The sequence below is a fragment of the Carcharhinus amblyrhynchos genome, unplaced genomic scaffold (assembly GCF_965287045.1).
Source record: "Carcharhinus amblyrhynchos unplaced genomic scaffold, sCarAmb.v2.hapA scaffold_378, whole genome shotgun sequence".
In the NCBI taxonomy this organism is placed as follows: domain Eukaryota; kingdom Metazoa; phylum Chordata; class Chondrichthyes; order Carcharhiniformes; family Carcharhinidae; genus Carcharhinus; species Carcharhinus amblyrhynchos.
The window spans coordinates 31,858-167,569 of NW_027650118.1; the positions used below are offsets into that span (position 1 = coordinate 31,858).

The 135,712-nt window shown below is 43.6% G+C and overlaps 1 protein-coding gene across 1 annotated transcript; it reads right to left on the reverse strand.

Moving 5' to 3' along the window:
- Window positions 1-38,204: 38,204 nt before the first annotated feature.
- Window positions 38,205-119,910, reverse strand: dcaf1 (ddb1 and cul4 associated factor 1). Its single transcript, XM_080183690.1, has 24 exons — window positions 119,751-119,910; window positions 117,753-117,870; window positions 115,040-115,116; window positions 108,247-108,320; window positions 104,513-104,626; window positions 102,971-103,108; window positions 95,248-95,748; window positions 91,798-91,899; window positions 85,624-85,782; window positions 84,719-84,898; window positions 83,733-83,942; window positions 81,646-81,815; window positions 76,385-76,509; window positions 74,444-75,713; window positions 69,749-69,947; window positions 67,934-68,016; window positions 66,799-66,883; window positions 65,333-65,566; window positions 60,660-60,753; window positions 54,436-54,540; window positions 52,200-52,273; window positions 50,722-50,826; window positions 48,986-49,259; window positions 38,205-41,472 (listed from the first exon to the last, which is right to left on the reverse strand). The coding sequence occupies exons 2-24, from the start codon at window positions 117,860-117,862 to the stop codon at window positions 41,414-41,416; spliced, it is 4,542 nt and encodes a 1,513-aa protein (XP_080039816.1). The 5' UTR covers window positions 117,863-117,870; window positions 119,751-119,910; the 3' UTR covers window positions 38,205-41,413.
- Window positions 119,911-135,712: the final 15,802 nt, after the last annotated feature.

A 135,712-nucleotide genomic window follows, 5' to 3' on the forward strand; every position in this document is an offset into this window, starting at 1 on the left:
CAGCACTGATCCCTGCGGCACTCCACTAGTCACCAACCGCCAATCAGAATAGCACCCATTGATACCAATGCTCTGCCTCCTATTAGACAGCCAATCCTCTATCCACGCTAACACCTTACCCCCAACTCCATGCCCCCTAACCTTCTGTAGCAACCTTTTGTGCGGCACCTTATCAAACGCCTTTTGAAAATCTAAAAACACCACATCTACCGGTTCCCCTCTGTCTACCACACTAGTCACATCCTCATAGAAATCCAATAAATTCATCAAACACAACTTCCCCTTAACGAATCCGTGCTGCATCTGCTCGATCAAACCATTCTTTTCTAGGAGCCTCGCTATTTCTTCTTTGATGACGGATTCTAGCATTTTTCCAACTACAGACGTTAAACTAACCGGCCGATAATTCTCTGAATGGCTGAATGGTTTCAATGGCTGAAGGTACATGGATCAGCCCACGTTTACACAATGTCTGTAAGGGAATAAAACTACTTCAGTGGGTGAAAGTATCAGCAATTGGGAAACAGAAGGAAGATTCCAGATAATAACTGAAAATCAGGATGAAGGGTCAATTGAAGGCGAGAGGGCGAAGTATCTTTAAAAAGGGGGATGTTGTAATATATATTTAAAGGATAAGCAGCATGACATCACTAGAAGAGAAGTGTGTCATGTGATCCAGCCTGAGTTCCATGGAGAACATAGCATACAAAACTCTGCCGCTGAGATCTTTAACTTTCTGTCCATGTGTCTATGTTCACATGTACCTCGTTTAAATAAATGAACCCACAACATCTTTTATAGAAACAGAACCAAGAAGCAGGAGTAGACCATTCAATCCTTTAAGCCTGCTCCGTCATTCATTTTGATCATGGCTGATCATTGAATTCAATGTCCTGGTCCCCTCCTTTCTCCCATATTCTTGATCCCTTTCGCTCCAAAAGAGCAATATCTAATTTCTTCTTGAAATCAGGCAATGTTTTGGCCTCAACTACATTCAGTGGTAGCGAATTCCACACATTCACCACCCTCTGAGTGCAAACTTTCTCCTCCCCTCAGTTCTAAAATGTTTACTCCTTATCCTCAATCTATGACCCCTAGTTCTGGACTCCCCCACCATTCTTTTTGAATCTACCCTCTCAGAATTTAATAAGATCCCCTCTCACCTTTCTGAACTCCAGTGAACATAATCCTAACCAACTTAGTCTCTCCTCATGTGACATCCCAGGCCTTCGCTGTACCCTCTCTTTAGCAAGGACATCATTGCTGCCTTTATATCATCACAAAAACATGACAAACATTGCACCATTCCAAGGAGGTGATGCTCTTGATTTTTTGAATCAGGGAGTGCTTTCACACACGTAGGCCAGGCCAGCCCATCCACCCCACCCCACCCCACCTCCGAAATCTAGACAGTGAACATGGCACAGGGCAAATGGCACCATGCCAGCTGCTGGCTCTATCCCATCCTCCAATGGAATCCTCTTAATGTTTGAAAGGCAAAAGAGTAGTGAAAAACTCGATTTTTTTTAGCTATAATTACCCATATTTATTAAATGGTAAATAAGCACGCAAATAATAAAAAAAAATTTATTCAGAGTAAGTTACTAAACTCAGCTAGCTCCTTGTTGCTGTTGAATTTTATAATGATTTCCATCTTCTGCATAGTTTTTCCTCTGACATTTTTCCCAGCTCCTGAAGTAACTGGTTAACCCTCCTCAGAATTTTCCATCCATTCACTGAAGATTATTTTATTCTTTCACAGGCTGTGGGTGTTGCTGGCCAGACCAGGCCAGCATGTGCTACCCACCCCTAATTGCCCCGGAGAAGGTGGTGGTGAGCATTCATCTCAAAATGCTGCAGTCCGTTTGGTGTCGATACACCTATAGTGCTGTTAGGGAGGGAGTTCCAGGATTTTGACCCAGTGACAGGGAAGGAATGGTGATAATATTTCCAAAATCAAGGTAGTGAGAGGCTCAGAGGGGAACTTGCAGGTGGTGTTCCATGTGCTTGCTGCCGCTTAGAGAAAGTCTCAAAACCACAGCTGGATTCAAAGGTTTGAGAAGACAACCCTTCGGATGCAAGTACTAGAGCTCCACCCCAATTACATAGTTTCGACAAAAACAACCATCCAGTCACTGATTTTTACATACATACACCAGGTTTGGATTGGAATGGAATGATCTGGATCTTTCCTGAAGCAAGCTGCCTGTGTCCAACATCTGCAAACACAATTAATCAGTCACCCTCCCCTCAGCTCATTACACACTCTTCCCCATTATCCTTATGTATAATTCCACCATTGGCTCTGGGTTGACCTATGACCTTTCACCCTTAACACAACATTTCACTCTGTTGGAATGTGTTTATTGCTTTCACTGACTATCTTCAGGCTATTTTGCTCTTTTCAAAGACAATCTTACACTTGGTGAACAATCACCTATAATAAATACAACTCCACACTGATCTTTGACAGTATAACAGGACTAGATAAGTTGACAGCAAGCTGCATCTGAAAGGATTGCAGGAATGAGGGGTAAAGCCATTCAGCCCCTCAAGCTTTTACCATTATTCAATTAGATCCTGGCCAATCAGTAGCTCAACTTCATTACTCGCTTCATTCATTATCCATGGATATCCTTGCTGAACAAAGTGCTGGTGACCCCAGTTGTAAAAGTTCTAACTGTTCCCAAGAAATCACTGTCTTTCAGGGGCGGAGTTGCAAATTTCCAGTAGTCTGCGAGAAGAATGTGCTTGCCAATATTGCTTCTGAATAGCCTAGTTCTGATTTTAAGACTACATTTCCCCCTTTCTGCATTCCCCCATGAAAGGAACTAATTTCTATCAATTTGAGCATTTTAAACACCTTGATTGGATCATGCATAAATCTACTAAACGCTAAAAAACGTAAGCCTTGTTTACGTAACCTACCTTCTCAATTTAACCCCTTTGCCTCTGACATCATTCTGTATCTACTTCAACCCCTGAGCTAGTGCCCAGAACTGAATACAGTAATTGTCCCTGTACTGTGTGAAGCATCATTTCCTGTCCTTTCTTATGTAGCCCCCTGAGGTAAAGACCAACATTCAACTGAGCAATGTCTGGAAGGCAAGGTCTAGTGTTGGTGTTAATATTGCTGCCTTTGACAAGTGAAGGAAGATCCAATGAAGGATAGAACCAGTAGCTCAGTGAGACTAAATTAATAAAGATTCCTTCAGTCTATTAGACTGAGGCACACACGGTATAATATGGCTTTGGGATGTGAGGTTTGAAACTCAACTCTGCACTAACTGGATTACAGATATAATGCCACATTGAGATTAGTCCAACTGAGTTGCTGGGGGAAGATGGAAGAATAACATGAGTAAAGTGACTGCTTCTGACAATTCCTGAGCATCAGAGATTGGCTGTCTCCAACCCTCACTCAAGAATGCCATTCTAAAGGAATGAAGCCTCCTGAATTTTTTTGTATATTTATCTATTTGCTCACAGGATATGGGCATTGCTGGCTGGGCCAGCATTTGTTACCTATTTCTTAATTGCCCTTGAGAAAGTGGTGATGAGCTGCCTTCTTGAATCGCCGCTGTCCTCTGGTGTAGGTACATCCACAGTGATGTCAGAGTAGGAATTCCAGGATTTTAACTCAGCAACAGAGAATGAACAGCATTATATTTCAAAGTCAGGATAGAGAGCAGCTTGGAGGGAAACTTCCCACATATCTTGTCCTTCTAGGGGTAGAAGGTGAGTTGCTGCAGTGCATTTTGTAGATAGTGTATATCTGCAGTGTGGGTGAAAGCAGCCAATGACTCTTGATTTCTGTCCATGAGTGAAACCCCACACAGGCAGAGAGGGTGAAAAGCAGCCCTACTTCCCCAGCCCCATCTAGCCAACTGTTCTGCTCAAATAAAGGGCCTGTGCACTTGCTCAAAGAAAATCCCTTCACCCCCGAACTGCCTGTACTCTAACTCACATCACATTCTACTCACCCATCCTCCTTGTGCTTGCTGACATCAGTACTCCTCACATTTAAGATCCTCATCCTTGTTTTCAAACCCAGCATGGCCTTGCTGCTCCCTGAGTCTAACCTCCTTCAGTTGGTCTGTGTTCCTTAATTCTGGCCTCTTGTGTATCACTGCCTTCAATCACTTCACCAGCTACCTCAGCGCTAAGCTCAGAAACTCCCTTCCTAAATCATTGCACCTCCTTCTCTCTCTCTTTCGCCTTCAAATCCACCTTTATTTGAGCTTTTTGCTGCCTGTCTAATATCTTCTAAGGCTCTGCGTCAAACTTGTGATTGATAACACTCCTGTGAAGCACCTTGGGACATTTTACTATGCCAAAGAAGCTACATAAATGCAAGGTGTCATTGTTGTTGTTATTGAGAGCAATAAAGGCAGCAGGACAGCATCCAACTTGAGCAAGGCTTGGCAGACCATAAGGGAAAGAGCAGAGGAACGTAGGGCCTTGGGGGGGGCTGGAATCTGAGACCACCCAGAATGGATCAACATTCCTAAAAGTAACCGAGATAGTGATGACTCAGTTAGCAGCAATTGTGTCCAAATCAAAAGGTTGTGTGTGTAGATTGACACAGAGCGCTAAGGTCGTGCGGCACCACCAGCAGTGTGGCCTTTTGGAAGCACCAATCCATTGCCCCCTCAGGTGGATGTAACATCCCATGGTGCTGTTTGAAGAACAGAGTTCTCCTCAGAATCCTGGCCAACAATTATCCCTGAGCATCATTAAAACAGACCATCTAGATGTCATCCCATTGTGGGGGTCTTGCTGTGCACAAATTGGCCGCCAAATTTCCTATATTCCAACAGCACTTCAAGAAGTATTTAACTGATTGAGCCAGTTTCGGGAGCCATCCTGAGATTGTGAAGGGCATTATACAATTGGAAGTTGTTCCTTCTGTTTTAAGGCCAGACTGAGAACACAACAACACAAGCTAGAGTCTAGTACTGTCAAGGATGCTGTATTTATTGTAGGAAATTGCTCTGAAGTTCCTGAACTCCAGGAACATTTGCAGAGACCTAAATATCCTGAAGGTAGTCGGTGAAAATTTGAAACACATTCCGAGAGAGTAAAAATGCAACAATAACCTCTACACAGGAATCAAAAGCCATAGGTCAAACTTCACCCAATGGGCACATCTTTCAAACAGGTACTCTGATGGGGACCTGGATCAAAAATGACGACATTGAGGAGAGACGATTTGAGAGTCGAATAACTGTGTTTGTAAATCCAGGGAGTGTATTCCTTGCATTTTTAGGGACAGCGTTTAGCTTTCTCCCTTTTTATTGTAAATGCACATTACCCTATCTGTCTGGTGCTTCAATCCCAAAGTTCCATCCTACCCAGTCCGCTAGGACAACAAGCTATTCCATCATACAAGGATCAAAGCCCCTCACTGGACAGACCAGCAGAGTCACTGCTCAATGATAAGGGAGAGTCTCAATGTGATTTTGCCTCCCTCACTCTCCCAGACAGACTGAAGCTTATTCTATGGCCTTGAGCAAGTAAGAATCAAGCTATCACCAAGAATGGAATTCAAAGCAGATCAACAGGGACAAAGGGGATGAATGTTAAAAGCTACAAGCCCATACCAAGCTCGCAGAGAACTAGTCCCCCATAACACCATCGCTCTTCCAACTCCACACACTCCCTCACTGCTCACCAAGCAAACTCAACTTCCAACCCCAACACTTTCCACAGCATGCCCCTCTTCCCTCCCCGCTGTACAACATCCTGCCCCCTCACCAAGCCACCCTTCCCCTAACATCTGCCCAATCTCCTCACCCTCTCCACATCACAATTTACCCCCTCTCCTCATCACAAACGCCCCTCCCCCCCGAGTCACTATCCCCCATCCTCTACCCCTCAACACCCTCCCTCTTCCCACCTCCTCTCCACAATCTCCTCACCTCTTTACACCTACTGCCCCTCGACCCCACTCATCCCTCCTTACCATGCACCCTTCCTACCCTCTTTACACCTCGCCCCTGCACACCCACCTCTACCCCCTCTCCACTCCATACCCTCCACACCCCCTCATCTCCTACCCCCACCTCTGTCCCTCCTCCACCTCTCCCCTACCCCCTCTAACCCTCACTTTCCTACTCCTCTACCTCCCTCCTCCACGTCTCCCTCCACCTCTCCCCCACCCCCTGAACAGCCTACATGCACTGAAATAGAAAACTTATTTCTGACTCAGTCTCTCCCCTACGACCCAACAATCACCATCACAATAACATAGGCAAAGAGAAGGTGAAGAGGAACGTAGTAGTGATTGGGGATAGTGGGGTTAAGGGTATTGACACTGTCCTTTGTCACACTGACAAAGTGCACAGAAGGGTGTGTTGTCTGCCTGGTGCTCGGGTCCGGGATGTCGCAGCTGGGCTGCAGAGGAACCTGGAGTGGGAGGGTGAGAATCCGGTCGTTGTGGTACATGTGGGTACCAACGACGTAGGCAAAATGCGAAGTGAGGATCTGGGGAGGGAGTATGAGAAGCTGGGAATGGAATTAAAAAGTAGAACCAACAAGGTGGTTATCTCTGGGCTACTGCCTGAACCGAGTGCAGACGGGTGTAAGGTTGATAAGATTAAGGAAGTGAATGGGTGGCTCAGGGATTGGTGTGGGAGGAATGGGTTTGAATTTATGGGGCATTGGCATCAGTATTGGGATAGGTGGGACCTGTTCAGGTGGGATGGGGTTGGTCTGAACCGTGCTGGGACCAGAGTCCTGGCAAATCCTGTAGATAGGACTGTAGATAGGGCTTTAAACTAATTGGGGGGGGGGCGGTGCGAGGGTAGGTGACATTACGGGGTCTAAAGGAGAGGGTACAGGTAAGGGAAGAGGCCGAGGATGTCCCAATAATAAAGGGAGTAGGGGGCGTGAGTATGGTTGGTGGCGTTCTGGCAAATAGGGTCCAGGTGAAGGCTGGGATGAAGGCACTTTATCTGAATGCACGAAGCATTCGGAATAAAGTGGATGAGCTGGTGGTGCAGATCAGCACAAATGGATATGATCTGGTGGCCATTACGGAGACGTGGCTGCAAGGTGACAGGGACTGGGAGCTGAATGTACAGGGCTATCAAGTGTTTAGGAAGGATAGGCGGGAGGAAAAAGGGGGGTGCGTAGCTCTGCTGATTAAGGATAGCATCAGGGTGGTAGCAAGGGATGATATAGGAGCCAAAGAGCAGAAAGTGGAATTGTTGTGGTAGAGATTAGGAACAGCAAAGGGAGGAAGACGCTGGTGGGTGTCGTTTATAGGCCCCCAAATAATGATCTGGAGGTGGGGCGGGCTATAAACACACAAATAAATGCGGCGTGCAGGAATGGAACGGTGATAATTATGGGGGATTTCAATCTACATATTGATTGGTCGATCCATGTTGGATGCGGTGGGCTTGAGTAAGAGTTCTTGGAATGCTGCCGGGATAGTTTCCTTGAACAGTGTGTGTTGGAGCCGACGAGGGAGCGAGCTATCTTGGATCTGGTGTTATGTAATGAGGCGGGTAGAATTAGGGACCTTGTGGTGAAGGATCCTCTTGGCAAGAGTGATCATTGTATGGTGGAGTTTCTGATACAGATGGAGGAGGAGAAAGTGGGTTCCCGGACACGTGTCCTTTGTTTGAACAGAGGGGAGTACGGTAGGATGAGAGAAGAATTGGCAAATGTGGACTGGGGGAGCGTGTTGGAAGGTAGGTCTGCTGAGGAGCAGTGGAGGATCTTTAAGGAGATCTTTCTTGGTGCTCAGCAGAAATTTATTCCGATGGTTAAAAAGGATCGTAGGAGGAGAGGTAATAAGCCGTGGATAACGAAGGAGGTGAAGGAAAGTGTTAAATTAAAAGCGGATGCGTTTAGAGTAGCTAAGAATAGTGGGCGAGAAGAGGATTGGGAGAGGTTTAAATGTCAACAAAGATTGACAAAGAAGTTGATAAAGAAGGGTAGGAGAAACTATGAAGCTGGGCTAGCGCTTAATATAAAAAAGGATAGCAAGAGTTTTTATAAATATATAAAAAGGAACAGGCTGGCTAGGGTGAATGTTGGACCCTTAGAGGATGAGAGGGGGGACTTAGTGGTAGGGGATGGGGAAATGGCGGAGGCCTTGAATAACTTTTTTGTTTCGGTCTTCACGGAGGAGGACGTGAATTATTTGCCAGGTGTTAGCGATGGAAAGATAGTAGGAGTGGAGGGCCTGAATGACATTATTGTTACTAGAGAGGCGGTGCTCGACAGACTGGAGGGACTGATTGTGGACAAGTCCCCAGGACCGGATGGAATGCATCCGAGGGTTCTGAAAGAAATGGCGGAGGTGATAGCGGATGCCTTGGTGATTATTTTCCAAACGTCGCTGGATTCCGGGGAAGTGCCGGAAGATTGGAAAACGGCTAATGTTAGGCCGTTGTTTAAGAAGGGTGGCAGGCAAAAGGCAGGGAATTATAGGCCGGTTAGTTTAACGTCTGTTGTAGGTAAAATGTTAGAATCCGTCATCAAGGAGAAAATAGTGAGGCATCTTGAGGAGAATTGTTTGATAGAGCAGACGCAGCACGGTTTCGTTAAGGGGAAGTCGTGTCTGACGAATTTATTGGAGTTCTATGAGGATGTGTCGAGGGCGGTGGATAGAGGAGAGCTGGTGGATGTGGTGTTTCTTGATTTTCAGAAGGCGTTTGATAAGGTGCCTCACAAGAGGTTATTATAGAAGGTCAGGGGGCATGGAGTTGGGGGTAGGGTGTTAGCGTGGACAGAGGATTGGCTGTCAAATAGGAGGCAGAGAGTGGGGGTCAATGGGTGCTATTCGGATTGGCGGCTGGTGACTAGTGGAGTGCCTCAGGGGTCGGTGCTGGGGCCTCAGCTTTTTACCATTTATATAGATGATCTGGAGGAGGGAACCGAGCGTATGGTGTCGAAATTTGCTGATGACACCAAGATTGGTGGAACGGCAAATTGTGTGGAGGGTGTGGAGAGTCTGCAGAAGGATCTAGATAGGCTGGGCGAATGGGCCAGGAAATGGCAAATGGAATTTAATGTTGGCAAATGTGAGGTTGTCCACTTTGGTAGGAATAATGGTAGGAAGGATTATTACTTACGTGGCGAAAAACTGCAGCAGGCGACGGTGCAGAGGGACCTCAGGGTCCTTGTGCATGAGTCGCAAAAACCCAGCCTGCAGGTGCAGCAGGTGGTCAGGAAGGCGAATGGGATGCTGGCCTTCATAGCGAGGGGGATTGAATATAAAAGTAGGGAGGTCTTGCTGCGGCTGTATAGGGCATTGGTGAGGCCGCAGCTGGAGTACTGTGTGCAGTTTTGGTCGCCGCACTTACGCAAGGATATTTTGGCCTTGGAGGGAGTGCAGAGGAGGTTTACTAGGCTGATACTGGAGTTGAGGGGGTTGAGCTATGAGGAGAGGCTGAATAAACTAGGCTTGTACTCATTAGAGTTTAGAAGAATGAGGGGAGATCTCATTGAGACGTATAAGATGATGAATGGGGTGGATAGGATAGAGGTGGAGAGACTCTTCCTGCTCAGAAAGGACAGTAGGACTAGAGGGCACAGCCTCAAGATAAAGTGGGGGCGGTTTAGAACGGAGTTGAGGAGGAACTTCTTCACTAAAAGGGTGGTGAATCTCTGGAATTCTCTGCCTGTTGAAGTGGTGGAGGCTGCCTCACTAAATATTTTTAAGACGCGGGTTGATGGGTTTTTGATAGGCAAGGGGATTAAGGGTTATGGGGAGAGGGCGGGAATGTGGAACTGAGACACGACAGATCAGCCATGATCTTATTGAATGGCGGGGCAGGCTCGAGGGGCTAGATGGCCTACTCCTGCTCCTATTTCTTATGTTCTTATGTTCAAAACATAAGCTTGACCACCTAACCAGTATTTAACTGAACTCCCATTTCTCTGCTATCTGAACTTGGTAGGGTCATGCTCTCTGGACTGAGGCACAGCACGATGCTTCTGACCTCAGCAAGACCTGATGGAGCTGCTCCACAGGGCGCCATGGAAACCAGGCCTCAGTCAACCTACTACCTGGTGCAGCTACCTGCTGCCTGGGCCCTGCCGTAGTGTTCATTGAATGTCCATCCACACACAATCCCAGGTCTGCTCTGTGCTCCCAAAGCAGGGTGGGCTGATCAGATCTCCGATTCAGTAATATCACCAGTATGGAGCTTGAGTCTGAAGGCTGGCAGCCTCATGACCTGCAAACAGCCTGATTCCGGAAGCAGCCATGCTTCACAGTGGCCTATTGAGCATTAATGTGTCGCTGGTTTTCATAAACAACTTGTTCACATTCTTCAATCCCACACATTTCCCTCTTAAAGTGCTGACCTTCAGTAATTGGCATCCCCCACTCCCACCCCCACCACCATCCCCCCAAGGCTCCCAGCAGCTGGGTACTTCTGGCTAAGGGAATTCTTGCCGGGAGCTTTGATTACAGTTGCCCTCACAAAGGCTTCAACAATCAAATGTCAAGCATCATGTCTGGCTGCAGCTATTTCTTGACAAATGCTGCTTTGTATCAGAGACTCCTTCTCTATTGTGAAACTATCCAGTTGAGGAAGACGGCACTGACCGACGGCTACTTAACTACTTCAGCAGGGGCGCAGTGTCGAATACACCAACCTCAGATTGTGGGTTCAAGTCTCACTCAAGAGACTGGAACACGAAATGCAGACTGAGCAGTACTCAACCTGTTATACGATCTCACGAGAGATCTGGAATTTTTCTTCCTCAAAAATGAAACCTGAAAACACTAAAAAGAACGAAGCCACAAGATTCCGTAGTTTAAAACAGAAGACTTTTGATAATTCAATAGTCAAACAAAGTAAACACCAAACACTATCTTAACTAGCCACCTATATTCTTAACACCCAGAATCAATATTAGTTAAACATGAATTAACGGGCAAATTGTGGTCAATGATAAAGTATAATTTACACATCAACTGGCAGATACAACTGATCTTATCAATTGGCTTGACAATCCATTCAACACATGGGTCATCAATTTCTATCACAAAGGTCCTTCAAAGCTCTGTCTTCTTCAAGAAGGGTTTCAGCTCTTCCTTTGAGGAGTTAGTCTGATCCCACAGCAGCGCACAACCAACACGAGTTCCACAGGTACTGTCTTCACAATTGACACACATCTACAGAACCTCAACATGGTGAGGGGAAGGGGTAGAGCTAGTTATCTTCAAGTAACAGAAACGATGACAACAACTGTGTATTTGTTTATTTTGGAACTAGCCTTTGTCTTCTTCAGCCTGCCTATACTGCACCAGTAGATTCATCAACATCTGCTGAGCTAAGATTGTACTCTGAAATTTTATACTTTTGAATAAGTTTTAGTCTAGAAGTTTAACTTTAATTTAGTCAGGAGCTCTTGATTCCAAACTTAGTTTCGGTTTTCACCTCCTTCAAAACTGGAAGTTTCCCTTTTTAGTACAAAAAATACAAGCTTCAAAACTGAAACAACTATATGATGATATCAACAAATTCCACCCCACCATCAGACTCACCATGGACTATTCCCCAGAATCAGTTGCATTCTTGGACACACGCATCTCCATTAAGGACGGTCACCTCAGCACCTCACTGTACCGCAAGCCCACAGACAATCTCACAATGCTCCACTTCTCCAGTTTCCACCCTAAACATGTTAAAGAAGCCATTCCCTATGGACAAGCCCTCCGTATACACAGGATTTGCTCAGATGAGGAGGATCGTGACAGACACCTCCAGACCCTGAAAGATGCCCTCGTAAGAACAGGATACGGTGCTCGACTCATAGATCGGCAGTTTCGATGCGCCACAGCGAAAAACCGCACCGATCTCCTCAGAAGACAAACATGGGACACAGTGGACAGAGTTCCCTTCGTCGTCCAGTACTTCCCCGGAGCGGAGAAGCTACGACATCTTCTCCGGAGTCTTCAACATATCATCGATGAAGACGAACATCTCGCCAGGGCCATCCCCACACCCCCACTTCTTGCTTTCAGACAACCACACAACCTCAAACAGACCATTGTTCGCAGCAAACTACCCAGCCTTCAGGAGAACAGTGACCACAACACCACACAACCCTGTCACAGCAACCTCTGCAAGACATGCCGGATCATCGACATGGATACCATCATCACACGTGAGAATACCATCCACCAGGTACATGGTAAATACTCTTGCAACTCGGCCAACATTGTCTACCTGATACGTTGCAAGAAAGGATGTCCCGAAGCATGGTACATTGGGGAGACCATGCAGACGCTACGACAACGGATGAATGAACATCGCTCGACAGTCACCAGGCAAGACTGTTCCCTTCCTGTTGGCGAACACTTCAGTGGTCACGGGCATTCAGCCTCTGACCTTCGGGTAAGCATTCTCCAAGGCGGCCTTCACAACACACGACAGCGCAGAGTCGCTGAGCAGAGACTGATAGCCAAGTTCCGCACACATGAGGACGGTCTCAACAGGGATCTTGGGTTCATGTCGCACTATCTGTAACCCCCGTGACTTGCCTGGGTTTGCAAAACCTCACTTACTGTACTGTCTGGAGACAATACACATCTCTTTAAACTGTGATCAGTGCTCCTACCACTCACATTGTCAGCCACCTCAGGTCTTGAACAGCAGGTTAGGTGTAAGGATTCGCATTTTAATCAGTAATCTCTAAACTGTCTGTGCTTTATATGCTCTGTCTGAGGCCAGAACTCTCCATTCACCTGACGAAGAGGGTAACCCCTCGAAAGCTTGTGAGAATATTATCAAATAAATAGGTTGGACTAAAACCTGGTGTTGTCAGACTTTTTACTGTGTTCCTTCACAACACCAGGCTAAAGTCCAACAGGTTTATTTGTAGCAAACGCCACTTGCTTTTGGAAGGTTTGCTACAAATAAACCTGTTGGATTTTAACCTGGTGTTGTGAGACTTCTTACTGTGTTTACCCCAGTCCAGTGCCGGCATCTCCACATCGCATCTGACAGTTGTGAAGGAATGATATTAAAGTGGATGTCAGGTGAATGCCAAAGACCAGATGGTGCTATTTGGATGAAGAGTAGGAAAGTCAGTCCCATTTTCCTGGTCAATACTTATCCCTCTAATCAACATCACTGGAAAGAGATGATCTGGTCATTGCATGTGAGACTTGGCTGTGCACAAATTGACTGCCACTATCCCTAAATTAGAACAATGGCTTCATTTCAAAACTCTCCACATTGCAATTCATTTGCTGAGTTCCGTAGCTCTGCTTGCAATTAATCTGTAATCTGGAGCACGATAATGGTTGGCCGTTAACCTGGCCTGTCTCTTTAAGTAGTAACAAGTCTCACAACACCAGGTTAAAGCCCAACCAGTTTATTTGATAGTAATCCCACAAGCTTTCAGAAATGGCGTTCCTTCATCAGGTGAGTGGAAGGTTCTGATCAGAGAAGGGCATATAAAGTCACACACAGTTTAAAGAATACTGATTAGAATGCAAGTCTTTACATCTAACCTGCTATTCAAGTCTTAAAGATGCAGACAATGTGAGTGGAGATAGCATTAGCATAGGTTAAAGAGATGTGTATTGTCTCCAGACAGGGCAGTAAGTGAGATTTTACAAGCCCAGACAAGTCATGGGGGTTACAGATAGTGCAACATGAACCCAAGATCCTGGCTGAGGCTGTCCTCATGTGCGGAACTTGGCCATCAGCCTCTGTTCAGCGACTCTGCGCTGTCATGTGTCATGAAGGAACAGCATTTCCGAAAGCTTGTGGGATTACTATCAAATAAACTGGTTGGACTCTAACCTGGTGTTGTGAGACTTCTTACTGTGTTTACCCCAGTACAACACCGGCATCTCTACATCATGACTGTCTCTTTAAGGCCACTGTTTGGATACTATCTGTGAAAACCATTTCAACTAATAACAGAGTTTAGTCACTGCTTAATAAGGAATATTTGTAGGCTGGAGTACGCTTGCAAATGTCCAGCTTCAGCTTTGATGAGAAACTGAAAAATTGACTTTGTTCCCTGCATCACTTCATATCTTTGGACATTTTGGATGCAATACTGAATCTGATGGACACTTAGAACATTTACATAGATCTCTTCTGGCATTGTTCTTAGCAAAACAAAATAACTTGCTTGTTCAGCACCCCATCCAAAATTCACTCCCTCCACCATTGATTCACAATAGCAGCAGTATGTACCATCTACAAGATGCACTGCAATAACTCACCAAGGCTCCTTCAACAGTACCTTCCAAACCCACAACCTCTACCATCTAGAATTACAGGGGCAAAAGATGCATTGGGAACAGCATCACCTACAAGTTCCCCTCCAAGCCACACACCACCTGACTTGGAAATACATCGCTATTCCTTCAATGTCACTGGGTTAAAATCCTGGAATTCCCTTCCAACAGTGGTCTGTGTACCTACAACACAGGTACTACAACCTTTCAAGAAGACAGCTTACCACCACCTTCTCAAGGGGCAATTGGGGATGGGCAATAAATGCTGGCCTAGCCAGTGTTACCCACATCCTTGAACAAATTAATTTTCAAAAGTTAGGTAATATATTATACTTTATAGGAACCAAGCACTGCACGACGCACAGTGCATTATTCTGCTACTGAGGCAAGTCTGAAATAAAGAAAAGGAAACAAAATGCAACTGTTGTTCGGTAAACACCGGTTGTGGTCAAAGATGATCTTCAGCCTGAGGATCAGAATCCTGGCCTGTTATTTATTTTCCTCGAGAAAGCAAAAGTGAAGTCAGTGACGAGTCATGGATATTCCAGCCCCCACATCTGTTCAAATATTTTCAATTGCTCCTTCATTTTATACATTAAAAGTTGCTTTTTTTTTTGCAGAATGTGACATGAGAATGAGCAGTGAAGCATGATGAACAGGAAATGTGCTAGACATACAGTTTCTAACCTCATAGCTGATGTCCCATCACATTATTCAATGAGATGGACATTTCATAACAACAGCGCATTGTGCCAAGTAATTATCAAGGGCACTTATCAGTACTACAGCTGTACTTGGGATCTGCAAGCACTGAAATGTCACATGAGCAGTACTGTGAGGTGGCAATTCAGTCTTGGCACTATCAAGAAGGGTGCTTTTGGTTTAGGAGATCACAAAGTCCCCAATGTGCATCCCCCACACCACAGAGGCCTCTGGAATCATTGGGATAGGACAATCACAGATTCTGGCAGCACTGGGAATCAACCCTGGATTTGACAGCATAAAGGGAATCCAAGCTTCCAGTAGCTCTGGAATTTGATGGTTTAGGAACATTGGGTGGAGTCAATTGTGGTAACAAAAACAATTCATGCAAGAAACAAATAGTGTCCAACGGGACCAGGCAAGACGATCCAGGAGTATTGGGGGCTGTGTCCGGGAGCCTCGAGTGGCCAGGAAAATGGGGTCCAAACCACACAATGAGGTAGAAAATATTAACCCAATAAAATTCAATGGAAATGTAGGCCCCTCCCATCCTAACCATGGTCAGTTTATCCTCCAAATACTGTCCTCAATTCAGATTGGGTTGTTTTTCTGGGGGTGGAGGTGGGATGATCAGGGTTAGATAAGAATATGACGTGAAAGACCAAGCTGATTAAACTGGAGATTACTGGGGAAGAAGGGTTATCTTGGACTGCTCCTTAGCAATGAAATCATTCCCTCCTTTAGTCAACAGCTCATTAACCAGAGCATATGATCAAGGAACACAGGTTAGCAAGTCATTTAAGTTTTTTTATTAATGTCACATGTAGACTCACATTAACACTGCAATGAATTTACTGTGAAAATCCTCTAGTCATGACACTTTGACACCTGTTCGGATACACCGTGGGAGAATTTAGCACGGCCATTGCACTTAACCATGGGAGGAAACTGGAGCACCCGGAGGAAACCCACACAGACACAGGGAGAATGTGCAGTCTCTGTACAGAGTGACCCAAGAGGGGAATCAAACCTGGGACCTTGACGCTGTGAGGCAGCAGTGTTAACCACTGTGCCACCATCCCATTCCAAATGGATGCCTCTCTCCCTGCTGCCTGTGACAGTGATGGTCTGGACCCACTGATTTGGCACCTCCTTGAATCTTAACCAGCTCAGCACTGTCTGTAACCTGGTTGTACACCAAATTTTCTCTCTCATGTCAAGCTGTCAAGACGATGTCCAGCCTGGCATTCAAATCCTTCCATAACCTCTGAGGTACCTACACTTCTGCCTTCTTGTCCATTGCTAATTGTAATCGCTCCACCACTGACGGCCATCTTTTCAGCAGCTCTGTGATGCCCCAGTCTAAAGCTCACCTTCTCTCTCCTTCAAATCCTCCTTAGCCAAGTTGCCGTTCTCTTTATCTCATATAGTCACTCTGTCACATTTTGTTTCAGAAACACCCCTGTGGAGTTGGGAATTTTAGGAAAGTGCAAGCTGTGTCTCCATTTCTAGAGTCGGTTTTTCCCCTTGACAAGGCTGGCTATTTTATCAGGTGGAGAAAGGGGGTGGCAGCTCCCTAACTCTGTCCCGGGGTGGGGGAGGAATTCGGGGTCTGCTGTGTGAGGAGTGTTTTACTGAGAGATTGAATGGGACTCAGACAGAGCTCGCAGCCTTTTGTTTAATCAGGTCTCTGATGGGAGCCTGCCGATGATGTCACCGCAGTCTGCCTAATACTGAGCTCATTACCATTTCAATCCAATTTAAAGCTGGATCAATCTCGGTTAGCTCCGATTTGAGAAATGACACAGCAGGGAGGCAATCCTGCTCTCTCTCTCTCTCTCTTTAAAGTGCGCACTTGGAATGAGAATGCGTCATTCGTCTCCTTGAACTCATTCCTGAGGGAAACTGCCCTCTCAAATTAGGGTAACACCTATCCAATTCCTTGTCACCACTTCCTATAGGAAAACTGGGAATGGGGAATAAATGTCAGATTGACAAGCGACAGACAGGCTGAAAACAGATGGAAAAGTAGGGATATCCAACAAATTAAAAGGTTGTCCGTGGCAGAGGGCAAGTTTGGGGTCCTACAGTCAGAATTACTCCCAGTGCCAGATGCAAACCCTTGAGCCTGTTCCTTCATTCATTTTGATCATGGCTTACCATTAAATTCAATATCCAAATCTCACCTTCCTCCCATATTCCATGATCCTTTTAGCCCCACGAGCAATATCTAATTCCTTTTTGAAATCACACAATGTTTTGGCCTCAATACTTTCTGGTAGTGAATTCCACAGATTCATCACTCCATGAGTGAAGAAATTTCTCCTCACCTCAACATTAAAAGGTTTACTCCTTATCTTCAAACTATGACCCTTAGTACTGGACTCCCCCAGAAGTCCCATTACGAATATTCTTTCCGAATCTACCTTGTCTATTTTTGTTAGAATTTTATGTTCCTATGAGATGCCCTCTCACTCTTCTAAACTCCATATGAAGATAATCCTAGTCTCTCCTCATATGAGAGTCTGGCTATCGCAGGAAACAGCCTGGTGAACTTTTGCTGCACTCCCACTATGGCAAGGACATCCTTCCTCAGATAATGACACCAAAACAGTACACAGTACTCCAGGTGTGGCCTCACCAACACCCTATACAATTGCAGTAAAACATCCCTGTACCTTTACTCAAATCCTTTATGAAGACCAACATGTTATTTGCCTTCTTTGTTGCCTGTTGTATCTGCGCACTTACTTACAGCGACTGATGCACTAGGACACCAAGGTCTTGCAGAGTATCATAGAATCCCTACATGCAGAAGGCTGCCAGTTTGCCAACAGGCCTGCACTGACTAGTGGGGTGCCCTTGGTGACTAGTGGGGTGCCCCAGGGGTCGGTGCTGGGGCCTCAGCTATTTACCATTTATATAGATGATCTGGAGGAGGGAACCGAGTGCAGGGTGTCGAAATTTGCTGATGACACCAAGATTGGGGGAAAGGCAAATTGTGCGGAGGGTGTGGAGAGTCTGCAGAAGGATCTAGATAGGCTGGGCGAATGGGCCAGGAAACGGCAAATGGAATTTAATGTTGGCAAGTGTGAGGTGGTCCACTTTGGTAGGAAGAATGGTAGGAAGGACTATTACTTACGTGGCGAAAAACTGCAGCAGGCGACGGTGCAGAGGGACCTCGGGGTCCTTGTGCATGAGTCGCAAAAACCCAGCTTGCAGGTGCAGCAGGTGGTCAGGAAGGCGAATGGGATGCTGGCCTTCATAGCGAGGGGGATTGAATATAAAAGTAGGGAGGTCTTGCTGCAGCTGTATAGGGCATTGGTGAGGCCGCAGCTGGAGTACTGTGTGCAGTTTTGGGCGCCGCACCTGCGCAAGGATATTTTGGCCCTGGAGGGAGTGCAGAGGAGGTTTACTAGGCTGATACCGGAGTTGAGGGGATTGAGCTATGAGGAGAGGCTGAATAAACTAGGCTTGTACTCGTTAGAGTTTAGAAGAATGAGGGGAGATCTCATTGAGACGTATAAGATGATGAATGGGATGGATAGGATAGAGGTGGAGAGACTCTTCCCGCTCAAAAAAGACAGTAGGACGAGGGGGCACAGCCTCAAGATAAAGGGGAGGCGGTTTAGAACGGAGTTGAGGAGGAACTTCTTCACTCAAAGGGTGGTGAATCTCTGGAATTCTCTGCCCGTTGAAGTGGTGGAGGCTGCCTCGCTAAATATTTTTAAGAAGTGGGTTGATGGGTTCTTGATAAGAGAGGGGATTAAGGGTTATGGGGAGAGGGCGGGAAAGTGGAACTGAGCCACGACAGATCAGCCATGATCTTATTGAATGGCGGGGCAGGCTCGAAGGGCTAGATGGCCTACTCCTGCTCCTATTTCTTATGTTCTTATGTTCTTATTTAGGCCTGGGCATCTTATCTAGAATCGAACCTGGGTCCCTGGTGCTCTCTCAATTTACACCCATTCAAGTATTAACCTGCCTTCCTATTTTTTTGCTACTGAAGGGGATAACCTCGCATTTATCCACATTATACTGGATGCCCATTCGCTCAGCCTGTCTAAATCATGGTGAAGCATCCTCCTCACAGCTCACTCTTCCACTCAACTTTGTATCATTTTCAGATTGGAGATAATAGATTCAGTTCCCTCATCCAAATCATTAATATATAATGTGAACAGTTGGAGTCCTAGCACAGATCCCTGTGGTACTCCATTAATCACTGCCTACCAATTGGAAAAAGATCAATTTATTCCAACTTTTTGCTTTCTATTTGCTAACCAGCTTTCTATCCATCTCAAAACACTACCCACAATCCCAGCTAGTTTGGGGACAGGAGGAAACTGTTCAAACAGGACAAGTTGACCCCAGATCTGTTGAGATCCTCCTGGCAGGGAGGTTCAGATTATGGAGGGTTTAAACTAAATTGGTACAGATATGGACACCAGCAAGTGAGAACAGGAAAGGGTATACAAAAGAGAAAGAATGTTGCATGGCACTAGATGCAGACAATGAAGAATACAAAGACAGCTTTAGAATGCATATTTGCAAACATAAAACTGTGGCCAATATGGCTTGTGAGCTACCAACAAAAATATCCACAAGGGAATATGGTGTTGTGGCAAAACACAAACTTGGCATAAAAATCATGAAGGCTGGGCATTATATAAAGATATAAAGTTTCAGAAAAAAGATGGGTACAAAAAGGGAGGTGGGGTGACAGTACTGATTAGCAAAGACATTGGTGTTAGAAAGAGGGAGGCAAGAACAGAACTAGTTAGAGTTCAAAAGCAAGAAAGGTAAGATATTGCTGCAGGAATTATTGGATACACATCCAAATGGGGGATGGGGGGACAGTGCGAGAGAAAGAGGGAGGAGGAGAGAACCGGGTGGTGGGCGGGGAGAAGAGAGAGAAAAACGGGGGGGGGGGGGGAGAGAAGAGGGAGAGAAAAAAACGGGGGGAGAGAAGAGAAAAACGGGGGGAGAGAAGAGAAAAACGGGGGGGAGAAAAGAGAAATGTAGGAATAAGTCTGCAAAGAAATTACACAGACGTGCAACGTTAGAGAATGTCCGCAGTGCCCACTCCAAACTCTCTTTCCGAGCTACCAACTCCATCATCACAACACCAGTCTGCGATTAAACCAGTCAGTTTACATTTGACTCCGAGATGAGCTTCCGACCTCATGTTCACAACATCACCGAGACCCCTTATTTCCATGGCAGGAATAATGTCGGGGTTAGTCCTCTCGCTGCTCATACTTTCATTACTGCTCGATTAGACAGAAATCAATAGATTTCTGGATACTAACGACAGCAAGGGATATGGAGATAGTGCGGGAAATTGCTGCTGAGGTAGATGATCAGCTATAATCTAACTGAGTGGTGGAGCAGTCTTGATGGGCCGAAGTGCCTAGGTATGTTCCTATAAGGTTTAGGTTAATAATGGAAAAGGATGGGGAACAATCTAAAACAGCATTTCAGCGCTGTGAGGGGAATCCACTCAGGTAAAATGGATCCAAACACTGACAGGAAAAACTATAACAAAAATAATGGCTGATCTTCAAGGAGAAATTTCAGGACAGGCTCGGAATGTTCCAACAATGATGAAGGATGGGGGGACAAAATTGGCACTTGTGGAATAGGAGGGCCAGCGCCAGCTTGAATACAAACATTGGCTTTAGGACAGAACACAATGATTGTTCAAACTGGAGGATAGTCGATGGTGTTCCCCAAGGGTCAGTCAGTGATAACACCACGAATTTTTAAAATTGCAATACAATAAGCTAAGGAGGGAAATGAAGTGAAAGAGTAAAAATAAGATTGGCAACGAGAGAATGAGAATAGAATGGCTAACCATTTATAAAGTCTTGTGAGTAGTAAACGGGTAGCAAGAGGTGAACTGGGTCCTTAAAAGCAAAAGGGTGATAAATGCTTAGATGTGCAGATGCCTGCGTTGGACTGGGGTGGGCACTATAAGAAATCTCATAATACCAGGTTAACATCCATAGGTTTATTTGGTATCAAGAGGTTTATTTGGTACAAAGAGAACCAGCACCAATTTGTAAAAGACAGTTCACTCTTGACTAATCAAATTGATTTTTTTAATGAAGTAATGGAGAAGGTTGATCAAGGGAGTGAAGTGGATGTTGTACATATGAATTTTTAGACAGCGTTTGACGAAATACCAGATTTGGATGCAATTGTAACTCATAGAATAGGCAGGTCAGAGTCAATTGGATTGAAAATTGGTTTGAAGACAGAAAACAAGGAAGTGACAGTAGAGGAATATTTTGCAGTCTGGAGAGTGAAAGGCAGTGGTGTTTCTTCAAGGACAGTGCTAGAATCACATTTCTTGATATATATGATCTTGGAATAGAGTAACATTTCAAAATTTGCCAATGATACCAAACCTGAAGGTGCGGCAAACAACGAGAATGATACCAACCAACTATAACAGGACAAAGACAGACTGGCTGAGTGGGCAGATAAGTGTCAGGTGGAATTACATAAGGAGAAATCTGAGGTGATGCATTTTAACAGAAGGGAGAGGAAGAGGCAATGTAGACTTAATGGCCCAATTCTAAAAAGTGTGCAGGGACAGAGAGAGCTGAGGGTGCATGTGCCTCAATCTTTGAAGATGGCAGGACACATTGAGAGAATAATTAGAAAGCATATGGGATCTAGAGCTTCATGATTAGAGGCATTGAGTACAAAATCAGGCAAGTAACACTGAACTTTTATAAAGTTCAGTACCAGGGTTGGGTACCAGGTAGGGTTTTACATCCAGATCTGGGCACCACACTTTAGGAAGAATATAAAGATCCTTGAGAAAGTGCAGAGGGAGATTTACTGGATTGGTTCCAGGGAAGATGAGATTTTAACTACAAGGTCAGTTTGGAGAAGCTGGGATTGTTCTCCATGGAGCAAAAGAGATTGAGGGAGAAATTTCACAAAAGTGTACAAGGTGATGACAGGTTTAGATGAAGTAGATAAAGAAAATATATTCTCATTAGCTAATGATACAAGGACTAAGGGACACAGGTTAAAGATTTTGACCCAGAAATGCAGCTGGAACGTGAGAAATCTTTCTTTTTATACAGCATGAGATAATGACCTAGAACCTAGTGCTTACAAGGATGGTGGAAGCAGGAGGCAATCAATTTGAAAAGGAAATTGGATGGACACTTGAAAGAAATAAACCTGCAGGGCCACGAGGATAGAGTGCGAGAAATGGCACTGACTGGATTGTTCTCGAGAGCTGAAACGGTCTTGATGGATTGAATGACCTCTGATAGTACTGTAATGATTGTGACTATTAATAGAATCTATTAGCTTGTGGAAAATGCCTGGCATCTGCCTCCCGTATTGTGTTGGGAGTCACAAGCTCACACTGCATTGGGCTTATTGCTGGGCCTGGCTCAGACCCACAAATCCACCAGTGCCAGGTGCAGCATTCTCAACAGTGGCCCTTCAACAAGACCTTAGTCGGGCAGTGCAGCTGCCTCCGCCCCCACTCGGCAACTCCCTTTATTTATCCCTGCTCTGGATTCAATCCTCCACTAGCTTTTCTTTTGAAAAACCTGGCAAAATGCCTGCGTTTTTTTTTACATTAAGAGTGGCTAAAAGAAAAAGCAAATTGTTGTTGATTGATTTGTGGAGGGCCACATTCGTAAGTAAAAAGGACTGGTATACATAATGCATCTCATCACATGTAGACAACAGTAATTTATGGGGTCTGAAACACTTTGATATGGACAAATTCACAACAAAAATTTTCACACAACATTTGGATGAATTCTTCTGTTCCTCATTGCTCTCTCTCAACAGTTTCCAAAAGAAATTTAAACCTGCACAACAGACTCACAAGCTCCAGTTCAATGTCTCATTCAGGAGCAGCACTCCTGACAATGCAGCACTCCCTCAGTACTAACATGTTAATCCAGGTTGTGGACCCAATCCTACAGCAGTCCCTGAAGCCACAGCATTTTTGTTCAAGAGGCATGGACTGATTATTCATTTACATCATAATCTTTAAAATTTTGATTTGAATTATTATTGTCACATGTATTAACATAGTGAAAAGTATTGTTTCTTGCATACTATACAGACAAAACATACTGTTCATAGAAAACAAAACAACAGAGTGCAGAATGTAGTGTTACAGTCATAGCTAGGGTGCAGAGAAAGATCAATTTAATGCAAGGCAAGTCCATTCAAAAGTCTGACAGCGGCAGGGAAGAAGCTATTCTTGAGTCGGTTGGTACGTGACTTCAGACTTTGTATCTTTTTCCCAAAGGAAGAAAGTGGAAGAGACAATGTCCAGGGTGTGTGGGGTCCTTAATTATGCTGGCTGCTTTGTTGAGGCAGTGGGAAGTGTGGACAGAGTCAATGGATGGGAGGCTATTGTGTGATGGATTGGGCTACATTCATGACCTTTTGTAGTTCCTTGCGGTCTTGGGCAGGGCAGGAGCCATATCAAGATATGATACAACCATACTTTATATGGTGCATCTGTAAAAGTTGGTGACATGCCAAATTTCCTTAGTCTTCTAAGAAAGTAGACGTGTTGGTGGGCTTTCTTAACTATAGTGTCAGCATGGCGGGGTCTGGACAGATGGTTGGTGATCTGGATACTTAAAACCTTGAAGCTCTCGATCCTTTCTTGTGTGTTGAACTTTAACAAATGTCTTCTGATAATCCAACTAAATTATATCCACTGATAAATTATCAGTATGACTGTAACATGTAAGATTAATGTCGTTTGCTTTTTATAGTGTCCAACTTTGAATTATGAACACTGAATTCTCACGTTATCCTCCAACACAAATACAATGTGCAAACTGCTCTACAATGCCTTGGCTTGTGCCTCACACTTTCCACGGAATAGGTGTCAGGGCTGTGGGAAACCCAAGTGTGATCCTCAGACATGGTGGGAGCAGTCCATAGATTTGTTCTCACTAGAAGTTCTCAATGAACCAACTAAATTGGTTCATCAAGAACCTCTATTGAACAACAGGAATGAACCAACACAAAACTCTCCAAATTACTGATCCAGGGATTAACAGCACTTTCCAGGGAAACATTGGTCAGTCAATCACAGAGCGCAGGAAGGTGCCACTCAGTCCAGTGTGCCTGTGCACAGTGACAAGGAAGGCTTGGTAGCCCATAACCTCCAACATGAACTGGTCCTAGACAGCCCAGCGTCAGAACCCAACAGATTAAAATCCCTAATCCCAACAGTTTTTAACCACATGATATGATGATTCACCCGAATATGATCCAGTACATAAGAACATAAGCAATAGGAGCAGGAGTAGGCCATCTAGCCCTTCGAGCCTGCCCCACCATTCAATATCAAGGCTGATCTGAAGTGGATCAGTTCCACTTTCCCGCTTTCTCCCCATAACCCTTAATTCCCCTGTCTATCAGAAATCTATCTATCCGTGACTTAAATATATTCAGCGAGGTAGCCTCCACCACTTCAACGGGCAGAGAATTCCAGAGATTCACCACCCTTTGAGTGATGAAGTTCTTCCTCAACTCTGATCTAAACTACTCCCCCCCCACCTTATTTTGAGACTGTGCCCTCTAGTTCTGTTTTCCTTTCGAAGCAGAAAGAATCTCTCTACCTCTACCCTATCTAGCCCATTTGATAAGAGAGGGGATTAAGGGTTATGGGGAGAGGGCGGGAAAGTGGAACTGAGCCACGACAGATCAGCCATGATCTTATTGAATGGCGGGGCAGGCTCGAAGGGCCAGATGGCCTACTCCTGCTCCTATTTCTTATGTTCTTATGTTCTTATTATCTTATATGTCTCTATGAGATCCCCCCTCAGCCTTCTAAACTCCAACGAGTACATACCCAGTCTATTCAATCTCTCCTCATAGGCTAACCCCCTCATCTCTGGTATCAGCCTGGTGAATCTTCTCTGTACTCCCTCCAAGGCCAATATATCCTTATGCAAATAAGGGGACCAAAACTGCACACAGTACTCCAGCTGCAGCCTCACCAGTGCCCTGTACAGTTGCAGCAAGACCTCCCTGCTTTTCTATCCCCCTCACTATAAAGGCCAACATTCCATTCACCTTCTTGATCACCTGCTACTCCTGCAGACTGGGTTTTTGCGATTTGTGCACAAGGACCCCCAGGTCCCTCTGCACCGTAGCATGCTGCAGCTTTTCACCCTTCAAATAATATTCCCTCCTACTATTATTTCTACCAAAGTAGTGATGGAGTAATACAAAACTTTTTGTTAAGTGCTTTTAAACATTGAAATATATCCTAGTGTTCTGCATAAGCACTAACACTCTCACCAATGTTAAACTAACACATTCTACATTATAGTTTTATACACATACTGCAAAAAACTCCTTAGAAACTTTCATGCTTGTTATGCTTCACACAAGCACGCTTCTAAAAGGAGCAGTGTTCACACTACCTCCCTCCTGACTGGAACTGCTTTGTGAGCACTAGCTGATCTCCAAGTGGCAGTTTAACAACGAGAGGACCACAGTCCAAGCCTAACCCTGTCCTCACACCGCCGTCCCCGTCCTCCCCACCAATCCCCAGACACTGGATATTGGCCAAGAGTCAAAACTGGGGCCAGATTTGCTCGATCTTTACCAACAGCCACTGAGGCTAATTTTACCCCCCGAAGTACTGCTCCACAGTGATATCCCCGCAAGTGTGATTGATCACCCACAAACTCACCCGGGCACCTAGAATCTCACCCAGGCACTCACTCACTCACTCACTCAACCAGCCACCTGGGCATCCAGGCACCTACTCCCCACCCAGCCACCCACAACCAGCCGGCGCTCTGTGCCGCGGGGACTCCGCGTCCAGGCTGTCAGACCCGGGACAAGGGGCGGGAAGAGGAGCAAGACTCACCACAGCCGCAGGACCGGATTCAGCGCCGGGAGTTGGGCACAGGAAGATCCCAAAAAACGAGCGGAATCTCTGCAATTCAGCGGCAGTTGGCGGCGCTCAGCCAATCGGCAAGCGACTGTCTGCTGCATCAGGGAGGCTCCGGCTTAAAGGGACCGCATCCCCTCAGCAAACCCATCACTGCTTAAAGGGACCGCATCCCCTCAGCAAACCCATCACTGCTTAAAGGGTCCGTGTCCCCTCAGCAGACCCATCACTGCTTAAAGGGTCCGTGTCCCCTCAGCAAACCCATCACTGCTTAAAGGGACCGCATCCCCTCAGCAAACCCATCACTGCTTAAAGGGACCGCATCCCCTCAGCAAACCCATCACTGCTTAAAGGGACCGCATCCCCTCAGCAAACCCATCACTGCTTAAAGGGTCCGTGTCCCCTCAGCAGACCCATCATTGCTTAAAGGGACCGTGTCCCCTCAGCAGACCCATCACTGCTTAAAGGGACTGTGTCCCCTCAACAGACCCATCACTGCTTAAAGGGACCGTGTCCCCTCAGCAAACCCATCACTGCTTAAAGGGTCCATGTCCCCTCAGCAAACCCATCACTGCTTAAAGGGTCCATGTCCCCTCAACAGACCCATCACTGCTTAAAGGGACCATGTCCCCTCAGCAAACCCATCACTGCTTAAAGGGTCCATGTCCCCTCAGCAAACCCATCACTGCTTAAAGGGTCCATGTCCCCTCAGCAAACCCATCACTGCTTAAAGGGACCAAGTCCCTTTCAGCAAACCCATCACTGTTTAAAGGGACTGCGTCCCTCAGCAAATCCATTACAGCTTAAAGGGACTGTGAGCTCTCAGCAAGTCCTCCACTGCTTAATGGGGCCACACTTCCTACAAAAGAACCCTCAGCTTAAAGGGGTAATGCTCCCATCAGCAAATGCACTCCACTTAAAAAGGTCACACTTATCTCAAAAGTCCATTTGCTTAAGGTCACCACAAACGCCTTTAGCAAATTCTCTTTGCTTGAAGAGAACACGTGCCTTTAGCAAGCACCATCAGTAAATCTCTTCTGGCCTCACTCTATTGTAGTATCTTCTACTCTTTCAGAGGTCATACCCAACCTCAATAAATCACTTTGCTTACAAAGACATCACTCCCTCGACAAATCCATTCTGCAAAACAAAACCTTGCTCCTCTCTGCTTAGCAAAACCCCCTCTTCTTAAAGGAGCCTCATCTGCCCACAGCAAACTCCATATTCTTAAAGGGGTCATGTACAACTTCAGCAAACCCCTTCAGTTTAAATGGAGCAAGCCCGTCCCAGTAAACGAGCCCTGGCGCCCCTGCTTAAGGAGGCAATGCTCACTCACCGAAAATATGTGCCACACTGTTGAAAAGGGTCTGCATGCACCTCCAACAAACACTCCTTTGTTTAAAGAGGCTGTGCCCATTCTCAGTAACCTCCCTCCGGGTTTAAAGGGGCTGAGCCCTCCCTCAGCAAACTCCTTGCTACTTAAGGGGGTCACACCCAATCACAACAAACACTGTGCTGCTTAAAGCAACCATGATATTGTGGAAGACAGTTCCAAAGTTCTCTAATTTTCATTTCTGAACTTTTCAAAAAGATTAATCTCTGCCCTCTAATCCTAGTCACCCTAACCAGCAGAAATAGTTTCTCACTATATGGTCACCTTAATATCAAGTCAATCCTTAACCTTCAAAATTCCTGGGAGTATAATCCTCGATTATTTAATATCTTCTCATATTGTTCTGGTAAATCAGTGCTGCACTCTCTCCAAAGTCAATATATGTTCATAAGGTACAGTTCCCAGAACTACCTCCAAGTATAGTTTAACCAGTGCTTTGTGTGTATGGGATTACTTGTACCCTTGTGTATTATAATTCCTAGATACAAAGGCCAAAATTCAATTAACTGTTTTGATTATTTTCCTTGACAAGTTCTTGACATTTTAATGATCTGTCTACCTGGAATCTAAAAGTTTCTTCTAGGTCTTGAATGTTTCTAACTTTTTGCTATTTAGAAAGCACTCTTGTTTGGTCATTTTTAGGTTCAAAGTGGATGACCTCACACTTGCCTACATTGAAATCTATTTGATATAGTTTTGCTAATTCAATTTGTCTATTGTTACAGACAATGATGAGAAAGAACTGAAATCCCCTGTTCCCTTCCCTTACTGTCCAGAATTGGTGTGTTTTCTAGAATGGAAAAGGTGTGTGGTTCTTAACCCTCAACGCTTGGACAATTTGAATAACCAGCAGTAAGCTTATTGTGAGTTTACATATAGAGGATTACTTATTCACTCATCCACACCAAAATCTAATGCTACATCACTCACTCACTACACACAGACTTGCAGAAAATACAGTTAAAGAGAATAATGCACTTTATGCTTGTAAACAGAATAATTCACAATTCACGTGATTGGCTCACCTTGGAGAACACATGGTGCAGACCCAATAAAGTGGTTTTTCAACATGAAGTGCAGTTAGGTGAAATCAATAACCAAGTTCAAATATCAGAGATGTTGCAGAATTCCCTCAAAGAGATGGACTTTCTGCTGATTACAAAGTTAAGTTTCTTGTACATTACCAGGAGGTTGGTTTGTTGTATTGGTGGATCTGTAAAAGAGAAGGCTTGGAGACCTTACAATGGTACTGTCTCCAGGTCTTAAGGCATTGATGTTACTGCCCTCTCTCCTGCTGCTGCGCTTGCAATTGTTGCCTTGCTGTTTAGTCAACACAGCACAACGGGTACAGTGGTTAGTAATGCTGTCTCACAGCCCTAGGGATCTGGGTTCAATTCCCAGCTTGGGTCACTGTCTGTGTGGAGTCTGCACATTCTCTTAGTATCTGCATGGGTTTCCTCCGGATACTCCAGTTTCCTCCCATAGTCCAAAAGTTTTGCTGGTTAGGTCATTGACCCGAACAGGTGCCAGAGTGTGGCGACTAGGGGAATTTCACAGTAACTTCATTGCAATGTTAATGTAAGCCTTACTTGTGACACTAATAAATAAACTTAAAACTTAGTCCGCACTTAAAGAATAAATAAGGAGGCCAACATTGCTTCCTGACCATGTGGTTTCTCACAGTTCTCTTCCAAATAAGAAATGGATATTGATACTGGAATGTGTCCTTTTGGGTCAATATGGCAACTTTACAATTTGTAGTCATGATGTGGAGATGCTGATGTTGGACTGGGATAAGCACAGTAATAAGTCTCACAACACCAGGTTAAAGTCCAACAGGTTTATTTGGTAGCAAAAGCCACTAGCTTTCAGAGTGCTGCCCCTTTGTCAGGTGAGTGGGAGTTCTGTTCACAAACAGGGCATATAAAGAGACAAACTCAATTTACAAAATAATGATTGGAATGCAAATCTTTACAGGTAATCAAGTCTCAAAGGTACAGACAATGTGAGTGGAGAGATCATTAAGCACAGGTTAAAGAAATGTGTATTGTCTCCAGACAGGACAGTTAGTGAGATTTTGCAAGTCCAGGTAAGTCGTGGGGGTTACAGATAGAGTGACATGAGCCCAATATCCCAGTTGAGGAACTTGGCTATCAGCAAGCAGAGACTGATAGCCAAGTTCCGCACACATGAGGACAACCTCAACCTGTTAGACTTGAACCTGGTGTTGTGAGACTTCTTACTGAACTTTTCAATCCACAGACCAAGAGTCAGGTGACCCTAGATTGTCATCTTGTGCAGCCCAGCAGTGTCTAATCTAAGAACAGTTTGTCCCAGGAGATTGAACACAAGGTTCAGTTTATGTTTTAAAATTATGTAATGACATTGCTTGCACTGGTCACAAAGCTATCAGTATCTCTTTATAATTGTAAGTTTCTATCTGCACTGCTTACAATGTCACTTAGCTTTACGATAATCGCAAATTTCGATATGTAACCTTCTATCTCATCATCTAAGTTGCTAATAAAATTGATGAATTACTGAGGATCCAATGCAGATTCTCACGGGACATCATGAGTAATCTCTTACCAGTTCAAGTTCCTACCAATTATCCCTACTGCCTGCAACTCAGTCAGTCTCCTCACCGGATCACTCATTTCCCTTCAATTTCATGAACTTTAGCTTTAGTTAACAGTCTCTTAAATGGGACTTCATCAAATGCCTTTGGAATTCCATATAATAAACATCCATAGACATTCCGCTGTCCACTGCTTGACAGAGTCTTAGAGTCAAAACCATAAAGCACAGGAAAGGCCCTTTGACTCATCACGCCAGCACCAACAATAACCACTAAAGCTGTGCTAATCCCATTTTCCTGCATTTGCCCCATAGCCTTAAATGTTATGATATTTCAAGTGCTCATCCAAATATTTTTTAAAGGGTGTAATGTTACCATCTCTGCTACCTTCCCAGGCAGTACATTCCAGATTCTCACAGAGTGAAATTTTATTTTCTCAAATCCCTCTGAATTTCCTGCTCCTCATTCTAAAACCATGTACCCTCTCAGTTGATCCCTGAATCAAGGGGAACAGGTGTTCCCTATTCACCCTGTCCATACCCCTCAATCTTATACACCTCGATCTTGTCCCCATGCTCTAAAGAAAACAATAATCTTCAGTCAAAACATTGACCCAGATTTGACCTGTGCCCTCCAAATGGACAAAAGCAGAATACAACAAAAGCAGGAAACATGAGAAAAGAACATGACTCAGCAGGCAAGGCAGCATCTATGAAGAAAGAAACTGAATTAAACATTTCAGTTCTGTAATCCACCTCAGAATTATCAATGAAAATAAGGTCATGGCGGAATTAAATCATTACAAATTTACAAATCTTTGCTGGCTCTCTCTGATCAGCTGAAAATTTTTAACGTGTTTTGTCATTTTATCCTTATGGACTCCACTAATTCTCCAGAACAGAGGCTAAACTAACTGGACTATAATTCCCTCTCTCATCTTTCTTAAACACTGGAGTGACATGCACAATTTCACAAACTAAAGCAATGGTTCATACTTTGGGAGATTATACTCATGAGATTGGCAATATTCTCACCCACTTTCTTTAAACCCTTCAGTATGGAAGCCAGTTTTTGATGGCATTATTTTACTCATTACTGTTATCTTGTTTTGATCAATCCATTGCTAGTTCAACATTAGTTTCCTTGGGATGTCCAGCACGCTGAACCCTCTTCCTCTACTGTAAGTACTGACACTAAGCGATTATTCAGCACCTTCACTGTTTCCTTATTTGCATTGGCAATATCACAGTTCAGTTTTCAAAGAACCCTCATTGTTCCTAACCAACCTCTATTGCTTAATATAGCTGTAAAACTATTTTGTGTTGGTTTTGACTTCCCTTACCAGTTTTGTCTCATGTTCCCATTTTGTAACTCTTAACATTTATTTTTCTTTATCATTTTCCCATTTATCCAACTCTGTGATTTTAGTTTTGTATTTTTTGTCTACTTTTTCATTTCATCTTAAGGGACGGAATTTAACAGGGTTACTGGGAACAGGAGCTGTGGTGTACAGAGTGACTTAAACAGGCCGGAACCAAAATCTCTGCTCCCCAATGGTGGCTTGAGTTTAAGAAGGGAAGTCAGTGGTGTGTTTCGGGAATCATCAAATCTGGTGGTGGGAACCTTTCTCCTCTACATTTGCAAATTACAACTTCTTCAAATTAATTCAGGCTCTCAGGATTAAAGTTAGCCATGAATGGGAAACTGGAGTCACCTGGTTTATAAGTATTTAAAGGTGGCATGTGTGCAACAGGTGAGGTGATCTATCTGGATCAGTTACTTGTCTTTACTGAACACCAAGGAAAAGGGGGAGTAAGGGAATGTTCCTGGATCTGGAGGTTGGTAGTGGCGAGGGCGAATCTGCAATGGATATGCTAGTGATTGTCTCTTTCAGAGACACACAGCAGAGTATGAGTCACCTGGCTTTGATGACCAATCAGGATTCAGAGTGGAGAATTACCCCAGGGGGAGAAGTTCTTCCAAGCAGAGGTATTTTAGAGCTAGCTGCACATTTGCTGCTGTTGGAGATCACTAAATAAATCTTTTTATTCACTAAAGTTCTGAAAGTACACCTTTTCAATGGGCAAAGTGATGGGGGAGGGTGTCCAGGAAATGAATGGACTGCAAGAGGGGGATAGGGGATATTCCCAGAAGGTGACTGGAGTACAAGGAGAGGGGGTAGTGGGAGTGATGGGAGCAGTGGGATTCCAGGAGGTGTAGAACATTAAGGGTGAGGTGTGAAAGATGGGAGTGGGAGATTTCAAGCTGCAAAGATTCGACTTTGGGACCATATTCTCCCATATCTGCAAATCCTGTTTTCCAGCTGCCTCACATAGGCCTGATTCTAATTCTGTAAATCAATGGGTGTTCACATTCGGCTCAGTATTGAGTGTTTACAGCAGCTTGATTCCCTGCAGCATTCACAATACGGGGGGTGGGGGGTAACAGCTGTAGTGGAAGGGGGTGGTGGTGGGGTGGCTCAAGGCCTGATCCTCCAGCTCTATTGTAAGAAAGCTCAGCCAGGGCTGCTGTTGGCAGCCTTTGTGTCAAGAACAATCTGGGTCATCTGTCTCTCAAACAGACGGCCACTGGGACTGCAGCCACTGAGGCTGCTCATGTTTCTCTCTAAATATGGTTGACCACAGTTCTCCCCACCCCCCTCCCGCCCCTCCCCCTTCACAAACACACACACACACACACACACACAGAGATTGCAGGAAAGGACACAGACAACGTGCCACACACTGCCCTGCAGTGTACTCCTCCCCTTTCAATAATACTCCATTCTACTTCAATGAATAACCCATTCAACCTCCAACAATCTCATTCTGTTTTCAGGAAACACACAGCAAAAAGCCGCAGCGAAGATGAGAGCTCGCTTCAGAAGATTCACCCCACAAACAAGGCGCTTTTGAATCGGGCTTGTAGCTGTTTCAATGTCCTTGATTTAGCTGCAAGAATTTAAAATACAAGTTTCTCAGCAGCAGCAACTGGCATGGGGGATTACAATGCAATGGAATTGGGGGTTGTGCGTGTCAGACAGGGTGTGTCTGTCTTATATAAGGAAACCCTCACCTCCCCTCCCCCCCCACACACACACTCACATTGACTTCATTATTTTTCACATTTCAGCAGTTTATGCTTCAAGCAATGACCTGCCCTCCAGCATGACAGATCCAGAAAGAACCTGACAAGATCCGAGTAGATATGTTCGCTCCCTATCGGCAAAATAGCTGGTTAGAAATACGTCAGCCTTCCCAGGTGCGTTGCTTTAAGGAGAAGCAAAACAAAATAACAGCTCCCCACATGGAAGAGAATCAGTTCAGGGTAACCCACGGCAAGGACTCAAAGAGAAGGACAGCCACCCTTATCATTGTACACCAGAAAAATAAACAGCATTGGCCCTCGAGAGTCTTTGTCCAGTCCCATGACATTGTTTATTTAATCTTTAGTAAGTCTGACAACACCAGGTTTATCATATTCAATCTTCAAGCAGCCACTTGGCAACCATTTTGTACAGGAATCAGACAAATGATTAAAGTGTAAACCGCGGCTAATGTTGCTGTGGATTCAAGTCCGCCAGCCTAAAGGTTCATTTATTCTACAAATGTGGTTCTGTCAGTTCTTGAATAGGGAAGGAATAAGTTAAGATTTTGTTGGCAGACTCACAGTTTATGAAGTACAGCAGAAGAGTTATAATTTCTAAATCCTTGGTATACATAACCTTTTCTGAGGAAAAGCTCGAACAACTGATCTTTAATGATAGAGAACTTATGTTTATAAAGCACCTTATTGCATCTGCAGGGCTTCCAAAAGTGCTTTCAGCCAATTAATTATTTCCGAATGTAGTCATTATTATCTGTAAAAAAAATGTTGCATATTTTAGCACAAGAATACACAAAACCACAAATGCATGAATTAATCAGTTTTAGGAGCTGGTGGCTGAGATTGAAATCTTAGCCCAGATCCTAATCTTTCATTTTTGCCTAAATGGGTAACTAGAACCAAAGTCTAATGCTGGCACCTCTGACACTGCAGCACTCCTTCAGTGTCTTACTGAGATGTCAGTCCAGACAATATCTTACTGAGATGTCTGTACTGAGGCTTTATCAAGGAGAGGCTGACTCCCTTGGAAAATATTCCCATGGGAAATAGGAGGCAGTTGTCACCAATACTGGAAGCAGACTGGTCGGGGTGAGGAGAGGACAATTTCCAAAGAAATCTCAGCACTGAAATACGTCGTTCAGCCCATCTAGTCTACCTAACCCATACAACTCTCAGTCCTTTGTTTTCAACTTACTTTCATTTTCATATGCAATATATATATATGTAAAGTGCTCTTAGAAAGGAAATGCACAGACTCAAGAAGACCAGTCAATCCTTTGAATCTGTTCTAGAATTCAATTCAATCATGACTGATCTGTATCTTAACTCAGTTTATCTGCCCTTGCTCCATTGATTACTGAATCAAAATCTGTGGATCTCAGTTTTGGATTATTTCAATTGACTCAACCTTTTGAAGGGGAGAGTTTGTGTTCTGGGCTGGATTTTCCAGAAACATGGAGACTCTGGGGATCTTTAAGAATGGTGGGTGGAGCCACAATCCAGAAATCCTACCACCATTTCCGACAGATCCTGTATTGCCGGATGGGAGAAGCAGGGATGGGGGAGAAACTGCTGCATGTGAGAAACTCAGCAGGACCATTTTTACTAGAGCCAGTTCCGTATCCTGCAGTGTGTGAAAGAACAATTTTTAGAGTAGATGTAAATGTTCTTGAAGAGTAGATAAGGACTGGAGATCTATCATGCTAGTTAAATAGCCAGCGCTTTAAAGAAATCTGTCTACCTGTGTCTGTGAAAGTTGAAAAAAAAACTGTTGCAGCAGTTTGTTGAAATAACTCCAAGTGCTGTCATTATTTATACTTGGCAGCTTTCCACAACCAATCACTATCACTGTGGGAGGGTGGAGTTGTAAGTTCACAGTTTGAAAGTTTTATTAAAAGATTACTAGTCTTTGATGCAGGGTATGAACACAATTTTTTTTAGGGATTAAGTACCTGGAAAGATTTAAGTGTAACTCAATGGGCTTTCATGAATAATAGCGTTTGTTTGTTGTAGTGAAAGCTGTAATAGATACTGAGAACTTTATTTTATCGCAACATGGCTCCTTAGGTCTGCCCATGTGGTGGTGGTGGTGGTGGTGGGGGGGGGGCGATGAGAGATACAGAATGAGTTGATATGGAGGGGATAAAAGCAAAGGCTGTCACATGGGAGTATGAGTCAGCTTTTTGCATTAGTGGCTCCAAGGAATCATGGGGCAGAGTGAGGGGAGGGGGGTGGTGGTTCATGGATTGTCACTAAATTAGGGCAATAAAGGCTATGGAGATGAAAGAGGTCATGAGGTAGCATAGGGGCTACAGTGGGCCACTGGAGATAGGTGTGGGACAGGATTGGAATAGGGAGGACGGGTAACGGTGTAATGTTTAAGAAAACAACTGGGGGAAAATGCCAGAGACTGAGGTGAGCTTTTTAGACCACCTCTGATCTGCATTCAGGGGCGGTGGACCTGACTCCGCCCTACACCTTCTCCCCACCCCAGAGCGAAAATCATGCCATTCAGGTGCGCCTTTACCTGAGGCAAGTTTGCCAAGCCAGGAAATTTCTCGACTCGATATACCCAGCTTGGGGTAAATAACTGGTCATATGTGTTTCATGAAGGGTTTCCTGATTTCAGTCCCAAAATGCCCAGCTCATATATTAAAGCTGTGGCTCCTTACTCTGGACTCTCTCCACAAATGATTCACCGTATCCAACAACCAAACCTTTTTATTATTTTAAACACCTCAATTAGATTACCACTCAACCTTGCGAATGCAAGGGAATTCAAACTAAATTCATACATTGTTCCAATCCCCACGGGGAGCCACAAAGCAAATTAATCATTTACTGAATGACCCCCCAAATGAAGAAATCACCAACAAGATTCCATTTTTCTTAGAACCAAAGCAAATTAAACATGAATGAACAGGCTAATAATTCTCAAATAAAAAGGGAAATTTCACTTTAAATAATCAAAATATAAAAAAGATATATTTTACAGAACCACAAGCATTCACCTCACTACATCTTGTTCACTACTGCCTTTTATGGAATATCTAACATTATGTGACTGGACCCATAGCAATGTGCATAACTCTTAACTGTCCTCTGAAATGGTTTAGCAAACCACTAAATTCAAGGGCAATTAGGGAGGGGCAACAAATGCTGACCTCAACAGTAACACCCGTATCTCATGAAAGAATAATAAATGTGGCACCACGAAGCTAGCGTTCTATGATTTATTGATCTTTATTCACATAGGATGTGTCAGGAGTTTGAACCGACAACAGCTTTCACCTTTGAATTTCAGATACGATTATCATCAGGAAGACACACTTCTATGAACCCTGTCTTAGGTCATTACAATCTGATAGTTTTACAGAGCTTCTTCCCAGCTCACCAATAACATTCCAGTTCACAGTTCAGCTGCTGCTGGAAGCAACACCAAACTCTTCAGCATCTGATTTCTTCACACACCTTTCAAGGTTTTAGACCATTTTAGCCAGCTCGCATAGTATTTCCAAAAACTCCTATCTCCCTTTTTTGCCCAAACTAAAATACTGACCTCTTTCTGTGATTTGCTTCTTCTCCTCAGAATTCTGAGTTCCTCTTTCTGCTTCCTTTCTGTGTCTACATCTGTGCACTGATTATCTTCATCCTCCAGTTCCTTTGCAGATCTCCTGCCAGGTGCACTGTTTCTGGCTCCAACTTGCTTCTTGTTTCTACTGTTTCCAGGTCAAGGGTCTTCAGGTCACAAGACCAGTATTTTTCACCATCCAAGTGCCTGTGAAATGGGTGTCAACTAATTTCTAAACCCTGACTTTTCTACACACCTGCATTCTCCCTTTGAACCTGATCATTGCAATTCAGTTTTCTGTATAAATCTTCATTGAATTTGCACTGTTTCCCAAGTCATGCTATTCTCACATGGGTTTTAAAACCCCATCCAACTGCCTGTGCATCTTCCTTTTGATTGCCTCCCTCAATTTACAACTCAAAGAGAAGGCCTACACAGAAGCATTTAGGATCAGATTCCAACACAAGGCAAGGAAAGTTTAGCTATGCAAAAACTCAGTTAATGTTGTGACTACCTTTAACCCAGAGGCAGTAAAGAAAATGTGTAATTTCTATAAGATGTCTGTAGAATCTGCAATTATTTTTAAGAGTATTTGAAAAGGACTTGTAAGAGTTTGCCATCAATTGTAAAGGAATCAATTGCAATTTTCTTGGATAAGAAATGCTGGTGTGTGATCTGATGATCCTTGACCTGGAAACATCACAAACAAGGAGGAAGTTAGGACTATCAGCGCACCTGACAGGACGGCTGCAGACACAAAGGAGGGCTATAAGCAAAGCAACAGCAAAAACTTCAATTAACCTAATATAGACTGTGATGTTAACAATGTGCAAGGCAGAGAGGAGAAATAGTGTATTCCAGATAATTTTCTTGATTGCTATGCCTGCATTCATCGTAGGGGGCATTATTGAATTCTGGTGAATGAAGTGGGTCAAGAGGATGAAGTACCAGTAGGAGAACCTTTAGGGAATGGTGATTATTGCATCACATTGTTTAGGTTAGATATGGAAATGGACAAGGAGCAATTCAGAATAAAAATAATTAACTGGAGGACAGCCAGTTTCAATGGGGTGAAAATAAATCTGGCCCCAGTAAACTGAAATCAAAGATTGGCAGACCAAACTATTATTCAACTTTAGGAAGTGCAAGCTTTAGAGAATGTGTAGAAAATGCTTTAGAATGGTTCTGGTGAAGGACTTCAGTTATGTGCATTGAAGTTGAAGGTTTTCTCTTCAGAGAAGATTTTCAAAATAGCAAGGGATCTAAACAATGGTGGAGAGAGAAAATTTGTTTCCATTAGCAGAAGCATTGAGGACCAGAGGATACAGATTCAAGGCAATTGGTATAAGAGCTATGGCAACACGAGGAAAGGCTATTCTTACATAGAAAGTGGTTAGGATCTGAAATACACTGCTTGAATGGGGTGCAGGCAAATTCAATTATGGTTTTCAAAAGGGAATTGGATAGGCATCTGAAGAGAAATCATGGAGAAATGGGACTAGTGAATTGTTCTTGCAGAGGGATGACATAGAACAACAAGCCAAAGTGTCAAATCTTGTGCTATACCCAGTATAGGATTCAAATAAGCTGCCAATTTTCCTTCATTACAACAGGCATAAAAAAAATTGAAATGGCTGTAAAATGGGGTATCCTGCGATTGAGGGAGTTAATACACAAGGATGAAAATCAATGTCACAAACACGTGGATGGAGTGATTGAGTAATTTTTATTCGTTTGATTTCCAGTAATAAAAATATTTCAGCTAAATTCTGTACAAGGCCTAATATTGTTTTTACAAGTTTTTTTTGTGCTTCATATCACAGGCTCGTAAATTACAAGATGCACAAAAAAAAGAGACACCTCTGGCAAAGTAAACGCAGTCCCTGCTTGTCTTTTTTTCACTCATTGACAAGCTATCCATTTTTTTTTTGTATATAAAAAAGGACCTTCAAAATCCACTGGTCGAGGTGTGCTGCCACCAACATTCCCCCTAACGGCTGGGCAGTTGCTCTATACCTCTCGACTGGATCCAGCAAGAACAAATGGAAAAATAACAAAACTGTTTCTTTAAAAAAAAGCACCATTCTTGACATCATGTGCCTTGGTATCAGTCCATGCAACCAGCATTTCCTAGATTCTAGCACCACTTAGTGGCAAATACTTGTATTAGGACCATTTGGCTCAAATCGTCAGCAGCGACTCTTGGGAACTAAAGAATTGACCTCTTGTTATTAACAGGGTTTCTTGTGCCACTGAAGAGTTGATTTAGTGGCACTGCAATCCTCACCCTCACAACTCACAAACAATATTGGTACATCAAGATTTAATAAATTGCTTTGAATCTGTTGCACTACTACTGTAGTCCACATAATGGGCTCAAAAAAAGTAATTTATCTGAGGCAAGATTGGTTAGTGCCATGCTCATCACACTCAGGGTAAGAGTTCTCAAAGCACTGATGATTGCAAACACATTCATTATGATGTTATGATCTACTGGGGCTACTGTTTTCCTTGGGCAGATTTAAGCTCATGAGACAGCACTGGGGACATGGAACATATTCCACTTCAGAAACTGAGTTGTATTACACCATGGATTAGAAACAGACTAAAGCTCCCTATACACTGTCCAGTCACCCAGTCCTGGGGCAGCTCTGGCATCATTTACATAAAGAGAAAGGGTCCCTGTAAACTGTCTCAAAGTGCATCAGCCCCAACCCAAACTAGGTCTTACAACTAGATGTTCAACACTCTGCAATCTGGTTACTGATGTCCAGCTATCTCTGGGTCAATAGCCCTCAGTCTCATAGTCATTGGTTTGTCCTGTTTGAATTCCAAACCTGGAGGGTTGGACAGAGATGTTTTAAGCACAATGGATAGTTCCTAAATCAGAACATCTAAATTTTGTGAAATACGGTTACCTATCCTACTGCAGTCTGGCAATATCCGCATGAGTCACTTAAGCAACATTCATCTGTTCGTGGCCACAATAGAAAATTGGAGACTTCCCAAAGTATTCCACTTTATATAGGATCCTGACAGTCAGACAACAGTGGCTTTAAACACTGTGACCTAAATGATGAGAATTCAAAGCTCGGATGAAGGGTCAATTTTTTGTTCCCCACCTTCTCACACACCTCAATCCCCAAGTTACATGATTATTTAAATGTACAGAAGTGATGGATGCCAGGCAGTACGTTCAGGTCTCATTCTGTTTGCGCACAATACTCGATCACTAGTCCAGAGTTCAGTAGATCATAACCACTCTGCTTAGATTAGATCCAGACTTCAAGTCAACTCTACTGTCAGATGGTGGGGATGAGGATGGGGACTCCTCTTAAATAGGCAAAGAGGTAAACCTAAAAACTATGCTCATATGTCAAGATTTCAGAAACTTGGATGTAATGTTGGCTGTTGTAAATTTCAGCTAAAATCTTTAGCTAGAAATGTAAAAGAGAATGAAATGTGCTTAAAAGAACACCCAAGGACAACAGCAAGGAACTGTTGAATCAGAAAATAAGAGGTACCACTTAAATCCAGTTTCTTGAGAAGACCACCAGCTCATATCAGCGTGTTCAATTTTAATTTTGTTGGAAATCTGTTACTTTCTCCTGATTTACTACACTGAGAATCAATTTATAATTGTCATCAGAAAACTAACAACCACATTCACTTCAATTGAAATAAGGGGAGGCAGTCATGTGTCATACAAGATGGTGCATTACAATTCCTTGAGCACACTCCTCTATAGCACTGGCTGCCTGTTGCAAAGTTGGGTGGGAAATGAAACCAGGAACGGGTTATAGTAGACTCTTAATATTTTGGGACAAGTCATCTCACACAGATGGAATGAAAGTCTGTACCCTTCGCATGAATTCAGCTACGTTTAAATTCTGCAAAAAGGACCATTAGCCAGCACTGTCATTTAGAGGGAGAAAGGTGACCAAGATAACAGCAACCTCTACTACACCAGAGTGCCTCTCCTAATGCTGAGGTGATGAGAATGATGCTGTATATTGCAGTCACATTTAAAGTATGTTCTACATGACTTGCAATGTTCCTGCAAACAATAGAAAAGGGAACAAAGTCTAGCATCCCTCTCCTTTTTCAGCAGGTTGAATCCAGGTGACGATGTGCCAGATCTTGAGCCATGGGAAATGCTGGGGCATATTTGCTTTCTGTAATAATCACGTGGAAGTTTGATTAAAGGCAATCATTTATTGGCACATCCGCTGCCTCTCAGGATCCTGATTAATTTATCAACACTTATTATACCCAAGAGGCCACAGCAACTAAAGCACAATCCAGATTCTGCAACACCAATCGAGAGGCTCTCTAATGTTAAAATACGAGCAGTAACGAGATGCATTGAGCAGGGCACTGAGCTCGATCCAGAAACTTTACCCGTTACATGAAAGCTGGAAAATTATGGCCCATCTCTTCATTACGACCACTCTCTATATATGGTTCTCTTTATAAACCTTCCACTTTTTATATATATATATGTACACTCACACACATATAAACAAATGTCTTTTAGAAAATCCATTAAAAACAAACTCTTCTCCATTTCTGAAAAGCACTGAGTCTCTACCCTGTGAAGCTGTTAAGGATTGAACGGCAGATCTTACACAAACTCGTTGCTCTGAACCACTGGGGCAAGATTATCCCACAGCTCCACAGCCTGCGTGAGCTGGCCAGTCTTTGTAACTGCACACAACTTGATGGGAAAGTTACGAGTGGATTGATAATTTTTTTTGCTGCTTCTTTCTCTCCGTGTGCGCATGTCAGGCTGAACTCACGCCCCTGAAGTAAAACATTAATTACTCTTGCTATCCTCTGCTGCCCCCACTGAGGGAGGGGCACATTTCATGCCTGGACCTTGATTCTTGCCAGGTCTAAAGATCCAGCTGGTGGCATCATTCATTCAGGGACAGAATGATATCATCTTCCAGGTCAGAGTTATCCGTGGTATCCGCTGGATAAAGAAAACACAACCATTAATCACCATTACAACTGGACCGTTTACAGCAAAGGATTCAAAGTAAAATGGATATTTAGTTATATGTGGAGTTTCACCAGATCAGAAGTTAGCTGACTGTTTGTACTGGGACATTTGTTATTGCCAAACTTTCTGCCTTTCTTTCCTCAAATCTCATGAAGCCACCGATCTGTAGGGAGTAGCGTCCATACGTGCAAGGCTGTAGTTGACTATCCACAGATTGGACAACTCCAAAACCCTCTCCTGTTCAGCCCCCCATGTTCCACCCTTCATAAACTTTAATTCATTTAAAATTCTGCTGGCCCCTAATTTGCATCAACTCCCGTTCACCTATCACCTCTGTGCTTACAGACCCCGAGATCTGCAAACAGCAGAAATTCAAAGTTTTAGGTTCTTTTATTTAAATGACTCCATGCCTTCAGCCCTCCTCATCCCAACTTCTTAACTGAGTACCATGCAGAAGTGTCAGCCCAGATTAGATGGTTAAGTCTTTGAAATGGGGACTTCTGACTCAGAAATGAGTGTGCACCACTGAGCAAAGGCTGACATCAATTACTAATAACAGTTCTCAAAGGAAAAAGCATTTATATTAAGATGAAGATGATGAGCATTTTAATGTGGCATTTATTCACACCCCTACCTATAGACAGTGCAATATTTATTTCAAAATCAGTGATTCATTTTAATAAACTAGCTGATCTGTCAGAATCCAATTAGGTTGACCGAGGATGAATAGTTCCCCTCAGACTGAACATGTTTGCTTTCAGTAACACAGAGATTTTCAAACAACAGAACTTGCCCTTTCTTTAACTCAGTGAAATATTCCCGAGGAAGTTAGGGGGATTGGATATTGAGCAGGAGCTGCAGGCATTGGGGTGGTATCTGGAGACATGGTCAAGTAGTTGGCTTAAAGGCTACTTTAGAAAGTGGGGAGCAGTGTAGAATATGGGGGAGTTGAGGAGAATGCCAGAACACAGTATGATGAAACTGAAGAACTGGGTAAAAGAGAATGCAGAAGATGGAGTTATGTTTAAAATCATCACTGAGATAAGTTGGGATGAAGGGGAAGGCGGCCCTCACGTGGGAACAGAGTTTGGGTCTTGCTATAATTTAGTTGGGAGGAAATTTTTTCCCCCTGTAATACTGGATTACTTGGGAGTACTTGGAAGTGAATGATAAAATAGGACTGAATCAGTACGGTTTCGTCAAGGGGAGGGCACATCTGACAAATGTGTTAGAGTTCTTTGAGGAGGGAACAAGGAAGTTAGGTAAAGGAGAACCAGTGGACGTGATTTATTTAGATTTGAAAGGTGCCTCATAGAAGACTGTTAAATATGTTAAGAGTCTATGGTGTTAAGAATAAGATCCTGGCATGGATAGAGGATCGGCAGAGTGGAGATAAAGGGGTTTTTTTCAAATCGGCAACTAGTAACCAGTGATGTGCCTCAGGGTTCAGTGTTGAGGAAGCCGGTGGGGTGGGGTGGGGTGCTGCATAAGGATTTGGACAGATTAATAGAGTGGGCAAAGTGGCAGATGGAATACAATGTGGTAAAGCGTGAGGTTATGCACTTTGGAAGTAGGAATGGATAAGGTTAACATTTATGTGTGCACGTGTGTGTGCGCGCACCCAGGCGTGTGCTCACCTCCGTGCATGTGTGTGTGTCTTTGTGTGCGCATGTATATATACGTGCATGTATAAGGAAAGCTGGAAGTGAGGTAGAACTGTGATTCCTAACTAAACACATGGAAAACAATGTTTTTGGATGATGTCACAGCACGTAGATGAGAAACAGGAAGCTGCCAAGAAAAGCCAGGTAAGGCCAGATAAACAGCCAGATGACAGTGGAGAGTTGCTGGGATCAAATTAAATGAAATGTTAAAGACCAGCACCAGAATTCTCCCATCCCGCTCGCCACTGCAATTCTAGCTGGTGGGGGGCTGATCACGTAAAGGTCCATTGAAGTCAGGCGCAAATCTCCTATTTCCAGGCAAGCACAGCTGGAGAATCCTGTCATTGGCAGCTGGAAATTTGAAAGTCCTGTGGTAAATGACTTGAGGAAGAGTATTTCTAGGGCTGTACACAGAAAGATGTGAGCTTCGGAAAGTGAAGGGGAATGTGTGGACAACATTAAAGGCACTGACTGGATTGCCTTATTAGTGACAGTTACGACGTGAATGGAGGCGCTAAGAGAACTCAGATTAATGGGTGGCATGTCTGAGAGTTTATATGGAAGGAGAGATTTAGGAAATAAAGCAGACATTTAGGGAATAAAGTAGGCAGTGAAATTCGATTCGAGTTTGCTGACGACACCACCTTTGTGGGTTGAATCTCAAACAATGATGAGACAGAGAATAGGAATAAGATAGAGAATCTCATGAACTGGTGCGGCAACAATAATCTCTCCCCCAATGTCAACAAAACAAAGGAGATTGTCATTGACTTCAGGAAGCATAAGGAGAACATGCCCCTCGACATCAACGGGGATGAAGTAGAAAGGGTCGAGAGCTTCCAAGTTTTTAGGAGCCCGGATCAGCAACAATCTATGCTGACATTATAGTTAAGAAAGCCAACCAACGCCTCTACTTTCTCAGAAGATTAAGGAAATTTGGCACGTCAGCTACGACTCTCACCAATTTTTACAGATGCACCATTGAAAGCATTCTTTCTGGTTGTATCACAGCTTGGTATGACTCCTGCTCTGCCCAAGACCCCAAAGAACTACAAAAGGTCATGAATGTAGTCCAATCCATCACGCAAACCAGCCTCCCACCCATTGGCTCTGTCTACATTTCCCACTGTCTTGGCTAAACAGCCAGCATAATTAAGGACCCCACACACACCTGACATTCTCTCTTCCACCTTCTTCCGTCTGGAAAAAGATACAAAAGTCTGAGGTCATGTACCAACCGACTCAAGAACAACTTCTTCCCTGCTATCATCAGGCTTTTGAATAGATTTAACTTGCATCAAGTTGATCTTTCTCTACACCCTAGCTATGACTATAACACTATATTCTGCACTATATTCTGTTTCCTTCTCTATGAACGTTGTGCTTTGTCTGTACAGCGCACAAGAAACAATACTTTTCACTATATCTTAATACATGTGACAATAATAAATCAAATCAAATCAGTGAATTAAACAAGAGCTGAGACGGAGGACTAAATTACTCTGGATGAAGAGTTATAATGCAGGGGTCAAGGCAGGAAGTGAAAGAAGCTCACAATGAAAAATCTGGAGTGGTATTTGGGTGGGCAATACAGAACAAGGATTTTAAATGATGGATGGAACAAGGCAAGGTGCTCATAGGCAGAGAATTGGCAGAAGAGTAGGAGAATAAACCAAGGATGGATTAGAAATAAGAGCCACACTACTGCCATGATAGTTTGATCAGAGCAAAAGGTGGAAAATATAGGTGAGGAAGGTGTCATCAGCCCTCAGACACTGTTAAAGCTATATTGATGGAAAATTTCCTACAAGATATTAGTAAATCAGATGGGTCCTTACAATTGACAATTTAATTTTCTTCCTGATTTTTTTCCTTACTGAATTCAAATTTCACCACCTGCCTTGCTGGGATTCTAATCCTGGTCTCCTAATCATTACCTTGGATTACTAGTCATAGAACCCATACAGGAGGTGGCTATTCGGCCCATCGAGTCTGCACAGACAGCAATCCCACCCAGGCCCTATCCCCGTAATGCCACACATTTAGCCTGTAAATCTCCCTGTCACTAAGGGGCCAATCCACCTAACCTGCATATCTTTGGATTGTGGGAGGAAACCGGAGCACCCATATGAAACCCATGCAGACAGGGGGAGAATGTGCAAACACTGCACAGACAGTGACCTGAGGCCGGAATTGAACCACAGTCCCTGGAGCTGTGAGGCAGCAATGCTAACTACTGTGTCACTCTTAGTAGTAAACTCATGGATGTCAAAGACTTTATTCACAAGTTGATGCACATTCTGGAAGGAGATGGTCATGGCTGAGTCCAAGGGGTCAGAGCTGGGAGCTGAGGGGAACAGCAAGAAGGTTGGGAGGTTGTGCAGATTGGGAGGAGTAGGCAGGGAATAGGCTGGAACATTTGGAGTTGCTGCTCATTAAGACTTAGCAATGAGTATCTCATGGACCTTCTAAAAGGTGCCAACAGGGGAAAGTTGTAGGATTATTTGATAGGGGGTCAAACTTGGAAGAGAGGCATAAGAGTAGGAAAGACGTTGCATAATCAAGAATTCAGGTTTGTGGGGTAGATCACCTGAAGACAGACCCTGTTTCAATAGTCAAGATGGCCATTTTGGGAAGCTGTTTTGATCTGGAGCACACTCAGCACAAACTACATGTTCTGCAACTTTTTTGGAGTTCAGGGAGCAGGGAAAACCAGATCTGGGGTGCAGGATGGACACAGATGCAACATTGCACTAAATGAGTTGGATATAAAGAATAGCAACACAACTGCCATGAGGCCAATGTTGGAACCAGCTTTACAAAACCAAGATGACACCAATGAAATGCAACCATACCAGGGGAGATAGTGGCACAGTGGTATTGTTGCAGACTAGTAATCCAGAGACCCAGGATAATGATTAGGAGACCGGGATTAGGATCCCAGCAAGGCAGATGGTGAAATTTGAATTCAAAAAGGAAAAAAATCTGGAATGAAATTAAATCATTGTCAACTCTAAGAACCCATTTTGTTTACTAATATCTTTTAGGAAATCTGCTATCCTTACCTGGTCTGGACTGCATGTGACTCCATACCCACACTCTTAAGTGCCCTCTGAAATGGGGTAGCAAGCCATTATTTCAAGAGCAGAAATGGGCAATAAATGCTAGCCTCGTCACTCTCCTTTAAAACAGGGAAGGCAAATAAAGAAAATGCCAACTCTACAGCTGCTGATGGAAAAAACACTGAACCTCTTCTCTCATTTAGGATTTGGCAATTAAAAAAAATTCATTCATTTACTCCCCATCCTCAATTGCCCTTAGCTGTACAAGGGACTTACATGGAAGATGCTTGTAAGCAAGAATAACTCACCCCTCCCTTATCCTTTCCCCATAATCGTGGCAATTATTTCTCTTCAGATGCTTATTCAATTCCCTTTTGAAAACCATGATTGAATCTGCCTCCATCGCACCTGCAGGCAGTATATTCCAGATTCTAACCACTAGCTGAGTAAAGGAGGCTTTACTAATCATCTTAAATCCCTGTCCTCTGGTTCTCAACCCTTCTGCCAGTGAAAACAGCTTCTCTCCAACTACACTGTTTATTTTCTCATGAGTGTGTACGTCTTGATCAAATCTCCTCTTATTCTTCTCAAAGGAAAACAGGGTTCTCCAGTGTAACCACTGACGCCCCCATCCCTGAAACCATTTTATGAATTTTTTCTGCATTCTCTTTGAAGCCTTCGCATCTTCCCTAAATTGGGCACAAACTCCAGTTAAGGCCAAACCAGTGTTTTATAAAAGTTCAGCACAACTTCCTTGCTTTTGTACTCTGTGCCTATTATTTACAAAGCCTATTCCTTTTTAAATCACTCTCTGAACCTGCCTGTAACCTCAGTTTGCACGCATTTACCCCCAAATCTCTGTTCCTGCACCCATTTTAAAATTTTACCTTTTACTTTATTGTCTCTCCTGGCTCGTTCTATCAAAATGAATCACTTTGCATTTGATTCAATCTGCCTGTGTCTGCCTATTTCACTAGGCTATCTATATGCTCTTAAAGTTGATCACTATTTTCCTCACAATTCACTATGCCTTCTGGATTTGTCTTCTGCAAATTTTGAAACTCTGCTCTGCACACAAGTCTTAGCCATCAATAAAGATCAAGAAAAGCAGTGGTCCCCAATGTACAGCTTCCTTCAGTCCAAAAATAACTGTTCACCACTGCTCCTTGCTTTCTATCACTCAGCCATCTTTGTAGCCTTACTGCTACTGTCTTTTCTTACTCCATAGGCTTCAATTTTGCTGGCAAGTCTCTTATATGGTACTTTAACAAACATCCATTGTAAGTCCATATAAACCCATTCAACATTACCCTCATCAACTTTAATCATGCTAGTTAAACACAATTTACCATCATCAAATTTGTTCTGACTTTCCATAATTAATTTATACTTGTCCAGGTTAATTCTATCCTGGACTATGGTTTTTAAAAAGCTTTCCCACCAAACAGGCAAAACTTACTGGCTTGTAGTTGCTGGGCTTAATCTTACAGCCTTTTTCAACAAGCATGTAACATTTTTAATACAGTACCACCCTTTTATCCAAGGAGGATTGGAAGATTATGGCCAGGACCTCAGCAATTACCAATTGCTTCCCTGAGTATCCTCAGATACCTAACATGTTCCACTTGTTTAAGTAGAGCCAGCATTTATATTCCTTCCTCTATCAATTTGTACCTATCCAGTATCTTAACTGCCTCCTCTTTCATGATGATCTTGGTATCATCTTCTTGCTTTGAAAAAAAAGCAAAGTATTCACTTGGTACCTCAGTGATGCCCTCCGCCTTTGTGCATGGTTTCCCTTTTAGATCCCTAATTGAGCGGTCTTCTTGCTACCTCTTCATAATTTATATGCCCAAAGACAACTTTTGGATTTCCTTTTCTTAGCTGCCAGTCTCTCTTCATACTCCCTATTTTCATTTACCCTCTGAAATTTCTACATTTAGACTTGTTTGCTCTTGGTATTATAATTCTGGTATCTGTCATACACACCCCCTTTCTTTTTCATTTTACTTTCTCTTTTGTCACCTAGGGAAATTTGGCTTTTGTTGCCCTGTTAACCCTGATAGGAAGGTACACTGACTGTACACAAATCATCCCTTCTTTAAAAACAACTATTGTTCTGTTACATTTGTGCCAGCCAATCATTCATTCAAATTTACCTGGGACTGGTTCTTTTCCAACCCACTGAATTTGGCCATCCTCCAATTAAACATTTTTATTCCAGATTGCTCCTTGTCCTTTTCCATAGCTGATCTAAATATTTTGGCTGTATGATCACTGTTTCCTAAATGTTACCCTACCAACACCTGATCCATCTCATTCTCCAGAAACAGATCCCAGCAATGTCCCCTTTACCCAGCGGTATACAGGATGAGAAAATTCATCTGAACACTCTTCAGAAATCATTCTTCCTCTCTTTCACTTATAAGCGAAATTGAAATAATAGCATAATAATTGCAGTGCCCCATTATCATAATTCCATGGTTCTTACACCTTTCTTTAATTTCCCTGCAGATTTGTTCGTCTATATCTTTCCCAATAGTTGCCGGTAGCGTAATAGTATTTAGCTCTAACCAGACAGATTCTGTCCTTGACTCCGGCAGACATTATCTCACTCCAACATTAAACTCCCTTTAATCAATGCTCTCACTCCTCTCCTTTTTCCCCCCCTTTCCTCTTTTCTGAAGAGCATATATTCGGGAATGTTCAGTTCCATCTTTTATAAGACTACTGCATGTATACATGGGATTAACTTACAATCTCCAAGAATGTCTGTATCTTCATCCTCCCAGTCATCATCCTCCTCCTCCTCTTCCTCGTCAGCTTCCTCTTCACCATTACCCAGTAGAGCTTCCAACTCCTCCTCATCAGAAGGTGTGAAGTCGCGCTCTCCATCCTGGGCTGCATTGGCTTCACTCCCATTATTTTCATCCTCTCCATCCAGCAGTGGGTCAGTATCCAAATCATCCAGATCATCTTCAGAATCGTCGTCATCATCGTCGTCGTCATCGTCATCCTCCTCCTCTTCCTCCTGTGACAGTAGCAACATCACTAATTCTGTACAATATCCAGTCAGCTTTCTTCAATCAAATTATGCAAAACACAAAATATCAGGAACAATATTGTGCCACCCAGCTCTCATTTGAACCTATTTCACAATTCAATTGGATCATGGCCGGGCATAGTGGTAAGCCCTGCTCTGTTTCAGTGCCAGGGAACTGGGTTTGATTCCAGCCTCAGGTAACTGTCTGTGAGAAGTCTGCACTTTCTTCCTGTGTCTGCATGTGTTTCCTCCCACAGTCCAAAGATATGTGCAGGCATGTTGGACTGATCATGCTAAATTGCTCTGTAGCGTCCCGACATGTGTAGTCTAGAGGGAAGAGTGAGGTAAATGCTTGGGGCGATGGGGACAGGGCAGTGGGGTGTGGTTGGGCAAGATACTCTGTCAGAGAGTTGGCGTTGACTCAATGGGCAGAATGATCTCCTTCTGCATTGTAGGAATTCTGTGATTCAATGGCTGATCTGTATCTCAACACTGGCTAACCAGTATGGTTGTGTAACCTTTAGTAAAAACAATCTCAGTTTGAAAGCTTCAATTCACCCCTCCAAATCTTGACAGTTTTCCCAAGGGAAAGAATTCCATTTTCCACTATCCCTAGTGTGAAGGTGAATCACCTATCAATAACCTAGATTTTATTTCAAGGTTTTGTCCACTTGCTCTTAGAATTACTACATTGGTTTGTCATGCCCATCTCCAACAGAAGTACCAATTTCAGTTGGTTGCCCAGGTGCCAGTGGCTCCCTTGCCACCCCTGCCAACTGATCTTAGAGAGTGTGTTCCCAGGTTTGATTGTAGTGACATCATAGCAGAGCCAATCCTCTATTTAGCTTTTGCAGCAGAGGACAGTGATATTGATCAGGAACACCTTCCTTGCCTAAAGGCTGAAAAGGCTAGCTATACTGTCATTGCTAGGGTCCAGGTTGTGATCACGTATAACATAGACCAAACCTGGGGCCAGTCTGTACAACTCATTAAGATGCCCAAAATAGCAGGTTGCAAAAGACATTACCGGCAATTAAACTCTTGACCACGTGCAGCTCCAGGGAATTCTCTGCATCCTGGACTGGCCATTTTTAGATTTCAGCTCACAGCCTGGCACCAAACAAACCTTAACATTGTGAACTGTAATTCACAGGTCCTTATGTCATCCCCGCTGATGAAAAAACATTTAATCTCTTCTCCACTGGACCCAGTCACTTTACTATAGCATTCAGATAGATTTCAAACATGAAAATCTTGACTGCTGTTTGCCCACAGGCAGCTCACATGCCTGACAAGATGACTTAATGTTGTCATCTTATCATGATTAAAGGTCACAATGAGGGTATTTTCGGCAGCTCACTCTTAACCACAATCTTCAACAAACCGGGTAACATTGGCTGACAATCTCACTGTAATTCAACATCTGAGAATCAGTTAATGAAGTCCAGACCTGATCCTCCTCTTCATCCTCTTCCTCAGCAAGTCGCTGACGTCCCACTTCATACAGTCTGCAGACTGTGTCCATGGATAGGGCATCCATGCTGCTACCTTGATTCTGCAACACATTTGGGGATCATTAATACACTAAACAGAATCACACCAAACAACACTTATGCACAGGTGTACAGCACGCTTTTAAATAAAATTCAACAGACACTTTTAACTAAAAAGTAAGTTAATACAGTACTTTTTACTGTGAAAAAACAGCCAAAGCACTTTATAGGAGTGTTGCCAGACAAAAAACTGACACCAAGCCTAGGCCTACAACCAAAAGCTTGGACAACGATGGAGATTTTAACGAGTATGCTAAAGGAGGAAAAGGAAGTAGAAGAGAGGGGCTTAGGGAGAGAAGTTAGGGTTTGGAAAGCTCAGGCATGGTCACCAATGGCGGGCAAACAGAAATAATAACGTGCTGAGGTCAAGCTGGAAGTCACACAGATATGGATGGGTGAGAACATGAAGGCATTAGAAAAGGATGAGAACTGCTTTTGCTTTGATGCTGTTCTCTTGAACCTGCACGAGGTTCAACTCTATATGCTCACTACAGCTTGCCCCATAGCCAATCTGATGGTGGCTATTTTCAATATGCAAAGCAGTTGTCTGACTGTCTAGCTGACATGGTCAATTCCATCATGGGCCTTTCATTTTCAAAACCTGGATCTGAATTCAGCCCATGCTGATCCAGTCAAAGCCCTTTCAAAGCTTGGAAGTTTGCAGGTGGTATGTGCTTGGACACTAACCTAATTTCTTATGAAATGAGTATCTAGCTCCCAGTTTCATTCAGTTTGGAGATGTGATCAGAAGACTATCAATACCACACTTATGAAGGTGGGATTATTCTCAACAGGTGGGGTAACAACAAATTGCCGTGAAGAGAGTTTTGTTTTGCCATTAATCTGTTATAATTCTTGCCTGGCAGAGTCCATAACATTGCAAATTAAAGGTGTGAAACGAGAACATTTTCATCCAGCAGAGAAGCTCCTCACCTCAATGTGTAAAAGCAAGAAAATAAGCAGATGTCAGTTAAATCTGGTTAGTTAACAAGTTAGTGTTTACAGACAGATAACATACAAAAGAAATTCTGACATTTTAAATACCCCTGAAAAGACAAGGTCACCGATGAGTTCCCAGGTGATTTAATGTAATATTAAGGTCCCATGTTTGATCCTCAGTTTGAGATAAACTTGGGGCATTGTAATTCCTGAGCCAGGATAAAGGAGTTGGGAGAATTAGCCTGGGAACTTGCTCCTGAAATACTTGGCTGCATTGTCATCCACAAACTGTCACACCATCACGTGCATCTTTGGTGAAATACTGGGGGACTATAGTGTTCTTCCTTCAGGAGGGAAAATACATTAAGATAATGCTTTTCCTCCCCACTGAAAAGACAACAGCTTCTTCCCACTGTAAGCCAGAGCCTGGGCTTACCTCAATCACAGCCAGGTAGCAGTCTTTCGTATCTGTACAAAGGTCAAAAATGTTCCTCTTCACATCAAGGGTTGCTTTAAAAATAAGGTTAAAAAAAATTTAAATACTTTCGCTGGAATTTTTCACAAGAGCACATTTCCACATCATTCAATATAGAAAGTTAAAATGAGTCAGCAAGCTTTATCTTAAATAGGTTGCCTGCAATGTGTTTGCCTCCCATCACCCAGGACTTATTCAGTGTGAAAACTCTTGGTTAAATATTGGCTTTAAAGACAGGCAGTCACAAATTTGGGAGGAGCAACTAATTTGTTCAACAATTTGCTGGAAGAGCCTGGAACCATCTGCTCGTTCTTTAGGACATAAATACATCAAGTGTTCACACAAAAGGAAAATACATGCTCAGCCACACTTTGTGAAGATTTGACAAAAGCTCAGAATGGAAGAGGATGGGGAAAGTCATATGATGGGGAAGGAAAATAGCGAGTGCTTCACTTCTGGGATGGGTTTCAATCCAGCAAAGACTGATGTTGATCTGAGTGGAATTTCATGCTAAGGTCCTATATCGAGTAAATTCAACTCATATTCCTAGTGAACAAAAGTACATAACAAAGCTGCCAACACTAGGTTGATAACCTCAAAAAAGACAGCTGCTGGTGTGGAAACATCAATGCTGCAAGTCAGGACTATTCTTCTGGAGGCTGGGACATCAGAGTAGAGCCAAGCATGCTAAGTTTTATTCTGTGACTAACCATACCAAACCTGATCAGGACATTTGTTGCCAACACTGGGTGCCTGAAAAAGGAAAGTGTTCCATTTCTCAACCCAAGGGATATAAAACACAGTGATTACCCTTGAACCAATATAACAAAATCAATTAGTAGTACCAAAACAAATGGAGTGTTATTTAACAACATGCAATAAAAGTCTGTGGCCACTCAGGAAAGCAGAGTGCATTCTGCACTAGAAAACCAACAACAGTTAGCTGGTAGAATAGCAATCATATATTGTTACTTCTATGGAGTCACCAAGTGTTTGGTACTCCAATACAAATAGCTCCACAACATTGAACAATCTCTCTGTCTACACCTCCAATTCCCACCAAGATGGTGCAAGACCCCTCTGTTTCTTCCTTGAACAGACACTCAACCAGTCACCATCCACCACCACCCTCCTCGCCTGGCTAATTGAATAAATTCTACCATATTCATCCACCGCCATCATTTCCTTGGTGCTGAATGTCCTGCATTATTACACTGGTGTGTGCCTCCAGAGACACCACTGTAATACCAGTGAGGTAGGGCTGTAATATGAGTTGTTCATGTTTCCAGGGGCCAGCATGAAATGGCTCACCACAGTCACTTACCCCAAATAAAAGTCACTACTTTGAGACATGTATGAGACCTCACTGTTCAGCCTTTATTTGGGATACAGAAATATTCTTTGTTTCAGTCCGACTCGGATCCTCCTAATCAAGCCTTTCTCTGGTACACTACAGACAGACTGCCTTGGCAATACTTGCTGCTCTTTGCCCTGAACTGGAAAGTGTCAACTTTGCTTCAGATTTCTAGCCTTCCTCACAATCAACATGGTTCATCTTGGATTCTTCTCTTCCTTGATTTCTCTATATGTAAGGTATGGTTGTTAATCAGTATCTATCTACTATAGCCCTACTGACGTCCATAATTGTTTACACTCTTCCTGGATGGCCTACCTACCATTTTCCTCCGTTTTCCTGTCTTCACTGCATCTGCTCTGACACTGCCAAATTCTGTATAAGTACTCTTTTATTCTTCTCAACCAAAGAATTCCCTCTTCTATGCTGACAGGGCCCTCAACAGGATCTGATTCATCTCCCACGCTTCTAGCCTCACTCCTTTGCCTCATCTGTCCCAGTCAGCCAACAGTCACTGCTCTGCCATTTGGAGGGTTTGGCACTGGAGCCAGAAGATGTTGCCACACTGGTATATTAATTTGACCCCTAAAAACACACAGATCTCATAGTACAGTCCTACCTCACTTGTATTACAATAACGTCTATGGAGGCACACACTAGTGTAGCAATGTAGGACATTCAGCACAAAGGAAATGATAGCAGTGGATGGGTTGATGCACCAAGCAGGCTGGCAGCATCAAACGATCCTAGAATAATCATCCACATTAGTAATCCAGGAGGTAACCAGTAACAAGTAAAACATGTCTCAACAGGAGGCAATTCAAGTTGCTGCTCAGCTCTCACCTATTGGTTTGTAATCAGTAGCATCAAAAGTCCTGAAAGAGGATCCAAAGGGACTTTTCATCCGCACTTCTATCAAATCATCTTCATCATCTGCCTGCAGCATAGCTAGAAGATAAAAATAGGATCAGATAAAGGACCTGCATTCATGTAGCTTCATACCACATTTCAAGAGCATTTCACACACCATTTACAATACAATGATTGTTATGGAAGTGGATCATAGCAGCCAGTTTATGCACAAGATCTCCAAACTGTACAGGGAAGTTACAACACATAAACAGGCCATTTACTCCATGTTTATTCTCTTATTGAAATACTGCAGAGTGATGAGATTTTTTGAAGAGTCTCATTGATGAGCTGGCTGCAAACATCAGAAATCCCAGAGAAGCATATACCTGGTACAACACAATCCAGAAGCCAGAAACAAGAAATACACTCTTCAAATACTTTAATGGGATCTTTCTTGGGGATGAAGTAGGAATGGTCTACAGCTTCAAGTTTCCAGGTGTCCAGATCTCCAATAACCTGTGCTGGTCCCCCCATGCCGACTTTGTAGTTAAGAAAGCCACCAACGCCTCTATTTTCTCAGGATGCTTAGGAAATTCGGCATGTTCACTACAATTCTCACCAACATTTACAGATAGACTTTAGAAAGCATCCTTTCTGGTTGTATCACAACTTGGTGTGGTGCCTGCTCTGTCCAGGACTGCAAGAAACTACAACGGGTCATGAACAAAGCCCAGTCCATCAAGCAAACCTGCCCCCATCCATTGACTCCTAATGCCTCAGAAAAGCAGCCAGCATTATTAAAGCCCTACACACCCCAGACATACTCTCTTCCACCTTCTTCTGTCAGGAAAAAGATACAAAAGTCTGAGGTCACGTACCAAACGATTCAAGAACAGCTTTTTTCCTGCTGCTGTTAGACTTTTGAATGGACCCAACTCACTTAAGTTGATCTTTCTCTACACCCTAGCTCAAGAGCATTTTGCACTTTCTCCTTTCCTTCTCTATGAACAGTATCCTTTGTCTGTGTAACACGCAAGAAACAACACTTTCATTGTATACTAATATGCAACAATAAATCAAAATACATAAACTGCAGAGATACAAGGTCTACAGAACGCAACCCTTGCAAATAAATCCAGATACAGAATCACTTGAAAGGCAAAGAGGAAATCTGAGGCCAATTCCAATTCAGGACAAGCACTAGGAAATCTTTCTCTGATTTCTCAATGTAAAACACAGTTCCAGAGAACTAGTAAAGCCCATTACTGATTATTCGGTAATTAATAACACTCTCTCTGTAACTGGGAACACCCTCTTCAGTTTATGGACTACAATGGCTTCAGACTCAGCAGTCACCTGTTTCAGAGGGTGATGGTTCTTTGCAGAAAGAAATGCTTCATGATGTCTAATCTAACTAACTCCAAAGCATTTTTGTATGTGTGTCGCTTAGACTCCTACCGGCCCTCAGCATCTTAAACAACTTTTGGACTCAACCTAATTCCATCATTTTTAAAAAAACGTTTTTTCAAAGTCCTTGGGTGCCAATCCTGGTGATAGAATCTCACAGCACAGGGGGCATTCATCCCATGTTGCCTGTGCTACCTTTTCAAAAGAGTTACCTTCTTGGACCACAGAACCATAGAAAATTACAGCTCAGAAACAGGCCTTTTGGCCCTTCTTGTCTGTGCCGAACCATTTTTTGCCTAGTCTCACTAACCTGCACTTGAACCATATCCCTCCACACCCCTCTCATCCATGAGCCCAAGTTTTTCTTAAATGTTAAATTTACCACTTTAGCCGGCAGCTCATTCCACACTCCCATCACTCTCTGCGTGAAGAAGCCCCCTCTAATATTCCCTTTAGCTTTTTTCTCCCCTAGCCTCAGTGGAAAAAGCCTGCTTGCATTCACTCTTTCTATACCCATCAAAATCTTATACACCTCTATTGAATTTCCCCTCATTCTTCTATGCTCCAGGGAATAAAGTCCTAACCTATTCAATCTCTCTCTGTAACTCAGCTTCTCAAGTCCTGGCAACATCCTTGTGAACCTTCTCTGCACTCTTTCAACCTTATTTACATCCTTCCTGTAACTAGGTGACCAAAACTGTACACAATACTCTAAATTCGGCCTCACCAATGCCTTATACAACCTTACCTTAACACTTCAACTTTTATACTCGATACTCCGATTTATAAAGGCCAATGTACCAAAAGCACTCTTTATGACCCTATCTACCTGTGACGTCACTTTTAGGGAATTCTGTACCTGTATTCCCAGATCCCTCTGTTCAACTGCACTCTTCAGAGTACTACCATTTACCCTGTATGTTCTACTTTGGTTTTTCCTTCCAAAGTGCAATACCTCACACCTGTCTGCATTAAATTCCATTTGCCATTTTTCAGCCTATTTTTCTAGTTGGTCCAAATCCCTCTGCAAGCTTTGAAAGCCTTCCTCACTGTCCACTACACCTCCAATCTTTGTATCATCAGCAAATTTGCTGATCCAATTTACCACATTATCATCCAGATCATTGATATAGATGACAAACAACAATGGACCCAACACTGACCCCTGCGGCACACCACTAGTCACAGGCCTCCACTCAGAGAAGCAATCCTCCACAACCACTCTCTGGCTTCTTCCATTCAGCCAGTGTCTAATCTAATTTACTACCTCCCCATGTATACCTAGCGACTGAACCTTTCTAACTAACCTCCCATGAGGGACCTTGTCGAAGGCCTTGTTGAAATCCAGGTAGACAACATCCACTGCCTTCCCTTCATCCACTTTCCTGGTAACCTCCTCGAAAAACTCTAATAGATTGGTCAAACATGACCTACCACACACAAAGCCATGTTGACTCTCCCTAATAAGTCCCTGTCTATCCAAATATTTGTAGATCCTGTCCCTTATCACACCTTCCAATAACTTGCCCACCACCAACTTCAAACTTACTGGCCTGTAATTTCCCAGATTTCTTTTGGAACCTTTTTTAAACAACGGAACAACATGAGCCACCCTCCAATAATCCGGCATTTCCCCCGTGAATACTGACATTTTAAATATGTCTGCTAGGGCCCCTGCAAGTTCACTACTAGCCTCCCTCAAGGTCCGTGGGAATACCCTGTCCGGTCCTGGGAATTTATCCACTCTGATCTGCCTCAAGACAGCCTGCACCTCCTCCTTTAATCTGTAAAGGTCCCATGACCTCCCTATCTGTTTGCCCTATTTCCGTAGACTCCATGCCCGTTTTACCCCCGCTCCATTATCTGCTCTGGCACTCTGGTTCCCACCCCCCTGCAAATCTAGTTTAAACGCTCCCCAATAACACTAGCAAACCTCCCTGCAAGTATATTGGTCTCCTTGTAGTTTAGGTGTAACTCGTCTCTTTTGTACAGATCCCACCTGCCCCAGAAGAGGCCCTAATTATTTTCCCAATAATTCTTAGAGCCAATTATTTACTATTTTTCCTTAGCTCCATATTTATTGTTTTCTATACATTTATGCAATTTTCTCATGAAAGCCAATACTGAACGTGCTTCCACCATCTGTTTAGATGGTGCATTCCATAAGGAATGACAGGATTAGGCCATTTGGTACATTAAGCTTGCTTAATTAAGATCATGGTTGACCATAATTCATAGCCTCAACTCCACAGGCAGGATTTTAAGGCCTCGCTCATCCCGAAACCATAAAATCCCATCCAAGTTTAACGGACCCTTCCATTTAAACTATATCCCCAAGTTTTAGTTTCTCCCAGAAGAAACATCCTTTCAGCATCCACTCTGTCAAGTATCCTCAATAGATTCATAGAATAATACAGTGCAGAAAAAGCCTCAGGCTTATTGAATCTACACCAACAATAACTAACACTAAAGGCACTCTCATCCATTTTCTTGCACTTGTCCCAAATCCTTAAATGTTATGATATTTCAAGTGCACGTCTAATTTTTTTTTTAAGAGGCTGTAAGGTTTCTGGCCTCTACCACCTTCCCAGGCAATGCAGTCCAAATTCCCACCATCCTCTGAATAAAAAGGTTTTTTCTCAAATCCCCTCTGAATCTTCTGCCTCCTACCCTAAAACTATGCCCCTTTGTGTCTCTTCCCTCAGCCAAGGGAACCAGCTGTTTCCTACTCAGCCTGTCCCTTTACACACTTTAATCATGCCCCACCCCCCATTAGCCTTTTCTGCTCTAAAGAGCCTATCTAGTTTTTCCTTATAGCTCAAATGCTCCACCACAGACAACATCCTGGTGAACCTCCTCTGCACCCCATCTAGTGCAATCACATCCTTCCTATAGTGAGGTGGCCAGAACTGCAAACAATACTCCAGCTGTGGCTTAACCAACACTCTATACAACGCCAACATTTCCTCCTTGCTCTTATACTCTATACCATAACTGATGAAAGCAAGCGTCCCATATGCCTTAATTATCTAGTTCATGTGCTCTGCCAACTTAAGGGGATCTGTGAATAAGTACCCCAAGATCCGTCTGTTCCTCTGAGCTACCCAGTGTCCTGCCATTCGTTAAATACTCCCTGATTTTGTTTTTTCTTCCAAAATGCATCACCTCACACTTGTTAGGGTTAAATACCATGTCACTGCTTTGCCCATCTGACTAACCCATCTATATCTTCCTGTAGCCTACAACTATCCTCTTCACTATTAACTACCCTACCAATCTTGCTTAACATTCCTCCACATTTTCATCTTTATCATTTATAAGATAGAGATGAACATTTTTATCTATATTATTTATAACAAACAATAAGGGTCCCAATACTAATCCTAGCGTTATACTGCTGGATACCATTCTCCAGTCACTCAAACAGCCTTCCGCTACCATCCTTTGTGTCCCATTACTAAGCCAGTTTCGGATGCATCACACCAAGTTACCCTGAATTCTATTTTCATTTAACCTTTCATCAGTCTCCCATGCGGGACCTTGTCAAAAGCTTTGCAAAAATCCATATAAACTACATCAACTGAACTTCCCTCATCCACACACTTGAATCACATTTTTGAAAAATTCTAATAAATTTGTTAGGCATGTCCTCCCTCTTACAAAGCCATGCTGATTATGCCTAATTAACTATGCCTTTCCAAGTAAATATTAATTCTCTCATTCAGAACTTTATTCAATAGTTTCCCTACCATTGACGTGAGACCTACCAGTCTGTAATTTCCTGGTTTATCTCTACTAGCCTTTTTTTTGAAAAGTGGAACCACATTAGTGGAACCCACCTCCAGTTGCCTGGCATTTTCCCTGTGATGTGGAGATGTTGGCGTTGGACTAGGGTAAGCACAGTAAGAAGTCTCACAACACCAGGTTAAAGTCCAACAGGTTTATTTGGTAGCAAACGCCACTAGCTTTCAGAGTGCCGCCTGACGAAGGAGCAGTGCTCTGAAAGCTAGTGGTATTTGCTACCGAATAAACCTGTTGAACTTTACCTTGGTGTTGTGAGACTTCTTACTGTATTTTCCCTGTGACCAGAGGATGCAATTCATCCGGGCCAGGAGAGTTGTCTGTTTTTAAGCCCATCAGGGCCTCCAATGCCTCCACATTTCAAACTATGCAAGTTCCTCACAGTCCCTTTCCCAGAGTGAAGAATCAAGATCTTACGTTTTAATAGGATTCTCTCATTTTTCTAAAATGGATACAGGTCCAGCCCCTCCTCATAAAGCAACTATCCCAACCTCAGGTATCAGTCAAGTGAAACTTTCTCTGAACTGCTTCTAAGCATTTTGTGTCTTTTCTTGAGTAAGGAGACCAAAACTGTACAGAGTACTCCAGATGTGGTCTCATGAAGTCTCTTATATTCCATTCTTCTTGCATTCGATTTGTCTTCCTAATTACTTGCACCTGCTTACTAACCTTTTGTGATTCATGTATCAGAACACCAACAAGTGTGTATAAATTTAGCAGATGGAGTATATTGTGGGAAACGTGAACTTGCCCACTTTGGCAGGAAGAATAGAAAAACAGAAAATCACAAATAGAAGGAAATCCCTCTCTACCTCAGAGTTCTATGACACGTAACTCCGAGGAACTTGGGAATGAAATATTGCAGTAACAAGTAGTTCATGAAGGTTCTGGGTGTGGTTTCAACTTCATAAAGGTTCAATTCCTTTCTTTCTCTAAAACAGAACTGATAGGTTTTATAAATGATCTCCACCAATTTACCTTCTCCCCCACACTTCTAAGGCTCTTACCTCCATAGATAACTGTGCCTGTGTTATTGAAGACAATGCGACACTGGTCTAACGCTGGAACTGTGTGTAGGAGATGGAATGTCCGTAGATCCCACTGGAAGTCAGCTTTCGTTAAGAACCCACAATGACATCGATGGATCATGAACACAACATTTAAAAATGTCAACAAGCAACGGTTATGTATATTTGGGGTGAATGCCACTCTATCGTCCACCTGGAACAGAGCAAGTATTTGGGAGGACTCCTCGTTCCAAAAGTAACCCTATGGTACACCTCTGCTCAGAGATTCAAGCTGTTGACCCAACAAATGCAGTCAGGGAAACTTATGACCCCTGGACAAGCAGGTCCCAAGTATGCTGAACTACTCTACAGCAAGGCCATCAATGTGCTTTGTTTTAAATGCTATGCACAGCTACAGGGATAAGTAAATCAACTCAATTTTTCACTCTCCATCATTCTCTTAACAAATATGCTTGGGGCATGACTAATAATTTCCTCTTTGAATGTCTTCAAATGTTTTTATCTATTTATTGGTTGATTATTGGTTTTTATCTATTTATTTATCTACTGATTGGTTGACTCAAGTCGGACGCGGTGGGGTTGAGGAAGAATTCTTGGAATGCTGTCAGGATAGTTTCCTTGAACAGTATGTACGGAACCTACGAGGGAGCGAGTTATCTTAGATCTGGTACTGTGTAATGAGGCAGGTAGGATTAGGGATCTTCTTGTGAGGGATCCTCTTGGGACGAGTGATCATAGTATGGTTGAATTTCTGATACAGATGGAGGATGAGAAAGGAGGGTCCCGAACCAGCGTCCTCTGTTTGAACAGAGGGGAGTATGATAGGATGAGGGTGGAATTGGCAAATGTAGATTGAGGGCGCAGGTTGGTTGGTAGGACAGCTGAGGAACAGTGGAGGATTTTTAAGGAGATCTTCTTTGGTACTCAGCAGAAATATATTCCGATGGTAAAGGACTGTAAGTAAAGGGAGAAACAGCCGTGGTTATCAAAGGAAATAAAGTAGAGTATTAAATTAAAAGCCGATGCGTACGGAGCGGCTAAAAGTAGTGGGGAATTAGAAGATTGGGAAAGATTTAAAATACAACAAAGAAAGACTAAGAAAATGATAAAGAAAGGAAAGATAGAGTCTGAAGCTAAACTAGCTCTAAATATAAAAAGTAATAGTAAAAGTTTTTTCAAATATATAAAGAGGAGGAGACTGGCTAGAGTGAATGTTGGACCCTTGGAGGACGAGAGGGGGGATTTAGTTGTGGGTAACAAGGAAATGGTTGAGACTTTAAATACGTTTTTTTGTGTCGGTCTTCACAGAAGAGGACACAAATAGCTTACCGAATATTAAGACAGAGTGATGGTAGGAGATGAGGTCCTTAATACAATTACTGTCACTAGAAAGGTAGTGCTTGGTAGACAAATGGGACTGAAGGTAGACAAGTCCCTGGGACCAGATGGAATGCATCCCAGGGTTCTGAAAGAAATGGCAGAAATAATAGCAAATGCCTTAGTAATTATTTATCAAAATTTGCTGGACTCTGGGGAAGTGCCGGAGGATTGGAAAACAGCTAATGTTATGCTGCTGTTTAAAAAAGGTAGCAGACAAAAGGCAGGGAATTATAGGCTGATCAGCTTAACATCCGTAGTTGGGAAAATGCTAGAAACCATCATCAAAGAAGAAATAGCAAGACACCTAGAAGAGAACGGTTTGATCAAGCAGATGCAGCACGGATTTGTTAAGGGGAAGTCGTGTTTAATGAATTTATTGGATTTCTATGAGGATGTGACTAGTGCGGTAGACAGAGGGGAACCGGTGGATGTGGTGTTTTTAGATTTCCAGAAGGCGTTTGATAAAGTGCCTCATAAAAGGTTGCTGAAGAAGGTTAGAGTACAGATTTGGCGGTAAAGTGTTAGCGTGGATTGAGGATTGGTTATCTAACAGGAAGCAGAGAGTTGGAATCAATGGGTGCTTTTCTGGTTGGCAGTTGGTGACTAGTGGAGTGCTGCAGGGATCGGTGCTGGGGCATCAACTGTTTACCATTTACATAGGCGATCTGGAGGAGGGGGCTGAGTGTAGGGTAACAAAATTTGCTGATGACATGAAGATGAGTGGAAAAGCAAATTGCGTGGAGCACGCAGAAAGTCTGCAGAGAGATCTGGATAGGCTGAGGAGTGAGTGGGCGAGGACTTGGCAGATGGAATATAACGTTAGCAAATGTGAGGTTATCCACTTTGGTAGAAATAATAGTAGGAGGGATTATTATTCAAAGGGTGAAAAGCTGCAGCATGCTACAGTGCAGAGGGCCCTAGGGGTCCTTGTGCACGAATCACAAAAACTCAGTCTGTAGGTGCAGCAGGTGATCAAGAAGGGGAATGGAATGTTGGCCTTTATAGCGAGGGGGATAGAATATAAAAGCAGGGCGGTCTTGCTGCAACTGTACAGGGCACTGGTGAGGCCGCAACTGGAGTACTGTGTGCAGTTTTGGTCCCCACATTTGTGGAAGGATATATTGGCCTTGGAGGGAGTACAGAGAAGGTTCACCAGGCTGATACCGGAGATGAGGGGGTTGGCCTATGAAGAGAAATTGAATAGACTGGGCCTGTACTCGTTAGAGTTTAGAAGGCTGAGGGGGGATCTTAGAGACATATAAGATAATGAAGGGGCTAGATAGGGTAAAGGTAGAGAGATTCTTCCCACTTAGAAAGAAAAACAGAACTAGAGGGCATAGTCTCAAAATAAGCGGGGGCGGGTGCAGTTTAGAATGGAGTTGAGGAGGAACTTCTTCACTTAAAGGGTGGTGAATGTCTGCCCATTGAAGTGGTGGAGGCTACCTCGTTGAATATATTTAAGTCACAGGTAGATAGATTTCTGATAGACAAGGGAATTAAGGGTTATGGGGAGAAAGTGGGAAAGTGGAACTGATCCTCTTCAGATCAGTCATGATCTTATTGAATGGTGGGGCAGGCTCAAAGGGCTAGATGGCCTACTCCTGCTCCTATTTCTTATGTTTTTATAAAAAGTAGTAATAGGCATTAAAAACAAACAAAATTTTGAAAAAGATAATCAGGTCAAGTAGCACCCTCAGAGAGAGGAACGTCAGAGTAATGTTTCAGCTCGATAACCTATTGCCTGAGAAACAGTTATGACCGTCCTCTCTCCATTGATCTGCTCAGCATTTACTGTTTTTTGATCAGATTTCCAATAACTGCAATATTTTGTCTTTGTTCCAGTCCATTTCAATTTTGCTTGAAATTCAATAAAAGATTTTTCTTTGCGAGCCCAGCTTATAACAAAGGGATTTTTCTTGTGGTGAGAGCAGTATTCTCCTCACTGACCCTGGATCCCAAAAACAGTTATCTAAGGCAGTGAAAGACAGGGGCTCCTTTCCACACGTGCTCCAAGGCAAAACAAAGACCAGATGAAGGATCCAAATTGCTCTCTGTTATAAAAGTTCAATTTTTTTTCCCCTCTTCCAAAACAGGGCTCCTTCCAAAAGATCAAGAAAACACTGGTTCAAATGGATCCAACACTGATGCAACAGAAGATTTATAATTCAAGCTACTGAATACCCTTACAGGGCCTACTCTTTCCCCTAGATGAACTCAGTCTATCACCCTATAATTGTATTTTTACATCATGCTGCCTTTCAGCGTTATCACCAGGATTTGATTGAATTGTCAGCTTTGCAATTAAAAAAGCAACAGAATGAGATTACAGGTTTGGTCCATTCAAACTTTTGTGTGTGTGTAAGAAGCATTCAGAGCTGTATTGGGCTGAAGTACACTTGATAGTAGTGGGTGGTATAACACTTGACAAGTTAATTGCACCTCGCAACACTGAAGTGTTGTGGGCTAAGTATAATTTTTCTGAAGAGAACCAATAAATTAAATAAACCCAGTGATGATACTGTAATTATATCTCTGAAACATAGCATATCTAATAGCAGTTTAACTTAAGCTCATGGATAAGTCTGGGTTATTTGTAGGATAGCACCAGGAAATGATGTGAAGGGAATCTGCAACCACTAGATGGTCTAACCTATGTTTTGAAATTGATTTTGATGCCCCCAGAGCAACCAATGTTGCAAATGCCCAGAAAAAAAAAAGTTAACCAAGGAATATTGCTACCATCCACTCAACCTCAAAGTTGGAGGGCAGATGTAAGGTCAATATGCCAACTTTTTTCAGTGCAAATTAAGATGTGTCTCCTTCTGGGCAGGAAACAAAGCTAATATATGGGCAACCTCCCCTGCTCTTCCCCAAATAGTGCAAAGGAATTTTTGTTTTGCATCAACTTGAGGGGTCAGATGGGGTCTCTGTGTAATCAGCCATTCAAAAGATGACACCTTCGGTACCGCACTGGAGCATCAGCCTGGATTTTATGCTCACGTTCATGGACTGGAATGGGACCCACGACTTTCTGACAGAGATGAGAGTGAGAGTGAAGTCTGCCATACAAGTGAACACTTTGGGGTGTGGAGCCCATTCCACAGACTATTTTTTTGGTGTGTCCCTACAACTGTACTCCAGTTAAAAATCCAGGCCTTCAGGACTGACAGACTTCCTTCTAAAAAGATATTTCAGATTTCTTTAAATTGATGACCATTTATGTTATTCAACATCCCAGGCTGAGTACAATGCTTCCCATGACTGAAGGATACAATCTCTGTATTGATGATGACTTCCAGCCCATTTGGATGAAAGACCCCACTGATGTTCATGTTGAACTTATCAAACTTGTGAATGGCCTGCGTTGAGCGTATGTCCCACAGCACTCCGTCATTTAATACCAGATCATCCGTAGGGTGAAATGTCGCACAATTACGCTTGTAGTTGTTGGCTAGGTCAGGATTGTAGAGAGTGAGGATGTTTTGGCCGGTCTGGATATCGTATATCTATGGACAGAAAAAAAGACAAGGATTTTTTTAAAAAAAAGTGTGTGTATGTCGTATGCTTCAGATGATGTTGATGCTGGAGTATTTGAACAATTTGGGTGTCAAGTGCCAGGTATGAGCAAACCTTCTACTTTTCCATGACAACATTCCTTAATATTAACAGTGCAACAAGGAAACGCTGTCTCTGTCTGGGCCATCTTGTGGGTATGATCTATTAAATAAGCAAAATACTGCAAATGACGGAGTTTGAAACCAGGGAACTCCTGAAAATCTCAGCAGGTCTGCCAGCATCTATTATTCCTGCACTCTGTTCTAGTTAAATTTCATGCTGCCTTAGTTTTATGTTGCAGATCTATTTGCTCTAGGAACTGGATCGAGGCTCAGTTTTAACGAAACCTGCATGGCAAACGCCCTAACTGGAAAACTTACACAGCATCTTTAAGGGAGAAAAATGTGAAACTCCAGAGATAGAAATGGACACAAGGTCAAAAGAAAGATATTAGAAAGGTTACCAAAAGTTGGGTCTTTGAAAAAGTGTAGAGGCAGGAATGACTGAATATATGGCCAAAGTGGCTGAAGACACAGCCACAAATGGGAGTGAAGGAGATGTAGAAGAGGTTAGAGAAAGAGAGTTCGTGGGTAGGAAAGTATGCAGGTAGAAAGGTGCAAGGACACAAAGGGATTTAACCCCTGGAGGCCAAGGTAAATCGAACAAGGGCAGAATGAATGTGAGCATGACATGAATAGGATATGGGCAGCAGCGTTTCAGACAAGATAAAGTTTACAGAAAACAGAGAGGATAGGCTGTCGAGCAAGAGAGCAACAGAATAGTTGAGCCTGGAGGTAATAAAGGCATAGACAAGAATTTCAGCAGCGTGGGCAGATAAAGATGATATAATGGAAGTGAGTGGTTTTTATCAAGTTGAAAACAGTTCAATTCAGTCTCTGATATTGTCTGGGGAAGGGATGGAATTCATGAAGAAGACAATAGAATTGTAATGAGGACTAAAACTGATGCCAGTTCATATGGTGCATCTTCGAGCAAGAGTCAACGGATTGTGAACAGCAGTGAGAGAGATGGCTGATTATTTATTTCCTCTTCCTTGGCCAGGGTTATATCACCTAACACATTGTACACCAGAAAATTTCTGAGCTGTACAGGTCAGTACAGAGGGTGGAGTTTTTACCCATTTGGGCAGTAGCAGTTCAGAGGTTGTGGCCAAATTACTCACATGAGCCACTTCTTCCTTTGTCCCGATGACTCTGTCCTGAGAGAGTTTACTGAATTCCACATAATGATCATCTGTGAAAGAGTGCCTGAAACAGAAAACACCAGGGCCAAGTCAATTCCAAATGCACAAATCCAAAGCAAACATTCAAACACCTGTATCGGGTCCAGTGCAGATTATGTCTGTTTGGAGATTTCACCAAGATGCACTGTATTACTTCTTAGGGCAAAAATATTTCTTCTTTCTGTAATAACACACAAGTCTCAACTTCTACCCAAACGATTCCACCATTACGCTCCAGGCTCAGTATTCTAGCAGCAACACATCCATACTCAGTGAAGCAAGGATATCAACATAGCACAGGCTGGTACACACCAGCACCTCGCCAATGCAGCATAGGCTTGTACACGCCACCACCTACCCAACGCAACACGGACTGGTACATGCCAACACCTCCCCAAAACAACACAGGCTGGCTTGCTGGTACATATTATCTTTGAAATGAATGCTGCGATTAAAGCCAAATTCATTGAGCCGTCACAGACAATCCTATCATGCCTGTTTTCGGAACACCAGAGGAAGTGAACTGACATTTTCTAATATAATTAAATATCTAGACCTTGCTTTAGATTAAAATAAATACATCTTTTGTATTTATCTCAACAAAATTTTTTAAAGATGCACAGGGGTTCTGGAACTGGCCTCAATGCCCCTGAACTAGAAAGGAGATAATCAACCAAAAAGTTACCTGCTCTGATAGCAGCCCAACAACGACTAATGAAAGTTAACGTGGGCATTTGACAGATCAGAGTTTGACATGGTGTCAAAAATGAATAAGCATTTGAAAATTGAGGATTATTCCCCACATGCAATTGTCCAGGAGTGTTAGATCAAATCAGGAATCGAATTTCAAATTCTGTTGGAGAGACATTTGTTTAGAAGCTAAGGGATCCATCTCTGAAAATACCCCAGCTCTGTTGCACTGTTCCACTGTAATTCAAGCAAATGAAAGGCTCCAGAACAACATCTGAAAGGATTTATCTGACAGAGTAAGAAATTCCTCAAAGCAGCAGCCAAAGTTGTACTTTTACTTCTGGCACCTGCAACCCTTGTACTTGGGTAAATCATTTTCACTTACTTCATGTCGAAGACAGACTTCATTCCCCAGAGAGCAGAGAGGGGCTGACCCCAGCTTGCTGATGTCAATAACAAGGATCCATCCTGCAAGTGCATATGCACAAAAATTACAAAAAAATTAAATAGTGGGTCTGATCGCATATGTAGTAATAACAGTTTGATGGCTACTGTTACATGACCCCATAATCAACATTATTAGACATTATCTGATTACTTTACCTGGGATTGTGTTATTCACAAATTGGCTATCACATACCCATAGGACATTAGCAACTACACTTCAAAAATTACATTACTGGCTGTAAAGCTCTTAGCAACATCCTGAGATTGTGAAAGGTGCTGCAGAAACGTATTTTCTGGATATCTGTCTCAAACTCATTGACCATTCTGGTCGCCCACCATCACATGACCTCATTGGAGAAAGTATATACATCACCAGGAATTTAGGCTTGTAACTACGATTGCCACAAGGGTAGGATTCCGATTTTAGTTGAAAAACACAAGAGAAACTTGAGAATAAATCTCAGGCTGATTATACAAGATACTTGGCAGGAAACCAAGAGAGATGGTGCACAACAGTGTATTGACGGGATAAAAGCAAAATTCTGCGGATGCTGGCAATCTGAATAAATGATGTGGAGATGCTGGTATTGGACTGGGGTAAACACGGTAAGAAGTCTTAAAACATCAGGTTAAAGTCCAGTGGGTTTATTTGGTAGCGGGGCAAACGCTAGTGGCTTTTGCTACCAAATAAACCTGTTGGACTTTAACCTGGTGTCACAAGACTTCTTACAATCTGAATTAAAAACAGAAAATGCTAGTAAAATACTAAGCCGGTCTGGCAGCATCTGCGGAGAACTCTGCAAAAGTCTTACGGAGCAAAACGTTAACCCTGTTTCTCTCTTCACAGATGCTGTGTTTTCCCAGCAACTTCTGTTTTTATTGTTGAAGGAATATGTGCATTAGAAACAAATATTTTGAGAAGTGGCTGTGAAGGGAGAGGAAATAGAAAATCAAAACGACTAACTCATGTCACATATCAATTTACTGCTAATTTTGACTTTGGAAAGGCAAGATCATAAAAATCAGGAGTAACTAAAAGACCGTCATAAAGGACTTCACAGCATGAAGAATTCTGTTAACAGTGCCCGGTGCCACAATCACGATGTTGTGTATCCCTGGTCTGAAGATAGATTGTCCTGCTGGGGTTTCACAGCGCAAGTCCTGATCACCCTCCCGCATCCTACCATGAGCAACACTTTGTAATCAAGAGCCTAGACAGGCAGTGTCTGTTAGGGCATGTGACTGAGGCATCATTGCAGATTCCAGCAGACCTCCATAACCAGATCTCAGGAGTGGGAACCCTAGGCTACCTACACCATCACCTGATTCAGATCAGACAACGGAGACCAAATTAGGCATCTTTGCTCTTACACGTTTCAGCTGTTCACTGACTAAAGCCACTGAGGAGTGGACAATTGGTTCCTTCTTCAGAAATTGGGGCATTAAAAAACTTAGCATTCCAGTACTAAGGGAGACCAGATATTAAAATGTGGCTACCTATCCCCTCAGTGAGACAATTTCAAAAGAGTTTTCCTACATTGTGTGCCTGATATTTATCCCTTAACCAAAATCACTATAAAAAATAAATCTGACCATCACGACTGCAGGATCTTGCTTGCAAACTGGTTGTTGCATTTCTACACAAAAATAATTGAGGTTATGAAAGGTGTTGTCTTTCCTCAAGTCTTTCTTCAGAAGTGTAAATGTATACACACACTCTGCAGAGCATAATGCCTGATAATATCTCACTTACCCTGGATGGCTCTAGATGTGTTATGGCAGAGTTATGGCAGGCATATGTAGCCTCCTCTTGGCCACTAAATAAGTTGTAAAGCTTGAGTTCTCCAGTACATGTTCCCAGCATCAGAAACCGCTCTCGGGCAGAGAATGCACAGCATGTAAAACCACTGCCTTCCTCATCGGATTCCCTGAACACGGAAATGGGCCGGAACCTGCAGTGGGATACAGAACATAAATCCTTTACTTAAGGATGATCAGCTTATGCAGCAAATGAGACATTTCAATCTGACATCAGGCTTGGAATTAACTTGCATTGATATAAACTCTATTTACACCATCTCTCTGCACGGAACACAGTCACTGTCATGTTCTGCAACCAAGAGATCAGAAACAGGACAAAACACCAACACATCTGCACTTTTGGCAGGATTATTGGGGGAGGAATGTTGAGTTCATCAAGGTAAGAAATATTACAGCTAGGGATGGAACACTTTCCATTTACACACTCAATTCCATATCATGTTCACCCTAAAAATTTATCTATGCTGCCATATCAAATACTTCCAGGTCAGGTACAATACATGTTACAGAATAAATTTTTTTCTATTTTGTTCCAAACAGCCTTCAGGGCAGTGACAGTGTAGATTAGATAAGCTCCCTTTAACATATGCCATTTATAACAGAGAACAAAAACAGCCCGGGAAACAGGCCCTTTGGCCCAACGAGCCCACGCCGCCATCTGAACACCACCAGTCCCCCCCCTCCACCCATGACACCTATCTAATGTTTTATGGCCATCCAGATTGAGGGAAACTGATTTAGGGACAATTTATTACTGCCAATCAGCCTAATAGCACATCTTTGGGGTGTGGGAGGAAACTGGAGCACCCGGAGAAAACCCATGCAAGCACGGGGAGAATGCGCAAACTCCCACAGACACCAGCTCAAATCCATGTGTCTGCACAGCAATCAGTGATAGTCACTGAGCTGTCGTCTTGCCCAGTATCTGGTCCAGTTTAAGCACACACTAACGACATGAAGCACTAGGCCAATCTCGAACAACCAAGAGCAGCCCAAGTACAACCCATCGCGTGTATGCCCCTTGTTGGACACAAGGCGGATCAACTTAAAACCTGTGAATGAAAAAGAGAAAAAAAACCCCATTATTATTGTACCATATCCATTTACCTTACCAGGGACGCCCCAATGCTAATGACCCTTATTTAAAACAATCTCCTATATCCACCCATCCCCAACCCACTCATGTGCCTATCTAATTTACTCTTAAACAACTCTAACGTGTTTGCCTCCACCACCTTACTTGGCAGAGCATTCCATACCCCCACTACCCTCTGTGAAAAACCTCCTTCTAATATCTGTGTTATACCTCTCCCCCCTCACCTTAAGTCCAAGGCCCCTTGTCCTGTGTGTCTCTATCATAGGAAATAGCTTGTCTCCGTTTACTCTATCTATACCCTTCATAATCTTATATATCTCTATTAGATCCCCCCTCAGTCGCTGTCTTTCAAGGGAAAGGAGCCCCAATTTATTCAATCTTTCCTCATACCCCAGTCCTTCCATACCAGGCAACATCCTGGTAAACCTCCTCTGCGCTCTCTCCAGAGTCTCCACGTCCTTCTGGTAGTAAGGCGACCAGAACTGGACGCAGTACTCTAAATGCAGCCTAACCAACGTTCTGTACAACTGCAATATTAGACTCCAGCTCTTATATTCTATACCCCTTCCTATAAAGGCTAACATACCATAGGCTTTCTTCACCACACTCTCCACTTGCACTGCCACCTTCAAAGACTTGTGCACTTGCACCCCCAGATCTCGCTGCGATTCTATACTCCTTATGGGCTTACCCTTTATCATATAACTCCCCCCTACATTATTCCGGCCAAAATGCATCACCTCTCATTTATCCGGATTAAACGCCATTTGCCATGTATCTGCCCAATATACCAACCTATCAATATACCAGCCTATCAAAATCCCCTTCTATTGCCAGACACTGCTCCTCACTGCCCGCCAATCCAGCCATCTTGGTGTCATCAGCAAATTTGCTGATCACACCACCTACTCCCTCTTCCAAATCATTTATATACACTACAAAGAGAAGAGGTCCCAGTACTGAGCCCTGTGGCACACTAGTGACAGACCTCCAGCTAGAAAAGGACCCCTCCACTACTACTCTCTGACTCCTCTTTGCAAGCCAGTTTTCCACCCACCTAGCTACCTGGCCGCGTATCCCATGAGCTTCAATCTTCTCTACCAAAGAGACAGTTGACATAATGAGTCATATGGAGAGTAAAGCTCTGTCCACACCACCCCAAACATTCCTAGGACAGGCATGGTTTAGGCACAAAGTAAAATTCTCTCTTTACCACCTCAGCCTCAAACCTCAGGCAACACTGCCTAATGTATCACATTCAATACCAGCCATTTGTGATCCTTGTGGTGTTCATTTGGAGGTCATCATCTAACATCTCAGTCAAGCAGCAAGTGTATTCAATCTAATTAACCATGGGAGGTATTACATTACATCCTAATCTCCACAAAATTCAGCATCCACACACAGGTTTTCCAGACATATCACAGAATAGCTGACAGGAGACAACAGTTCCTTCAATAATTAACTGGGCAATTCTTGCAGTCCACTTCCTTTCCCAGTACAGATCAGTCTCAAAGTGAGATTGAATCTGGAATCTGGCCTTATTTGAATAACATTATGAAACTATTTATTGCCTCAGCTACCTGGATGTTGTGGAAAAGAAGTCCACCTACCTCCTGTCCACCAGATTAGAAAAGCATCTCAGAAGCCAATCCCTGGGCCTGTCCTTGCAGCCAAGCGGCAGCATAGTTTAGCAGAAGATTTTCATTAAAGGCAATGGGAACCCCTGAATTAACATCCCGAATCAAGTAGAAGAATAAAATTGCAGTCCTTGCCACTTACTCCAACCATGTTCACTATAGACAGTCTCAGTTGGGGAAACAACGTTAACTGTGGCATTACCATGAGGCTATTACAGAGGCACCTCTTAAAGCAGATTAAGTTCACCAGCTATTTAGTGTTGATCAGTCCTTAGATTAAAAAGATTGGGAGATTTCAGGCAACAGCAGCTCTAATCAGCTGGTAAGTTTCAGTGAGGAGCTGAAGGAAATCAATAGAGAAATGGTTTTGGGAAAATTAATGGGACTAAAAGTAGCTAAATCTCCTGGACCTGATGATCTTCATCCAGAGTAGTTAAGGAAGTGGCTCTAAAAACAGTAGAACCATTGGTAGTCATCTTCCAAAATTCTTTGGATTCTGAAATGGCTCCTAGAGACTGAAGGGTGGCTAATATAAGCCTGCTATTCAAAAAAGAGAGTTAGTGAGAAATCAGGGAACCATAGACCAATGAGCCTAGCATAGGTGGTAGGGAAGTTGCTGAGTCCATTATCAAGGATTTCATAGCACAGCAGTTGGAAAATAGTGGTATAATCCAACAAAGTTAGCACAGATATACAAAGGGGAAATCACGCATGACAAATCTACTAGAATTCTTGACTAATAGAGGCGAACCGGTGGATGTGATTTATTTAGACTTCCAGAAAGCTTTCAACAAGGTCTTACCTAGCAGATTACTATGTAAAGTTAAAGCCCATGGGATTGCGGGTAGTGTCTTGAGATGGATAGAAAGTTGGTTAGCAGAGAGGAAACAAAGGGTTGGAATAAATGGGTCTTTTTTTGACTGGCAGGCAGTGACTAATAGCAGTACTGTGGTGATCAGTGCTAAGATCCCAAGTATTCATATTATATTAATGATGTGGATGAGGGAACACAAGTGTAGTATCTCCACATTTACAAAGAACAGTATAGTGCTGGCCCTTCAGCCCACCACATCTGCGCTGGCACGATGCCTTTTTAAACTAAAGACCTTTTCCACTTACGAGGTCTTTAAGCCCTCTATTCTCTGCCTATTCATGTATCAGTGTTTCACTTCAACTTTATAAGGCATTGGTGAGGCCACACCAGGAGTGTACGGTTTTGGTGTCCTTACCTGAGGAAGGGTGTTTTTTGCTATAGAGTACAGCAATGGTTTACAAGCTAATTCTTGGAATGGCAAGACTGTCATATGAGGAGAGACTATGTTGGTTAGGATTGTATTAATTGGAATTTAGAATAGAGAGGGCATCTCATAGAAATTTATAAAATTCTAACAAGAATAGACAGGGTAGATTCAGAAAGAATGTTCCAGATGGTGGGAGAATCCAGAACTAGGGGTCACAATTTGAGGATAAGGGATAAACATTTTAGGGCTGTGTGAGGAAAAGTATCTTCACCCAGAGGGTGCCGAATCTGTGGAATTCACTATTGTAGAAAGTAGTTGAGGCCAAACCATTGTGTGATTTCACGAAGGAATTTGATTTAGCTCCTGGGGTTAAAGGGATCAAGGGGTATGGGGTGAAGATGGGATCAGGATATTGAATTTGGTGATCAGCCATGATCTTAATGAATGGTGGAGAAGGCTCGAGGAATCAAATGGCCTACTCCTGCTTCTATTTACTAATATGTTTTGATACATATAATGTTACCCTTGTCTGTGGCAGTTATTTTAATTCTACAACCTATCATTATAGACAACCAGCAAATTTTTAGCACAAACACGCTCGCTTTAAGCAGTTTGTCTTGTGCAGGGAAATGTCTCCTGCACAATGTTACCTGCTGAAGATGAGATGCCGGTCAAAGCAGCCCCCATCCACTCCTCCGTACTTGGGGAAGGCAGACCTGTGCGTCACACGGGAGGTGAAATTCAATGGTGCCTGCCGCCTCTGCTTTGGCTCAGGGCACTGGTGAGGGGTAAAGAGGGAAAAAGGAGGGCAGGTGACAACAGGATTCTTACAGCGGGCATGCTGTTCACGCAGGTACTCTGTTATAATGCTGTCCAAGGAGGGCGGCGATGGTAAGTGGCGGTCCAATTGCTTTTTAATGGCTGGCGTCTGGTTGTAAGCCCCATAATCTGACTTTTGCCGAATTAGTCTCTGTTTCTTCAGGTTGGCACCATTGCAGGGAGATGGCTTCTCCTTGGAGAAGCTTATCTTGCCTATTATAGGTGAGCCATTGGTGCAGGAGAGCCCAGGGGTGGACTGGGCTCCTTGAGAAACCGCTACCTTTCCTTGGCAGGGTGATGAAAACGCAGGCAAATTGATGGTTCGTGATGAAATGCCATTGGCTAGTCTGGGCGTTCGTGGTAAGCTGACAGGGGAGGTGCCAGGGGCAGCAGTTACAAAGGCTGAAGAATGTGGTGCTGCGGTCTGGATGGCTGGTGTCCTGGGAAGGTCACCCTCCTTGGTGAGCACTGAGGCAGTGTCGTGCAGGCCGTGAGACACCAGGTGGTTGCGGATGAGTAACAGCAGTTCTTTCTCAGAGAAGGTGATCCGGGTTTGTGCTACCACATCGGCCTTCTGAAGCCGGGCCAGCGAGACATCAGAGCCAATAGACAGTGGCTTCCCAGAGACACGCTCAATCAGCTCAGATGCGTACTTACAGAATTTGACATGCTCATGCCGCTTGTCCTGTAGCACTGGCTCTCGCATCAGCTGCTGGATTTGACCACTGGTGAACAGGGGCAGCTTGCTGATAATCTGCTTCACAGCACTGCTCCGGGATAGGCCCACAAGTGCCTTGCACGCTAAGGTGCGGATCTGATCCGCATCTGTAATGGGTGCCTTCACGGTCAGCAGGGACAGCAGCACCTTGATACCATTGTTGGCCTGCACCATGTTCCACATCTTGGTGAGCACACTCTCCGTGCTCTTGGGGTTCTGCAAGCTCTTCCGACGAGGGGTCCCGGAGTTGAACTTGCCAATGCTGGAGATGCGCTTATCAGGCCCACAGACGCAATTGATAATGACCTGAAGTGCAGATTTCTGTGTCTCGGCATCATTGGCGAAGATGTCCCCCTCAGCAACTCCGAGAATAATGCTCATTCCTGAAAGGGAAAAAGAACTTTTTAATGCAGGACACCATTTAATAGACCTATAACCACTAACTTTATAGCTCAAAAATAGTCTCTCCAACAACTGAATAGGAGCACAATTTTGCACTCAACATTTCACACCATTGAAACCTTAGTGCAAAGCACACAAACAGCATGGGAAAGAAAAAATTTCACACTCACCACCATTCATCATTGAAATTCTAACAGCAGTGGCTTTTTGGTACAGATGGGGCTCCTGAGAACTCATCACCTAAGAATCTACCATTAAAACACTTCCTCATTGCGTTTACAAATAAATCCTCTGCCTCAACTTCCAAATGGCAGGATGGTTATGAAGAGATCTGCCCCCGTCTCCCAGATCAGACACAGCATGATGTAGATACAGAGTAAAGCTCCTTCCACTTTTCCCCAGTTAATAAGTCTCCAAATAGTTGAGCATTTAGCTATTTCTTGTACTGGTCAACCACTGGAAGCATAGGACTGCTTGTCCTGTGAGCCCATGGCCATTAGAAATTGAATTGAGAGAGCACTTTTCAAGCAAGATTCTAATTTCATCTGATCAGTCTGGCAATCGATTTGCATGCAGAACCCAAATTAATATTATTGTATTTGTGATGGAAATTGTTGATTTTTGAAGAAAGGAGAAAGTAAAACACACTCACCCACCGCAGTCACAGTAGATGACCCTTCATCCATCACATCTACTGGTTCAGCTAGCAAAAGCTGAGTCTTGGAAACCACAGTGAGGACAGCCAGCACATCTAGAGCAGAACGAACAGTATCACTCCTGAAGAAAGGAGAATGCAGAATTAAGGTAACACACCTTACAATCAGAAATGGGCGAATATACAACAGGGAATGAATAAATGGCTATGGAATGAAATTTGTACTTTGCTTCAGTCTTCACAAAAGGAAGACATGAATAATGTACCAGAAGCACAGAGAGAAACATATTTTAGTGAGAAGCTGAAGGAAATCATTTCATTAGTAGAGAAATGGTTTTTGGGGATATTGATGGGATTGAAGATGGATAAGTCTCCAGGTCCTGACAATCTTCATCCCAGAGTACTTAAGGAAATGATTCTGGTTAAGGAAATGGCCCTGGAAATAAAATTCTTTCAACTCTGGAATAGTTCCTACAAGTTGGAAAGTAGCTAATGTGAACCTGCTATTCAAAAGGGAGATAGAGAGAAAATAGTGAGCCTAAGGGGAAGTTGCTAGAGTCCATCATCAAGGATTTCATAACTCAGCATTTGGAAGGCAGACAAAGTCAGCATGGATTTACAAAAGGAAAATCATGCATGCCGAATCTATTTGAATTCTTTGAGGATGTAACTGGTAAAGTTGACCAAGGAGAACCAGTGGAGTTGGTTTATTTAGACTTTGAGAAGACTTTCGATAAGGTCTCACATAACAGACTATGAAAAGTTAAAGCACATGGGATTGCAGATAATGCTGAGATGGATAGAAAGCTGGTTAGCTGATAAGAAGCAAAGAGTTGGCATAAAAGGGTCTTTTTCTGATTGGCCGTCAACAACTAGTGGGGTTCTGCAGGGATCTGTGTAGGACCCCAACTGTTCACATTATATATTAATGCTTTGGAAGAGGGGACTGACTACTATCTCCAAATTTGTAGAAGATACATACAAAAATTGGATGGGAAGGTGAGCTATGAGGAGGATGCAGTATAATGTGGATAAATGTGAAGTTATTCACTTTGATAGCAATGATATGAAAACAGATTATTACTTGAATGGGTGTAGATGGGGGGGGGGGGAGGATACTCTGAGATCTTGACGTCCTCGTGCATCATTCACTAAAAGTAAGCACGCAGGTGCAGCAGGCAGTAAAGGTTGCAAATGGTATGGCCTTCATAGCGAGAAGATTTGAGTATGGGGTAGGGATATTTTGCTGTAATTGTATAGGGCATTGGTGAGGCCATACTAGAGTACGGTGTGCAGTTTTGGTGTCCTTATCTGAGGAAGGATGTCCTTGCTAATAAAGGGAGTACAGCGAAGGTTTACCAGGCTAATTCCTGGGATGGCAGAAATAAAATTAATGAAAAAAAACACCCACAGATTACTGAGCAAAGGCTAGACATTAAACGGTTGTTTTGTACAGAAATATAGAATCTCCAAAGTGCAGAAAGAGGCGATTTGGCCAATCGAATCTGCACCCACTCTTCAAAAATGCAATTTATCCAAGCACCAACCGCCTCCCCCACGCCCCCCCCCACCCCAACCGCTGAAATCCCAAGTATTTATCATCTAACCTGTACATCTTTGGACTGTGGTAGGTTCAATCCACCTAACCTATACATCTTTGGACTGTAGTAGGAAACTGAAGCACTCTGAGGAAACCAATGTATACGCAGAATGCAAACTCCACACAGACAGGAAGCCAGGGCTGGAATCGAAACTGGGTCCCTACTGCTAACCTCTATGCCACCGTGCTGCCCCAAATATAGCACAGAAACAGAACCTCAACACAGATATCCTCCCGCTTGACTTGGTCTCACCCTATCAGCAAATCCTTTTATTCCCTTACTTTGAAGGCGTATCAGGTCACTCCTCAGCAATCCCTTTTTTAAAGAGGGTCGCCTTATCCAGTCTTTCCTGTTTTAGTTGAATAAACATTGACCAAGAAACCTACAGGCATTTGAACGGCCCTGTGGGATCTTTTACATCCGGTGATGGCAGATCGATAGACAAAGCCTCAGTTTAACACCTCATCTAGAAGATGAGGCTTCAAAATCCAGCATTCCCTCAATACTGCACTCCATCGCAAAGCTCTGGAGCAGGACTTGTACCTGAACCTAAGGCCTTCCAATTCAGGAGTGCGCACTATAATTGACAGCTTGACCAATCATAAAATCTGCACTCATGTCTGTTAGCTTTGAAATAACAAATACTTTTCAACATGTAGATCAAAGTTTGTTTCTTTTAAACTCTAGTTTTCCTTCTGAACAGTTCCCAGATTAAATTTCAGTCAAGTGCCCTTTTAAACAATTTCTAATCTGTATGCATATAACAAAAATTTAGGTGAGTCAGTATTTACTTTGATAAGTGTAAAATCAAGTGTGACACAGGTGCCAAAACCCTTTCCTTAGGAGCGTATGTCAAAGCACAACACCACATGCTGCAAGATTTCATAGACAATAATGATGTGGGACTAGACTGAATGTATCACATGCTCCCAACCTTGAACACTGATGCTCAGAGGCAGGGAGAGAAGAGGAAAAGAACAATGTCGGTGGAGCAGAGGGGATGCAACGTCAGTGTACAGGGGACAATTGAAAGCCCTCGTTTCTTTTGAATACAAATACTGTTTTTCAGTACAGTACTATATTGCTCCAGGCAAACAAGATGTACTGACATGATAAAACTGTCTGCACAATACTCCACTATAGTTATCTGCTTGGATCATTTATAAACACTTTCAAACGAATCCTCACACTCACTCAAGTGATGTTACCCCCTGGAGATCTTCTCCAAGCAAAAAGTTCAGAAACAAGTTCCTATTTAAGAATACAAACTTGACCAGGAGTCATCCAGACCCTCAACGTTAGCTTTATTTTCTCTCCACAGATGCTGTCAGATCCGCTGAGATTTTCCAGCATCTGCAGTACTGTTGTTTTATCTACTTCTCTATCTGCTGGATCTTCACTTGGTTGTCAATTGCAGAATGCCAGTAAGTGACAGCCTCAAATCCAACAGGTAGTCAGGTTCTGTGATACCACCAAAACAGCCAAAAAATATCTGCTTCTGAGAAGTGAGCTGAATCTGTTCACTTGCTTGCTTAGTTCCTGGAGGAACCTGGCAGAAATCCCTTGTCTATGTTTAGGATTGGAGAGAGAAGGTAAGTAATGTTGGGTTAGATAACTTACTAAGATGTTAAAGACCAGTAGATTGCAATTTGAAGGCTGGACTAAAACGGAATGGAGTTCCTTGCTAAAACCAGCCAACCGTTATTCAGCTCCTAGACAGGTCTGTCCAAAACCTGTTTTGCCACAGTACATAGATTTATATTTATTCTGGATGCACTGACCTGGTACTAACAAACACTTTGTATAACCCTGTAGGTTGTTATCAGCAGAAGGGGACACATCAGCAGATAGGGGAACTATGCCTTACTTCTTCCCCTCTCCTTTTGTGGCAATTTCCCCCTTTCCCCCCAAGGCTCCTCATGGGTAAGCAGTTCTTCTTTGACACCTAATTAACATGCATATTCTCTAAATGTGCGCTCAACTAGTGAGAGGCGGGGAAAGGCAGCCATACTAGATGGATCTGAACAAATCCTAGCTAACATACGTTCACTCTCACATGTAGCTGGCAAATGAACTACCACCAATTTTGTTCTAGATAAACTAGAACTGTAACTAACTCCCATCTGACCTGGTTGAGATCAGTTAAGTTGAATGGAAACTGGGAGGATCTTATTCAACGCAGCTCAACTGTAACCAAATGCTTGGATTTCTTAGTGTCTGTGACAAGGGGGACTTCCTGTATTTCAGCTGCATTTCAATAGCACAAAAATGGGAATACTTGAGCTGACTCAACACTGCTGTAGATTTAGTTACTGTAGCTGTACTGTTGATTGTGCCGTCCTGAGGCATATCAACTCAAAGTCAGAAATAGGAAAGGTTACTAAGAAATCTCAAACTTCAGGAGTGGGTACCATTTCTCACTTTCTGCAAGATTTATCTGGGTCAATTTTGTCAACTCCTTTATATTTCTGTACCCCTCTCCTGAACACCCAACTCTTTGATCAATCCTTTTAATATCCCTATCCATAACCCACCATGCACTGAGTGACTACGCCTCTGAAGTGCCTCAAGATATTATTTTTTATGAAATGCAAGTCACTATCCCAATCTTGTAATGTCCTGTTAGGGTCTCCCAAACCTTCCTGGCCACGGACATTTGTGACCTCCCAACAGAAGTGATTGAAAGTCTGAGGAACTTTTCTTGTTATGCTTAGAGTTAAACCATTAAAGCTTGATTGCTTTTGCGCAATAAGTACCAGCAGTAATTAATAAATTAGGTTGTCATATTTCTTTTATATATAAAGTGTACTCATTCTCTCCCACACCTCCACCCACTCACACATGCACTCATCCCATGTGCGTGCCTGCACATCCCCTCTCACACACACATGCCCCAAGTACTCCTTTTGTGCACGCGCACACACATCATTAACCCTCTCTCTCATATGTTGGTGATCTGCGTTTGCTCTGCACCCTATCCACCGCCCATCTCCCCCTTTACTATTCACTGACTCCTGCTACACTAGCTGCTTCCCCCACTCCACTAGCCATATTCCTCGCTGCCAGCCCCAGGCTGCGGAATGCAGCTTTGCAAACCATGTCTTATTAGATTATCAATGGAAACATTTCAAAGAAAACAAGGTGCACTCTGTTGTCACTCCACTTTCTCAAACACTTGCTAAAACAAGTAACTATTATTCAAAACTGTGGAGCTCCATTCCACTTTAATCCAGCGTTCAAACTGCAATCTACTGGTCTTTAACGTCTTAGTAAGTTATCTAACCCAATATTACTTACCCTCTCTCTCCAATCCTAACCATAGGCATAGGATTTCTGCTAGGTTCTTCCAAAAATGAAAGTACTAGACATCTTAAGCTTCAAAAAAGCCGAAACTGTGAAGCAGTAGCTCTGCTGCCCCGACGTAAGGGCAGCTAGATTGTTGCATATATTTTAAACAGTTGCGTGCTTTAAAGTCCGATTATCAGGATGCATGTATTTTCAAAACCAACAAGAGTAAATTAATTCAGTCCCATTGACACTGCTGAGCTATTTCACGGGAACTCAGAAGTAACAATAAACTAGAGAACAACATCTTTTAAGAGCACATTTTGCTGTAGTCCTTCAACAGGAAATGTGAAATCATGGGTCAAAGTCTACCTGCCATAATAAGTCCTCCAGTCACAAGCGATGGATATGAGCTGTAACAAAAGTTGTACACAAGAGAGTTTGTGAAAGACTTCAGCTGGCTCCCAGTATAATCTTGTTGGGCCATATTCAATCAGAAACTCCATCATTTCCATAACCTGCTCATGGGTGTAGGAACAAGCCTAGAAGAGATTCAAAAAAAAGTGATTAGTTCCAATAGATACAACAGTAGCCATCTTAACCTCTGTGGCTGCCAAGCTCATGAATCACAGAGGACACGAGAGCCACGTTCAAGGGCAATAAATGAGGGTTGAGCAATAAATGCTGGCCTAGCCATCAACGCCCACACCCCATAAATGAATAAAAAAGGTGCAAAAACAGGCCAACAATTCTTAGACTGATCAACATTAGGTCAATAAAAAGTTTCCTTGAAAAAAACGGTCTTTGATCAGAGGCACAATTTCTAAATGGAAAATTATATTCCTCACGTTATTATGCCTCTGGAAAGAAAAATATCCACAGCCATGATTCGCTCTGGATACAAACTGAAATGGGTTACTCAAACATGACCAGCTTTCTGTATGGGAAGATACAAAGTTACAATGGGACATTGTCCATGGATAATGTCACAAACCAACATGAATCAAAGCTTCTTAAACTAACATACACCCTCCATCTAAGTTAATATGTTTAGAAAGACGCCTACCCAATATTACACACATCTAAGCTTCCCTCAGGCTCTCCCTAGCTGAGTAGAAAGATAAACATTTTTTAAAACTAAAAATAAACTATCTTTTTCACCCTTAAAGAAGCCGAACTCAACTTCACACAACATCAAAGCAACATGGCAAAGCATTTTGCACAAAAATTCTCACTTTGATACAATGACAGTTTTAGCCTGCTCACTGTTGAAAGGAACCTGGTATCTAAGAGAGAAGTCACTTAATAAAGCTTGGTTTAAAATCTACATCCATCCTGAAGTTGCAGGGGCTACTTGAGAACATGTGGGTACAAGACACGAGCACACGTGGCTCTCAGTAAACTGGTTCATACAGCATCAACATGGTCTTCAATTTGTATAAAGGATAAACTTGAATAGCACCCAAAATAGTTGTTGTTGAAAAGGAGCACAGCAGGAGACAATGTGATAACAACTCGATTTTTATCAATTCATTGATTCTATTTCCACCCTTCTCTCACCTGGTCCATTTCCAACATTTTCCTTTCTTGACTTCTTGGGTTTCTGGTGATAGACTGTCAATATTTGTTATGAGTCCATCAACTCAAGACAGCTATCTTAGAGCATAGAGTCGCACAGCATAGAAAAGGCCCTTCAGCCCATCAAGTCTCCACCAACAAGAACTACCATTAAAATATTTATAGGATCAAGAGAAATCAGAAAGTTGCGCTAATCTTATTTTCCAGCATGGTCCCATATCCTTGAATGTTGTGATTTTTCAATTGCTATTCCAAATATTTTAATAGGTTGTAAGGCCTCCCCCATCCCAGGCAGTGGATTCCAGAATCTCACCACCCTCGGGGAGTGAAAATATTTTGTCTCAAATCCCCTTCTGCCCCTCATCGTAAAACTATGCCGCCTCGTGATTTACCCCTCAACCAAGAGGAACAGCTGCTTCCTAACACCCCATCCATATCCCATAATCTTATATACGTCAAATCAGCCTTCTGGTCTAGCCTACACATGACTCAGGTTGACTCAACGTCTCGAGGACAATTAGGAATAGACAACAAATGCTGGCCTTGCTAACAACAAGCACATCTCATGGACGATTAAAAAGAAAAGCTATTTCAAAACCATTTACCAATCTCTTGTTATTTCATATCTCCAGAATGCAGTCTTTTTTCAAAACTTGATGCTGAGTCGTAAGCTCTTGCCATTGAATATATTTCCCATTTGAAAGAAAATGGAGGACCTGCTCACCTGAATACTGTCCTAAAACTTGACTTTAGGGCCTATCCTCTCTCTTTTTGCTACAACAGTTTTGTAATTTTACAATATATTATTTGGTGTCAAAATCCCCCACCTACACTGAAAAGACTTACAGCTCTCCACACAGGTTTCACTTATCTGTACACACCTTACATGGTGGATGTGGGTGAATAATAGCACCTCCTTCTGTCCGTTGCAAGGATCTTTTCACGTGCTCCAGTTTAATCCCCAAATGTGACTCGAAGTACCTACGTAGTGCCATGCACGTGTGCTTGGCAGTTTGGCGACTGGCAAAGATCTCATCATCACTGAGCAGAGCACCCTGATCTTCCAGGTTTAAGATTTCCAGCGTGCTGATCTACAGAAGACATACAAACAAAACTAAATTCGGGTCACATGATCAAGTTAGGGCTTCTGAGCACAGATGGAACAAAGAAACAGAAGTCTATAGTCTCTCGAGCCTGTTCAGCTACTTACTTTGATTACAGCTGATCTGTAACTCAATCCCATTTACCCACCTTAATTTTTTTGTTACATGTGAGTATTAGAGTGAGATTTATCAGTCTTTTATTCTAGCCTTTTGGGAGAAAGAGTTCTAGACTGCTGCTCCCCTTTGTGTGAAACAACAGTGTACAATTTCCCTTCTAAATAAGTTTTAGGATCTAGTTCTCTTGACCACCCTGGCAAAGGAAATAATTCGTCTGTATTTACCCGAACAAATTATTTCAACATTATAAACACCTGAATCGACTCACCAGAAGATAAATAGTTAACTGACAGAAAGAACAATGTGGATATGGCTACAAGTTTAAGGGACTACAGTTTATTCAAAACTCATTTTTACAAACTCACTTTACATTTATTTAAGGCTTTGTTTCTATTCAAAAGTTCATCTTTCCTGCTGGCTAGCGAGACCCTAACGTTTCTTCTCTGCCAGCCTATTACATTTCTCTGCAAACTGGGACAGCAATTTATTGCCTTGGCTCTGTTGCCCCATTGATGTGGATATTTGTGTGCAATTTTCTTCAGCATATTTCTCTCAGCTCCAGACATAATGAGGAAATGTCACCACACCAACCCAGAGCCAGTTTACAGCATAAACAAAATAATGGCAAACAAAAAAGTCAACCATACCAGGTTAACGACTCGCCGAAGACCATCTTGCTTATCGAAAAGCTCCAGGATGGAACGGAAGGCGAATGAGATGGAGAAAAACATGGTGGCGTGACAGCGGCCCGACTCATGGGAACACTCCAACAGCCACAGGGTGTAGCTGACGACATCAGACAGTACATACTGCGGTAACAAGCAAACCTGGGGGCAAAAGAACGAAGATTATCAGGCTGCACAGGCAACAAATACCTGCAATAAATGAGCAAAGGAAAGAAAGGCCTGGCATTTACATACCACTTTTCATAAGCTCAGGACATTCCAAAGCACTTTGCAGCCTATATACTTGGAACGGGATTTGTGTCAACAATCTTGCAATTCAGAGGCTTGAATGTTACCAACTGAGCCACAACTAGACAGTTTGAATTTATACGGCATCTTTGACAGAGAACATCACAAGGCACTTCACAGAAGTGTTATCAGTCAACATCTGCGATACAGCCATCTATGGGGACATTAGGGCAGCAAAAAGCTTTGTCAAAGAGGTAGGTTTTTGGGAGTTCTTAAAGGATGAGAGTGGGGTGGAAATGCAGAGAAACTTATTCATAGACTTAGGAGCTGAACACTGAAAGCAGAGCTGCCAACAGTGATCAAAGGAAATTAGGGATACTAATTTATAAAGAATAATACCAACAGAAATAATCTTAAAAACTGAATTCTCAGGCCCTAGAAACAAAACATACCATCAAAGCAGCTGTTAGATCACTGCAGCTGAGTCAGAATCCATTCCAAAAGAGAAGAAACAGCATCAAATAATTCTTAAATCCTCTACATCATATTACAGCATTGTGCATTAAGCTCATCTTTCAACAATACAGGACACCAAACCAAGTAGTTTGGAATCCTTCCCAGCTCTATGCTAGACTCACCCGTTCCATTGCATCCTGGTTGTAAGCCAAATAGTACAAACACAGCGATACACCAGTGGCAGCCATGGAGGGCCGAGGGATCTCCAGCAACTTCTGAACTCCTTCGTGAGCCACAAACTCTGCAGCAAATTTTTTGTGCAACAACAGAGAGGCCAAGTACTGCAGAGGAGGAAAGACAGTTGTTAAACAAACTGTTCGGAAACCGTGGGGCCGATAGCTAGTTTATTTCACAAGTGTTATGGCAGTGATTCAGTGACAAAGCTCCCCCCATGAAATCCATTTGTGCAGCCCATGCTACAAAGACAGCCAACAATGAGACAGTCAGCATTTCACTACTTCCCAGACTAGGTTCTATTTTGAGGAGAGATTATAACAATTAGCAACAAATTGGTCCATCAGCCCCTCTCTATGTCATCTCACCCTGTCTTCCCTACCCCATCTATCAGCTTTTCCTCACCTGAAGGTACTGATTCATGCTACAATCAAGAATCTCACTCAAATGACTAATGACTGTGTAAATAGTGCAAACACTGCAGCAAATACTGTCCTTGTCCACTGAATGCTCAAGCATGCATTCCAGCGGAGATCACAAGAGAGCAGAAGTGATTAATTTCCTCCTCCAATTCTTAGTCTGGAGCACTGAGGTAAGCTGAAGTTACTCTACCATCAACCTAGCTACGATCAGTAAATTCAGCATAGGAGAGAACCTGCTGCCCTTGGTGCACAAACACAGTAAATCGAAAGGAACAAATAGAGCCGAGGTAGAAGATCAGCTACAATCCCACTAAATGGTAGAGGTCCAATTCCTAGCCCTTTCTGGTGGCACATTTGAGTGCTGATGTCAGTATAAGCAGCCCTGGGCTAGGAATTGGGAAACTAGCCAGAGATTCACACTTCTAATTAGCTTTCCCTTGTGGAAATTGGACAGGGATGTCTGAAGACAGGATCAGACTGATCTGCAATTAACAATTCAAATCAACAGACAGCCATGCAAACTCATTGATACATGATTCATCTGCCCATTCCTGAAATTTCTTCCCATCTTCCCTAAAGATGTTAACTCAACCTGGGACCTAACAGCACCTTCTACTGACTCACTCAAGTGGGGACTTTTCTTGCGCACTCAGATACACAAATTTGGTGTGATGCTATAATGCCTTTAAGAAATGTATTTTAAATCATGTTCTGTGTTTTTTTTCAAGCAAGCTTGGCCTTTCTGTTTTGGCACCATGCTGTCTATACCAGTATCTTTCATTGTTGAAGCAATATAATGGACATCTTATTTATTTTCAATTTGGTGTAACGCAGCGTCCTGGAGTTTTATGACCTGTTTTGAATAGTTGGTGAAGAATGATTGGAAGGTCAGGTTAAACCTTGGGACAGTGCTTTTTACAGGAGAAATTCAAAGGTTTTACTTCCATTTTGGCAGAAGCTGTTGAGACTACAGACTGAAAGCAACGTTCTCAGTCTCTCTGAAGTGAAAATTCTGCTGTGAGGTGCAACTAGAAGCTATAGGCAAACAGTATCTGTGTGTCTCAAGGTATGCAAAAAGTTCCAGGACTGAGAAGGCCTGTGTTTTCAATTCAGCATAGAAAGAAATAATCTACAACAGGGGTTGGAAAGCTGCAAGGTCCAGCATCATATGAGTGTACTTACTTTTGTGTGAAGCCTAGAACGTTTGTGAGGGTTGTTTACCATGGAACAAGAAACTTAGCTGTTAAGACTTATACAATGTTACAATTGTGCTTTTTGTAATTGGTAGAAGTTATTGCTTATTTTTCTTATTATAGTTCAATTTCTTAAGAAAATTTTGTTTGATAAAAGCTCCCTAGTGGGTCTCTTGAATTATACCTGGAATGAAGCATCATATGCTCACCCCTGCCAAATTCAAAGTGCAAGACTTATGGTCTAGGCTGACTTCATAAAACACTTTGGAGCTTCTGACCTAGATTATAACACTACAAGCAGCAATGACAGTTAATCAGTCCAAAAAAAACAACATACTAAGCATTTCTAAAGGCTTAGATTTGAAAATGAGATGTTATGTTAAACATACATTAAATCCTGTTTAGATAACAGAGTACCATGCTGAGTTCTGGTTTTTGTATTAGGAAAATGATAGAGGCAAATGGAAAGGTACAATAATAATTTCCAAGGAGGCAGAGAGAATATAACTATCAAGAAAGCTTTAATAAGTCAGCTGGCTTTTGAGGAAAAAAATGCCAAGCAACCTTATAGCGGTCTTTGACATTGCAAAAAGGTTTAATGAAGTATTGGAACATATTTCCACTTAGTGAAGAGAGAATGGGCCAAAATAGAAGATGGGCATTAATAAACCCATCGGGGAATCCATGGCAACTATATTACCAAGAGCAGGGGGGTCAGTTAGCTAAGTTGGCTGGATGGCTAGTTCATGATGCAGAGCAATGCCAACAGTGCAGGTTCAATTCCCGTACTGGCTGAGATTATTCATGAATTCATTATCTTTTCTACCTTGCTCTTTGCCCGATAAGTGGTGACCCCCAGGTTAAATGACCACAAGTCAGTTCTCTAACAAAATGGGAGAGCAGCCCATGATCTTCTGGGAATATGGCAGAGCAAATTACCAAAAACACTTAGAATGTAGAAGTCGCTACTAATAGCAGGGCTGAACAGCTTAGATGCATCTAAAGGAAAGTGTGAAATACACAAGGAAGAAATGAATAGAAGAATATGCCAATAGGTTGACAGAAAGAGTGATGAGAAGAGGCTCAAGTGCAGCAAAAATACTGACATAGACCTACTGAAATAAATGGTCTGTTTGTATGTCACTCACTTTATGCAATTCTGTCACATAAAAACATAAGTAGTAGGAGCAGGAGTAGGCCATCTAGCCCTTCGAGCCTGCCCCGCCATTCAATAAGATCATGGCTGATCTGAAGGGGATCAGTTCCACTTTCCCGCTTTCTCCCCATAACTCTTAATTCCCTTGCCTACCAAAAACCTATCCACTCATGTCTTAAGTATATTTAGCGAGGTAGCCTCTACCACATCAACGGGCAGAGAATTCCAGAGATTCACCACCCTTCGAGTGAAGAAGTTCCTCCTCAACTCTGTTCTAAACTGCAGCCTCCCCCCCTCCTTATCCTGAGGCTGTGCCCTCTAGTCCTGCTGTCCTTTCTGAGCAGGAAGAATCTCTCTACCTCTACTCTATCCATCCCCTTCATTATCTTATACGTCTCTATAAGATCCCCCCTCATCCTTCCAAACTCCAACGAGTACAGACCTAGTCTATTTAGTCTCTCTTCATAGTCCAACCCCCTCATCTCCAGTATCAGCCTAGTGAACCTCCTCTGCACTCCCTCCAAGGCCAAAATATCCTTGTGCAAGTGCAGCGACCAAAACTGCACACAGTACTCCAGCTGTGGCCTCACCAGTGCCCTGTACAGTTGCAGCAAGACCTCCCTGCTTTTATATTCTATCCCCCTCACTATAAAGACCAGCATCCCATTCGCCTTCTTGATCACCTGTTGCACCTGCAGACTGGGTTTTTGCGACTCACGCACAAGGACCCCCAGGTCCCTCTGCACCATAGCATGCTGCAGCTTTTCGCCCTTTAAATAGTAATCCCTCCTACTATTATTCCTGCCAAAGTGGATAACCTCACACTTGCTAACATTGTACTCCATCTGCCAGGTCCTCACCCACTCGCTCAGCCTATCCAGATCTCTCTGCAGACTCTCCACACCCTCCGCACAATTTGCTTTTCCACTCATCTTTGTGTCATCAGCAAATTTTGACACCCTACACTCAGCCCCCTCCTCCAGATCATCTATATAAATGGTAAATAGTTGAGGCCCCAGCACCAATCCCTGGGGCACTCCACTAGTCACCAACCGCCAATCAGAATAGCACCCATTGATACCAACGCTCTGCCTCCTATTAGACAGCCAATCCTCTATCCATGCTAACACCTTACCCCCAACTCCACGCCCCCTAACCTTCTGAAGCAACCTTTTGTGCGGCACCTTATCAAACGCCTTCTGAAAATCGAGAAACACCACATCCACCGGTTCCCCTCTGTCTACTGCACTAGTCACATCCTTGTAGAATTCCAATAAATTTGTCAAACACGACTTCCCCTTAACGAATCCGTGCTGCGTCTGCTCTATCAAACAATTCTTCTCTAGGTGCCTCGCTATTTCTTCTTTGATGACGGATTCCAGCAATTTTCCAACAATAGACATTAAACTAACCGGCCTATAATTCCCTGCCTTTTGCCTGCTACCTTTTTTAAACAGCGGCGTAACATTAGCCGTTTTCCAATCTTCCGGCACTTCCCCGGAATCCAGCGAGGTTTGGAAAATAATCACTAAGGCATCTACTATCACCTCTGCCATTTCCTTCAGGACCCTGGGATGCATTCCATCCGGTCCTGGGGACTTGTCCACCATCAGTCCCACTAGTCGATCAAGCACTACCTCTCTAGTGACAGTAATCGCATTCAGGCCCTCAACTCCTACCATCCTTCTATCTTTAATACCTGGCAAACTATTCGCATCCTCCTCCGTGAAGACCGAGGCAAAAAACTTATTAAAGGCCTCAGCCATTTCCTCATTTCCCACCACTAAATCCCCCCTCTCATCCTCTAAGGGTCCAACATTCACTCTAGCCAGCCTCCTCCTCTTTATATATTTGTAAAATCTCTTACTGTCCTTTTTTTATATTTAGCATTAGTTTAGCTTCAGAGTCTATCCTTCATCAACTTCTTAGTCATTCTTTGTTGATTTTTAAACCTCTCCCAATCTTCTACTCGCCCACTACTTTTAGCCACTCTAAATGCATCAGCTTTTAATTTAATACTCTCTTTTATTTCCTTCGATAACCACGGCTGATTATCCCTTCTCCTACGATCCTTCTTTACCACTGGAATATATTTCTGCTGAGCACCGAAAAAGATCTCCTTAAAGATCCTCCACTGTTCCTCAGCAGTCCTACTGACCAATCTGCGCCCCCAATCTACATTTGCCAATTCCTCTCTCATCTGATCGTACTCCCCTCTGTTCAAATAGAGGACACAGGTCCGGGACCCTACTTTCTCATCCTCAATCTGCATCAAAAACTCAACCATACAATGATCGCTCGTCCCAAGATGATCCCTCACAACAAGGTCCCTAATTCTACCTGCCTCGTTACATAACACCAGATCTAAGATAGCTCGCTCCCTCGTCGGTTCCATCACACGCTGTTCAAGGAAACTATCCCGGCAGCATTCCAATAACTCTTCCTCAAGCCCAACGTGTCCGACATGGGTCAACCAATCAATATGTAGATTGAAATCCCCCATAATTATCGCCATTCCATTTCTGCATGCATCATTTATTTGCTTGTTTATAGCCCGCCCCACCTCCAAGTTATTATTTGGGGGCCTATAGACCACACCACCAGCGTCTTCCTCCCCTTGCTGTTCCTTATCTCCACCCACAACGATTCCACGTTCTGCTCTTTGGAGCCTATGTCTTCCCTTACTACCGCCCTGATATTATCCTTGATCAGCTGAGCTACCCCACCCCCTTTTTCCTCCCATCTATCCTTCCTAAACACTTGACAGCCCTGGACATTCAGCTCCCAGTCCCTGTCACCCTGCAACCACGTTTCCGTAATGGCCACCAGATCATATCCATTTGTGCTGATCTGTGCCACCAGCTCATTCACTTTGTTCCGAATGCTTCGTGCATTCAGGTGAAATGTCTTTATCCCAGCCTTTATCTGGACCCTATTTGAAGGAATGCTACCAACCTTTCTCATGCCCCCTACTCCCTTTATTATTGGGACATCCTCAACATTTTCCCCAGACAGTGAGAACTGGCAGGCTAATTTACCATGGGGCAGCTTATTTGAATCTAATTCTGTCCTCACTAATATTTATACAGGTGGGTTTTCTGGAAGGGATTACTGCATAATGTTAAGAATTAAGCATGTTGAATTTTTCTCCAAACAGGAGTGCTGCAGCTGATGGCAGTACCTCTACCAACCAAGCACAGCTACTGAACTTGGTTTCTGTGACTCTATTTTGCATCAGGCAATTCACTTACTAATCAGTCCTTGGAAAATGACTGATATTTATGGCTAACATGTGCAGAACAGAGTGAATGGAACGTTCCATCAGCCAACACTTGGTCAATGCTCTCATACCTTAAGTGCTTCGAAGGTGAGCTGGACATCATTAGTCTGCTTTAGATCAATGTAGTACATCAGCAGTTCTCGAGCACCAAGCTGCATGAACACAGCCAACAACTAGTAAAAATCAGAAACGATGAGTTATTATTAGAAGGCAAGCCTGTAAAGGTCACCAAGTGTCATCAATTGAATTTCACACCAGCACACAATCAGGCATAATGCAATTCCCTTCAAAAAAACTGAAGTACGATTGCTGCAAGTTCTCAACCAATAAACCTAGGATCTAGAGTTCAAGGTCCGGCTAATTTTCATCTTCAATCCTGGGTCACACAGAGCAAACTATAGATCAAATAACAATGTTCAGCTTGGTGATGTGCCACTGACGTCTATTGGCAGAATTTTGGAACTGCATCATCTGTCAAATTCTTCCACAACTCAAACTGTTTTCTTCTAAAAGAACACCAAACTAGTCCCTGAAGAGGGCAACTCTAATGGGATGCTCAAGACACTGGCCAACTCTGGGACTTCTCAAGAACCTTTCCTTTTCTCTGTGATACCAGGCAATGAATATAAAGGTCAACTCTGGCAGCTCTATGAATCTTGCCTATGATCAGCGAACTGACATGGAGCTAAGAACTTTGTGGTTCAGTTTTAGTCATCAATGCGGGGATAACACCACTGTCTGGACTTTGCTCAAAGTGCCAGGCATTGATTATAATCAGAAAGGATAGATCGAAGAGCTTGAACTCAAAATGGGGCCGTTTGAAATAATGTATTCCCATTTTTGGAAACAGTGAATACAACAAGCTGAGATATCATAGTACTGCACCAACAGTCTAATGCCTTTATTTATCTGTGCATGCACATCTGTGCAGATGTAAAATATGAGATAAACAAACAAGATAGGTTGCTGGGTGCTTTAGACCTGAAACAGCTCTTCAGAATGTAAACTGAACTTAGTTGTCCCTGTTAAGGTATAACCGAAAGATTATCAAAGTTTCACCTCTGAGAATGCACTGTGAGAAACTACTGGAATAGTTATCATTCTTAAAAGATAGTCCTTGGGTCTTGGTGTAATAGGCATGAATGGCCCTCTGTGTTCTTTCCATGAAGTGGTTTTTCCAAAAGTGTTCTTTGCTTGGTTTGATTCTGGCTACCATGTTACATGGCGAGAAGCATTACACAGGATGTGGAAGACCAACAAGAATGATCCATAGTGTAGAAGCAAATAAGCCAGAATCAGTGGCACGGTGGCACAGTGGTAAACTATTAGATTAAGTTTCCTTAAAGGAACACAACTTCACTTACAGAGCACATTATGCATGACTGGGTTTTGCAATAAAACATCAACTTACGTTGAGCACCTCCACAGGAGATTGGCTAAAATTCGAAGGACAATACTGAAAAACACTTGAGAAAAGGCCATCCAGCCAATCAAAATTGATCCTTCTGGTATTCCAGCTCTCCCACTATAGCAATCAACATTCTGAATGTCGCAATATCTCCATTTCTGCTCATCCCACATGTTTACTGCTCCTAGTTAAGATGCCCTTTCCAATAAAATGTTGTTTTAATTTAAATTTAAGGCCTCAGTCCTAAGTAATCTGAAGTGATGTTTTGAGTAATCTGTACACCAGAATTACTTATATACTCTGCAGCCTAGAAAGAAAAGACAAGTTACCCTTAGAACGATAGAATTCCTACAGTGCAGAAAGAGGCCATTCAGCTCGAGTCTGCAGCAACTCTCCAAAAGATCATCCCATGAAGGCCCTCATTTCCACCCTTTCCCTGCATGTTTATCATGGTTAATCCATCTAATTTTCATATCTTTGGAATATGGGAGAAAATCAAATCACCCAGAGGAAACCAATACAGCCATGAGGAGAACATGCAAACTCCACGGAGTCATCCAAGGCTAGAATTGGACTCAGGCCCCTAATGCTGTGAGACAGCAGTGCTAACCACTATGCCACCGTGCCACTGATTCTGGCTTATTTGCTTCTACACTATGGATCATTCTTGTCGGTCTTCCACATCCTGTGTAATGTTTCTTGCCATGTAACATGGTAGCCAGACTCAAACCAAGCAAAGAACACTTTTAGAAAAACCACTTCATGGAAAGAACACAGAGGGCCATTTATGCCTATTACACCAAGACGCAAGGATTATCTTTTAAGAACAATAACTATTCCAGTAGTTTCTCACATTAGTGCATTCTGAGAGGTGAAACTTTGATAATCTTTCGGTTATACCTTAACAGGGACAATGATGACCCCATCCTCAAAAGAAACAACTCTGACTACAAACACTCAAAATAAAACTATTAATCTTGCACACCAGCCACTCAGGATGATGTATGGTAGAGTGGGCTACTGATCTGCTAATTATTGGAATCTAGCAGTGACTATTATTTTGAAACCACCACTACTTACTGACTCCAAGAATTCTATCCAGATGAGTTTGTCAGCCCTTAACCCAGGTCTAGTCAACAAGGGTCTACAGCCCAGAACCAAAAATTAAATTTGTACCTCACCTTTCACAAAATCAGGATCAAAGCACCTTACAGCTAATTGATTGTAGTCACTTCATTAATGTAAGGAAACTATCCCAAAATGACAGACAGAATGGGCCAAACAAACGGGCAGCATGGTGGTTAACACTGCTGCCTTTCAGCATCAGGGACCCGGGTTCAATTCTGTCCTTGGGCAACTGTCTGCATGGAATTTTTGTCTTCTCCAGTGTTTGCATGGGTTTCCTCCCATTCTCCAGAGATGTGCAGGTCAGGTTGATTGGTCATACTAAATTAACTTAGCGTCAGGGGATTAGCAGGCCAAGTACATGGGCTAACAGAGATAGGACCTGGGTGGGATTGTTGACAATGCAGTCTCGATGGGCCAAACGGCCTCCTCATGCACTGTTGGGATTCTATGGCCACAGTGCAAAATGAAGTTTCATACTGGGGTAGCAGGGGATTCTTCTAGATCTAAACTGTCTATACTTGACCTGGAAGCATTTGCTTCCAACATCATATCATATTTAGCCCTCACATAAAAATAAAGTCATTAACGAAACAAATTCTGGTACGATAGCAAAAGGGTTCCATTACTGGGCTAATAATCAAACCCAGAGAACAATTTCAAATCTCATTTAGAAAATATATCTAGCTTTTTAAACACATTAGTAAAAGCGACCATGAAGCAATTGGATTGCTGTAAAAATCCACTGGATCATTAAAGCCCTTTAGGAGAGAAAATCTACTATTCCAACCTGGCCTATGTGTGACTCCAATTCTATGCAAACATGGTTGGCTTCTAACTGCCTTTGGAAGAACCTAGCAAACTCCTCAACTGTATCAAACTGCATCAAACTTCTCAGGGATAACTAGGAATGAACAATAAATAACTCAATGTTTGCAATGTCCAAATCCCAAGAATAATTTTGTTTTAAGTCAGCCTCATTACTTACCTCCTGATATTCCCCCAAGGGCGTCAAGTACTGTAGAATTAACCTTTGCTCAATAGCAGAGGTTAAAGGGAAAAGGTTATAATTATTGCCAATCACCCAAGATGACATTTCTGACCAGCTGTTCGACTGCTCGTTGCATATTCGTTCAGAGTCCAAGTTGCTAAAGCTGAGTCTCTGTTTAGTTGCTTTCCTTACATTCTCCATCTCAGTCCTTTGCCCACTCTTCCCCTTCACTCCATCCTCATGTTCTGTGTTCTTGATAGTGGAGTTGACCCTGCTGCTGGTTTTGTGTGAGGAATTAATTTGGAAGGACACATCGTCAGTGCAGTTCTCACCATCTTCGGCTTTCGATGTATCGCCATAGTCCATGTCCACTGCCTCCTCGTCCATTGGAAGTAGTGGTGTGAAGTGTGGTCTCCGTGGGCTCTGCCACTTCATCTTCTGATTGTTTTCCAAGTCTTGTATTTGTAAATCTCGCAAGCGCTGCAACATCACTGGCACCTTTACGCAAGTTAGAAATGGATCGTTAATACTGTACATAAATAAGAGGAAGGCGGCCCCTGGTTTAATTTCTAAACAATTACAAAATTAATTAGTTTCATTTTTAAACTAATTTCAATGCTGCTTTAGAATCAAAAGAACTTGTCTTTGTACTGAGGATTTAAATTCTCCAGAGAGCAACCACAGGGGTCACTGAGGAAAAGGGGTTTCACTTAAATTCTCCAAATTCAGCTTCCAGCAATGTTCTAAAGAACATGAGCATTTTACACCCTACTGACACAATGTTGACTTTAGTGGCTTCAGTCCCAACCATCTTTCTTACTTTCTGTCAGACAGCTGCTGGTAATGGATGTGGCTGCACTAGAGCCAATGGAGTGATGGGGCTGTGTTTTGGGGCTTGGGATGAGAATTGTTCATTGATGCACCATCAGTGGAGTAACCCACATCCCTGGAATTTACCTCTTGTCACATTCCTGCACCATGACACCCCTACTCCCCCTTTGTATATCACTGTTTACAACCCTTCTTTACTTTTCTCATTAGCACTCTACTTCACCATTGATCATCACTTGTCACTTAATTACTCCTGACCCTCTTCCAAAATAAAAATTCCTCTTCAAAGTTGTTTAAAAGCTGTTCATTTTTAGCACCTTCCAGTTCTGATGAAAGACCACTGGACTGATCAGTTCTCTCTCTCTCCACGAAAAGTATCTGAGTGTCTGAGCACTTCTAGTATTTGCTGTTTTTATTTCACTGAAAAGCCACTCCAGTAAACAGTGAAAGAAGAAATGCAGAAAATCTGGCCTGAACTACCTTGAGGCCTACTATTCCAACACTACATTGACACCATTAGGTAAAGGAAGGAGGGTTAGTCGCAAGGGTGAGAGTGGCAGAGGACAAAAAAGAACTCAATTTTTTTGTGACAACAAATCATGTAATTATAGCACTTACATTTGTAGCAAAATGCAAATACTGCTAAGTCACTTCAAATAAGTGAAATTATTAGACTTTGAGTGGGAAGAAGCAGTTTCCCTTTGTTTCCCTTCTATTACTGTTAAGTTTATGGACCAATGCATCTGCATCAAATCACCAAAGTGACTTCAGCATTTAATGCAGTTTAGCGCATTTAATACAGGATGAAGACATTGATCTGATTCAAAGTCTAGACTAACTACAGAACATGAACGTCCTGGATTATTGTGCACGTGAAGGCAAACTATTACCTAATGTGACCCCATTTTAACTTACCACCAACTTCTCAAGGGCAATTAGGGATGGGTGAAAAATACTGGCCTTTCCAGGAGTGTCCACGTCGCACAAAGGGATAAAAACATAGCTCCTGAAAATTAATGTGACCCCCGACACCAGCAAAAACAAAACAGGGATATTGCAGCATAGTAACATTTAGTATATAGAAGTGTGTGGATCATGTAAAAAAAATTATTTTATGTACTCAGGTTTTAGCTAAAGTCTCATATCCCTTTCGTAATGGCAGACTCCCCACCCATCCACAATGTAATCAGCCCCTCTCCCCAACCACTCACTCTGCTGCCTTTCAAAACCTCAGCCCCTCCCCATGCATCCACTCAGCAGCTCAATTGTGCCACTGAACCGCTCTGTTGCTCCTTCATGGCCAGGCTATGCCACCATGACTTAAAGCTGTCAATATATATTGCTGAAAATCCAGAGGTTTTTGACGCTAGCACATACTGTGTTCCCTTTTGGTGATATTTTCCTACTTTTATTGTAATTCAACTAGCAGAGAATAAAGTGGTGACATTCCCTAAAACTGGCACCTTTCCAGTACCAGTGGCAAACCTCTGGTTGTTCCCTGCCCGTGAACCTGCACTCCACCAGAGTGGTGGGTTAAGGACCACAGCTAAGGCCAGGGTTGCATAAGGCAGAGTAGTGATTTCCCTGGGCTTCTGATCTCAGCCTCGCTATAGGCAAAAATTTCCAGGTTGAGACTCTCTCCTCCCAGCTTTGATTGCATTGAAGGTGGCAGCAGCCGAGGAGAGGCAGAAGTCAGAAAAAAAGGGACAGATTCCATTATCCAAAAGTTGGAATTCCATCAAGTGGTGGAAGTTTTTCAAAATTAGTTCCATTATAATTGCAGGGATAGATGCTGGAGCTTTGATGGGGGCGGGAGGGGCGACAGAGAAAAACTTGCACTATTTCTTCAACAGCTGTCAAAGGCCGTTATGAATCTTAAGCAGAAACCATATTAACCGGTCAGACTGTCAGCATCACCCCTTCCTCATCCCAACAGCAAGTGTGATGATATGAACCAGTGCTCAAGTGTCCCAACCTATTGACATTAACTATGCCACTGCAGGAGTCTAACTGGTGGCTAGCAGGTGGCCGTTGCAAAATGGTCCATGATTGTCACAAGAGGTTACTGCAGAAGGTCAGGGGACATGGAGTTGGGGGTAGGGTGTTAGCATGGATAGAGGATTGGTTGTCAAATAGGAGGCAGAGAGTGGGGGTCAATGGGTGCTATTCGGATTGGCAGTTGGTGACTAGTGGAGTGCCTCAGGGGTCGGTGCTGGGGCCTCAGCTATTTACCATTTATATAGATGATCTGGAGGAGGGAACCGAGTGTATGGTGTCGAAATTTGCTGATGACACCAAGATTGGTGGAACGGCAAATTGCGCGGAGGGTGTGGAGAGTCTGCAGAAGGATCTAGATAGGCTGGGCGAATGGGCCAGGAACTGGCAAATGGAATTTAATGTTGGCAAGTGTGAGGTGGTCCACTTTGGTAGGAATAATGGTAGGAAGGACTATTATTTACGGGGCGAAAAACTGCAGCAGGCGACGGTGCAGAGGGACCTCGGGGTCCTTGTGCATGAGTCGCAAAAACCCAGCTTGCAGGTGCAGCAGGTGGTCAGGAAGGCGAATGGGATGCTGGCCTTCATAGCGAGGGGGATTGAATATAAAAGTAGGGAGGTCTTGCTGCGGCTGTATAGGGCATTGGTGAGGCCGCAGCTGGAGTACTGTGTGCAGTTTTGGGCGCCGTACTTACGCAAGGATATTTTGGCCTTGGAGGGAGCGCAGAGGAGGTTTACTAGGCTGATGCCGGAGTTGAGGGGGTTGAGCTATGAGGAGAGGCTGAATAAACTAGGCTTGTACTCGTTAGAGTTTAGAAGAATGAGGAGAGATCTCATTGAGACATATAAGATGATGAATGGGATGGAGAGGATAGAGGTGGAGAGACTCTTCCCGCTCAGAAAGGACAGTAGGACTAGGGGGCACAGCCTCAAGATAAAGGGGGGCGCGGTTTAGAATGGAGTTGAGGAAGAACTTCTTCACTCAAAGGGTGGTGAATCTCTGGAATTCTCTGCCCGTTGAAGTGGTGGAGGCTACCTCGCTAAATATTTTTAAGACGCGGGTTGATGGCTTTTTGATAAGAGACGGGATTAAGGGTTATGGGGAGAGGGCGGGAATGTGGAACTGAGCCACGACAGATCAGCCATGATCTTATTGAATGGCGGGGCAGGCTCAAAGGGCTAGATGGCCTACTCCTGCTCCTATTTCTTATGTTCTTATGTCTCCTCCATTTAATCCAAGCACTGTCAACCACTAGGTCCACTGAAGATGTTCCTTCCCATGCATAATATACGCACCTATGTTCCTTCACACTGTAAATACTCAGGCATAAAACAGACATCACGTCATCTCATACAGGCTGAATAACTGCTCCTACTTGAGCGCTTACGAATCTTTACTTTGTAACTAAATGTACTTTGAAACATATAGTCATAGAGGTTTATATCACAGCAACTTACTCAAATGATTTTTATACAGGTTTACACAGCAACAAAAAAGACAATTGAGTTGATTTATTGTCACATGTATTGGGAAACAGTGAAAAACATTGTTTCTTGCATGCTATACAGACAAAATATACTGTTCCTAGACTACACAGGGGAGAAGGAAAGGAGAGGGTGCAGAATATAGTGTTGCAGAGACATGGGGTTAGACTTGCAACTTCATAAGATTGAATTCGTGCTGGAATAAGGGAAACATGGAGATGGAGTTCAATGGCTTGGGAGGATTATTGGGAATTTTTAAAAATTTATATTGATTGTCAGAGCCATCCACTTCTTCTCTGGAACCTTCCTGAAAAGCAGTAGAGGCCAGAGATTTGGCAAGCACCTTCACTTGGAGCTGAGAAATGCCCCAAGGAGACCCATCAAAAAAGGAAAAGAAAACTAAACCTCCCTTGCACTTATGAAGACAACACAGTATGTAGACAATGGTGGTGGACAGCAGGAACAGTCACTTATCCTGGAAAGGTTACATCAGATTGCAAAACAGCAAATGTAACTCTATTCAAGAAAGGAAACAGTAAATATCAAACTGCAGGCCAGTTAGCACAACATTTGTCATAGTTAAATTGCTGCAATCAATTACGGAGGTTACAACAGGGCACTTAGTAAATCTAATGCAATCAAGCAAAGTGAACATAGTTTTGTGAAAATGAAATCATAAAAGTTAAAGTTTATTAGTCACAAGTAAGGCTTACATTAACACTGCAATAAAATTACTGTGAAATTCCCCTAGTCACTATAGTCCGGCACCTTTTCGGGTCAATACACCTAACCAGCAAGTCTTTCAGAATGTGGGAGGAAACTGGAGCATGCGGAGGAGACCCACGCAGACACAAGGAGAACATGCAAACTCCATACAGACAATGACCCAAGCCAGGAACCGAACCCAGCTCCGTGGTGCAGTGAAGCAGCAGTGCTAACCACTGTGCTATCGGGCACCTGGCACGGTATCATGTTGACTAATTTACTGGAATTCCTTGAGAAAGTAACAAGCAATGTGGAGAAAGGGGAACCTGCCAATGTGCTGTCCCAAGATTCTCAAGACATTTGATAAGGTGTCACGTCAGAGATTACTGCATAAAATAAGAGCTCATGATGTGTGGGATAACATATTTGCAGGGATAGAGGATTGGTTAGCTAACAGGAAGCAGAGAGTAGGAATCACTGTATATTTTCAGGCTGGCAAGATGTGACAAGTGGAAGGCCGCAGGAATCAGTGCTGGGACCTCAACTATTTACAATTTACATCAATAATTTGGATGCAAGGACTGAATGTATGTTTGCTAAAGATAGGCAAGTAGGTTCTGAAGGATATAAAAAAAATCTGCGAAGGGACATAAATTAAGTGAGTGGACAAAAATTTGCAGATACAACATGATGTAGGAAAATGTGAACTTGGTCATTGTTGATAGGAAGAATAGAAAAGCAGCATATTATTTAAATGGAGAGAGCTGGCAGATATAGGAGGCCATGATGTTGATTACCTGTAAATACTCGCATTCCAACCATTGTTTTGTAAATTGAGTTTGTGTCTTTATATGCCCTGAAGGTGAAGAGAACTCCCACTCTCCTGACGAAGGAGCAGTGTTCCGAAACCTAGTGGCTTTTGCTACCAAATAAATCTGTTGGACATTAACCTGGTATTGTGAGACTTCTTACTGTGAGATATAGGAAGGACTTAGAGAGATTTAGGCATCCTGGGGTATGAAAACAAAAGGTAGCACACATGTAGGTAGTGATTAGGAAAGCAAATTGAATGTTGCTCTATTGCAAGAGAAATAGAATATAGAAGTAAGGATATTTTGCTACAACTGTACAGGGTGTTGGTGAGATCATGGGGACGATTCTCCAGATGGTAGGCTTGAGTGGAGGCTATTTTGTGGGCTCCCCACGCCCAGGCCTCTGAGGCTCTGACTGCTGGATTTCTGGTGCCATCAGCTCTGCACCAGAAATCAACATGGAGCTGTATAATTTATGGAAAGTAGAATTAGTATGCAACCCCAGGCCCGCTAGTGCCTCTGCTCTCACCAGGCCCAGCGGGGGTTACAATAGCTCACCACTTGCAGGGAGCTGGTGGTCCGACTCTGCTGGAATGAAGAGAGGCCATTGAGGCCCCCCCAGAAGGTTGGAATTAGGGGTGAGAGGGGTATTTCCAACTTAGCAGTGCCAATCTGACCCCCTGGCACTGCCTAACAGGTGAAGTGGCAATGCCCAGGGGGCATCTTGGCACCACCCACCAGATATTGAACTGTGCCAAAGGGATAGGTCCTCAGTGGGGTGGAGACCGGTGGGGTGTGTGGGGTCCTGCTGCCACACTGCATTCGGTGGTTACAGAGCGAAGGAGGCCAGCGATCTTGATGCTGACAGATCAACGGATGCACAGTGGCCTGCTCAGTGCTATGTTGCTGGCCTCTCCAGCAGGAATAGGCCCCGCTCCTGTTTTTTTTCAAACGTAGTTTACACTAGGGCACTCTGCAGCGCAGAGTGTTGGAGATTCATTTTGAAAGTCCCACTGAAAATAACAATGGGATTTGCTCCAGTTTTTACACAAATTTGACACTTAGAATTTTTTTTGAGAGAATCCCATCCCATGTCTGCAATACTGTGTACAGTTTTGATATCCTTATTTAAGAAAGGATAAATACATTAGAAGCGGTAGAAGTTTCATTTGATTGATACCTGGGATTATCTAATGAGGAAAGGCTGAGCCTGTATACATTCAAGTTTGGAATATTGAGAGGTGAAACACAAGATCCTTAGGAGAAGGAATCCTTAAGAGTCACCTGACAGAGTAGATACAGAAAGGATGTTTCCTCTTCTTGGGAGAGACAGGGCCTCCCATTTAAAACAGATGAGAAGAAATATTTTCTCTTAGCAGGTTGAGAGTTGTTGGAATTCTACCCTGGATAGTAGTGAATGCAGATTCATTGAACATTTTAAAGACAGAAATCAATAGATTATTGACTAACAAAAGTGTCAAAAGCTTTTGGGATAGGCAGAATATGGAATTGAGACTGCAATCAGATCAACCGTAATCTTACTGAAAGACAGAGCAAGCTGAAGGGTTCGAAAAGCCTTTTGCTAATTTATATTTTCACATGTAGCTTCCCCGTAACTGCTTTTTGAAAAGGATAGTTTGGAGACAAGCAATGGAACCAAACATTTCACTAACCTTAGTTCCAAATTTTATTTGGCTTTTGGATCCTGAGATAACTAGCAAAGCTCAAATATGGTGAATCCACTGGCAATGTATTACTGGAATCACCCCAAATACAAATACTGGGTTTCCTCAAAGCTGGCGTTTGTTACCAAATAAACCTGTTGGACTTTAACCTGATGTTATGAGATTTCTTACTGTGTTTCTTCAAAGCAGCAGCATCACATTCCTTACCATCTGTGAGTTTTCTTCCCGGTAGTTGGCAGCAATGTCTTGATTTTCCATGGCTCCAGCAAGGAGGCCAGTGGCGTAAGTTCTCAAAGGCTGATCACTCTCTTTTGCCCACTTGAACAAGTTTTCAACAATCCCCTCCTAAAGAGAGAATAGCACAGCAGCAATGGATAAGAATTCTCTGCAGCCTTAGTCAACAAATTCTCTCCCACAGTTCATTAAATGACTTAACACTGAAAATTAAGTGACCTAAATTGGAAAATGAATGTTGGTTTAATTTTTTTCATTGGTAGGGAAATAAGGCATTTGGAAATAATGTGGGAAATTGAGTTGAGGTAGATGAGCCATGGTAACATTGATGGTGAAGCAGGCTTTGGAAGCTGGGGTGGGGAGCAAATGATCCACTTCTGGGTCCATTTCTTATGTTTCATACTGAATTCAACTTCTCTCAAAAGGCCATTTTGTTGTGAGTGAGCTAAGACAGTACGTGCAGTCAGAATTTATGATGTTTGGCAGAAAGTTATCACAGCTAAATCCAATAATCTACAAGTGATGTATGGTACTGCTTCAGAGGTTAAGATGGTGTTATGGTTCAGGTCAGAAACTCCAAAGTGCTTTATGGATCCAGTCTGGATCATAGGTTTTGCATCTTGAATTTGGCTAGGGTAAGCATGAAATACTTCACTTCAGGCATGATTCAAATGACTCAATAGGGAGCTTTTATCAAACAAAGTTTATTTAAGAATATAGTTAACATGTATGGAAAGAAAATTAGCAATAATTTTTATCAATAAGAAACAAAAACAAACAAGATAATGTATAACCCTCAACAATTATCTAAAATGTTCTAATGAAACAAAACCCTTTAAACAGGTTCAACACAGCAAAGACTATGCTCATGTGATATTGGAGTGGAGTCCTTTGGTTGGAGGATTGAAAACTCTGTCTTGCAAGTTCTATTAATCCTCCTGACACACCCAGAACAGCTTCCAAGGAACTCCAGGTAGACTCTGGTCAAGCCACCAACAGCGGATTTTCTATTCCAGAAAAGCTTTCAGCTAACCCGCAGAATTTCAATGAGAGAGAGAGAGACTTCTTTTTAGCTTGCTTCTAGCTTCAAAAGCTAACATTCAAACCTGCAGCTCAGGGCTGAAAATGAAAGAGCTCCTATCACCTGACCTGTCAACCAGTTTTTCTCCCAACAATGCAGGGCTATAAAAGATCCCACATTAAAAAATAAACAAACCCCCATTATAAGCAGCAATAAAAGGACATCTCCAGTCTAGCCACCAACAATGATATCAGCTGAATCACAGAGCATGATTTAAAAAAAAACTCTTAAACGTACACTAACATCACAATGGTCATCAACAATGCTACAGATGTGGATGCTTCAATTAATCTAATATATGATAAAGCTGAATGCTGTGCCCTTCATCACTTAACTTGATGACTGTAAGACCAGTTTACCATTTTAATATTTCATAAACAGGATACAACCCAACAGGCGAACATCCTCACTCTCAACAGCATCCTTCCTCCTACCTTCTCCTGAAAGACAACAGCAGTTTCTAGTCCTGGCATGATATCCAACAGGAGACGGCATGCTGACGTATTGACTGAAGGATCTCTACTGGTCATCACGTACGTATTCACCAACTGTCCAGGGATCAAAGATAGAGGAAATGAGGAAAAATAAAATTAAAATATGTAAAGGAAACAAGTGTATGTTTTTCTGCTCACAAACAAATGGCACAGTGGCTTAGTATTGAACTTTTTCTAAAATACTCCTTTACACCCTCTCCATTTTATTAGCTAAAGGTAGCATGAGATTCAATCCTGTGAAATGTAAACTTCATGAACAGTTGTTTAATCATATCTAGAACAGCTGAACCGGAAGACATGGCCTGTGCTTGAATGGTGGTAAATTTAAGACAAATCTGCAGAATCACTGGCCTCAATTTTAACACCCCACTCTTCCCCACACTCCCCGAACCTCTACTGAACATGGAGATATCAGGATCACAATCTCATTCCTACCTGAAGTCTTGCCAGGCCGTGAGTGATAGACAAGGCCTAATTAACATACCAAAGTCACAGCCCAGTGACTTCACTGGTGCAGGAACTTAAATTTATCAGCAAGCAATGGAAGGCCTGGCTTGCTGGATTTCCAGCAACTGATCTTTCTTATTTTATATATTTTTTTCTTTAATGTAGTAGGAGGCCCATTGAGTCTATACCAACTCTTTGACAGAGCAACTTATCCACACCAGTCTCTCCCCCTGTCCCCGCAACCTCGCACATTTACCATGGCGAATCCACTTAACCTGCACATCTTTGGACTGTGGGAGGAAACTGGAGCACCCGAAGGAAACCCACATAGACATGATGAGAACATGCAAACTCCACAGAGTCACCCAAGTCTGGAATTGAACATAGATCCCTGGCTCTTTGCTAGCCACTGTGCAACATGCTGCCCTGAGGCAAGAGCTACCAACTCCCCAAAATGTCTCTTTCAGCACAGCTTACAAGCTGGAGAAGCAGAAATATTAATTCTCCAGAAGCCTTTGGCCTCCTTGAACCCACATCACCAACCTCCACCCTCAGCTTTCCTGACTGGGAGGCTCACCCTAAGTTGGACTTCCTATGCTCATAGTTGATCTCAAAGATACTGTTTCTATGAACAATTTGATTGGATTTATTGTCACATGTATTAGTATACTGTGAAAAGTACTGTTTCTTGTGCACTAGGAGACAGTGCAGAATATAATGTTACAGTCATAACTAGGGTGTAGAGAAAGATCAACTTAATGCAAGGTAAGTCCATTCAAAAGTCTGAAGGCAGCAGGGAAGAAGCTGTTTTTGAGTCGGTTGGTACATGATCTCAGACTTTTGTATTTTTCCCCAATGGCAAAAGGTGGAAGAGAATGTGTCTGGGATGCATGGGGTCCTTAATTACAAGCAACAAACAAGTGGTCAATCTAGAATGACCTTCAGAGATACAGTTCACCTGCTCAGAATGCAGGCTAATAATCGATTTTAGCTAGGGATCAGTTTGTTTTCATCTGAGTTGATGCATTTTTTAAATTTACTTTTCTCCCCATGGAGTCTCAGAATAGGGCTTTAATTAGGTTGATTGTCAGTTATGTGCTTAAAGGGAGGAGCTAAGCTTACAGAGAAAAGCAGGCAGTTACTGCCAGGTTCTGAAAGAAGAAAGAGGTGTCTCTCGCTCTCCCTTGGCTACTGTTTGGGATCTGCTAGGAGAAACAGCTCGGTCTATCTCTCTCTCTCCCCACAGGTACCCTGGAGGCTCAAGAACTGGCAGTTCAAGTACACAGTAAGCTTGTCTGCTGCTAACTGATACTGAAGAGTTTAAATCTATGAGAAATAGTTCTTGAATTGGAACTAATTAGAGGTAGGTTAGCAGTTAAGAATTGTATCTTATGTTCAAGTATTTCAATTTGTACAAGTTAAGCCAATTCATTTGTTATAGTTAAACTGTACTGTTAAATAAAGTTTGTTTTAATAAAAGCTTCCTAATGTGTCAATAGAATCACATCTGGAGTGAAACACCTTGGGTGGAATTGGCGGGGGGAGGTGTAGACTATGTGAAGGTCCATTGACAACAGGCGGGATTTTCTAGTCTTGGGGTGATTATCGCCAGAAAATCCGACTCCTTATTCCCACACTAATGCCAAACTAGAAAAAAAACTGTTGGGATCTAGTTGGGTTTCTGATCCAAACTGTAATGATGTCTGTATGATTCTTCGTTAAAAAATATACCAAACTGATCTCAACATCTTACTCTTCACCTTTGTCCTGTTTCTTCTTCTTCAAGTATCCTCTACCCTTTCTATGAAAAACGTAGTGGTTGCTGCTTCAACTACGGTAAGCGCTAAGGCAATCCACTTGCCAAGACGACAGCTTAAATATAAATTCCTAACCCTGCCTCACTCAATTATAATTCTAAATTGATAACTCCTTATCCTTCCACAGAGAAAATCTACAAGCTCACAATATAAAATTCCCTCACAATGCCAGGATTTTCACCTGTACTATAAATCCCAGACATCCATTCTCAGTGCTGATCATTAACCCCACCCCACTCTCTACCCCATTATCCATTGTACCACCAGCATTGTTTTTATTTTAAAATGCCTCTTCTAATCAAAGTTATTTTCTTTTTTCATCCAGGGAAAGCGGGCGGGCAGAAGAATGAGAACTGGTGCAGATGCACTTGTGCAAAATCAATGCTACTTTAGGCTGGCTGATTAGGAAGAACAGGAGAGCAGGCCAAAGAGGATCCTCAAGCGATTTCATTCTCTTTTTGGAACAGAGGCTGAGTATGATATCAGAGGAAAAAAGAGACCCAAATTCACTTCCTCCCACTGTGTTGTTATTGGATTTAACATTGAAATTTATTTTGCTGTCAAACTCTATTATTTTCTGTGATGAGGGGGGTGCTATGACTGTTAGTAGCTCACTACGCATATGTACCATGATGTCCCCATCAACATCCATTATCCTGAGGCAAAGTTGCAAACTCCTCCAATCACAGAACTGTCTCCCACTACAAGTTCAAAGGAAAAGTAAAATTACTACTGTTTCGCCTCATTATCAAAACCAAAAGAATAGTTAATCAGTTTCCCAAATTAAAAAAAAATTGTCCTATGGTTTAAAAAAAAATTTGGCTATCTACACAATAGAATGTGGTTACTTTTGATTGGCTTATCTTGACTGGTTTTGCAAACTGGAAATCACCTGCATCCTAGGACAGCTCCATTAAAGATAGATGAACTTTGATATGTGAGTGAGGGTACAAGGAAACCAAGGGTGTTGGAAGCAGATTATCATTCAAGAGAATCAGCTGAATACGTGAACAAAAAATTACAGAGCAGTATGGAAACAGCAGACAAATGGGATTAATTGGCTTGCTGTACCAAAGAGCTGGCACAAACACAATGAAATGAATGGCCTCCTTCTGTGCTGAGAGAATCAGAATGGCTCAGAAAGAAGATATATGGCCCATCAAATCCAGGCCAGCGTGCTGTAGAACAATCTAATCAGCTTCAGACGCCTGCTCCAGGCCAATAGCTCTCTCAAGTATCATCCAATCTCCTTTTGAAATTATTGATCATCTTTGCTTCCATCACCTAAGTACGCAATGTATCATTCTATGGTCAGAAGAATTTGGACTTCATATAGTTGCACCTCATCTATGATTCTGCCCAAGTTTGCTTTTTGCTGCACTCGCATTACTTAGCAATAGACATACATACCGAATTCATAAAATCATCATTTTTGAAGAGTATTTTTAACAGATGTCCAAGTCTACATTCTGGATCTGCTCGACCTGAAAAAAAAATATTATCTGCACATTACAAAGACTAGCACATTTTTCATATTAGACTCCAGCAATCAAAGCTTAATAACTATTAATTAAGGTCAATTGAGTTTCATGTAGGGGTCAACCTAATATTTTACATCAATCCCAGGCAGAAGTGATACTTTTGCAAGAATGCCCAGAAATTGATTAGTAACATTTCCAGATTTTGGAAGAGTTCAGCAACTTAAAATTTAAAAAATATTTCAAGTTGGATGGATTCTTTAAGAGTTGTCTCTCTTTCAGACAAGCAGACAGCACAGAACAGGAGACGACTGACCGAATCTTTGAAGAAGCTGCACAATTACTCATACTCCACTTAGGGGGCTAAGAAAGGTACATTGTTTCAAAGCACCAGTGGCAGAGCAACTATACAAGTTGAGATAATGCAGTAAATTTGTTAGCGTGATGACTGTAGCTGCTATAGATATGTGTATATATATATATATATATACACACATATATATAGTTTTCTAATGTTTATGGGGAATGTTTTAAAATTGAGCTGTTTTCCACATGCTGTCAGTATTTATGGAATGAACACAGCTCAGATGCTGGGAGAGCAGGATAACTACTCGTTTCAGCCATGAAGTGTTTGCTTATGAGAGAGATAATGGATTTTTGTTTATAGATGAAGATTTCTCCTGGGGTTTTTGATTAGGTTGATTGACAGTGACATGTGGTAAGGTAATAAAGAAGGAGCTAAATCTGTAGCAGAATAACAGCTTTCAGTTGTGGCTGGGGTTTGTTTAAAGACAGGTCTGCAAACTGCTCGAAACTCAATCTCGCTCCAAAACCTTCAAGACTGTTTATACCCCTTACAGCAAGTAAGTGAAACTTTAAGTCTGTATGAGAACATTGCTTACTTAGAACTGAAAGTGTTAAGTTAGAAATTAAAGTTTTTTTTTAAACTATTGTTCTTTTGTTAAGAGTTAAACTACCTCATTTTGTTAGTTATATTTAAATTGTATTGTGAAATAAAGTTTGTTATACTCTAAAAGATCCCTAATTTGTCAGCGGAATTATTCCTAGAGTGAAACATCCTATACTTATATTTATACCAAAAAAAGAATTGTTGGCTTCCTAATATAATTTGGGGTTTTAGTCCAGGGCCCTAACATTAAGAAAATTAATGCATTTCAGTTATGCTATAACATTACCAGTTCAACATGTGAAACAAAATGGGTCTTAGCCAGAGGAATCCCTTCAAACTCACTTTCAGTTTGCAGCCACCTGGGTGAGCCTCATGGCTTAGGAACCAACACCACAGGTGATCATTCTTGAGCAAGAGGTTTCAGTCATTACTTAAAAAGTACCTCATTGCCTAACATATTCCACATACAATCTCATTGCGCTACTAGTACTAGTTCCCAGAGCACAAACCACAAAAGGAGCAGCGCCTTTCAAGCTGGCTCCACCATTCAATAAAACCATGAATGATCTTGAATCTCAAATCATCTTCCAACGCTTACCCACACTTCTTGATTCCCTTGGTAACCAAAAATCGATGTATTGGTTTTTAATATACTAATGGAACATTTTCAGCTCCCAGGATAGATAGAGAATTTCAAAGGATTCACAACGGAGTGAAGAAATTTCTCCTGCTCAATCTTGAATGAGACTATGATCCCAAGTTGTAGACAATCCAACCAAAGGAAACATCCTCCCAGCATGTACTGTGACAAATCCCTTAAGTTTGTATGTTTCAATTAGTTTGCCCTCACTCTTCACTCAAGTGAATACAGACCAGTTGACTCAATTTCTCTTCATAGGATACATCACACATTCCAGAAATAGTTTTGGTGCAAACAGTTGTTGCATTCCCTCTTAAGGCAAGTATACTCTTTCCTAGATAAGGGGAGGATACATAATTCTCCTAATATAATTGAAAACTTCTTTACTCTTACACTCCCATCCTTTTGTTTTAAAGGTGAACAGACACTTCATATTCTCCACCGTGCACTTCACCTGCATATTAGCTTTATGATTTGTGTACAAGGGCACCTATTTCTCTCTGAATACCAACATTTCCCATCTCTTACCGTTTAAAAACACTCCACTTTTTTCTTACAAATTGGCTAACTTCGCACTTCTCCACATTATATTCCATCTGCCACATTCTTGTTCACTCAGTTAACTCACCTAATAGCAGCATCTGCATTCTCCCTAACCTCTTTCTCATAGAAGGAGGCCATTTGGCCCATCAAGTTTGCACATCAACAATTCCACCCAAGTTCTTACCCAGTAAATCCTATGTATCTACCCTGCCAGTCTCCTGACACCAAGTGACAGTTTTACATGGTCAATCAACCTAACCTGCACATCTTTGGACTGTGGGAGGAAACCGGAGCACCTGTAGGAAACCCACACAGACACGCAGAGCACATGCAAACTTCACACAGACAGTGACCGAAGCTGGAAGTGAACCAGGGTCCCTGGTGTGATCCAAGCTTGTGTTTTTAAATGATAACTTTTCTGTTTGTAATCACTCACCTAACCTTTGCATCAGCAGCAAACTTGGATACATTGTTCTCCATTCCCTCATCTAAATCATTGATAGGGATTGTAAGTAGCAATCATTGATAGGGATTTTAAGTGGCAAAAACCCAAGCATTGATCCCTGTGATATCCTATTAATTATCGCCTGTCAACCTGAAAATGACCCATTCAATCCTACTTTGTTTTCTATCCATTAATTAATCCTTAATCCATGCCAATATTACCATGAGCTTTATTTGCGTAACACTTAGGTAGCACCTTATCAGTTTTTTAAAAAATTCAAATCAACTGGTTTTCCTCTCACCTACCATGCCAACTACACTTCAAAGACTAATTCCCTTCCTTAAATCTCTGTTAAATCTGATCAATATTAGGATTCTTGAAATGCCCTGTTACAAATTCTCTAATAACTGATTTCTTTATTATTGATGTCAAGCCAAATAGTCTGCTGTTGCTCATTTTCTCTCTCCCTCTTTCCTTGAATAGTTACAATTGCTACCAATGGCAACTCAGAAACAATGGAGTAGCAGCACAATTATATAATTGGCTATTTGGAGTTTTGCAATGAGTCCAATTGAAATCACGCACTAAACATATGCCCTCCCTGGAAGTTGTTTTCATGTACCTAACAAGTAAAACAAACTCAAATTAACTTAGGGACAAATTAAGAGGGGCAGCCCCCCAAAAAGGGGAGACGGCCCAAACAGAAACCAAAGTCCAAAGGAAACTTAAAACATTAAATCAAAATGTGATTATAAGGGCCTATTAACACACACCAGCCCCTGCGGTACCCAGTGGGCACAGAAGGCGTCAACCCCGCCCATGGAAACCGCATGCTCCCTCTCCAAGGACACCTGGCCGCGAACGTAGCCACGGTAGAGGGTCAGGCAGTCGGGATGGACGGCCCCGTCGATCGGCCGCTGCCTGGACCTACTGATGGCGCATCTCGCCAGGCCTAGGAGCAGGTTCACGAGGAGGTCAGCGTCCTGATACGCCCCTCTCCGCACCAGGTGCCCGTAGATCAGGAGCGTGGGACTGAAGTGCAAACAAAACATCAATAAAAGGTGTTTGAGAAAACCGAAAAGGGTGTGCAATCTATAACACAAAACATAGACATGGTCCATGGACTTATGCCCTCTGGAAACTATATAGTCACCAAGTGAACAGGAACATGTCTCCAGTTAACTGAACAAATGGAGATTCTCTGTGTTATTGCTTCTTAATCACAACACTATTTTTTGTTTTTCCAAAACATTTTTGAAGTGTTCTGCTTATGTCACTGGTAATGATTACATAGTCTGAGAAACAAAAGCAATTGAATTAGGTTTTTATTCTAGCAAATAGGTTTTAACCATTTAAGAGAGTGTCTTAATGATGCATTTTCATCCAATTCATTCACGGGAAGGTGACTAGCGCTGTCTGCGTGAGTTTCCTCCAAGTTTCCCTCCACAATCCAAAGATGTGCGGGTTAGGTTGATTGGCCATGCTAAATTGTCCCTTAATGTCTGGGGATTAGCAGGGTAAACGTGTGGGATTACGGGAATAGGGCCTGGGTGGAATTGTGGCCGGTGCAGAATTGATGGGCCGAATGGCCTCCTTCTGCACTGTAGGGATTCTACAATTCTGAATGGAGCCATGTTAATAGTCATGGGCGGCACGGTAGCACAGTGGTTAGCACTGCTGCTTCACAGCTCCAGGTACTGGGTTCGATTTCCGTCTCGGGTCACTGTCTGTGTGGAGTTTGCACATTCTCCTCGTGTCTGCGTGGGTTTCCTTTGAGTACTCCGGTTTCCTCCCACAGTCCAAAGATGTGTGGGTTAGGTTGATTGGCCATGCTAAGAAATTGCCCCTTAGTATCCAGGGATGCGTAGGTTAGAGGGATTAGTGGGTATAATGTGTAGGGATATGGGGATAGGGCCTGGGTGGGATTGTGTTCAGTGCAGACCTAAGGGGCCGAAGGGCCTCTTTCTGCACTGTAGGGTTCTATGAATCATGGTCAGGATTACTGCTTTCTGAAGGTAGCACTAGAGCTCAACTTTTATTGCTATTCCAAGCTAAATACGTCACTGAGAACCAACTGCAACATTTGTCCCAGTAATGACTTGGCATAGGCAATGTTCAGTTGGATCTGGACACCAAAATGATGTGGAGATGCCAACGTTGGACAGGTGTAAACACAGTAACAAGTCTCACAACACCAGGTTAAAGTCCAACAGGTTTATTTGGTAGCAAAAGCCACTAGCTTTTGGAGCGCTGGCTGCTCCTTTGTCAAGTGAGTGGGAGTTCTGTTCACAAACAGAGCATATAAAGACACAAACTCAATTTACAAAATGATGATTGGAATGCGAGTCTTTACAGGTAATCAAGTCTTAAAGGTACAGGCAATGTGAGCAGAGAGAGGGTTAAACACAGGTTAAAGAGAAGTGTATTGTCTCCAGACAGGACAGTCAGTAAGATTTTGCAAGCCCAGGCAAATCATGGGGGTTACAGACACTACAACATGAACCCAAGATGCTGGTTGAGGCCGTCCTCATGTGTGCAGAACTTAGCTATCAGTCTCTGCTCAACGATTCTGCGCTGTCGTGTGTTATGAAGGCCGCCTTGGAGAAAGCTTACCCGAAGATCAGAGGCCAAATGCCTGTGACCGCTGAAGTGTTCCCCAACAGAGTGCCTGGTGATTGTTGAGTGGTGTTCATTCATCCGTTGTCATAGCGCCTGCATGGTCTCCCCAGTGTACCAAGCCTTGGGACATCCTTTCCTACAGCGTTATCAGGTAGACAACGTTGGCCGAGTTGCACGAATACGTACCATGTACCTGGTGGATGGTGTTGTCATGTGAGATGATGGCATCTGCACTGATGATCCATCACATCTTGCAGAGGTTGTTATGGAAGGGTTGTGTGGTGTCGTGGTCGCTGTTTTCCTGAAGATTGTCCCCAGCCAGCTACCCAATGATCTGTTTGAGGTTGTACGGTTGTTTGAAAGCAAGAAATGGGGGTGTGGGAATGGCCTTGGCGGGATATTCGTCTTCATCAATGGCATGTTGAAGGCTCTGGAGAAGACGTCGTAGCTTCTCCGCTCTGAGGAAGTACTGGACGATGAAGGATACTCTGTCCACCATGTCCCGTGTCTCTTCATCGTCCAGTACTTCCCCAGAGCGGAGAAGCTACAACATCTTCTCCACAGCCTTCAACATGTCATTGGTGAAGATGAACACCTTGCCAAGGCCATTCCCACACCCTCACTTCTTGCCTTCAAACAAACCATTGTCCACAGCAAACTACCCAGCCTTCAGGTGAACAATGACCACGACACCACACAACCCTGCCACAGCAGCCTCTGCAAGACGTATCAGATCATCAGCACGGATGCCATCATCTCACAAGAACACCATCCACCAGGTACACGGTACATACTCTTGCAACTCAGCCAATGTTGTCTACCTGAAATGCTGCAGGAAAGGCTGTCCCGAGGCATGGTACATGCAGGCGCTATGACAATGGAGGAATGAACACCGCTCAACGATCACCAGGCAAGACTGTTCTCTTCCCGTTGGGGAACATTTCAGTGGTCATGGGCATTCGGCCTCTGATCTTCAGGTAAGCGTTCTCCAAGGCAACCTTCACGACGCGCAACAGCGCACAGTCACTGAGCAGAGACTGATAGCCAAGTTCTGCATACATGAGGATGGCCTTAACCGGGATCTTGGGTTCATGTCACACAACTGTAACCCCCACGACTTGCCTGGACTTGCAAAATCTCACTAACTGTCCTGTCTGGAGACAATACACATCTCTTTAACCTGTGTTTAACACTCTCTCCACTCACATTGTCTGTACCTTTAAGACTTGATTACCTGTAAAGACTCGCACTTCAATCATCATTTTGTAAATTGAGTTTGTCTCTTATATGCCCTGTGAATAGGGCTCCCACTCAACTGATGAAGGAGCAGCAAGTGCTCCGAAAGCTAGTGGCTTTTGCTACCAAATAAACCTGTTGGACTTTAATCTGGTGTTGTGAGACTTCTCACCAAAATGATCACATTTATTAGCATACATTCCCTATTCATTGGCCTCTGGAATTGCTGCCCAGTTCAATGGCAGGCCTCTTCTCAAATAACACTATTCAGATTTGGTCGGTGAGTCAGCTGTTGCCACTGCACCTATTGAAATGAAAGAGGTCAAGCTTACCTGGATGCCTATCATCAAAAGGATCAGGGTCAGCCTTATGGTACTCCTCAGTCTCCTTCTCAATGAGGTCTGAAATTCTAAAAAGAAAAATGACCATTTTTTCAGCACAGTAACCCGAAATACCATCTTCAGGCTATTTGATCTGTGTTACATCTATGTCCCCAGTTAACTGAACAAAAGGGGAATTCTCTACATTAGTGCTTCTCAATCACAACACTTTTTTGTTTTCCTGAAACCTTTTAAAGTTTTGCTCATGTCACTGATATGATTACCTAATCTGAGAAAACAAGGTCGAATTAGATTTTTATTCCAGTAAATGGGTTTTAACCATTTAAGGGAGTGTCTTAATGGTGCATGTTCATTCAACTCTTTCATGGGGAGGTGGTGGCATTGTTACTGAATTAGTAATCCAGAGACCTGGGAACAAATCCCACCATGGCAGATGGAAAAATTTGAATTCAATAAAAATCTGGAATTAGAGAAGTCCTAATGATGACCATGAAACCATTGTTGATTGTCAAATGTCTTCTAGGGAAGAAAATCTGCTGTTGTTACTTGGTGTGCCTACATGTGTCTCCAGATCCACAACGATGTGGTTGACTCTTAATTGTCCTCTTAAATGTTTGCCAGATATACTGGCTGACTGCCGAATAAGTCTGAGATTTTAAACATTCCCCTTAAACATAAATATATATTTATAATTCATGGCAGTATGAATTTTGAAATTCAGTTATGGGATGTGTAACTGTCCTCTGAAATGGTCTAACAAGCAGTTCAAGGGCAATGAGGGATGGGCAATAAATGCTGGCCCAGTTAGCACCCACCCACATCCCATAATTGAATTCCAAAATTCATACTGCCATAGATTATAAATATATATTTTTGTTTAAGGGGCATGTTTAAAATTTCAGATTTATTCTGCAGGCAGCCAGTATGTCTGGCAAACATTTAGCTCAAGGGTTGTAAAAACAAGTTCAAAACTAATTTCAGCTAGGTACTTGGTACATTGATAGAGTTAATGGACTTCTATTTAATTAAGTTTCCCCATGGGATTTTTGATAGTGATTGACAGGGTCATGTGATGATGTGGTTTTACATGCATAGCTAAGCCTGTAGCAGAAAAGTACCTTTTACAATTCTGGCTGAGAACTATTTGAAGACTGAGGATGGAATCCTCTCTCCCCTCACTGTCATGGGAACTATAGCCAGTGGGCCAGAAATTTTGATGGACCATTTAAAGGTCCATTGACCTTGGGCGGCAATTTCTAGCCTTGGGGCGAGCACGGCCAGAAAATCTCATCCTAGGGTTTCTACAAGCTGCCCGAGGCTCATTTTCACTTAAAGCTTCAAGACTATTGACTTTCATTATAGCAAGTATATTTATGGTTAACAACAGTATGTAACTGGCATTTACATCTGTAAGAGAAATGTTGCTTATTTGGAACTGAAAGTGATTAATTAGAAATTAGTTTCCTTTCACTTTTAAATGTTGTTCAACTATTAACAGTTAAGCTGCTTCATTTGTTAGTTATATTTAAACTGTTTTATCAAATAAGATTTTACTATAAAAAAATCCCTAATTTGACAGTGGAATTAATCCTGGAATGAAGCATCCAATCTTCACATTTGTGCCAAAATAGAAAAATAGTTGGCTCCTAGTCTGGCGTCCTAATGTAATTTGTTTAGGGCCCTAACAACTCCAAAAATTGAACTGATTCTGATGTGATCATCCAAGTTTGTGTTTTTAACAAAAACTTTTCTGTTTGTAATGGTAACTACTTTTCTTGGGGAATGGAACACTTTCCACTTTGGTGAGTCAGTGTTGCATCAAGCACTCACAGGTGTAGTTTGCATAATTATATGCAGAATAAAGCTCCTCCTATTGTTTTGTGGGTTAACTCATGGCCTAATCTATATGGAGAAAGTTTCCCTTTAATGATTGACTTAGGTCTGACTTGAGCAGAGTTCATAGATCATAGAACCCTACAGTGCAGAAGGCAGCCATTTGGCTCACTGAGCTTGCACCAATCACAATCCCACCCAGGCCCTATCCCTGTAACCCCATGCATTTACCCTAGCTAATCTCCCTGACATTAAGGGGAAATATAGTATGCCCAATCCACCTAACCCACACATCTTTGGACTATGGGAAAAAACCGGAGCACCTGGAGGAAACCCATGCACACACAGAGAACATGCAAACTCCACACAGTCACCCAAACCAGGAATCGAACCCAGATTCCTGGTGCTGAGGCAGCAGTGCTAACCACTGTGCAACAAGACTAATTTATTTGCATTATATATACTAAGCTACATGTTCAGTATACCTCTGTTGCATGCAGACTATTTCATATTCCTTAGAGTTCCTAGCCCACGAGTGCTGATGTTACTGTTTCATCATGATATGCATCACTATATCATCACCCACTGTGTGACATCTACAATACCATAGTGGCAAATGCTGACCTTGCCAGCAACATTCACACGAATGGAAAATAAAATTGTCCAGACACTGTCTCCCAAATGCAGTCTTGACTCCTCTCTTCCCATCCTAAATGGGCACTTTACCCCCCACAACTACCCCCAGTTCATCATGTCTTACCACCCCCAGCTGCAGCATCCAACTTTTCACTGAGTGCCATAAATCCCAAGATAAACTAATGTTTTGTCTTGACAGTCCGAATTTCCAACCTCTACATTCCTAACTGCTTACTTGGTCAAGACAGGGACAACATTCTGCCCATTGTTGTTCTCCCTTTCCCACTGCTCCAGTAGTGAAGTAAGCTCAGCTTTGGAATCAACATTTGCAGGAACGGAAGCCATTGTTGAGCCTGGTGAGAGGGCAGAGAAAGAGACAATAAATTGTTAGGTACACTAGAATCACCACTCTCTCCCTCCCTAGTCCATTCCTTATACTTATCTTCGAGATGGAGTTTTAATTCCAGTTGATTTGGGATTGGAACCCACAAAAAATATTGCACCTTTTATTCTGACAGTGCTGTTCTAATATAATATCAGAAAGATGCTGCAAAAGCTTTGGGATTCCCACTGACAGATGAGTTGCACAAGCTTAATATCCAAGGCCGCATGACTTGAACCGTGGGTCAAAATTCACCCGTGACTCTCATAACAGAGTGATCTCAGTAAGTAGCAGGTTGATCGTTTAAATGTATCTTGTCTCCCCCCAGTCTACATTAATCCCATCTGGTCAAAGTCAGTTTAAACACCAAAATGGATTTATTACACTTTAGCAGACTAGACCAAAAATAACAGCAACGAGGGAGAAACTGTTACGGTCAGAGGGCTTTTCTGTGCTACTCATTACTTGGAGTCAGTGACAGTCAATGCTGAGCTAACCCTCCAGCTCCAGCAAGTTGCTAAGAGAGCGCTGCGTTGTAAAATACCTTTGACGTGGTTTACTGCTCACCCTTTTTTGCCTGTGGTACTCAGCAAACACTCAGTTACAGACACTTGAGCCTATCTGGCTGTGGGTTACAGATTAAACCAAGCTTTTTTGCTCCCTCCCCTCTTTCATATTGCAAAAAGTCATCACTGTACAGTAAAGGAGAAACTTTATAAGTGAATATGAATATTTCAGTCGTGCACTTTTGAGAGGTCAACGAGAACACAAATAAAAATATAATAACAAGGCAGATATTTTATTCTGGAAGCCTGGAATAAAGTTGCAAACACTTTAATTTCCTTCTCACGGTATACACCACATGAAGTGTGGTCTTCAACGTGCACAACATTTTCTAAAATCACATTTAAAAGATGTAATCATCAGACCCAATCATCCACACACATTATAGGTTCATCCATTTAATTGTTTTGCAATGCTCTTCTTTGTTTCAAATTACTCCCCACATTCATCCATGTACCATCTAGACACACTAAAAGTGAAGAGAATTGTATTTTTGTAACTTAGCTGAACACACCATGAGGATTACACAACATACACTTTACTGAAACTGCACTGACAACTCTGATATTACAACAAGAATTTGCAATTATACAGAGCCTCTAACATACTAAATCCACCCCAAGATGTTTCTCAGGGTCATTATCAGACAAAAGGTTGACATCACCCAAATGAGGAGGTTTCATGACAAATGACCAAAAGCATGGTCAAAGAAACATCTTAAAAAATCAAAAAGAGCTGGAGAAAAAAGGGAAGCTTCCCCTTCGGGAGGGAATTTGAGTTCAGGCCTTGGCAATTGAAGACGAGCGAAGGAGTCATGAAAATCAGGCGCACAAGATGCCAGAACTGTAAGAAGTATGAAGGACTGTAGGAGATAAAGAGTGCTAAGGCCACGTAGGGACACAAGAATAAGAGCTTTCAAATCGAGAAATTGCCAGACAGGATATCAGTAAGCACAAGGGCAGTGAATGAATGGGACATGGTATGAATTAGGTTACAAGCAATTTTGGACAAACAAGTTTGTGGAAGAGCAAGGTGCAATATTGACCAGGAGTGTATTGGAATAGTTGTATGTATAGAAAATGTTTTTGAATAAGAAATGATAACATCAGATAGTTGAGACTGGTTGAAGATAAGCAACGTTACAGTGATGGAAGCAGGCAGGTCTGGATGATGGAGTGGATATGGGATTGAAGCCCAGTTTAGGATTAAATAGAAAACTAAGCAGAGTGTCCTATTGTGTGTGGATGAAGGACAATCAATAAGATAAAATTCCAAGTATCTGATTACCTAAGTAACGAGACTTGGCACTTCAAGGATGCCACCAAATGAAGTAAGTGACTGGAACTGATGCTCCCTTCTGAGTTCAAAAGACTGTGGGTTTAACTTCCATTTTAGGATTTGAGGACATAATTCAGACTGACACTCCAGGGCTGCTGCATCGTCTCTCAGACAAGATGTCAGATGAACCTGCATAGGTGAAGGCAAAAAACCTCTATGGCTATATTCAAATAAGAACAGGGCATTGATCCATCAATCAATATCAAAGCAGATTAACTGGCCACCTTTCTCATTACCACATGGGGGATTATACTGTGCTCAAACTGGCTGCCATTTCTCCCTACATTATAACAGCAACCATACTTGCAACGTAATTAGTTAAATGTGAAGCTTTTTGGAATGTACTTGTGGGAAATCTACTGTTTCAATACACGTTCTTTTGCTCTATGTAAGCATTTGTGACTCAGAACTGGCCTTCCCTTACGAGTACCCTATTCAAAAAAAGCGACATTTTAAAACATTTATCAAAGGATAAACCTAATGTAATGACTTTTATTTATGAAAGAACTATGGAAGCTAAGGCTCACATGCCCAGTCAATCTTGATCGTCAGTATAGTCCTCTATTTCTTTATCCCTAATGCGATCCTTTAGCTTCCTTTTGCATGTATATATGCTTTTCACCTCAGCTACCCCTTGTACTGCAGTCTAATCACTCTCAGGGTAAAGAAGTTACTTCAAAACAGTAATTTGCAGCAATGTTGCAATGGAATTATTAAATGGGATTTAGAAACATAGAAACCCTACAGCACAAATAGGCCATTCGGCTCATCAAGTCTGCACCGACCACAATCCCACCCAGGCCCCACCCCCACATCCACCCACTAATCCCTCTAATTTATGCATTCCAGGGCACTATGGGCAATTTTAGCATGACCAATCAACCTAACCTGCACATCTTTGGACTGTGGGAGGAAACCAGAGTACCTGGAAGAAACCCACGCAGACACGAGGAGAATGTGCAAACCCCACACAGACAGTGACCCAAGCGGGGAATCGAACCCAGGTCCCTGGAGCTGTGAAGCAGCAGTGCTAACAACTGTGCTACCGTACCAGACTTCTATTAACTTCATTGCTCACTTCATAGGTATGGAGTGAGAGAAAGAGAGTTCAATGTGAACTATAAATAGCAGCAATGTCACTAGGAATAAGCATTGTGCGGTGTGTGTGAACTATCTACTCACCAACATTGTACAATTACAGAATGTGTTCTTCCATACCTATGTTGTGCCTAGAGAGAACATTTTACACTGAGGCGAGGTACTTGCATGGGGTACTACAGATTAAAAGGCACCTCTTCTTCCCAGCATGCTACAACTTACCATGGTACATCTTAAAATGCTCATTATGTTTCTCAAAAGTACAGCAATGTTTTCATGCTGTTCCTGATATAATTATGTATGTAGAGCACAGTGCTGGTGTAACATAACTCAAAATACACCTGTGACTGGGTAAGACAGGAGTTATTTTTGTTTTGCTAGGTGTTTTCACAGTTCAAATAGACAAAATTTTACATGGATAAATGTATGAGTGTTCAATGCAGCACAAAAGAGCATTGCCATGATAACAGTTCCAGCAAATTTCAATGAGTTAAGAGTTTACCATGAATAATCTAAATTACAGAAACACAACTGTGCACGTGAACTCTAATACCCTGCTTATCATACTGCGATATCACTTATAACTTGGTTATATTCTCTTTCACCAAGGATAACATCCATTGACTCTGTCTACACTTCCCGCTGCCTCGGCAAAGCAGCCAGCATAAGTAAGGACCCCACGCACCCCGGACATTCTCTCTTCCACCTTCTTCTATCGGGAGAAAGATAGAAAAGTCTGAGGTCACATATCAACCAACTCAAAAACAACTTCTTCCCTGCTACTGTCAGACTTTTGAATGGACTTAAGTTGCATTAAATTGATATTTCTCTACACCTTAGCTATGATAGTAACACTTCATTCTGCACTCTCGTTTCCTTCTCTATGAACAGTACGCTTTGTCTGTATAGTGCGCAAAAAACAATACTTTTCACTGTATGTTAATACATGTGACAATAATAAGTCAAATCAAGTGGAATTTAAATTGAGGGAGGCAATGGCCTAATGGTATTATCTGGTATAATCCAGAAACTCAGCTAATGTTGTGGGACATCCTGCCAAGCCAGATGGCAGACTTTGAATTCAATAAAAAAATCTGAAATTAAGAATCTACTGATGACCATTGTCGATTGTCATAAAAACCCATCTGGTTCACTAATGTCCTTTAGGGAAGGAAATCTGCCATCCTTACCTGGCCTAAATGTAACTCCAGGGCCACTGGAGCTCAATTGCCCTCCAAGGGCAACTAGGGATGGGCAAGAAATGATGGCCAACCAGCAACACTTATGTCCCATGAATAAATGAAAAAAATTAAACAAACATCTTTAGAATAAGATGCTTCACAAAAATGGACATCAACCTATAGCAGGGAATGTCATCACAGAATCAAGTAAACACTGCCTTCATTCTGTTCTCAGTTTTCCTAATAATGTTAGATTACGGTCATACACTCCACAACAGGAGCTGTAAAAGGGATTTACTTTTGCAGTGCTAAGGTTAGAATTTATAAATAGTACTGCCACTGGGATTTCAAAGAGTAATACCATGCCTGTGAAATTCTCATACTGTATCTACATGAACTGAAAGCAGCAATTGGTAGACTCATTGTTCCAAACTCGAGTTCTGCCTGAAGAGGGATGCGTAATAATGGAATAACAATGGAACTGGTGAAGCAGCTTAAGTGGACGAATTAAGAGCATTGGAGGAGAAGTATGACATTTCAAACCTCTCAACTTCACTCAGCTATATTTAACGAGGGACCCATCATTAGGCATCAATAGAATGAGTCGAGTCTACTTTGGTTTGCATTCCCACAAACGTAGGGCAGAGAAACAAAAATTTGTTAGGATAGATACATGGAGTACAAGTCCAAAACAAGAGCAGTGCATGAATTCAGGAAGTTTTTTTTCAGTCGTAAATTTCTCCTCAAAAGGCTTTGTATGCTGGAATAATTGAAATTTAAAAGACTTTGATCAATATATTTTTGTTAGGCCAGCATTACAAGAGACATGGACGAGGAGTGGGTTGAGGTACAGATCAGTCATGCTTGTAGAATATTAACTAAACAGCAAAATACGTTGCTAGAGTTAATCAGAACACTGACACACATATCCAAGTACCAATTAGAAACATCAAATGTACCAGAACTCTGAAATTTGGAAGGCCAGGGAACTTCTTCCTCTCCCCTGAAAAACTGTTTAATCCAAGCCTGATCCCTTCACTGATATAGATGTCTGAAACCCAGTGCCAAATACTGCATTTCTGCTCCTTGACATATCATGCCCTAAAAGGCATGAGAACTATGGACTTCCACTGAATTGGTCCATGATGATGCTTGGCAAAATATAGTAATTTGCTGCTGCTTTCTGCAGTTGGGTGGCCCAACAAACTCACTTGCTCTTACCATGAAATGGTTACAGCACAGGAGGCAATTTGGCCTATCTTATCCATGCCAGCCTGAGGACGCCTAGATGCCCTTTCTAATCCCACCTTCTTGTACGTGGTCCATAACCTTGTAGATTACAGCAAAGTGCAGATCCAGTACTGTTAAAAGAGTTTAAGGTATCTGCCTCCACCATCAACTCAGATAGAAAATACCAAACACCCACCATCCTTTGCATAAAAAAGTTCTTCCACGTGTCCATTCTACACCTACTGCCACTTATCTTGATGTTCCCTGGTTCTAGAATTCTCCATCAAGGGAAACCTTGCCACTTGCTACATCAAAAGGAATTACAAACCGATGATCATTCTGTCTACTCCATCACCAACACTTCCATCATCATTAAATTGAACCTGGAGTTTCTGGCCCAGAGGTAGGAATGCTATCACACAGGTTCAATGGATTCCGAGATATCTCCAAGTTTAATAAACTATCTGCAGATCCCACACGTGCAGCTGGTGGTTCTTGGAAGGACATCAAAGATGAGTTGAATTATTTGAGATGAGATGAGATGGGTTGTTGAGGTTTGTACATTCTCCAAAACCTCGACTTTGCCTCTGTATTTTCCTGACGACATCTGTGTGTTCAGTGCCTTCCTGAATGAAACTTCAAACATTCATTCGCCCCCAACACTAGCACAGTGTATGCCATCTACAAGATGCACTGCAGTAACTCCCCTAGACTCCTTCAATGGCACCTGTCAAACCCACAATTGCTACTATCTAAATGACAGGCACATGGGAAGACCAACAGGTTGCCCTCCAAACCACACCAACCTCACTTCGAAATACATCAGTGTTCCTTTGTGTTATTAGGTCAACGTTAGTGGGGTAAATACAGGGGGTTGCAGAGATAGTGTCAGAGTGGCCTGGGTTAGATGCTCTGTTGGAGACTCAATGTAGACTCAATGGGCTAAATGGCCTCCTTCTGCACCGAAGGGATTTTATAAAGTCCTGTTATAACTTCACCAGGTTAGCAGCTCATTTGAAGCCCATAAATATCCTCATCATGATCTACTATTTTGACAAGTTCTGTACCGCCTGCAAACTTTATAATGCCATTCGTTTCCTAAACTATGTCTAGATCACTTATGAAAACTGACAACCGTCCCTCAATTTGAAAAACATCCAATCATTACAACGAGTTGTCAATTTGTATCCAGATTGCCACTTTCTCTTTAATTCTAGACTGGCATCTCCACAAGCCTATCGAATATCATACCAATGCCTTCCAGAAGTGTATACATATACTACAGGCTTACAGCACTACCTTAATTAACCTTCTCTAATCTATAATAAATAGTGTGTGTTTGTATTGCTCTTTGGTCAGGTTGATTTGGTTGGTGGAGCCTGGCACATATACCTTTGCTACCTCTCTCCAGGCCCAATTACTAGCACCTTGGATCCCACTGCCTCCCCAGGTCTAACTGCTCCAAGCCTAGGTCATGACATACGTTGAACATTCGAGCAAACTTTGTCTGATTTAAATTGCTGTGAAGCACCTTGGGACAATCAAGCACGTTAAAGGCACTATAAGTACAAATTCTTATATGAATTAGAAGTCCTTTTTGTTCTTATTAATATTTTACCCAGACAGCTAGAATTTGGTAGATTTACACTGGGATTCCTGTCAATTACACAACAATCACACCACGAGAACTGACAATAGATGTATTATACATGACCCAAGTATAAAAGGATCCGAGTTGGTTTTAGGTCAGGAAAATGCCTTTTTCAAAAAATGCTAGCATTTGGAGCTTATTATACAATATTTTAAATATCTAATTAGAGTTCTGGCCCTGATTCTTCCATCTGGCCGAATGCAGAACCAAGAGCCCACAGATTCACACTCTGAATACCAGCTCCTCCTCTTGACAGACCACAGCATTTTGCTTTCAAAGCAAGGAACTAAAGTTAAATTTAGGCCAAAACCTGGGGCCACCTGTGGAGTATCATTTTGAGCAATGCATTTTAGAATGGATATAAAACAATGAAAAACTGCCAAGGATGAAGATTATACTTATGAAAGAGAGAAGAGGACTTATTTGACTGTGAAGATTAAGGGGGCTCCTGATTACACTCTTCATAATTCTGAAGATTTAAGATGAAGTAATGGCTTCACAGAAAGTTACAGTTCAGAAACAGGTAACTGAGGTCACCAATAAAAAGATTGTTCCCTCTGGTTGTAGGGGCAGTAATGGGAAAGGCAACATTCAAGGCAATATAAGAAAACATTCTGTATACTAGCTTGTTAAAATGTAATATGTAATTAGAGTATAAGAATGTAATAATTGGAGTATAAAGTGTTGCTAAAGCTAAGCACATAAAACATTTTAAAACAGATACTTGTTCCCAATTCCTCTTTTCAGAAGAGTTGGAAATATTTCTGAGTAAGAATGGAATCAAACACACTATTACCTCCAAATTACTCAATATCGAATAGTGTGACAGAAAGTAATATATAGATTGAGAGAGGTCTCTGCAGGAGTGTTTGCTGGGACAAGCGAGGTTGTAATTTCTATGTTACTCTTTGATACAGGCTAGAGAATTTTGTTCCCTTACAGAACAGCCCCACAGTCTATAACAGGTTGCTCTCCTTGAATTACTGTTTAAACGTGTTCCCAGGATAAAGCCTGATGTCAATAACAAAGTAAGAGAAAAGCAAGAAAAGAGTCCTGAAACATGAGAATTCAGTGCTGATTATGATTAAAAACTATGGTGATAAGGAGAAGTATTGACTGGAGTTGTTGCAAAGAAACTATGTGAATATATACATGTCATGTATATAAGAACATAAGAAATAGGAGCAGGAGTAGGCCATCTAGCCCTTCGAGCCTGCCCCGCCATTCAATAAGATCATGGCTGATCTGTCGTGGCTCAGTTCCACATTCCCGCCCTCTCCCCATAACCCTTAATCCCCTCTCTTATCAAAAACCCATCAACCCGCGTCTTAAAAATATTTAGCGAGGTAGCCTCCACCACTTCAACAGGCAGAGAATTCCAGAGATTCACCACCCTTTGAGTGAAGAAGCTCTTCCTTAACTCCGTTCTAAACCGCCCCCCCTTTATCTTGAGGCTGTGCCCCCTAGTCCTACTGTCCTTTCTGAGTGGGAAGAGTCTCTCCACCTCTATCCTATCCATCCCATTCATCATCTTATACGTCTCAATGAGATCTTCCCTCATTCTTCTAAACTCTAACGAGTACAAGCCTAGTTTATTCAGCCTCTCCTCATAGTTCAACCCCCTCAACTCTGGCATCAGCCGAGTAAACCTCCTCTGCACTCCCTCCAAGGCCAAAATATCCTTGCGTAAGTACGGTGCCCAAAACTGCACACAGTACTCCAGCTGCGGCCTCACCAATGCCCTATACAGCCGCAGCAAGACCTCCCTACTTTTATATTCAATCCCCCTCGCTATGAAGGCCAGCATCCCATTCGCCTTCCTGACCACCTGCTGCACCTGCAAGCTGGGTTTTTGCGACTCATGCACAAGGACCCCGAGGTCCCTCTGCACCGTTGCCTGCTGCAGTTTTTCTCCACATAAGTAATAATCCTTCCTACCATTATTCCTACCAAAGCGGACCACCTCGCACTTGCCAACATTAAATTCCATTTGCCAGTTCCTGGCCCATTCGCCCAGCCTATCTAGATCCTTCTGCAGACTCTCCACACCCTCCGCGCAATTTGCCATTCCACCAATCTTGGTGTCATCAGCAAATTTCGACACCATACACTCGGTTCCCTCCTCCAGATCATCTATATAAATGGTAAATAGCTGAGGCCCCAGCACCGACCCCTGAAAAAAGATTTCTGGCAAAGGGAGAGCATGTGAAACTTCCTGTAATCCAAATAACTCCTTTAGCCCAAATGTCAACAAAAGACTGAAAGTACATCAATATTACAGAATTCATCAGTAAAGTGGATCAGAGTCTTTGAATAAGACAAATGAACGTCACAGTCCCAACCATCAAATGCAAATATGGCATTCAAAGTTCAGGGCTGATAGTCAGAAATGCTGAGAGAGCAGTCAAATTAATGGAAATGGAAGGAGATACTCCAGACAGAAAGAAAAAGCCAGAAAGGTCAATGAATGCATGTACAAAGAATAAATGGAATCACACATACAGCGCAGAAGGTGGTCATTCGGCCATCAAGCCTGCAAATCCCACCCCTGGCTCTATCGCATAACCCCATGCACATACCACAGCTAGCTCCCCTGACACTAAGGGACAATTTAAAATGGCTAATCCACCTAACCTGCACATCTTTGGACTGTGGAAGGAAACCCACACAGACATGGGGAGAATGTGCAAACTTCACACAGACAGCGACCCAAGCCGCGAATCAGACCCGGGTCCCTGGTGCTGAGGCAGCAGTGCTAACCACTGTGCCACCCAAATAAGTTGTTCATTTTTGTTTGTCAAATAATGATATTTCTGGTGTTGTTTGTGATTAGAGCAAAAACAAATAAGCAACTCAAACTGTTACATTTCAGCAACTGTGAATGTTGGTTCAGTCATGTTATTTTCCAGGAAGTTAAAATGTACAATTTGTTTTAAGGGAAAGGGAGTATGGTATATTGCAGGAGCTTGGCATTTTGTTAAACAGCCCTATGATGAGGATAATGAAGTTATTTCAATAATGGCTGCCTGGAGTTCAGCGCAGTGGCACAATGGTCAGCATCGCTGCCTCTCAGCGCCAGGGGTCCGGGTTTTTATTGGTGAACTCAGTTACCTGTTTCTGAACTGTAACTTTCTATGAAGCCATTACTTCATCTTAAATCTTCAGAATTATGAAGAGTGTAATCAGGAGCCTCCTTAATCTTCACAGTCAAATAAGTCCTCTTCTCTCTTTCATAAGTATAATCTTCATCCTTGGCAGTATTCCATACTATACCTTTTTCATTGTTTTATATCCATTCTAAAATGCATTGCTCAAAATGATACTCCACAGGTGGCCCCAGGTTTTGGCCTAAATTTAACTTTAGCTCCTTGCTTTGAAAGCAAAATGCTGCGGTAGTTTGCCTGTTCTTCCCACATCTGCACGGGTTTCCTCTGGGTGTTCTGGTTTGCTTCCACAGTCCAAAGATATACATGTTAAGTGGATTAGCTTCCGGTAACCGTACAGGGTTACAGGGATATGTTGGGGGAAAGAGGGGCTGAGTAAGATGCCCTTCGGAAAGTCGGTGCAGACCTGATGGGCCAAATGGCCTTCTTGTAGAGAATTTATGATATGTGTTAATGCAATATACAACAATATCAGTCATTTTAGCAGCACTTTTGGTCACCTCTCCCTCCATCTTTTTTTACCTTAATGTCTTTTCAAGACATCTCTGAAATAACTTGAGACCTTTTCTAATATTGAGAATTGTTTTCAAATACAAGTTGTTGTTGTGATAATGTGTCCAAGTTCTTGCAGAGTTTGGCTGAGATAACTGCCCCAGTTTTGGGGCATTGAGGTTCACAGTGTATAACTCATCATATGGATATTCCAGCAATTGCCCCGCTGGTTCAAGATCAAATGGACTTCTGTTTTGTTTATACATGGTGCTTTCTTATCAACTTCAACACTGCAAACCGGATATCATAGTTACTGTCGTAAGTTGCTCTGCCTTCTTGGAGACAAACTCCTCAGTGACATTCAGAGTTAACATAACTTGCGTAAGGAATTCTCACTGACTATACCACCCCACCCTCCCCCAAATACTGAAAGTTACCATTTACATCCCTACACCATTTCCCTCTACTGTATAAATTAGAGGATAGAGGCAGATGTCAGTGATTACTTGTTCCAAAACACAAACTTTGGTTTCAAATACACTGCAAGGAATTGAGTGCATGATCAGAGTACGTGCAGGTATAGGTACCAGCTGGAAACCTATAAATTTTTTAAAATCAATGCTACTGCTGATCACAGCACCTTCAGAACACGAAGCTCTCAGTTAGCTAACTAAAGCCACCACACAGTCAGGTGCGCATGTCCAAATGCACAAGAGCAGAAGAGTTTGCTGTAGTCAGTTTGGCCAGCCATGGCAGCAGAAACAAAAAAATCACACATCGGAGAGGCTGAATAGACTGGGCTTGTACTCGTTAGAGTTTAGAAGGATGAGGGGAGATCTCATTGAGACGTATATGATGATGAAAGGGGTGGATAGGGTAGAGGTGGAGAGATTCTCCCCGCTCAAAGGACAGCAGGACTGGAGGGCGCAGCCTCAAGATAAGGGGGGTGGGGGGGGGCAGTTTGGAACGGAGTTGAGGAGGAACTTCACTCAAAGGGTGGTGAATCTCTGGAATTCTCTGCCCGTTGAAATGGTTGAGGCTACCTTGCTAAATATATTTAAGACGTGGGTAGATGGGTTTTTGGTATACAAGGGGATTAAGGGTTATGGGGAGAAAGCGGGAAAGTGGAACTGAGCCACTTCAGGTCAGCCATGATCTTGTTGAATGGCGGGGCAGGCTCGAAGGGCTAGATGGCCTGCTCCTGCTCCTGTTTCTTATATCCCTACAGCAAATTTTTTTGCATTAATTTATCCAACTCTGAATTTGTTAATGCAGTCAGGCCTCACTGCCTCCTTGTGCAATTAGATTCAAACTGTTTCCGCTTTCATTTGAAGGCTAATCTCATAGTTTTGCTCTGCTGTACAATTTCAAATTGAAGGCTACAACACCGACAGTGAGTTGTTTAACACCCACTTGGAAATCCATCCATCAGAAACAAAAAGACTCTGATACACCTCAAGTGGGAGTGCAGATGATGCTAACAAAGTATTCGATTGTGGGAGCATCACAGCCATCAGCCCTGTTCTCTCTCAAACATACAGACACTTCCAGCAACAATCAGGAGCTAAACAAAGGTTGATGTTCTTAGATTAGAATCCCTACAATGCAGGAGGCGGCCATTCGGTCCATTGAGTCTGCGCCAACCACAATCCCAACCAAGCCATGTTCCTATAATCTCACACATTTACCCTGCTAATCTCCCTGACACCAGGGTAAATTTAGCATGGCCAATCAACCTAACCCACACATCTTTGGATTGTGGGAGGAATCTGGAGCACCTGGAGGAAACCCATGCAGGCACAGGGAGAAAGTGCAAACTCACAGTGACCCAAAGCCAGAATTGAACCCGTGTCCCTCGTGCTGTGTGGCAGCAGTGCTACCACTGTGCCACCCTAATCAAAATGGGGAACTTGGATTTGAACCAAGGATCTCTTGGTTTGCAGTTAAATGCCCTACCACTGAGCTATACCCACTCTTGATCCTACCACCACTTCATCAGAAATCAGCAAATGCAACAAAACCTGGGAAATAAACCCTGAGATTGTTCTTCTCAATAGGCTCAGCTACTCTCTTTGTATGCTGCTTGGAGAAGAGATTTGGGTGCAGTGGGGATTATTGTTGTGTGGGATGAACCAGACATATGGTATAGCAAGGGCTTCTAAACATCACAGATGCTGGGAGAGCTTAGCCACTGCATCTTATTGCTAGCACTACCATGTTGCAGTAAGCTAATCTTATCAGCGATATTTGTAATCTGTCAAACTGAAGCTAACACACGTCATGGGGCATAGTCCATACACACACAACGTATCACCGCCAGTGTCTGTTGGAAATAAACAAGAAGATGGCTCACATAACTCTCCATTCATTAGATAGTTCAAAAAGCAACAGGTTGTTCTCCATTAGCCCTTGATCAAAACAAAAGACCACACTGCTAGAGACAGACTGGCATCACGGTGCTGCTCATAAAGTGCAACTCCAATTACCAGCAATCCCCTTTCACTTTATATGTTTGCTATATTTCATTTAAACTTGCCTGAAGCTCTGTGCGGACTAAAACTAAACAACCTGGGACTGAAGTGCCATTTGTCACCTGGCACTCATCTACCAATTGGCCTGTTTCCAACAACACATGGTGGGGTTTTCCACATTTCAACTCTCGTGCTAACAAAAGGCATCAGAAAGTAGTTGGCTGTTAAGTCTTCCTTCTGCATAATAGGGTTTATGCTGAATTCAGAGCTCTGTGTAAAACAGAGTCAGATAAAAGCCCTTCATTTCAATCACAACCACATCCCCTCAAGAGGACACACATGGCAGATGCCTCATCCTGTGTGTCATATCATTTAACAGCACATAGCTACTGAGGGGCTCCTCCTCATCAATGAATTTCAGTGAAAACAATGAGCACGCCAGTGTATAAATTAAAACCTTTTGCAGGTCACTAAAAAAAACCACAGTAGCTGTAATCAGAAAATTAATTTTATTGACTTTACTGAGCAGCCCAGTGTCTGTGTGGGTTTCATCGGGTTTCCTCCCACAGTCGAAAGATGTATATAGGTTAGGTGGATTAGCCATGGTAAAAGCACAGGGTTATGGGGGCAGTTAATTCAGAGTCAATGGGCTGGATCGGCCCTGTCTGTACTGTATGGATTTTCTGATACTTCTCTACATGAGAAGCCACACCATTTCTGGCCAATGCTTGCTCAGTACGACCACACCCACACATGCATGACAGCAAAAATCACCTCTCCCCACAAAGCCACAGGTCCCTTCTGCCCTCACAGCAACCCAACTGGCTCCTTCCCTGTGAACTCCACTGGCTATTCTAACTGCCTCAACTCCACTGGCCATTTCACACCACCAACTACACTGGTGCCTCCCTCTCCCACAGCTCCACTGCCTCCTGAATGCCCCTCGTGAAATTCCACCAGCCACTGCTCTCACAACAGTGCCATCCCCGCCCTGACTCATCCTCCCACCACATGCTCACCTGGCGTCTACCCGAACCATGCTCCCACTGGCCCTCCTCTCCCACAGTCGCCCGGCCCCTCCACCCACCTCCTCTCCCCACCACACTGCCCGCCTCCCCCACCACACCACACTCCACGCCTGGCCCCCTCCCACAACCCCAACCCCCCACCCCTGGCCCCCTCCCTCCTCGCACAAACACCCACCCCTGGACCATCAGCCCCCCCGGCCCCCTCCCCCGCAGCCCACCGCCCCGGCCCCCCATCTCCCTGGCCACAGTGCCCGCCTCCCCCAGAACCCCCCTCCCCTCCACCATGGTGCCCACCTCCCATGGACCCCACCACAGTGCCCACCTCCCATGGACCCCACTGCATCCCCCCCACCAGACCCCCCACCCTCCTCACCCCCCACCACAAGAACCCCCCCACCTCAGACGCCCCCCCTCCCCCCCCACCAGACGCCCCCCTCCTCCCCCCCACCAGACGCCCCCTCCTCCCCCCACCAGACGGCCCCCTCCCCCCACCAGACGGCCCCCTCCTCCCCCCACCAGACGCCCCCCTCCCCCCACCAGACGCCCCCCTCCCCCCACCAGACGCCCCCCTCCCCCCACCAGACGCCCCCGCCTCCCACCAGACGCCCCCCTCCTCCCTCCCCCCACCAGACCCCCCTCCTCTCCCCCCCCACCACCAGACCCCCCCTCCTCCTCCTCTCCCCCCCACCACCAGACCCCCCCTCCTCCTCCTCTCCCCCCCCACCACCAGACCCCCCTCCTCCTCCTCTCCCCCCCACCAACAGACCCCCCCTCCTCCCTCCTCTCCCCCCCACCACCAGACCCCCCTCCCCCCCACCACCAGACCCCCCCTCCTCCTCCTCCCCTCCCCCCCACCACCAGACCCCCCCTCCTCCTCCTCCCCTCCCCCCCACCACCAGACCCCCCTCCTCCTCCTCCCCTCCCCCCCACCACCAGACCCCCCTCCTCCTCCTCCCCTCCCCCCCACCACCAGACCCCCCCTCCTCCTCCCTCCCCCCACCACCAGACCCCCCCTCCTCCTCCTCTCCCCCCCATCACCAGACCCCCCCCTCCTCTCTCTCCCCCCCCCATCACCAGACCCCCCCTCCTCCTCCTCTCCCCCCCTCCATCACCAGACCCCCCCTCCTCCTCCTCTCCCCCCCATCACCAGACCCCCCCTCCTCCTCTCCCCCCCATCACCAGACCCCCCTCCTCCTCCTCTCCCCCCCCATCACCAGACCCCCCCCCTCCTCCTCTCCCCCCCCACCACCAGACCCCCCTCCTCCTCCTCTCCCCCCCCCACCACCACACCCCCCCTCCTCCTCTCCCCCCATCACCAGACCCCCCCTCCTCCTCCTCCTCTCCCCCCCCCACCACCAGACCCCCCCCCTCCTCCTCTCCCCCCCCACCTCCAGACCCCCCCTCCTCCTCCTCTCCCCCCCACCTCCTCTCCCGCCCCACCACCAGACCCCCCCTCCTCCTCCTCTCCCCCACCACCAGACCCCCCCTCCTCCTCCTCTCCCCCCACCACCAGACCCCCCCGCCTCCTCCTCTCCCCCCCACCACCAGACCCCCCCGCCTCCTCCTCTCCCCCCCCACCACCAGACCCCCCGCCTCCTCCTCTCCCCCCCCACCACCAGACCCCCCCGCCTCCTCCTCTCCCCCCCACCACCAGACCCCCCCGCCTCCTCCTCTCCCCCCCCACCACCAGACCCCCCCGCCTCCCTCTCCCCCCCACCACCAGACCCCCCCGCCTCCTCCTCTCCCCCCCCACCACCAGACCCCCCTCCCCCCCACCACCAGACCCCCCCTCCCCCCCACCACCAGTCCCCCCCTCCCCCCACCAGTCCCCCCCTCCCCCCCACCACCAGAACCCCCGCCTCCTCCCCCCCCACCACCAGGACCCCCCGCCTCCTCCTCCCTCCCCCACCAGACCCCCGCCTCCTCCTCCCCCCCCCACCAGACCCCCCGCCTCCTCCTCCCCCCCCCCCACCAGACCCCCCGCCTCCTCCTCCCCCCCCACCCACCAGACCCCCCGCCTCCTCCTCTCCCCCCACCACCAGACCCCCCGCCTCCTCCTCTCCCCCCCCACCACCAGACCCCCGCCTCCTCCTCTCCCCCCCACCACCAGACCCCCCGCCTCCTCCTCTCCCCCCCACCACCAGACCCCCCGCCTCCTCCTCTCCCCCCCACCACCAGACCCCCCGCCTCCTCCTCTCCCCCCCACCACCAGACCCCCCGCCTCCTCCTCTCCCCCCCGACCACCAGACCCCCCGCCTCCTCCTCTCCCCCCCCACCACCAGACCCCACGCCTCCTCCTCTCCCCCCCACCACCAGACCCCCCCTCCTCCTCCTCTCCCCCCACCACCAGACCCCCACTCCACCTCCCCTCCCCCACCACAGACCCCCCCTCCTCCTCCTCTCCCCCCCCACCACCAGACCCCCCCTCCTCCTCCTCTCCCCCCCCATCACCAGACCACCCCCTCCTCCTCCTCTCCCTCCCCCATCACCAGACCCCCCCTCCTCCTCCTCTCCCCCCCACCACCACACCCCCCCTCCCGCTCTCCCCCCCCATCACCAGACCCCCCCCTCCTCCTCCTCTCCCCCCACCACCAGACCCCCCCTCCCCCCCCCAAGACCCCCCCTCCTCCTCCTCTCCCCCCCACCACAAGACCCCCCCTCCCCCCCACCACAAGACCCCCCCTCCTCCTCCTCTCCCCCCACCACAAGACCCCCCCTCCCCCCCACCACAAGACCCCCCCTCCTCCTCCTCTCCCCCCCACCACAAGACCCCCCCTCCCCCCACCACAAGACCCCCCCTCCTCCTCCTCTCCCCCCCACCACAAGACCCCCCCCTCCCCCCACCACAAGACCCCCCTCCTCCTCCTCTCCCCCCCCCACCACAAGACCCCCCTCCCCCCACCACAAGACCCCCCCCTCCTCCTCTCCCCCCACCACAAGACCCCCCCCTCCCCCCCACCACAAGACCCTCCCCTCCTCCTCCTCTCCCCCCCACCACAAGACCCCCCCTCCCCCCCACCACAAGACCCCCCCTCCTCCTCCTCCCCACCACAAGACCCCCCCCTCCCCCACACCACAAGACCTCCTCCTCCTCCTCTCCCCCCCCACCACAAGACCCCCCCTCCTCCTCTCCCCCCCCACCACAAGACCCCCCCTCCTCCTCTCCCCCCCCACCACAAGACCCCCCCTCCTCCTCTCCCCCCCACCACAAGACCCCCCTCCTCCTCTCCCCCCACCACAAGACCCCCCCTCCTCCTCTCCCCCCACCACAAGACCCCCCCTCCTCCTCCTCTCCCCCCACCACAAGACCCCCCCTCCCCCCCACCACAAGACCCCCCCCTCCTCCTCTCCCCCCCACCACAAGACCCCCCTCCCCCCCACCACAAGACCCCCCCCTCCCCCCCACCACAAGACCCCCCTCCCCCCACCACAAGACCCTCCCCCTCCTCCTCCTCTCCCCCCCCACCACAAGACCCCCCTCCCCCCCACCACAAGACCCCCCCCTCCTCCTCCTCTCCCCCCCACCACAAGACCTCCTCCTCCTCCTCTCCCCCCCCACCACAAGAACCCCCCTCCTCCTCTCCCCCCCCCACCAC

Excerpts from the sequence above, each read along its gene's own strand:
- dcaf1 (XM_080183690.1), bottom strand. The coding sequence starts at position 117,862 with ATGGCTTCCGTTCCTGCAAATGTTGATTCCAAAGCTGAGCTTACTTCA. Across the intron at positions 50,827-52,199 it reads GCTACCTGGCTGTGATTGAG|AATCAAGGTAGCAGCATGGA; the intron begins GTAAGCCCAGGC and ends AATGTGTTGCAG. Across the intron at positions 41,473-48,985 it reads TACAGACATTCTTGGAGATT|CGGATACCACGGATAACTCT; the intron begins GTAAGTTAATCC and ends TTCTTTATCCAG.